At 48.8% G+C, this 144179-nt stretch overlaps 1 protein-coding gene and 2 long non-coding RNA genes across 5 annotated transcripts; 1 reads left to right on the top strand and 2 right to left on the bottom strand.

Moving 5' to 3' along the window:
* Window positions 1–2677: 2677 nt before the first annotated feature.
* LOC144177733 (thimet oligopeptidase-like) lies at window positions 2678–111505 on the bottom strand. 3 transcript variants are annotated; one of them, XM_077705312.1, is made up of 16 exons: window positions 110982–111503; window positions 103233–103372; window positions 101297–101412; window positions 83067–83236; window positions 76949–77061; window positions 67530–67584; window positions 65797–65961; window positions 62306–62467; window positions 59854–59919; window positions 58869–58973; window positions 54853–54960; window positions 50265–50338; window positions 43811–44045; window positions 31768–31899; window positions 31586–31702; window positions 2678–2975 (listed from the first exon to the last, which is right to left on the bottom strand). In XM_077705312.1, the coding sequence occupies exons 1-16, from the start codon at window positions 111312–111314 to the stop codon at window positions 2883–2885; spliced, it is 2184 nt and encodes a 727-aa protein (XP_077561438.1). In that variant the 5' UTR covers window positions 111315–111503; the 3' UTR covers window positions 2678–2882. The 3 variants fall into 3 exon arrangements, with proteins under 3 accessions (XP_077561438.1, XP_077561439.1, XP_077561440.1); XM_077705313.1 differs by having other exon boundaries at window positions 43814–44045; window positions 110982–111499; XM_077705314.1 differs by lacking the exon at window positions 65797–65961 and having other exon boundaries at window positions 110982–111505.
* A 2949-nt stretch (window positions 111506–114454) lies between these two features.
* On the top strand, window positions 114455–120496 carry LOC144177732 (uncharacterized). Its single transcript, XR_013323844.1, has 2 exons — window positions 114455–115206; window positions 115790–120496. It is a non-coding gene; the product is annotated as an uncharacterized LOC144177732 (long non-coding RNA).
* A 5034-nt stretch (window positions 120497–125530) lies between these two features.
* LOC144177731 (uncharacterized) lies at window positions 125531–134030 on the bottom strand. Its single transcript, XR_013323843.1, has 3 exons — window positions 133777–134030; window positions 128571–128690; window positions 125531–127084 (listed from the first exon to the last, which is right to left on the bottom strand). It is a non-coding gene; the product is annotated as an uncharacterized LOC144177731 (long non-coding RNA).
* Window positions 134031–144179: the final 10149 nt, after the last annotated feature.

Here is a 144179-nt window from a genome sequence, read left to right on the forward strand (position 1 = left end):
GTGTGTGTGTGTGTGTGTGTGTGTGTGTGTGTGTGTGTGTGTGTGTGTGTGTGTGTGTGTGTGTGTGTGTGTGTGTGTGTGTGTGTGTGTGTGTGTGTGTGTGTGTGTGTGTGTGTGTGTGTGTGTGTGTGTGTGTGTGTGTGTGTGTGTGTGTGTGTGTGTGTGTGTGTGTGTGTGTGTGTGTGTGTGTGTGTGTGTGTGTGTGTGTGTGTGTGTGTGTGTGTGTGTGTGTGTGTGTGTGTGTGTGTGTGTGTGTGTGTGTGTGTGTGTGTGTGTGTGTGTGTGTGTGTGTGTGTGTGTGTGTGTGTGTGTGTGTGTGTGTGTGTGTGTGTGTGTGTGTGTGTGTGTGTGTGTGTGTGTGTGTGTGTGTGTGTGTGTGTGTGTGTGTGTGTGTGTGTGTGTGTGTGTGTGTGTGTGTGTGTGTGTGTGTGTGTGTGTGTGTGTGTGTGTGTGTGTGTGTGTGTGTGTGTGTGTGTGTGTGTGTGTGTGTGTGTGTGTGTGTGTGTGTGTGTGTGTGTGTGTGTGTGTGTGTGTGTGTGTGTGTGTGTGTGTGTGTGTGTGTGTGTGTGTGTGTGTGTGTGTGTGTGTGTGTGTGTGTGTGTGTGTGTGTGTGTGTGTGTGTGTGTGTGTGTGTGTGTGTGTGTGTGTGTGTGTGTGTGTGTGTGTGTGTGTGTGTGTGTGTGTGTGTGTGTGTGTGTGTGTGTGTGTGTGTGTGTGTGTGTGTGTGTGTGTGTGTGTGTGTGTGTGTGTGTGGTCTTTCAGGGCTGTTACTCTGGGATTGGGCTTTTTGGGCCTTTCTGTAGGCTTGGAAGTCGGTGGCCGCTCCTTGCGCAGCTTTGAAGGCAGGAACGGCCCGACATCTATCTCGTCGTCGGATGTCCGAGGGATGCCCGAAGGACCGGGCCCCCCGGACTTGGCCCCCCCTCGGGAGCCCTTCATTTGAGCCGCCACCGCCGAGGGCGTCCGGGGCACCAGAGGTGGCACGAACGGTGCGGTGGCGGTGGGAGCCGGTGCGGGGCCCGTGGTGTCCATCCTCTCGGCACCCGCCAACGTACTGGAGGACGGGGAGGCAGGGACGGGAGCGGCCCCGGTCCCGAGGGAAGAGGTTGGCACCACAACCGCTGCTGCCTCAGCAAGCGGCTTGGTGCCGGGTTGGGCTGCGTGAGGCAACCCAGCGGGGGGCGGAGGCGGGATTAGGTCAGACTCGCTGAACTGGGTCCCTGTGGACACCAGACGCCGCTCCGCCCCCCGGCGAGCTGCGTCGGCGTACCTCCCCAGGGGCAAAGAGGCGAACCTCTTCGCGCCTCTGGGAAGGTAAGGTTCTCAGTGACTTTCACCTTGATTATCTCCTTCTCTTGTTTGAATTTCTCGCATGTTCTAGAGTAGGCCCCGTGGGGTCCCTGGCAGTTAGCACAGATGAAGGTTTGCGATGGGCAGTTGTCAGATGGATGATCGTGTTGTGCGCACTTGGCGCATGTTAGTCGACCACGACAGGCGGTAGTGCATGCCCAAACCGCTGGCATTTAAAACACCGGCGCGGGTTGGGGATGTATGGCCTGACGGGGAAATGAATGAAACCTGCATTTACTGATTCAGGAACTGTGGAATGGTCGACAGTCAATATTACATGTTTTGTTAGGATTTCCTTGTTATTTTGACGAATCATGATACGCCTCACTGCTGTCACACCTTGGTCCTTAAGGCCTTCCAACAGATCGGTTTCAGTTTTTCATCAGATCTGACTCAGAGATCACACCCTGGGAGCTATTAAGGCTGCGGTGGGGTGTGACCCTGATGTCGAGATCTGCGATGCGAGTTTGAGTCAAGAGATTTGTAGCTTGTTGCTTGTCATTCACTTCTACAAGAACTTCTCCTGTTCTAAGTTTTTTGGCTTTGTAGGACTGACCAACAATGCCCTCAAGAAATTTGGAGATCAGGAAGACACTTTGTGGCAAGGGGGTTGGACGCATCAACAGATTCAATTACCAAAAACCTAGCATAGTTGTCCGGCTTTGGGAAACTCGTCGTTGGCAACGGAGGAAAGGATACTTCGGTGCGGCCCTTTTTAGGGGGCCGATCTTTGGATTTAGAAAATTTGGAAACCATATATCATAGTATAAAAGCAGGGAGACGGGGGTACTTTGTCCTTTGACCTTACCCTGGTAGTCAAAGAGGTCCCGGAGCTCCCTGCCTGGTAGACAGGCAGGGAGCCCATCGGCCGGAGCTCGCCCAAGGCTCCGACGGCCACCGTTCACGGCTTCTAACCCTTCACCTTTCAACTTCTCGCCACGGTAGGCAACAGCTTAAGTATAGGGGGCTCGGGGTACGCGGTGTCGCCACTCACCGTCACCAAGATTACTCAAGGTGCCCCGTGCGGGGGTCTTGCAAGAGTGCTACTCAGTGCACCACAGCAATAGTGGCTGAAAAAGGTTGACAACGTCCATGATCCTCAATTGTTGCTCTGTGCACTAACAGGCCACTTCTCCCTCCCCCCAAATTTTCGCCGTTTCGTTCTTTCCCCCCTCCACGCAGAGTTTCTCGGAGCCTGTAATACACAGACCGTCATCGCCTGCATGTGAAAATCGTTGCCAGGCACCGGAGAACCTTAGGACACGTGCACTCACATTCACTTCCTGCAGTACACATTTTCAGGCATGTGGTGGTGTATCGACAGCAATAAAATTGCAACATCCTTTATTCCACGGCACACAAATGCACATCTGCCTTTACACACACCCGAGACACCATGTGGCACCACGAGGCAGCACCCTCTTTGAAGAGCTACAAGTCCCAGTAAAAAGTGGGAAGCGATACTTAAGAAAAGCGGGAGACTCCACACAAAAGAAAAAGCTGAAGGGCCGTGGACTTGGAAGAAGGAGCGCTCAGCTGCTTGCGGGTGCAAGGCCCTTGCTGACGAGGAAGGCATCCATCTGGGGTTCTCGGCCCAAGAAGTTTCTCAGCAGCTCGTCAGCATCCTGTGAAAACCAACCAGAGAACAGGCTTTCATGCTGGGCTTTTAACACGACAGTGTTTCATGCCGGGGCACACCGACGTCCTAACCGTCACGGAAATGACGTCACCCGAAACAGTTCCACTGGGTTTGGAGCCCACGACCAGTCTGCCCGCAACGGGAGGGGCGAGACACTCTGCCAACTCCAATGCAGCTCTGCGAACGCGCCTCGTGTCCTTCCCCAGAACAATCTCCACCACACGGACGGGGCTGCCGCCGAGGGCAGGTGAAGCGAAGCAGTGCGTCGTGACGCCAATGAGCTCCGATAGTTGGCTGCGGGTGTGGTGGCCCCGCGTCAGAAAAATGCCGACTGGCGATGGTCACGCTGACGGCTACTTTGGTGCGACGAGATACATGCCAGCGAGAAGTGGAACGCGTTCCCGCATTCACGGTCAAAACCGCGAACTGTGCCTCACACGCCACGGAGCATGACCGAAGTGGTCGCACCTTTGCCAAAGCGACCCGCCAGCAGGACCTCAGTCCCCGAGGCCACCCAGAAGAGCTGCCGACTCGCAAATCATGCTCCTTTCACTGTAGCGGACCGTGATTTCACCAAACGATTCACTGACAACCAGTTCCGTTTTGTTCGAACAGGTTGCGAGCACCTGTGGTTTCAGTTGGATTTACGGAATGCTCCGGCGCGTGTAATCCAGTGCCTAATGTTGATGCATCAAACGGTGCCATACCGACGAAATATAAATAGCGATGGACAAGTTCACATCGATGCACAAGAAACATTCAACTGCTCCTGAGAAGGCATTTTTCACTTTCGCATTGTACTGATCCATTTGAAAGAGGGCTCAACCACATTTTTTGTACAGAAAAACACGAAAAAAAAATTTGTTTGGCCACTCTTACAGCACAAGCTGTACACGGTCACATTCTCCATTACCAGCGATGCTACTCGGGAATAACAATTTGGAGCAATTTTCGAAGCACAAAAAAAAAAGTTATTGTGGAGCATTTTTGGAACACCAAAAGGCAATTTAGAAGCAGTCTGGAACAACTAATTTCAGCTTTTGTTGTTGAAGTGCCACAAGAAAATCACAACAAAAAGAACTAATTTCAGCTTTTGAGGTTGTTGAAGTGCCAGAAGAAAATCACAACAAAAAGACCTCCCTATAATAAATTCTGAGAGACGTTGTTTGGATACTATTTCACTGTTTTCATCATGTGGCCTGGAAGTAAAACAAGAAATAACCCGAAAAGTGTACACATATCTCGCTTTAGAGCTGTTCTGACACCCATCTAATATTCAGAACATATGATGTTCATTTTGTAGCATGGTATTGCAGGCTGGGGGCTGCTAACCAGGAAAAGGGAACTAATGAACAAAAAAATATTTAAGAACTTGTACGTAGTGAAAAATTATAGCAGTACATTGCTTAAAAGGTAGAAGGAATAGGGAAGAGCATTATACAGATATAGCAAATTAAACTTGAAAGTTCAAGGAGTGAACATACCAAAACCTCAATAAATATACAAAACAAAAATTATAATCAAGTAGCTTTTTAAAAAAGAAGGTGAGTTGTTCTAAGTAAATGTTTTTACACACAGTGCATTCGAAAACATTTAAAACAACCATGTTGCAGCTGTGAAATCACAGAAGCAAATATGTCTGCTTCATGTTCAGAAAAATGGAAATCCACTGTTGTAAGCAGAGCTGCGCCCAGGATGCTGAAGAGCATCGCCTCTTCTGTGCCCGACAATCACTGTAGCCACTACTGTGCGCACGGCGGCACATACAATGGCACCTGCTCCATTGCAATTCATGTGCCCATGGGGGCCAATATTTAACAGTACCCCGCACGCGCGCACCAACCTGCGTGCGAGCGCTGTGTCACAGCATGGAGACCATGGCGTGGCAAAATCAGTAGAACAGGCAGCTGAGCTAGAGTGAACTAGAACACCGAGTGGTTCAAACGCCTATACTTTCAATGCACCAAAAGTGAAGCACACAACGGGTAAGACAAATTGCTTAGAGGCGTTGCAATCGCAAGACTCCAAAGTGTGGCGCAGTGGTAGAATACTCGCTTCGCCCGCAAAAGACCGGGGTTCGAATCCCAGCAGAGCCGCGCTGTTATATTTTTCTTTTATTGTCCGCGAACCCTTGGGTAACTACGCTTAAGGGTTACTAATATATATATATATATATTTATTTATTATAAGGGGTTTACAGCTGGAGGCCAGCGAGACGTTTGAAAAGAGCCATAACGAGCAAGCCAGCGAAGGCCGATGTCTCAGCACGTTCTCTTAGAGCACGCTCGCGTTCCGAGCCACGCGATACTGGTCGTGCTTCGTCTCGCGCCCAGAACCTTGCGCCTACCATCACCGTCCGCGCATAACAGTCCTTCTCACGGCGCATACCCCAATACCCCATCCACTGCACAAGAGAGATTGGCGCACATGAACCACATAGGATGTCGCCTTGTCAGGGACTACTATCTCCAGTACTATATATATATATATATATATATATATATATATATATTTATTTATTTATTTATTTATTGTAACGTGGCGGCAGATGACATGAACCATGTAGCGATGAAGCGATGTATTTACATAATGGTAAAGAACTATTTACATAACCGCGCCCGGCCTGGCTGCGCCACGCACACAGTTCTTCGTCGTCATCCTTGGTGGTGGGCCATCGCGCAGCGGGTATTGTCCCGTCCCGTGACAGGCGAAGCCGCTGATACGTTTTTTAACACACCGGCGTGAGCGCAGCTGGGGTCAGCGTGGAAGGATGCGCATATGCCCGTGCGCAAATGGGGAGGTATTACGAGTAACCATTTGCGACCTCCTGATTGGAAGTTGCGCCTAAAGAGTATGTACGCGGTTATGAGTGGGCAATGTGGCAGCACGTCGACAGCAATGCTGAACAAGCACGTCTTCTTTCTTGTGCAGATTTTGACTGTCGCCTTTGGTGAGCATGCGCTTGCCTTGGAAAATGCTTCCCTCCGCTTGGATTCGCCAGCTGCCGTAGTTCGAGAAGGAAGGGACGCATTCACCGTCTCGACAATGTGCGATTTCATCGAGCCGATGCTGTACGAACGCGTGGAAGCTACCGACTACAGCGTCTCCTTCGGAGTGACGTCACGACTTGACAGCTACTTATACCGGCCGACGTCCCTCTGGCATTTCAGTGGGCAATGTGGCAGCACATCGACAGCAATGCTGAACAAGCACGCCTTCTTTCTTGTGCAGGTTAGTTATCTGCCCAATGCTAAGTGTGTTCGTAGTAATGATGTTTGCTTAGTGCTGCTGCTTTGCCCCCATGTGCTAAATGATGTTTATTCCATTTTGTGCGTTTTTGTTGACTTGATTGTACAATGTGGGGATGTCGAGCAAAATCCGGGTCCTGATTCTGATAACGATGAAGGCGTATCCGAGTTCAAAGCATCGCTCTCAGATTTAGGTGATCGCGACCTGATACTCAATATTCTTACAGGCCAGAAAGAAATTATCAAGCGCATGAACGACTTCAGTGCTGTGCAGAATACATTATCTGACACACTGACCGAATGAAAGGGTAGGCTTGATTCGCTGGAGACGGCTCTTGCCAACTTATCCTTGACGCAAGGCAAACTGGAAGCCGTTGAATCTGAAGTTTGCATACTGCAAAAAAGTGTTGTTTCTATGGTAAGCAAAATTGATGATCTAGAAAATCGCAGTCATCGCAACAACATTATTATTCATGGTCTTGAGGAACCCACTGGCGAAACTCCTGCTTCATTACGGGAGAGTGTAACCCAAACTTTTTCATGACCGGCTCAAGCTTACTGTATCAGGAATAGAAAGATGTCACAGACTTGGCAGTAAACGGCCTGATAAGACGCGGCCTGTCATCGTGAAATTACTTGACTTCCGCGAAAAGCTTGCAATTATAAAAAACTGCGCTAAACTTAAGGGGTCAGATTACTATATCACAGAAGACTTTTCTCAGAAAGTCCGGGAAATTAGATCAAAATTATGGGACTGCACCGCAGAAAATAAGAAAAATAAACAGAAAGTGAAGCTGATCTTCGACAAAGTGTCCATTAACGATGTTCTTTACATGTGGGACGATACCAGCGGTTCTATTGTTCGTTTTCCTAAACGCCACTAAACATGACGAACAACTGGTTGCAATTCCTTAAAGCTGCTTAATGTAAACTGTCGAAGTATCGTGAATAAGGGTCTTGATCTTGAACACTTGGTGGCAATTCACGAGCCGGATGTTATCGCGCTTGCTGAAACCTGGCTTCACAGTGGTGTTTATGATAACGAATTCACTCCCCCAAATTTTTATGTTTATCGTCGTGATCGCAACTCTCGTGGTGGGGGAGTTGCCCTTCTTTTCAAGAAAAATTTGAACGTGGCTAGAATGTCTGATGCCGCAGAAGTTGAAGCACTCTTTTGTAAGCTGTTTCACGAGGGCCAATATACGATTGTTGGCGTTGTATATCGACCACCCACGAGTGATTTAGAAGTACTAGAGAATCTTAGAAAGTACATTGATTGCAATACAACTGATAACACTAAATTTATTTTGTGTGGTGATTTTAACCTTCCTGGCATTAATTGGAACACTCTTTCGGCTGGCAGAAGCGATGCAAATAATAATGAATTATTAATTGATATTGCATTTCAATTTGGCTTAACCCAACTAGTTAAAGAGTACACACGTGTTCACGGAACTAGTAAATCTGTGCTTGACCTTGTTTTTGTTAGTTCAAGTATTCGTGGTGATTCTAAATGTGAAATAGTTGAGGGAATTTCCGACCATAAAGGTGTTTTAATAGAGTTTTCTTCGTTACTGCAGAAGCCCATGGTTAAGGTATCTCATTTCCCTGACTTCTCGGCTGCTGATGATACATCTATATTAGACAGACTCGAAATAGCCTACGACGAACTTAGCAGTAGTACGGTCACTGAAGTGTATGACGTCAATTCAGTGTGGCTGAAATTTAAAAATACAATTCACGCCTGCATTCAGCTCTTTGTACCTGTCAAGTACCGAAAAATCATTTCTAAGAATCCTTGGATAACACGTGATAGCATTCACATTAAAAGAAAATTAAACCGTCTTAGGAAACAAATTAAAAAGAACAGTAGTCAAAAACGTATCGCTGAAGTGGCAATGCTTTCTCGTGAACTTAAGAAAAAGATGAAGCAGGAACGTTTTAACTTCTATAACGTGCGTTTAAGCACTCTGGTAAAGGAGGCACCAGCTAAGTTTTGGAGGACCATCACATCGAAGACCTCAAGTACAAATACCTTTAACGTAGGCAATGATTTTACATCCGATGCTGCTAAGATTTCTGAGGCCTTCAACACCCACTTTGAAACTGTTTTTTCAAAAGATGATGGTAGCATACCCTTATTTGACAATTTCCAGACATTGCCTCCAATTGAAGATATGGAAATAACAGAAAGTGGAATATTTAACCTCTTGCTTAATTTAGATGTGAAAAAATCAGATGGACCGGATAATATACCTAATGCATTCCTTAAACGGTACGCTGAGTGGTCATCTAAATTTTTGTTAATTATTTACAGTACATCTCTTTCGACGGGTACCTTGCCTGATGACTGGAGAATTTCCAAGATAAAACCACTGTTTAAAAATGGCGATAAGCAGCTTATTTCCAACTATCGTCCTATAGCTTTAACATGTACGTGTTGTAAAATCCTTGAACATCTTATTCATAAGCATATTACGGTCTTCTTGGAAAATTACTCAATATTAACACCAATGCAACATGGATTCCGGCGTGGTTACTCTACTGTAACTCAACTGGTAGAAATGACACATGACTTCGCCGCAGCTATTAATGAGAGAAAGCAGATAGATGTAGTTTTTTTAGATTTTGCCAAAGCATTTGACAAGATTTTCCATACTAAATTGCTCCTTAAACTGAACGCTATATTGAAAAATCGGCAACTGTGTAACTGGATTAAATCGTATCTAACATCCCGGCAGCAATACGTTGTTTTTAAAGACACTCCCTCAAACATGTTACCTGTTGGCTCAGGGGTCCCCCAGGGCTCTGTGCTCGGCCCGTTATTATTTTTACTGTTCATTAATGATATTGTTGATAACTGCTGTGTTAAAATATGTTTATATGCTGATGATTGTGCACTGTATTCCCTTATTCACACAGTCGAAGACCAAGTAAAGCTTAACACAGAAATTGAGAAACTCATGAAATGGTGTAGTTCTTGGCAAATGTGTGTCAACTATCAGAAAAGTGTGGCTATGTCGATAACAAATAAGAAGTGTACCCTTGTTTATAATTACACAGCTGATGGAAATATCCTGAATCGAGTAACTGAGTACAAGTATCTCGGCTTGCATATATGTAGCAACCTCCACTGGGATCGACATATCAACTACATAGCTAATAATGCAATGATGAAATTACATTTTTTGAGACGTTCTCTTAGATATTCGTCATATGACACTAAACTTTTAGCATACAAATCTCTTATCCAACCCATTCTTGATTATGGAAACATTATCTGGGATCCTTACACCAATGTCAATATCCATAAACTAGATAGAATCAAAAACAAGGCTGTCAGATTTATTTTCAATAAATACGGCCCAACGTCAGTCTCTGAATTGGTTGCCAAAGCCGGATTGAAACGAACATCAGAAAGGAATAGAATTGCCCGTTTGTTGTTCTTCTTTAAGATAGTTAAGGGTCGGATAAATAGCACCACAGGTGAATACTTAAACTTCTCTACCGGTTATTCTACCAGACAACGTCACAAACACACTGTCGTTCCTTTCCAGCCCAAAAATAATGTTTTCAAGTATTCCTTTCTTCCGCGCACTGTCAAAGAATGGAATGAGCTCGACAGTAAAATTATTGAATCAACCAGTATTGAGGACTTTGAAAAATTGATATCTGCCTAGCCATGCTTGCTTTTTTTTATTTATTCTTTTTTGCTTTGCATGCCGCGCACTGTCAAAGAATGGAATGAGCTCGACAGTAAAATTATTGAATCAACCAGTATTGAGGAATTTGAAAAATTGATATCTGCCTAGCCATGCTTGCTTTTTTTTATTTATTTTTTTTTGCTTTGCATGTGAAATCTTTTCCATGTTGTTTGAAGTGCATTGTTCTGTGTTCTGACTTTGGTATTGTACTGTTGATTTTGTTCTTGTACCATGTACACCCACTTTGCTATGGCCCCACGTTGGGGCTAGCAGTATTGCTAAATAATAAATAAAATAAATAAATAATTTCGTCACGGAGCGCAAAGTGGGCAGCTTGGCAGCGCAGCGCACGAGATTCTTGAGCAGAGGACACGCCAGAGAGGAAGTCGACAGGGTGTCTAGCAAATTGCCTAATTCAATTTCCCTGACTTTTCCAAGTTTTCCATTACCATTTTAAACAAAATTCCCTGACCTATACAACAGGCGCCATTTTGTGGAAATGGTCCGTGAAGCATATAAAAAGCATATACAAAACACATTATATCATAAGGAAAACACATTTGTTGCAAGTGCCCTAATTCTCAAAATGCACTTTGATTAACTTCAGTTTGAGGTTTGCTTGCCTTCTGTTACGGCTTCAGAGTTTGTCATCTTGCGGGATAGAAGCTTTAAGTTGCGCTTCAGCGAGCACCTTTTGCTTTTTTTTTTTTATTGTCCTGGCTCGACATGCAACGTGAACCGCATGGGGCGTTTTTGCACGCGATTCGGGCGCGTCGGCGTTGCGTGTGCGATTTTTCGACGCCCGCGTCGACGATTCGCGCGCGCGGCAGCTTCTGCCTCGCTCAGAAAATGACGCGCGTCGCGCGAGGCAGTGGGACGAGCCTGCCGACTTGCACCAATGAAGAGCCGCACTCCTCATGGCGGCAGTTTCGAAGCTCTCGAGACAGCCGGATGGCCCCGCCAGAGATGTTTAGGCTTACCAATCCGGCAGGTATTGCATGGGCGCTTTCTCTAGCAGCGCAGATGATGTTTTATAGTACCGTTTTCGCCCACATTATAAGCTCCTTTACCTCACAAGCAACTTCGTGCGTGCCTTGTGTGGCATTTTAGAGAGCGCTTAGAAGCGGTCGCTCGAGCTCCCGTCACCACTTCGCGGTTGAAGCCGCCGCCATGTTGCCGCTGGCGGCAGCACCGCGCGCAGCGTGCAGGCGGTTCCGCGGCACTGTCAGAGCGTCTGTGACGTGCGCGGTGCATTTTGATTGATTGATTGTGGGGTTTAACGCGCCGACGCAACGCAGGCGATGAGGCGCGCCGTAGTGGAGGGCTCCGGATTAATTTTGACCACCTGGGGATCTTTATCGTGCGCCGAAATCTCGTACACACGGGCGTTTTTGCTTTTCGCCTCCATCAGAAAAGCGGCCGCCGCGGCCGGGAATCGAACCTGCGACCTCGTGCTCAGCAGCGCATGCGGTGCATTTTGCCGAGCAGAAAACGCCCCACGCGGTTCACGCTAAAATGTCATGCTCCTTTTTGATTACGTAATTCTGGCTCCTGATGCCATAAGAAAGAAGTTCTTTCAAGATAAGCTCCCAAAAAGCGCTGACTTTTAAAATTCACTGAAAAAAAAAGCGCGTTGTGCGTGCGATTTGGGCACCACCTCCATCGCCCCTCTTGGCGTGGGCGTCTTGGCGTGGGGAAAAATCAGATGTACGCACTTCAAGATAAGCAAGGCAATGTCATCACAAATAGGAATAAAATAGTCACAGTGGCCGAGGAGTTCTATAGGGATCTGTACAGTAGCCGGGACATACAGGATAATGCCGAACGAGACAGTAGTTCAGAGGAGATAGACATCCTACCAGTAACGACCGAAGAAGTAAGGAAGGCTTTGAAAGAAATGAAAGGGGGCAAAGCACCTGGTGAGGATCAGATAACATCCGACCTCTTGAAGGATGGCGGAGAAATTGTACTTGAAAAACTGGCAAACTATACGCAATGCTTAATGACCGCAAGTGTACCGGAATCTTGGAAGAACGCAAACATCATCCTAATCCATAGAAAGGCGACATGAAGGACTTTAAAAATTACAGGCCGATCAGCTTACTGTTAGTCGTCTACAAGGTACTTACCAAGGTAATCGCTAACAGAATTTCTGCAACCTTAGATTTCAGTCAACCTAAAGAACAAGCAGCGTTCCGTAAAGGCTATTCAACAATGGACCGTATTCACACGATCAATCAGGTGATAGAGAAGTGCGCGGAGTATACTGAACCCCTATATATATAGCATTCATAGATTATGAAAAAGCATTTGACTCGATCGAAACCCTAGCAGTCCTTCAGGCATTACGGAACCAGGGGGTAGATGAGCATTATGTAAAAATACTAGAGAATATCTACAATGGGTCCACAGCTACCATCATCCTCCATAAGGAGAGCAGTAAAATGTTTACAAGAAGTATTCAGAACGTTGGATTGGGAACAGGTGGGAGTAAGGGTTAATGGAGAATACCTCAGTAACCTCAGATTTGCTGATGACGTTGCCTTGCTAAGTAACTCGGGGGACGAATTGCAAAGCATGCTTTCTGCACTGGACGAACAGAGTAGAACCGTGGGCCTGAAAATTAATATGCAGAAAACCAAAGTAATGATCAATAACCTCGGGACAGCACAGCAGTTTGGGATAGGGGGCGAGGCAGTGGAAGTGGTAAGCCAATATATCTACTTAGGCCAAGTTGTTACCCCAGATCCCAACCCTGAGGCAGAGATAATTAGAAGGATCAGAATGGGGTGAAGTGCATACGGCAGACATTCTCAGATAATAGCACCCTACCATTGTCGCTGAAGAAGAAAGTGTATGACAGCTGCACCTTACCGGTACTCACCTACGGGGCAGAAACTTGGAGGCTCACTAAGAGGGTTCAACTTAAATTGAGAACGACTCAGCGGGCAATGGAGCGAAAAATGATAGGTGTAACATTAAGGGACAAGAAGAGTGCGGACTGGGTCAGGGAACAAACGCGTGTTAAGGACATATTAGTAGAGATTAAGAAGAAGAAATGGACGTGGGCAGGGCATGTAATGCGAAGGCAAGATAACCGTTGGTCATTAAGGGTAACAGAGTGGATCCCTAGAGAAGGCAAGCGCTGCAGGGGGCGGCAGAAAGTTAGATGGGCAGATGAGATCAAGAAGTTTGCGGGGATAAATTGGTCACAGTTGGCACAGGACCGGGATAATTGGAGAATAATGGGAGAGGCGTTTGACCTGCAGTGCGCGTAGATAGGCTGGTGATGATGATGATGATGACATCGGCCCTCTGCGCAAGTGCAACCAGCAACCTAAGCTAGCTGCGAGCTGCGTGAACCGCACGGCGAGTTTCTGCATGCGATTCGTGCGCGGTATTGTCATGGCCGCGTCGACGATTTCGTGCCTGCGGTGGCTCCTTTCCTGCACAAGCAAGTGTGTTTGTGCCTTGAGTAGCATTTTAAAGAGCAGTTAGAAGCGGTCGTTGGAGCTATCGCCCTACTCCGCGGCCGCTGCAGCCGCCATGTTGCCGGCGCCTGCCGCTCGACACGCACTGTGCGGGTGATTTTCGCGGCGGCGTCAGCGCGCCTCGAGCGTGCGCGGCGCGTTTTCGCTTGCAGAAAAACCAGAAAAAGTTTCATGCGGTTCACGCTTTCGTCGCATGCGAACGTGTTGTGTTCGGTAACTTCTTGGGAGCCCCAACACTGGTTTCCCCTATTCTGAAACTGTAAGCAGGCCCCGAAGTGGTTTTCTCTGACTGGTACTATTTGATTGAAAAATTCCCTGACAATTTCCTGACTTTTCCCTGTTTTCCCGGTTGCTAGACACCCTGGTCGATAAGCGAAGCAATCCAAGGGTCCTTGCGCTGCTCAGCTGGCATGTCCGTGATGTCGAGAGACGACAGGCCGGCATCAACAGAAACGGAGCACGAGTCTTCCGCCGGTAGGGGGGAGCGAGACAGAGCGTCGGCGTCTGAATGCTTCCGGCCGGAACGGTACAGCACACGGATGTCATGCTCTTGAAGTCGCAGAGCCCAGCGACCAAGGCGGCCAGACGGGTCTTCGAGCGACGACAACCAACACAACGCGTGGTGGTCCGTCACAACGTCAAAAGGACGACCGTACAAATATGGTCGAAATTTTGTAAGCGCCCATACTCCTTTTCGGTGACCGAATAATTTAACTCAGCTTTTGTGAGCGTACGACTGGCATAAGCGACGGCATAATCGTAAAAACCAGCTTTTCGTTGGGCAAGCACAGCACCGATTCCGGCGCCGCTGGCATCCTGTGCATTTCGGTTGGTGCGGTCGGGTCAAGTGTCGCAAAATAGGGGGGGAAGTAAGGTGCCGCCGTAACTTTGCGAAGGCTTCATCGCAATCCCTCGACCAAGCGCCAATTCCGCTTTCCTTGCCGAGAAGCGCCGTCAAGGGCGCAATTATGGCGGCAAAGTTGCGGATGAAGCAGCGGAAATATGACCATAGTCCAATAAAGCTGGTAGTCGGTTTAGGGAACTCGGCGACCGCGCGAAGTTTGGTGGCATCGGGAAGAATTCCCTCCTTCGACACAACGTGGCCCAGTATGGTCAACTTTCGCGCCGCAAAGTGGCATTTCTTCATGCTGACTTGCAATCTGGCATTGGCAAGGCAAGTCAGAACCTGCTCCAGGCGCCTCAAATGAGTGTCGAAGTCGGGAAAAAATGACGATGTCATCGAGATAACAGAGACACATGTTCCACTTCAGGCCGCGCAAAATGGGGTCCATCATCCTCTCGAACGTGGCAGGAGAGTTGCACAGGCATAATGTCGAATTCATACAGGCCGTCAGGAATGATGAACGCCGTTTTCGCGCGATCGCCCTCCGCCATGGGTACCTGCCGATAGGGGCCCGAACAAGGGACAGGTGGCACTGCTGGCGCCGTTCAACAGCGCCACCCGCAAAAGAAAATTGCAAAAATGCTCTGGACATGCCCTGGCGTGTGAATGTGGAGCACGCGTGTTTCCGTGTTGTTAAAAAGTGCAACCGTCGTTACCCTGATAATATTAGTCATATGACTCACACATTTTTTTGCCAGAAAGGCAACCATGGGGACGAAGCGAAAAAAACCCGGGCTTGAGCCCAAGCCCGCGGCGCGAGTGCGCAGGGGTTTGTAACTCAGAGCGGGCTGACAGATCCGCGGCCTTTACGGATGATGCGAGCTAATCAACAGAGGGCAGTCCTGGTCTGGAAACCATGGTGGCCCCGTGAAAAAATGGCGGGAAAATTTGCGGGTACGCCAGCCGAAATGCTACCCAAGGCCGTCGCGAAAAGAGGATGACAGTGTAGTGAAAAATTGTGCTGGGGATTGTCATCCAAGGTGATTTCGAAAGAGGTAATCGAATTTGCATCGCGATGCGGAGCGCCGACCGGTCGCGGAGGCTAATCGATGGCAGCAAACGAACCTGCCCGAGCACGAGATGCGGCGAGAGGCCGATCGATGGCGTTACCTGCGCGCAAGAATGAGCACAGCACCGATCGCTAGAATGACTATCAACGTAAGAATAAGGTTCCACATGCGAGAAAGGGGATGATAGTGTGGTGAAAAACTGTGTTAACGATAGTCGTTCGCAATTGTAGAGATAGCAGCGACCCTTGGTGCTAAGCCTAAAGTTCCCAACATCAGCGGCTATCCGTGCAACCTGAGCCGGCTGGAGCTGTTGGGGAAGGCGTTCTAAAGCCCGTCGGGGACCAGCGTGCTGCGCTTGGGTTCCTCTACCTTTTGGCGGGCGACCAACGTTCGGCTCCCCTATTCTAAAACATGCGTATGTGCAGCAATGCCACGTTCCGCTGACTGGCCGAGCAGCTACCCGGCACCAGCAGATCTGCGCGACGCGGCGACCGGCGGCGGCCACGCTGCCCGTGCGCATCGCAGGCCGCTGCACAGAGCTTGTTCCCGCCTGTCAAAATGTAAAAACAAAGTTCCACATTCGAGGATGGGGATGATGGTGGGTTGAAAAATTGTGCTAGGAATTGTGACTAGCGCTGGTAGTGAAGGCGGCGAACCAATATCTGCGCAACTTCCCTGCAACCGAGAAACAAGTCGGCCATGAGTCGTCGGCGGAGAACCACTTTCTAAATCTCGCCGCAAGCGAACCTGTTGCGTTTATACTTCCCTCAGGCTCTCCTATTCTAAGGAAAGATTGTGTGAGCCCTCCATTCACCAGAGGACCTTCTGGCCCATATCTGAACGGGAACAGAAGGAGAACTTCAGGCAGAGCGGTCACCGCAGCGCCGGCACTTCCGAATATGACATCATCTGCCGCCAGCCAATCGCGAAAGGCAGCCAGGGCTCTCACCACGCCCGCAGGCAGGGGTCGTTTGTTTTGACGAAAAAAGATGGTTTGGGTGTATTTACACACAAAATAAGCATGTTTTTCGAATTCAGCGTCAAGAAAACCATAATGTAATGCCCCCAACAAAATTTTTTTGAAAAGCTCTTCCCCAGCCGTTTAAACATTGTCAATATATTACCACTAAATTGCCAATTAATAATTAAATTACCAATAAATTGTCGAGCGCTGGTCAGCGCGTGCCTCGTGGTGACCGCTGAGCGTCCCCTGCTCGCTCCCTGGACAACAAAACTGGGTGCACACTACCGCTTATAAAACACCGCTCGAAAATTTTGATCTTGGGAAAATAGGCTACGGTCAAACAGCAGGCGACGAGCGGTAAATGACCGCTACACGGGTTACTAGGTACGTTACTTGCGCTACTCATGGCGCTACGTGAAGGTTGCAACTCTCACGGATCCTTAATTTCCTGTAACGTTTGGCAAACGAAAGAACGCTTAGTACTTGCATAAAAGCCCACCGAACGTCCAGAATAAAAAGAAAACACGGGCGCGCAAAGCACGAACGGCAGATTCAAAACTCATCCCACACAAAGTACGAGCTGACCAAAGCAGTGAGTGCGCCAGGAGTGCTCGGCAGCAAATACAGTGCTAGAAAATAGCTCACTTTGGGGCCTTTTTAGTCCTGCACATATTATTCGTTTCGTGACTATGCATGCGATCTAGCTATAATTTACTGCGCGAAGGTAAGTCGACACCCGCAAGCGACTTCATGCAGGGTTCGAATCATGCTTCCGTTGAGAAATAAAAAAAAAGATGTGTATGCTATTTCTGTGGTCGTCCTCGTATCATCTTTGTGCACAGCAAGTTAGTTACACGGCAGTATTTGGGCATCTTGGACAACGATAAATGCCGACGTGCGCGTCCCTAACCCCGGGCTATCATGTATACTGTGGTATCCAGAGATCCGGGAATCCCCCAACATGGCGGAAGCGCACGCGGCTCCCGCAAGAGGGCGCCAGTTTTTGCATAAGGTCTATAATCATCATAGAGTTTCTCTGAGAAACTCTATGATAATCATGAGATAGTCACGTGAGTCACGAATTGGGTTAAAAGTCAGAGTGGTGCCACTAGGGCTTGTGAGGTATCAAATTAAAGGTCTCGATGAGGGGAATCACGTGGGACTAATTAAAAATTGCTTCTGGTTATAGTCATGAGCTAGTCACGTGAGTCATGGATTCAGTTAAAAGTGAAAGTGGTGCCACTAGGGCTTGTGAGGTATCAAATTAAAGGTCTGGATTACAGGAATCACGTGGGACAAATAAAAAAATACTTTCTGGTTATAGTCACGAGATAGTCACGTGAGTCACAAATTGGGTTAAAAGTCAAAGTGGTGCCACTAGGGCTTGTGAGGTATCAAATTAAAGGTCTCGATGAGGGGAATCACGTGGGATAAATTAAAATCTCTTCCTGGTTATAGTCATGAGATAGTCACGTGAGCCATGGATTCGGTTAAAAGTGAAAGTGGTGCCACTAGGGCTTGTGGGGTATCAAATTAAAGGTCTCATTGAGGGGAATCACGTGGGACAAATTAAAAATTGCTTCCTAGTTACACTCATGAGATAGTCACGTGAGTCATAGGTTGGGTTAAATGTGAGTGTGACGCCACTGGGGCCTGGGAGAGACAAATTAAAGGTCTCGATCTAGAATGTTTTCATACGAACTATTTTTTGAAAAGATAAAGGAATATTTTTAAATAAAATTAGAAAGATCACCAGTTTAGGTGACATCAGTTGATATCTCAAGCTGACACAAGTCCGCGAAAAATCCGTATTAGGGTAGAGCGCACATTGTGGACGCGATTTTCTCTTTACCTAGTACTTGTTTGCCTTTCTTCATTTTAAAAACAATATTAAGGGGAAATATGTTTGCTGACACTTTTTAGAAACCGTATTTTTTCGTGTATTAGTGAACTTTCTTCACTGTTGATGCGCAACTGCTGTCGAGGTCAATTCGCCACTGAATGAGCTCCCGAACCTCGGTTCGCCGCTAAATATAATTCACCTCAAATGTCCTTCGGTGTCGTCGCGTAGCGCCGAAATATTGACATTTAAAGAAAATGTCATTCGCTCGAAAGATAATTTGATCTGCCACCTGAGAGTTGTATAGCATATGCTACGCAGTTTCGATCGTAATCCACATTATTGCTCATAAAATAAAATAATAATGATAAGGTTAAGCATTTCTATGGCAGCCGCTTGTGTACCCAATGTAATGCGGCCTTCGCAGAACACTCCGTGCCAATACATGGCCTGCACAACGTTCGCGCTGGCCGCTTGCATAATTTAGTTGGCCCAAGCGGGGCGAAGTAACACAAGGGCGAGGAGGGAGCACAGTGAGAACTTCACATGTGTTGCTGTCAGCCCACCCCGGAAAATATTTGTACGGGGTTCTTTCCAAATGCGGGCTGATTTTTCTGTGCCACTGCAAAAACCGTTACTCGGATTTGGGCACATATACTGTAACAGTCGAATGAAGTGAGCCTCAAAGCTAAGCTATCTGATGAGGTACAAAATGTCTAGTGGAGCTGCAGAAGGACGATCGTTACAATGATAATCACAGCCACTTCTTTGTCTACGCCTCGAATTAATACGGTATTGGAATGAAAGTGGGCGGATGAGTACTCATGTTCTGGAACCACACATGTAGCAAAAATGCATCTATTACCTTAACCGTAAATGCAAGTAGGGTGCCATAAGCCCGCACTATTTGGTGCGAATTTACAAACGAATTTGCAGCTGTGGCATCGCTAGTGCGGGAATATGTCGTTTTGCTGCACAAGCTAAAACAATCCAAGCGATCGATTTTCGTTGCTGCCGAAGCTACAAAATTGCTTCCACAGGTTCAGAGGCACAGTTGGAGAAGACGAAGCAAGAAGCGACTTAAGGAGAAAGAAAGGGAGAATGGGCTCAAAATACAAGAACAAGTGAACACTCCTAAGATGGTGTTACCGGTTGCACGAAAGAGGTGATCACAGCCTCTCCTAAACTTTCCTTATTTTCATAGTGGAATAGTTTACAAATGGTGGTGCCAGTATTCATATAGTTGTGAATAGTTGTACTGAGACGACACAAACAGGTATCTGTATATTGGAATACATGCATGTCGATTTATTCATTGCACTCTTAAGGAGCAGAAAAAAGTATAGTGCTGTCACGTTAAAAGAGCAACTCTGCGAAACGTCTTGCACGGCGCATCATGGCGCTGTTGCGCCACGGATTCCCTAAGAAAAGGGTGACGTTGCCACGAGTATTCTTGGTGACACTCATCCTGGACGGCGCATAACGTGACTGTGGCGTTACTTGTTCCGTCGTTGGCTTGCAACATACTCTCTAGAGCATGAAGTCGTTTATAACAAATTTCACTACAGGAAAGTCTGGCACTGCAATCAGGCGCCGTCATGGGACTGCTGGATAAGATTACGTTTTTGCTTCACCTGCCTTTCAAATTTCTGTGCTTTCTGATTGACCACTCTTTTCCCGACGGTGGCTCGAGTTTCTTTTCCCCCTAGCAGCACGATGCTCCCTATGCACTACTTTGGAGCAAGCACTGCTTGCTTTCTTGAGGCGCTGTGTGTTCCTTTTTTTTCGGGCTGTGAATTCGCGGCAAAGAGCCATAGGAAAAAGAGCTCTGAACAGATGGAGCGAACGCAGGAGAGTCGGATCGAATTGAGCAAACTTCGACTGCATCTATGATGGTGGAGGGGGAGCGGAAGAGACCAGAGTGGGGGGGAGACAAGGGGGTTTTACAGGCTCGAATGGCAGAAGACTATTGTCTTTCGATGATATTTGCAGCAAAGGACGGAGATATTGGGCCTTTTTATTATTTCAGTTCAAATTTCAAATTATGGGAGTTTACGCGCCGCGGCTGTGCACCTGGGCCACGAGGGCTCTGGATTACTTTTGAGCACCTGGGCATCTTTAAAGGAGCCATGAAGAGAAAATACAACTTCATTTAATTTGAAAGAACTAGGATTCAGTATCTCACTCAGCTCCATTACAGCCACAAACGAAAAAAAAGCAAGAAGTATTTAGGAACTTTCAAATTTTGCGCCGCAGTGACGTGTTATGAGCAAGAATGACGTCATACGGGCCAACAATAAAACATAATTTTCAGTGCGTTACCTGCACGTTAGCATTCAAGTGATGCGGTCAAATGGAACTAGAGGCCCCATTACAGATGTCCAATCATATGTCGTCGCGACAGGTCAGTCAGGCGGCCGCCAATCGCACAAACAAGGTTCCGTGACGTCATAGAAAAGTTGCGGGAAATTGGCTAGGGGGTCGCGACCGCTTCACATGTTTTCTTTCATATCTCCGTTATTTGTTCGAAGATTGCGATGATATTGGTATTATTGTTATCGGGACTAAGCAGTCTTTATAATAAACCCAACTTGTATTTTGTCTTCATGGCTCCTTTAACGCGCGACGAAATCTCGACATGCGATCGTCTGTTTTTTTTCTCCTCCATATGAAAAGCAGAGATCGCGAACGGGACCAAACTCGCGTCCTTGGGCTCAGCAGCATAACTGAGCCACTGCAGCGGGTGATATTTTCAGTTACTGCTGTAAGACTGACAGGGGATGTAAAACGGCTTCCGAAGCGCACTGGTTCGGCATGTGTAAATTTGTTTAGTACCATAAAACCATAAAGCACCGTAGATATGTTTACCATCCTGGTACATTATTGTGTTGGTGCTACGTATGTTGCTCCACATGGTATATCAGCCACAAGTGTCAAAGTAGCAATAAAGAAGCAAAACAAATGAATATAATTTATATACCAGACAAAAGTGTTATTTCGAATTGCAAAGAAATGCCACCTCAGTAGATTGTAAGTTTCTGTCAAATAGAGAAGGGCGTGAAAAAAATTTTCTTTTCATGTTTTAGAAAAATATCGAAAATATAAAAAACACGATTCCAAAAATATCAAAAGCTCGACATGCTTTTAAAGGGCTGCTGAAGAGCTTTTTAAAACATTTGCTGGTGGCATTCCTTTATAGTTTTCTTGACGCTGAATAAGGAAAAGGTGTTTATTTCTTGTGAAAATACACCCAAACAGCCTTTTTTTTTCGTGAAAGCAAATGACCCCTGCCCATTGTGCGGTCAGAGCACTGGCTGCCTTCCGCGATCGGGCCCCGGTAGATAGATAACGTCCTATTCGGAATCCCCGGAGCTGCGTCGACCATTCTGCCTGCAGAGCTCATTCTGTTCCCATTCAGAAACGGGTCAGAAAGTCCCTAGGGAAATTGAAGACACACAAAATCTTTCCTTAGAATAGGGGAGCTTGAAGGAAGCACAAACTGAACAAGTCTGCTCACGGCGAGCTTAAAAAAAGTTTTCCCCGAACAACTCATGGCCGACTTTGGATTTTGGGATGCAGGGATCTTGTGCAGATATGGGATTGTCGCTTTCACTACCAGCGGGAACACGCATTCCTAGCACAATTTTTAACACCCCATCAGCCCCTTTCTCGCATGTGCAACTTTCTTTTTACATTCGGGAGGGCGATAGGGCATCACTCTCACTTTTAACCCAATCTATCACTCACGTCACTATCTCATGACTATAAGCAGGAAGCAGTATTTAATTTGTCCTACGTAATTGCGCACATCGAGTCATTTAATCTGATACCACACAAGCCCTAGTGGCATCACTTTGATTTTAATCGAATCCATGACTCACGTGACTAGCTCGTGACTATAACCAGGATGCGATTTCTAATTTGTCCCATGTGATTCCCTTCGTCAAGACCTTTGATTTGATACATGACAAGCCCTAGTGGCATCACTTTGACTTTTAACCCAATCTATGACTCCCGAGACTATCATGAAGCAATGAAGCACTGAAGCATGGACCAATGAAGCAATCATGAAGCAACCAGGAAGCAATTTTTAATTTGTCCCACGTGATCCTCCTCATCGAGACCTTTAATTTGATACCTCACAAGCACTGTGGCACCACTTTGACTTTTAACCCATCTATGACTCACGTGACTATCTCGCGACTGTAACCAGAAAGCGATTTTTAATTCTTCCTGCATGATTCCCCTCACTGAGACCTTTAATTTGATGCCTCACAAGCCCTAGTGGCACCACTTTGACTTTTAACCAAATCTATGACTCACGTGACTATCTCGTGATTATAACCAGGAAGCGATTTTTAATTTGTCCCCCATGATTCCCCTCATCGAGACCTTTAATTTGATGCCTCAGAAGCCCTAGTGGCATCAATTTGACTTTTAACCCAATCTATGACTCACGTGACTATCATGCTATAACCAGGAACAATTTTTAATTTCTCGCACGTGATTCCCCTCAGCGAGACCTTTAATTTGATACCTCACAAGCCCTAGTGACATCACTGACTTTTAACCCATCTATGACTCACGTGACTATCTCGCGACTATAACCAGAAAGCGATTTTTAATTCTTCCTGCATTATTCCCCTCACTGAGACCATTAATTTGATGCCTCACAAGCCCTAGTGGCACCACTTTGACTTTTAACCAAATCTATGACTCACGTGACTATCTCGTGATTATAACCAGGAAGCGATTTTTAATTTGTCCCCCATGATTCCCCTCATCGAGACCTTTAATTTGATGCCTCAGAAGCCCTAGTGGCATCAATTTGACTTTTAACCCAATCTATGACTCACGTGACTATCATGCTATAACCAGGAACAATTTTTAATTTCTCGCACGTGATTCCCCTCAGCGAGACCTTTAATTTGATACCTCACAAGCCCTAGTGACATCACTGACTTTTAACCCATCTATGACTCACGTGACTATCTCGCGACTATAACCAGAAAGCGATTTTTAATTCTTCCTGCATTATTCCCCTCACTGAGACCATTAATTTGATGCCTCACAAGCCCTAGTGGCACCACTTTGACTTTTAACCAAATCTATGACTCACGTGACTATCTCGTGATTATAACCAGGAAGCGATTTTTAATTTGTCCCCCATGATTCCCCTCATCGAGACCTTTAATTTGATGCCTCAGAAGCCCTAGTGGCATCAATTTGACTTTTAACCCAATCTATGACTCACGTGACTATCATGCTATAACCAGGAACAATTTTTAATTTCTCGCACGTGATTCCCCTCAGCGAGACCTTTAATTTGATACCTCACAAGCCCTAGTGACATCACTGACTTTTAACCCATCTATGACTCACGTGACTATCTCGCGACTATAACCAGAAAGCGATTTTTAATTCTTCCTGCATTATTCCCCTCACTGAGACCATTAATTTGATGCCTCACAAGCCCTAGTGGCACCACTTTGACTTTTAACCAAATCTATGACTCACGTGACTATCTCGTGATTATAACCAGGAAGCGATTTTTAATTTGTCCCCCATGATTCCCCTCATCGAGACCTTTAATTTGATGCCTCAGAAGCCCTAGTGGCATCAATTTGACTTTTAACCCAATCTATGACTCACGTGACTATCATGCTATAACCAGGAACAATTTTTAATTTCTCGCACGTGATTCCCCTCAGCGAGACCTTTAATTTGATACCTCACAAGCCCTAGTGACATCACTGACTTTTAACCCATCTATGACTCACGTGACTATCTCGCGACTATAACCAGAAAGCGATTTTTAATTCTTCCTGCATTATTCCCCTCACTGAGACCATTAATTTGATGCCTCACAAGCCCTAGTGGCACCACTTTGACTTTTAACCAAATCTATGACTCACGTGACTATCATGCTATAGCCAGGAACAATTTTTAATTTGTCGCAAGTGATTCCCCTCATCGAGACCTTTAATTTGATACCTCACAAGCCCTGTGGCCCCACTGACTTTTAACCCATCTATGACTCACGTGACTATCTCGCGACTATAACCAGAAAGCGATTTTTAATTCTTCCTGCATGATTCCCCTTATCGAGACCTTTAATGTTATACTTCACAAGCCCTAGTGACCTCACTTTGACTTTGAACCCAATCTGACTAATCAATAATTAACTAATTAACCTAGATTAGGTAATTAACTTTCGGGCCCTACTGCCTCGGGAAAAACTCGCGGCAAGCAAAGACAGCGCTCCCGCGCAAAAAAAAAGAACGTGCCGCAGCTGTTGGCATCTAGCCCACAGCTGCGCCGCGTTCTTTTTTTTTCCATCCTCAAGTTCCGTTTTCCGCCACTACGGCTAAAAAATGGCGCTAGTGTCGCGCGGCAAACTCCAGTTTCCGGTCCCTATATCCAGACCGCAGATCAAGGGAAGAAAAAAACTCGGCGCCTTGTAAACTGTCAAGGGCATCATCGATCCGTGGTAAAGGATAGACATCCTTCCGCGTTATGCTGCTCAGACGGCGATAATCTACGCAAAAGCGGATGGAACCGTCTTTTTTTGTTACAAGCACAGCGGGAGACGCCCAGGGACTGTTGGAGGGCCGAATTACGCCACACTTGAGCATATCGTTCACTTGTTTGTCAATAGTGCTGCACTCCTTCGGCGACACACGGTACGGTCGTTGGCGCAGTGGTGCATGCAAGCCAGTGTCACTGGAGTGAGCAACTGCAGATGTTCGGCCCAGCGGTGGCTTTGCGCCATCAAAAGAAGAGCGGAACCGATACAGCAGAGTGAGGGGCTTCACTGGTTGGTCTGATCTGAGGGCAGGATCGATCGAAGCGCCAATGTCCGGAGGCGACAGGTCTGGTCCCGTCACTCAGTCCAGCTCAGTCCAGCCACTGTAACCCATGACGGAAAGTCGTCTGATCCGGCGGTGACAAGCTGTTTCCCAACAACTTCGACGCAGCAAAGGACCTCACCATGCAGGAGACGAAGGGGCTCCAAGGACTCGTTAGTGACTGCGATGGCGCTCGTGCCAGCATGAGCTGTCAGTAGGGCGAATGGCAGGGACAGCGATTTTCGATGGAGAAATAAGGGCGACGGCGTAAAAAGAACAGGTGCGTCGGGAATGGAAGAGCAGCAGAGCGATACGAGAGCAGCCGAGCGGGGAGGAATTTGCAGGGGCAGCGGACTGAAGGTCGTCATAAGGCGTGTCCAAGAGAGAATCAAATTCTACTTGTGCACGCGCAGTCAATTACTGCGCGATGGCGAGATAAAAAGGGACCACTAACGAGCACTTAGAGCTGCGGAGAAGGCGAGGTTCTTTGAGTTAGCAAGCTATGTCCGACGCAACACTCGATCAACGCGTGCACCAAGCGCTGCTTCTGCCTTCTCGTCGTCGGGTGTGTACCAAGCCGAATATCCCCAACGGGGAATTGTCCTTGCATGAACGGCTCTGACAATTACTTCAATGGCGTCCATAATCAACGCTACAATATATATATATCCAAGAAAAGAAAATTTCGAACAAAGTAGAAACCACAATTGTTGCCAATGTTTCAACAAAGAGACTTGGCCTGACGAAGGTAAGTCTCTTTGCTGAAACGTTGGCAACAATCGTGGTTTCTACCTTGTTCGAAGTTTTCTTTTCTTGTGTTCTCTACCATCCTCCAAGTTTTATTGCTCCCTGGATTTCATATATATTGTAACGTGGCGGCAGAGCAAATGACTCGAACCATGGTTGAAGATGAAGCGATGTATTAAAAGGTAGAACGATCTATGCACAGTATTTACATGGCGGCCATTAGAGAGCCAGCGCAGGGTCCACCAGCACCTTCATCGCCGTCGCTGGTCCTGTGTAAGGGCGCTTACAGTGAAACCCCATTACGACAGATCTGCTTACAACAGACATTTGGATACAACATACTGATTTGCAATGCTTGGTTGGTCTTCCTATCTGTGCCATTGATTAAACTTCCTTTACTGCAGATTCTGTTACAACATACATTCGGATATAACAGACCAGCTTCAAAGGTTAACAAGTCCACGTTTGCATCTCTAAAGTGACTTTTCAAGTGCAGGCAACCAGCCATTCATTTGTTAGGTACGTTTTCAGAGTTTGTGCTTCTACCTCACACTTGTGATCAAACGAAAACAATCTGCAACAATTAAAAATAATTGTGAATTAGTAGAAGTGAAACTTCTTGCACCCACTTGCAGTATGCACAAGTGTGATGTCCTGGCAGTCAAGTGATAGGATTTAGAATTTAAGTGTTATGGTGCAACAGGTGAGATGCTTATATACGAAAGTTAACATCATTAAAACAAAAAAAATATGTTTGCCCTCATACATCATAGATGGCTTAATCTCCGAGCTTAGCATTGAGATCTTTACTTGCATTTCATTTATATTCATGTGAAGACAACGAAAATGCAAGTGTAGGTTGAAGACTTGAAAGAGTAATATTAGTATGAGTGAATCAAAAGTTTGAGAGGGTGCAATACAACAGGAGCCCAGCAAATGTAAGAAGAGTCATGCATGTGATTTTGTGATGTGCTTCACAGTGTCACAAGAGGATGAAACTGCTGAAAAACACAAGTCATCCTGAGGGTTTGTTGGCCTAAAATACCAACCCGTTTAAGTTGTAACTGAATCTTGTGAAATGACCAGCATACTTTTAGTATTGTGTGATTTGTTTTAGCAGTTGAAAAATCCAAACTCTTCTTGTTATAACAGACTTCATCCATGATTCCCTAGAAGTCTGTAGTAACAGTATTTGGATTGTCCATACTTCTTTTATAGCAGACTGAAATCATGATCACTATCATGGTCTGTTGTAACAAGGTTGTACTGTAGTGGTATTGCTTACCACCATTCCCTGTGACAACACACACACACACACACACACAACACACACAACACACACACACAACACACACACACACACACACACACACAACACACACACACACACACACAACACACAACACACACACACACACAACACACACACACACACACACACACACACACACACACATATATAGAGAGAGAGAGATAGATATATATACAGTAAAAACTCGTTACAAGAGACACTTGGTTATAAAAGACATTTGAATGAAAGCGGTTTGGTTGGTTTTCTGATGTTTGCCGTGTTAGCAACATTGCATACAACAGACTTTGGTTACAAGGGACACATTTTCCGGCTCCCTTGAGTGTCTCTTGTAATGAGGTTTTACTGTATATATACACTATAGACTTTCAGTATTTATTTTCTGTTTGGCACTGCATACAATAGTCATACTCTGACAGTGAAATAAATATTCGTGCTTCCTTGGAACAGACAATCACGGGCAATTGGTAGTTTGGGATTACAAGAAAAAACAGCGCCGCAATTTTCTTAGCACCAAATACGCCATATACATATTTACACCTACCTACACACATACAGTTTCATACAAATGTTATTGTATGAAACTCTATGCCTATTGGCGGTGAGATGTTTGAGTGGCACCCCCTGGCTCTGACGTCGGCTTAGGGACTCGCGCCGCTGTCGTCTGCTACACCTCGCTTGTGAGGGGCAGCAGTGCCTGTGCTTGAAATCGCCCGCTTTGTTGCTGTAGTGTGTTAAAAATCGTATTTCTAGTGACTCAGTTATTTTGCCAGCTTCTGACGCATATGAATAATTTGAAGCTGTATCCCCCACAAGTTTGCAACACACGAGGAGATAGAGAACAACTTTCTGCAGAGCATCGGTCAGAAGATCGTGTGTAACTCGTCCTTTCTAGCTTATTCGCGAGGATCAGCGATCAGAGCTCCTCGATAAGTATTCAAAATGCGTAGGCTTCCCTGCAGTATTTTTAGATGCTCTTATGAAGACTCAACAGTCTAATGCTGCGTACCAAGGAGCGGCCCCTACATGCGCATCGCACAGCAGGAAATAAAGCGGCTTTCTTCTATTTCTTTCGTTGTAGCTGCCTTGTATCGGATGGATGTTTCTTGGTTTTTTTTCTGCCCAAAGCAATCATTTTTCTTCGCCGTCAGAAACGTGTTATTTGGAGGTTTTGGGATGTTTGGGAGGCTCACAAAGATCGTGTGGATATTTCCTTCATGTTGTATGGCATACATTCCCTTCTTCACAAATTCGCTTTCCTTACGGATGCGTGCAAAAAGGTGAATATCTGCAGCGTGCTGTTTATTCACATGCAAATTTCTATCGTAATCATATCATTATCATAACGAACTGACTCCCAACCCAAAAAATGATGACATGACTACGGTGTTGAAGGCACGATATACTCGCTAACGAACACAATAAATAGTATACCTGCATATATTACACGAATCAAAACCGAGGAATAATTCCAAGTATCTCTTTATTGCTTTCCAACCCTTCCAGGCACAAAGAACAAATCCTATTCTACTCAGGATGGCGTTCTATGAATTGAAGAAAATTACTTTTACTCTCTTGTCCTGGACTGAGGTCCCGGCCCACTAACCAGCTCGATTTAATTGTTAAATAAAGTTTTCTCGTCCTCCCCAAACTCCTCCTCCAATAAACCTCCATACTGGTTGCATGCCTGGTATAAAATCAGCACGTGCCTATGTACACAGTGGGTTATTTGGAACTCAACCTACAGTTTTTGCAGCCCATAGTGCTTGTCGGCAAACTTTCATGCCTTGACAATGTAAAGGGATGTGACACAACCCGCGTTCAGCAAGGCTGCAAGCACTGTTTCACCTTACATATGATTACCGGGAATCGTAATGCCTTCTGCCAAAGCCAACAGCCTCGAAGGCCTGGTATTTGTTTTGGTCTTGCAATTTCGCTGTTGTCGGTTAGTAGCAGCTGGCTGTTCCCTTTGTTCGAAAGATTGCTCGATACAGAAGCTCCGACTCTTCGCGCTCCGCAGAGGACCGGCTTTGCAAGGAATGGGGCGACGCCGGCAACGTTTCTTTCGTAGCAGTATCCAAAACTATACTTTAACTCACGCCTTGAACGAGTGTGTGCGATTTTAAGCCTATTATTATGATAAAAAGTTACCCACACGTCAATTCTGGTGCGGGCAAGCATCAGACATTCACCGAGCGCAAAGAAACAGCAGGGAGAGCGAGCCTGAGTGAAGCAGACGACAAATGCGAGAATCCCTAAGCCGATGTCACGGAGGCGCGCTTCGCAGCGCCGCCCGTGGTAGTGCTCACCACCAATACATGCTTTTGTTCTGTGCAAAGCCACATTTGCTGAATCTTCGCCTTCATGCTGCGGGGTGCCATTCACAGCCCGGCAGCGCTTTTCACCAAACATTACAAACCAAGGGTAGATTAGGCGAAGAAACATGTATTTGGCGAATTGATGTGCCACCGGTGCACATTGTAGCCGAGCGGACACTCGCTTCACGCCCGCTTTTTCACGTCTGCTGCCTTCAAGCCACGTGGTGCATCATTTTCCATGCAACAGCTCCGCATCGCAAAAGTTCGTGTAGCAGACGACGCAAGAGTTGTTGGTGGCCACCGTGCAACGCCACCCCGTTACAAAGGGGAAGCCACTAAGCATCATTATCATCATCATCATCATCATACAGCTCTGAGGAATTCTTCTTCACTTTTCGCAGTAGTAATAATAAAAAGCAAGTATTTATGTAAATAATTACTGCTAGCCTACATTTTGGTATAATTTTAAAATTATTGATTTGTTTGTTTTTAAATTATCCACACAGAAGTTCAAGTTGCGTGGCGGCGAGACAATCGCAAGACTTCAGCGGATTCCCCCGCCGTTACCCCGTCTTTGCTTCCCTTTCGGCAGCCTGTTTGAACCACTCCAGCTGAGCTAACTGGATTGGATTCACCATTTGAAGCACACAGACGTAACACAAGAAGCAGACAAGCAGTGAGCTGATGGAAAGCGCTCGTTCTGTCTACTCCTTGTGTTATGGCTGTCTGCGCTTTAAATGGCAAAATCAGGGGAAAGCTGATGGCACCACGGTCACTCTGTGCGCACTATTTTTGCAGCCGTGCAGTGATGAGGCCCGACAGCAAAGACAGTGTTCAAAATATGCCAAAACTGAACACTGAGCGATCTTCTATGCACGGAGCAGGCTGCTTACGATCAGCCGCGTAACGCGTCCTCCAATTAGCGCTTGTGAACGTGGCAGCATCGTTCAGGTGGAAGCACCTTTTTGCAAAAAACCTAGACGAAAAAATGAACATGCTGACGGGACGACCAGAGTTTTTAGCAGCGACAATCAGTGCCAGTCTGCTGCAACGGTGCACATGCAAATGCTATGCACAGCTGGAGGGCACTCAGGGTTAAATATGGCAACGTGAAGGTTAGCGGCGGTCATCACTTCTTTCCCCGAATATAACGAAACACACGGGACTCCTTGCCGGTTTTAGTGCACAATCAACGGTGTTTTCAGCGGCCAAACATGCACATTAAAGTGGAAGTGGGGAGAAAATGCACACAAATGACACCTCATTACATCATACCCTGTTTCAATCGTCGGTGATGGTGGTGGCACAAACCGCGGCAACTAAGCCTGCTGATGCAACGCACATCTCACTAAAACCACCAAATGCTATCTAGACGCTGTACTAGCCACTGCATGGTGTCTCTGCTAACTGTCCAACTGGCCACGCTGCTGCTGCTAGGTGTTCTCCGGCAGCTTCCCCCACTTCCTCATAGACGTCAGACCCCGTTCTACGTGCACCAGCAGAGTGCAATGACACCCTCTAATGCCGCCACAGTAAAGTTGGAGCACTTTGGTGCAATTTTGTAGATTTTGACCACAATGGCGCGAGAATTCTCATTTGCTGCATTGAGCGCGAGACAGGAATCGCTACTGGGTGTGACACTGTGTACCATCAAGGCCATGTCTTGCATGAATGCTTCTATAGCCCCCTTGAGCAATGATTGCAAAATGCGCCAAGCACAAAAAACGTGCTGCCCTAATTTAATTTGTGGTTACTGCATTGACAGCCACCGCACTTAAAGCCAGAGCAATGTTTCACTGGACCTTGGCGCAGGTAGAGGGTGCTTCAAAGCCTGTGCTAGGTGTTTTGTTGCAACTCTAAATCTAAACAAAAGCACAGGCATTTGCAGTTTTGCTCACTGCGTCCCTTGTGGGCATGCAACCCTTGGAGCAGCGTGTGGAATGGGTTCCGTTTTTTGGTTAGCCCTTCCGCCGCTGGCACTCCCTCCAGGGCCGCATAGTTGGGGGGACCCCTTTGGTGGAGGCCCCTGCCAAGCGTGCCTGCAGGCAGCCGCGGACACTGAAAGTGCCACCGTCTGGATGTGTGGCTCGGTACCACAGCCTCCAGTGGCCCCCGCATTACACTGCTGCCGCACCAAGACCCCCCCGTGCGGGCCCACCAACGCCTCCCAGCAGCAGAGCCCTGCAGTCGGGAGGAACGGGGGGCCGGCTCACCTTGGTGGATCCCGGCTCGAGGATGTGCTTGCGGTAGTCCATGCCGGTGTCCGCGTTCAGGATGCCCTCCTTCTTGAAGCGCGCCTCGAACAGGTCCATGCTGAACACCTCGCTCCACTGAAACAGCAGCGGCGGGGCGCGTGAGGCCCCCTCGGGGGGGAGGAAGGGAGGGAGGCACCCACCAGGTAGCCGTAGTACTGGGCGTCGTAGCCGCCCATCAGGTGGCCGAAGTTGGCCGCAAAGTTGGTCCCCTCCTGGGGCTCGTAGCCCAGCTGGCTGCGCTGGATCTCCCGGAACAGCCGGGCCGTGTCCGCCTGCGACGACACAGGGCGCGCGTCCCGCTTACACACGCCCAGGGCGTCCCACACCCGTCGTCCACTCGGAAGGGGACCGACCCGAGGGAGCTCCACTGGCACGGCCCACCCAAGGGAAGGCAAGGTGCGGCGTGTGAGCCCTGCCTTTCCACCCACTTGGGACGCACCGCTCATGGGTGGCACTGAGCTGCCCCCACTGCCAGCCCTCACCAATGGCGCCAGCAGCAGTGGACACACTTGCGGGCGTTCCCCGGCCCCCTCGCTCGAGGCCGACAAAGAAGTGGATGGAAGTGAGGCCATCGTACTACTTTGGCGGTGAGCGAGGGCTCAACAGCCGCGGCACTCCAGCTCTGTGCCTCCTGCCAGGTGGCACGTTGTGCACAAACAATGTTGCCCCACTTCTCCGCACGAGGAGAACGCTAGACTGGAAGCCCAGGCGGCTCGCTTAACCACCTGCAGTGCACCTTGTCCCTCTTGCCGACTCTAACCGAGGGACTTTAGCTGCTTCCTGCCACGTATATTGCTCGCAGAAGCTCGGACGCTCATCGTAGTAGGTTATTGACTTTGCTAGTTCCACACCAACGCTTTTCGAAAACAAAACTGAAGGCACGATGGCTGACTGAATGGCGAGGCAAACAGCCTCCCTCGCAAAAAGCTGTAGTCTCCGTTTTTCAACGAGTTCACGCAAAGCTTTGATTTACGTTTACTCCATGTGCTCAGCCACTTCAGAACTGTTTTCTATTTTTTCCAGGAAAGGATCTATAGACGCTTCTCCAATGAGCTCCCACACCTCACCACTTTTGTGAGGCCACAAACCGTTGCACCCCGATGGATACAGGGTGTCGTCCGCTGCTCTCAGGTTTCTGCCTCACTGAACAACTGCTAGCTGCAAGAATGGTGCATTTAGATTCTCAGCAGCGTAATCCATCGGTGCAGGCCAATTTGTCTCCACCTTTTAGTGTCCCTTGAACTCCCTAATGCTCTTAAAGGAGTACTGACACGGAAATTTTATGCTCCACTTTTATTTCTTTTACCGCTGCTTAATGGTCTGGCAAACCCGACACAGTACTTCAAATACTTCAGCGCGCGCTAAATACATTGAACGGCCTGGAAATCTTTTGTTTAAAATTCCCGCGCTTTCGTCCCATAAGGCACATATGACCAAATCCCGGCATGACCTCGCTGCTTTCTGCGGACGTCAAAACACTGCAGAGGCCGGTGGGAGCGTTGTTTCGACCGCACCGCCGCGGGAGCTGAATGGCTGAGCTGCCTGAAGGTGCTAGGCCTACCATTGCGGCGGAAACTTGATGACCGCTTTCAATAAAAGTCCTGATGGCGACTTCTATTGCGATTCCTGGCTATATTATCGCTTCCTTTCCCATGTGTGGAACTTTATTTTTGCCAACACTGCCTTTCTGGGCAGCGGTTATGCCTGTAGCTCTCGCTACGTGCACCTGTTTGTGAATGCGCCGGCGCCCAGTTGCCGCTCGCGGGGCCGCGCGCGTGAAGTGACATCACGAGTTTTTGACGAGCGCTTTGTGCGTCCCTTCTTTTGGATACCACGAGATGATGTCACGCTGATGTCCTATTGCTCAGTGCCACTCTGCGTGCTGTTCTGTCGGTGCGATAATTGAGATCCAATAAAGTATGTTCTTAGCGTCGCAGGCCGCTCATATTTCAGCCAGGGTATTCTGTGGGGTAAAGCAAGCGAACTGTGCAATAATATCAACGCCGAAAATTGGTGTCAGTGCTCCTTTAACATGACATCACTGCTAGTTGCGCTGCCAACCAAGAGTATCGCATAGTCGCTTGAGATGCGCCTGGAAACACGAAGTTCAACAGTCTCCTAAATTCCAGAAGCAACAAATTGTGAAAATATTTCAGACTGAAGTTGTTACACGGTTGCTCAGCCAGATAGAATCAAGCAAAGGCTGATACATTTTCAAGCACCCGCACAGAATGTTCGCGTAAACTTACGACAGTTTGTTTACTTCTGTCTCGCCATTTCTCTTCTTTTTGCATGTGCATTTGCATTCAGCTGCTGCTCCTTCTTTATTTTTGGTTGCACCTGATCAGACACATGTTACTTCTGCACTACAGTTGTACCCTGTCACACATATATCAGGGGTGAGACAGCATAAACAGGTGTGAGAGCAGTTTTTGGAGCAGCGAGATTTTAATTTTGGAGCAGAAGAACCTCGGTGTGGAGCAGTTAATGAAATATTACGTCATTTTAGGAGCCTAGGAGCCACAAATCGGGAAGACGAGTGTACTTTTAATTCGTGTTTGAAGGTACATAACACTGCAGTAGCATTCGAAGAAGGTTTTTCGTCTACCAGCGTATCAAGGTACGAACTGCACTACCTTTTTGCAAACTTTTTAAATTGTGAGGCTCTAATCAGAGAGAGCTTAGAGTGCTGCTGAAAATATCGAACTTGTAAACTAGGGCGTTTCTATTATCATTTGAACGCTGAAATTATTATTCTTGTAGTCCCAGGCTACGCTGTACGCACAAGCGTAGAGCCAAGAGAGGTGACCATCATGCCACCCAACAGCCCCGTGCCATTTCAATCCTGGAAGGGCATGGTCACCACGATGATCGCAATTCGAGTGTGTGCGGCGGCTACTTTTCTGATGGAGGCAAAAAGCGAAAACGCTCGTGTGTTCCGCATTTCGGCCCATGTTAAAGATTCGCAAGAGGTCAAAATTAATCCGGAATCCCCCACTACGGCACGCCACATCGCCCGTGTAGCATCGGCGCGCTAAACCTCACAATCAATTAATCAATTCGAGTAACGAAGCTATATTTAGCACCTCCCTTATGCCAATATATTTTTCTTCAGGGAGATAAATTATTATTACTAGCATTGAATAATAACCATTCCCACTATCGGATGCTGATTGAACATTTCGCGGCGGTGTACCCTGTGCCACAACTTCTGTCCTGTCGATCGTACCATTCCCACCACTCGCGAGCTCGCATCAAACACAGCAATAACTCAACGTTTTATAAATAACACCACAATTAGCATAAAACTTTATTTCTCGCATGCACTGCACCTCACACAAGGAAGAACTACGGCGAAGTCGCGGACGAAACGTCGTTTTCAATGAACTCAGTCTTTCCAAGCACCCAACTTCCTGAAACAGATCATCCGACTAAATGAGCACCCAGCCACCCGCTTAATCAAAACCAGAGTAGAGATCGGTGAAACGAACCGAGTGCCTAAACAACGAGTAGCCACTTCGCCCGGCGCCATGTTTTCCACTCTCCATTCCGAGATGGAGGCGCCCAGTGGTGCCTTTTGGGAGATACGGTGCTCCCAAAATGGCCCTTTTTTCATCAACTTGCACAAATAGTTCGTCGTCTCAGTTGACACAAGTATTTTTCCACAGCCCTTTGCAATTTTTTCGGATGAGAAAACTCCAGAAACGCACAGACTATAGCGTGTGGAACTCCCCCAAGTAAGTGCGGAAAAAAAACTATCGCTGGGACATCTTTTTCTTGATGCGCATTTTTTACTAATTGTTCAATCAATCAAACCGTTAAAAACAGTGTAACCTTGGGCATGCTCGAGAATTACCGTATTTACTCGCATAATTTGCACCCTCGCATAATTTGCGCACCCTTAAGTTTTTTTCCAAGTTTAGAGAAAAAGAATTTTACTCGCATATTTTGCGCTCCCTGTCTCGCCCAAGAGAACCCATTGGCACGTGCGCACAAACAACCACGCTTTGGACGGCGGCATGGCGCATGGGAGCGCAGTGATACACGATGCTGCGCGCCAATAGTCCCTTCATTCTCTTCTCACTTCTTCCCTTCTCCGTGTCTGGGTGCGCCTCCACTCCGCCCCTCCGTGACGGAGCGCAGGCGAGGAGGAACATCCAGGCGCCCTACCCGGCTACATTCCCCTGCTCTGCCCTTCCCCACACATGCACACCCTTCCTCTCGTCCTTTCCGCTGGGAGTCGCAACTGCTCGAGCGTGTGCTTTCCTCCTCCTTTCCTTTCTTTTGCGCCGTGAGAACTCGCACACAACACACACAAAGACAGACGCGGAGTCCGAAGCACTAATTTCTGCATCGGAGGTGTGAGAGGGCGTATCAGCCCTGCCGCGGTGTCGCCTTGCCGCCTCTTCTTTCCTGCGTTCGTGCTGCGAGAGAATCCTGTGCCTCTTTCCTGCGTACGCGCTGCGACGGAATCCTCCCTTTGTGTTCACGTTTTGTCGTCGCCGTCAGTCAGTCACCTTTTGCTACAGTAGCGATGGGCTACAATAACTATTGGCGGTGAGCGCGAATACAGGCGGCGCTGCGAAGCGTGCCTCCGTGACGTCAGCTTAGGGATTCTCGCATTTGTCGTCTGCTTCATGCTTCACTCAGGATCGCTCTCCCTGCTGTTTCTTTGCGCTCGGTCAACGTCTGATGCTTGTCCGCACCAGAATTGACGTGTGGGTAACTTTTTATCATAATAATAGGCTTAAAATCGCATACACTAGCTCATGGGGTCAATTAAAGTATAGTTTTGGATACCGCTACGGGAGAAACATTGCCGGCGCCACCCCATTCCTTGCGAAAACGGTCCTGTGCGGAGCGCGAAGAGTCGGAGCTAAGCGTCAGCTTCTCATGTAAGCATTCAAACAAAAGGAACAGTGAGCTGCTAATAACCGACAACAGCGAAAATGGAAGACCAAAACAAATTCTAGGCCTTCAGGGCTGTCGGCTTGGCAGAAGGCGTCACGATTCCCGGTAATCATATGTAAGGTAAAACAGTTTTTGCAACCTTGCCGAACGCTCGAACGCGTTTTGTCACATCACTTTACATTGTCAAGGCATGAAAGTTTGCCGACATGCACTGTAGACTGCAAAAACTGCAGGTTGAGTTTCAAATAACCCAGTGTGTATATACGCGCGTGCTGATTCTACACCAGGCATCTAACCAGTATGGAGGTTTATTGAGCAAAACGAGTCACATCTTTGTTAAATTTATAGTAACACATATATGTTTGTTAAGACCTGGAGGGATATTTCAGAACATTTTGCACAGCCATATCTTCCCCATATTCGGATATGCGTTATAGGAAAACTGCACTCAAGAGGAGGAGGAGTAAGAGGAGGACGAGAAAACTTTATTTAACAATTAAATCGATCTGGTTAGTGGGCCGGGTCCTCAGTCCAGGACAAGAGAGTAAAAGTAATTTTCTTCAAATCATAGAACGCCATCCCGAGTAGAATAGGATTTGTTCTTTGCGCCTGGAAGGGTTGAAAAGCAATAAAAGGGCTACTTGGAATTCTTCTTCGGTTTCGAGTCTTGTAATATATGCAGGTATACTATTTATTACGTTAGTTAGCGAGTATAATATGCCTTCAACACCGTAATCATGTCATCATTGTTCGAGTTGAGAGTCAGTTCGTTATGATAACGATATAATTACGATAGAAATTTAGAGCACAAAAGCCGCCTTCGAGTACTGTGGACCACGTTGTTTAGGACGCGATCGCGGTGGCGTAGCACAAACCTTCTCATTGTATTTGCATGTGAATAAACAAAGCACGCTGCGGATATGCATCTTCTTGCACGCAGCCGTAATGAAAGCCAATTTGTGAAGAAGGAAATGTATGCCATACAAAATGAAGGAAATATCCACACGACCTTTGTGAGGCTCCCAAACATCCCGAAACCTCCTAATAAGAAGTTGGTGACGGCGCAGAAAAATTATTGCTTTGGGCAGAAAAAAAACCAAGAAACAGCCATCCGATACAAGGCAGCTACAACGAAAGAAATAGAAGAAAGCCGCTTTATTTCCTGCTGTGCGATGAGCATGTAGAGGCCGCTGCTTGGTACATAGTATTAGACTGTTGAGTCTTCATAGGACCATCTCAAAAATACTGCAAGGAAGCCTACGCATTTTGAATACAGTAGAATCTCGATGATACGAATCTGGGTGATACGAATTTCAGGATGATACGAATTTCTGAAAAGTCCCGGCAAAATTGCATTGTTTGCAATGGGAAAAATTTCGGCTGTTACGAACGGGCCTGCGCGGCCCGGCGGATGATACGAACGAGCCGGCGAGGCGCCCGACTGCCGAACAAGCAAGTGACGGCTCTCTCTCCCCATTTGTCACTCTTCTTTCTCCAGAAACTGCCGGGCTGTTATTTTCTGCTCGCGAAAACGCGCCCCGCATGCCCCATGCGCGCCACTAAACCTCTCGCAAGCTGCGCGCGCCGCGGCCGGCGGCGGCAACATGGCGGCGGCTTCGGCCGCGAAGTGGCACGGCCACTCGAGCGACCGCTTCTAGCTGCTCTTGAAAATGCCGCTCAAGGCAGACACGAAGTTGCTTGTGCAGTAAAGGAGCTGATAACGTTGGCGAAAACGGTACTATAAAACATCATCCGCGCCGCTAGTGAAAGCGCCCATAAAATATCTGCTGGAGTGCTAAGCCTAACCATCTCGGTCGGAGCCAGCCGGCTGTCTCTAGCATTTCGCAAGTCGTCAGCGTCATTTTCTGACCGAGGTAGGAGATACCGCGGGCGCGAAATCGTCAATGCGGCTGTGAAAATACAGCGCACGCAAAGCCGAGGCATGCGAATCGCGTGCAAAAACGCACCATGCTGTTCACGCTTGACTGTTGCGGCGTGTAGCGAGCTTGGACACCGTGAGTGAGGAGACAAGCGCGAAGCTAGGCGAAGCGTTACGCGCTCCAGAAAGGACTGCTTTATGACATGGGGGTCTAAAAGAAACAGAAAAAATCACGGATTTGTTCACGCGAAAGTAAGAAAAGAAATAAACGAAAACTTTTTTCAGCGGTCAATTTTTTGGTCTGTGTTGGTTCATACCAATTTCAGATGATACGAATATTTTTCGCGGTCCCGCGAGATTTGTATCATCGAGATTCTACTGTACTTATCGAGAAGCTCTGATCGCTGATCCTCGTGAATAAGCAAGAAAGGACGAGTTACACACGATCTTCTGACCAATACTCTGAAGAAAGTTGTTCTCTATCTCTTCGTGTGTTGCAAACTTGTGGGGGATACAGCTTCAAATTATTCAGATGCGTCAGAAGATGGCAACATAACTGAGTCGCTAGAAATACGCTTTTTAACGCACTACAGCAACGAAGCGGGCTATTTCTAGCCCAGGCACTGTTGCCCCTCACAGGCGGAGTGTAGCAGACGACAGCGGCGCGAATCCCTAAGCCGACGTCAGAGCCAGGGGGCGCCACTCAAAGATCTCACCGCCAATACGGCGAAATTCAAACTCAGTGTCATTGAGTTTGCCGAGGAAAAAGGGAACCGTGCCGCCGCAAAGCACTTCAACGTGAACGAGAGCCACGGGCGGTATTGGAATAAGCAGAAGAGTTCCCTTCAAAATACCAAACCTGGAAGGAGGGCGTTTCGGTGACCAAAGCAGGGAAAGTTTCCTGCCGTGGAAGAAGAGCCGTTGAAGTACGTTCGACAGATGAGGTCGTCCTGTCTTGCCGTGTCGTGCGAGATGCTACAGTTTGAAGCACGGAAGATTGCGCATGAGAAAGGGATCCCTGCTGCGGCATTCAAGGCGAGCAGAGGCTGGGTGACGCGCTTCATGAGACGCCACCAACTGTCTCTCAGACGGAGAACGACCCTTTGCCAGCGGTTACCGCGGCCAAATTTCCATTTGCCGGGAACATCAGAATGCATGAGCGCAACTGGCAGTGGGAACATCAGAATGTGCGCGCGCAACTGGCGGCAAATGGAAATTTGGCCGTGCATGTTAAGAGTTGCGACAAGACATGTTCGCCCGATTTTGAGGGGACAACCATCTTGTTCCGCTCTAGAGACAAGATTACCTGCGAGATATACGAAGCATATGCAATGTTGTCGTCTGGAGTGGAGGGAGATTGCGTTAGCGCCCCTTCAATCCGGCTTTTGGCACGTGAAATAGGTTTCCTAAGTGAGGAATAGATATCATGTCACGTGTAGCATTTTATTGTTATTTTTTCGTGTATGTTTTTCACTTCCGTCATATATAACCGCCCCCCTTCACAAGATAATAAACAGTTGATAGTGTGCGCCTCACCTTGTCTGTTTTTGTGTTATTCACCCTGTTCTGCGTTTCGTGTCAGGCAGGGCACCTCTGCACTTCAAGAACCTAAATGCCAGTTCTGAAGCACCTTGGAGCAAGTAAACATCATCTCCTAGATGTGTCCAAAGCACCTCTCAACACTAAAAATTCACCAGGATCATCTAGTGATTGACGTGGAGGTCGCCTAACAGTGTCAGATTGCATCAAACACGCTTCAAGGTGCTTTTCACACCATGCGATCACATATGAAGAATAACGGTGAAGAATAATGGTCTTCTTGTTCTTGCTAGGGGAACACTTTTCCAAGGAGCCACTGAAAACGCTTCCCACTTGGCAGGCTCGAACATGCGCTAAAGACAGCCTTCACAATCGGTTCGAAGAAAAAATTCCCGCCAACCACAGGTTGGCTATTTACAGCCCAACCTGCCATCCCTGGAATCACGCAATGGCATTTTTCTTTTCACATATTTCAAAACAGCTGCTAGATGTCGCCACAAGTTTGATGCAATTAAATCCCCTAGGTACACTCCACCCAACAGCAAAATTGTAGCAAAACAAACTTTGCAAGGTATTCAGTTTCTTTTCCAGTTTAAGTTTATGAATTTCCAATGCTTTTTCCAGTTTATGAATTGTTGCGGCAAGCCGCCATGTTTTACTTTTTCATTTCATCAGATGCAGGCTCTTGTTATCAATCCTAGTGCGCATTTCCACCCAAGGTTCTTTATTACAGAGACAGGCTGTTTTTCACAGTCCGCTCCTACTGCGACAGTCCTCAGCAAGCCCTTGCAGCCGAGCGCATCACGCATGCCGCGAAACAGCGCTCCCGCTGGCTCGCGGAGCTGAGAGGGCCGGCAAGAAGCGCCACCTAAAACTACAGTCTACGCTCGTTACAGCAGATCCGGCAACAACAGACTTTCGGTTACAACAGACCATTTCTGTTGGTTTGTCTGGTCCCCATGCATTTTAAATGGAGTCCGCTCCGCTCACAACGGACCCCGCTAGAGCAGACTATCGGCTACAACTGACTAAATTTTAGGCGAAAATTGTTTCAACTGAAAGTTTATAGTGGACTTCCGCGATGCCGGCACCCATAGAGATAATATACTCCGGCACCCAATGTGCCTTTTCATTGTTTATTTTTGCAAGAAAACTGTAATGTCTGGCAACATTGCTGGCAGCCGGGTCATTGGCGCAGCCAAGCCAAGCCAGTGCCTTTTTTTTGTGCGATTAGCGGCATGAGCGGCAGAGTAGCTGATTTCACTGTCGGATAAATTAAGCGTAATTAACGCTGTTGAACATGGGGAAAAACAGGCCGACATTGCCAGAAGTAGAAGTACAGGCCTGTCTAAACAGACAGTCCGCTCCACCGTCAAGAACAAGGGTGCTGCCGATAAACGCGACTCCGGTGAGATTGAAAACAGGGCTATCGAATACTCGAAGTGGTGCACTCGGAGGAGAGTCTGCCCTCGTCAGTATTTTATGTAATAAAGAACATGGGTTAAGTGAAGTTCGGCTTTTATTATTCCCACGCATGCATCGTTCACATACCATTCGGTGAAAAAGGTAAGAAATGCCTGAAGTAGGGGGGGTTGTTCCCCATCCATTGTGTGCAATCTGCCGGTAACTGTGCGCAGTCCAGCTGGTCTAACTTTCAATTTCACAGCTGACCGTCATCAGGTTATTTCATTGCAGCTGTTTCAATGACCAGACTAAAATCGCTAAAAATGTGGAAGCTGCCTTGAGGGAACGTCAGGCAGCAATCCGATTTGTTTGACGAACGGTTCTGGGAAAACCTGCCTCGTCGTGAGGGGATTTAAAAGAGCCTAGCTAATGTCGATGGCCACGACTGATGTTTTATGGCTGGTTAAAGGAGCACTGACACCAATTTTCGGCGTTAATATTATTGCACAGTTCGCTTCCTTCACTCAACATAATACCCTGGCTGAAATATGAGCGGCCTGCGACGCGAAGAACGTACTTCAATTGGATCTCATTTATCGCGCCGACGGAGCAGCGCGCGGAGCGGCACTCAGCAAATGGACATCAGCGTGACGTCAATCCATGAGCGGAAAAGAAGTGACGCGACAGCGCTCGTCAAAAACTCGTGACGTCCCTTCACGCGCGCGACCCTACGAGCGGCGAGCGGGCGCAACACCCTCTCAAGCGGGCGCCGGTGACGTCCGCACAAAGCGGTGAGGTCTGTTCGGGAGTCTGTCATATGCGCCGTTCGGGATGAAAGCGCGGGAATTTGAAACAGAGGATTTTCAGGCCGTTCAATGTAATTAACTATCGCGCGCTGAAGTATTTAAAGTGCTGTTTCGGGTTCGCCAGAGCATTAAGCATCGATAAAAACAATAAAAGTGGAACATGAAATTTTCGTGTCAGTGCTCTTTTAATAGTTGCGCCTAGTTATATTCTCGCTTTATTTACTCAGCCTATCATGTGTCTTCACACGCTTGACCGCATGCGCTAGGCCTTCTCCAAGTGCCGGGGCTAAGTTTTGGAAACGGTGTTTACGCGATTCTTTGCCCTCGCGCGAACACTGTGCAGAGGTGCTGCAGGCGTGTAGAAAGAATAAAGTGTATGCACTATGCATATGCAATATCGGTCAAAGTACCCACTTCAAGGCTCATACCCCCCTCCAAAGGATACTGCATACTTTGGCTACAGTGGATGTTTCTTTCCAGATTCAGAGGGTCCGTTGTAGCAGGCGTAGACTGTATCTACCGTTTATAGCAGGAACCATAGGAAACTACGGCAAGCAGGAAAGTATTTAACCGCGGTGCGCCAGCGCTCCAATGACTTGCTAGACGGAAACACTGTAATGGCGGTACAGCGACGGCACCACCCAAACTCGCTTCTCTGGCACACAAACTGCACCAGCAGGCCGCAGCAAACGCGACGACGGGTGCTTGGGAGTCAGAGTTATCAAGCCGAATTAGTTACACGTGTCTAAAGACCACTGTGAAGTAGTACTTGCAACAGGCTGCCCGCGATTTGCGCGACAAATTTTGGTGCACTTTTGGCACAGTGCTTGCGAAATCATGGTTTTTTATCCGGATGGCGCAGGATACGTCATTTTGCGCAGAGTGGCACGGGAGTGGGAGCACTGGGAGTCTGACTCGGATGACAACGCACCGCGTGCGCTGGAACTGTCACGTGTGGACTCAATTCGAGCCCCTGCAGTTCTGGCACCAGTGGACAGCGACCATGCCCCACTGGCGGAGATCCAGGCGCACTTGGCTGCACATAAGCAGAAATGCGTGCAGAACCCCTCATCTTCAGGGGCATAAATAAAATGTCTTTTTTTCGTGCATCCCTTTTTTCCGGACATTCGATTGTTCCCCGCAAAGTCCGAACTATCGGTCTATATACGCTATACGTATGCTAGTATTGTATGTACAGTTGAGGAGGGCATTTTGATTGATTGTGGGGTTTAACGCGCCGACGCAACGCAGGCAATGAGGCGCGTAGTAGTGGAGGGCTACGGATTAATTTGGACCACCTGGGGATCTTTAACGTGTGCCGAAATCTCGCACACACGGCCGTTTTTGCTTTTTGCCTCCACCAGAAAAGCGGCGGTCGCCGCCGGGAATCGAACCCGCGACCTCGTGCTCAGCAGCGCAATGCCTTAGCCACTGAGCCACTGCAGCGGGTGAGGTGGACAGTTTAGTATTGTCTTTTGACCGTTAGTGTTTTGTTCTGGGACATGCTTTGGGGCACTGGCCCTGCCAAGTCTTTAAGGCTTTTTTTTTTTTTTCTGCCTGCGCTGGAAACAAAAACCGTTTAGATGTTGAATAAAATTGAATTGAAGTGACGCCTCGAGGGTCAGGGGTCACCAAGGGCCCCACCACCTGTGGCCGTAGGTGCAGCTCAAGGTCGAACAGGGCGAGGGTGATCTGGCGGAGGTTGAACTGCCCCACGTTGGCCAGCCGCGAGGCCACCAGGGGGTCGGCCAGCTCGGCGGGGAGGGGCTCGCCCGTCATGTGGTGCTGCGACATCATCTGCAGCGCGGGCAGGCTCCAGCACCAGTTCTCCAGCATCTGCGAGGGGCACTCCAGGAAGTCCCGCTCCACCGACGTGCCCCTGGCAATGATGGCAAGGGGGGGTGAAAACGCTCAAGGCCACACTTCAAGGGGCAGAGCATACAAGTGTGGTTGTTAAAAAGACGACTTTGGCCCCGCAACAACAATGCCAACCTTTCCGCAAGCCTCAATGAAGTATACCTGCTTGCTGTGATGGGCAGCCTACCAAAAACACAACTGGGCGACGGCAGTGGCGGCCCCCTTGGTTCTACCACTGGAGTGCTGGCGCATACTGCGTCCCTACTGCCCGTACCATGAATTTAAAAGCTCACCACTACTTCTTCCGTTTCTTCCTAGTTTTTGTGGCTGGAGCGAAGCTGAGTGAGCTACCAGAGGCCGGCTCCTTCAGACTGAGCAAATCTGTGCGAGCTGTGTTCATGGGCCCGGACAGGGTTACAAAGGTTGTCCTTTTACGTGCACAGTAGCTGGAGTACTATCCAAGGAACGTCCTGCCACACAAATGGTTTAAAAGCATCGACTATTAGCCGACTTGTCGTTCATTATAAGGGGCCTTTGGCCCTCTCATGGTGCCTCCAAAGCACTGTGGAAGCCATGTCTTCACCAACCACATGCAAGACCACCTAAAGAAATAAGACGGGACCTTTGCAGCTTTGAGATACGTGCAGCTATTGGCCACACTTTTTTTTAGCATCCTACGAGCATGTTCTGCCTACTACTGCCGAGTGGGGCCACTGGGCCCGCTCACACTGCCGGGTGGCTGGGCTTCTTGCATTCACCATGCTTGCGTCGTCAGAATAGGGGAAACGAGCGTTTGACGGCCACTTCGGGGAGTCCTAAACCCCGCGTGCTTGCCCTTGGCCAACACCGCCAGTATAAACATTGCCTAACGCGTCGTGCGCTTTTCTATGGGAAGGGTAGGGACGCTTAGTTCAGGCACTGATCCGCTATGTGGCGCGCGCCGGTGGACATCCCGCCTTATGTCACGGCTCACGAGTCGCGAACGCTGCATCCGCTTCTACAACGTGTGTCTGTCAGCTTGCCTGTTGAATTTGAAGAGCCATTTCGCTCACATCTTAGCCACGACGGGGCGGTAGTTCTGGGGCGCACTGGGGATCTCGTTCAACGTGTCGCTCGCTTCATACTTGCTGCATTTTTCCAAAGATAACTGACGGAGGCACAACTGACATAGTGTAAGAAGATATTGTCAGGTAAACAAATACGAACAGAAAAACAATATTTTCGGATGATGCAGCCATTATTCTACTGATAATTGCTTATGGCATTTTCATTACATATTATTTCCCCGAACATACAATGAAATACAAAATAGGTGGTACTTCCGAATGAAATAAGACCCTTTTTTTGACAATGCGATGAAACTTTTATGGTGTTCAAAAATGCTGAAATAACCTGAGGATTTAAAGGAAGAAAAAATTGCAAGCACATTTTTTGTTTAGGCGCTCACTTCTACCGTTACTTTCCAAAAATATCACGTGCCTGTAAATTTCAGAAGATTACAGAAAACAAAAGGATACGCAGCTGAGGGGCCCGCCACGCTGTCCGGGCGCTTCTACAGTACAGCCCTCAATTTTAGAAGTGCGTACCGATGCGGAGTGCGAACAGCGGGGACAAAACAAGACAGAAAGGCGGAGGGGCCAGAGGGGGGACGCCCCACTCAGAAAATTTTGGGGCCCGTGATCTAAGTAGATAAGCGCGCAAAGCTGGCATCAGCCTGTGGCAGCACAAGTGATCTTGCTCCAAGGCAAAGGCGGTTTTATCAGCGACAGACCAAGACAGACAGGCATGGTGATACAGAAGGTGTAGGAGCGCTGCCTCGGAGACGCTAAACAAACTTTCAAATAGTTTTCAGTGCCGCTTCTCGGAAACTTTTCATAGTTTCCGAGAAGCGGCGCTGGCCGGCGGACATGAAAGCACGCAGGAAGGCTACGGAGCAGAAAAGGGTAGGAGAGAGCAGCAGGAGAGTGGCTGTTTGGCCATTTTTTGCTCCCGTGTTAGGCAATGATTATACAGGCCTTGGCATTGAATGAAAACTTGCACCGACGATTAGCGGCCCACTAGTGTTTCGGCATGCAGCACCATCACGAGGCCCGGTTGTGCAGAAGAGGCTCAGCACTGCCTCACTTTACGAAACCGTGCCGAGGATGACCACCAGCACAATCTTTCACCGCACTATTTCAGCAAGCGGGCGTCGGAAGCGACGTCCTTTCATTTCACAGCAGTCAGGGGAGTGCCCCCACACTTTCTGTGCAGCCGGCGGCCACTCTGTTCACACCTGCGAGTAGGGCAGCCGGTGACAAGCTGCACGTGCGAGCTGCACGTGCGGTTGTGCACGCGGCTCCCTCGGTTCAGGAGCAGGGGAAAGAGCGGACGCGATGTCTAAGGTTACGGTAAAACTGAAAGCCACAACAGGAACAAGCAGGCAGAAGAAAAGAATCCACCCGTGAAATCCCACACACTCCCTGCACAAGCGCACCAAAAGGTAAGGCTGCGGTTCGAAAGGTGAAATAAGTTGGCTCGTATTTCTGCACTTTCAGTTTACGTTTCCCGTCTTGCAAAGTGCGAACTAGTGCTCGAAAATTATTCCCAGTACCCCCCCTTCATTTTCTTACAAAATGCACGCTGCCAATGATTGTTTACCGCTACGACAAATGAACTTGGCAGTCACTTAGCTGGTGCCATTCAATAACGTCCATATATGGCACAAAAGGTTCACATTCTGCACAGATAACAAAAATTTCAACCAACCTGCCTTTGCTGTTACAGTCGATTCCCGCTACAACGAAACTGACGGGACGTGCAAAAAATTTAATTGAAGCGAAAATTCGTTGAGGCGAAATGTGCCCCAACACAGCACGGAAGGGCCAGAAAATAGCCCTGGATGTTTCCGCATCACTGGCAGCATAATGCAATGCTTAGAAAAAGGAGTGACCCGCCGCGGTGGCTCAGTGGCTAAGGCGTTGCGCTGCTGAGCACGAGGTCGCGGGTTCGATTCCCGGCCGCGGCGGCCGCTTTTCTGATGGAGGCGAAAAGCAAAAACGCCCGTGTGTACGAGATTTCGGCGCACGATAAAGATCCCCAGGTGGTCAAAATTAATCCGGAGCCCTCCACTACGGCGCGCCTCATCGCCTGCGTTGCGTCGGCGCGTTAAACCCTACAATCAATCAATCAAGAAAAAGGAGTGACGTGCAGTAACGTGGCGTTTATTCAGATAACAACCACACCAATGGTCATCTGTTTTTTTGCCAGCACCCAAAGTACTGAGGGGGAGGGGAGAGGCGAAGAAATGAAGAAATGCAGGCTTTCAAAGCGTACTGCTGTACAACAAGGCGTTTCCACCGAGCTGATTACTTGCAGATAGCTGCTAGGCGGTTGGAAGCCCCCCCCCCCCTCGCGCTTGTGGCAGCAACAGCACCGTTATCTTATCCTTTGATTAGGCATGGCAGCAACTGACCTTGGCAGGCAAGCCCCGCGCACTTGCATTTATCGCCACAGCACGCTCACCACTAAGATAGGATCACGCGGGTTCAAGACTAAACACGAAAACATTATTTATGCTTTTGAATGTGAAGAATTGTAGAAGAAGAACTGCAAGGAAAGATGCTCACAACACATACATGACGGCACTAAGGTGACCAGAATGGGCACTGCGCCAGCAGCAGAGCACATTCGCGCAGTTTCAACTGGGTACGGCTTGGCTTGGCGAACCTGGCTTGCGCCTCGTGTAAGGACGGCCCGCCGCATCGTTATCCCCATCAAACAATGGCGTCCACCTACAAGCTTGTTTTTGTATGGTTTTTGTTTTGGTGGCAGTGTCGGTACACCGCGCATGTTTTCGGTGAAACTAAGTATCCTGAATTTATAAAAAGTTACTGATAGCTGGTGCTATGCTTATTTTATTGTAAAATAATTGACCAAACCCAGCGCAAATCATCGAAAATTTCGTTGAAGAGAAAGCAAGCCAGACAAATGGTTCGTTGTGGCGAGGACGTTGTTGCATTGACTTCTATGGCTTGCTGACGGGGAATTTGAAATATTTCGTTGAAGCGGAAATTTCGTTGAAACGGACTTCGTTGTAGCGGGATTAGACTGTATTGCAAGACGGGTTCTGGAGGGGATTAAAACGAGTTGATCACTGTTTGTTCGTTTTCTTTGTTTTGCCCCACTAGTAATTAAAAGAGTTATACACCACATTCTGTGTATTAACATTAGTTAAAAGTTATACACCACAAGCTTTTCTGTTGTCCCCACAAACTGTCACTCGACCACACAATTGGACTCCAGTGGGTCAATCTGTGACAAACACTTTGAACAAAAATTCCTCCACGGACAAGGAAAATGGAAATGCGTCATTGTCAGCGCACCCACTTACCTTATTTACTCGCATAAGTTGCGCAGTTTTTTCTTGTGCATTTAGGGCTTCAAAAAAGGGGGTGCGCCAATTACGCGGCTATTTTGCAAGAAAGCCTGAAATAACGTGTAAATGATACAAATAAGAGAAACTCGAGTATGATAGCGCGAGCGAACGATACTCGTTTATTGAATACAGAGTCAAAGATACAAAAGTACACAGAAAAGTAGTCGAAAGTACAAAAGTATAGTCAGAAGTACAAAAGTACAGAAGTAGTCAAAAGTACACAGCACATGCTCTGGCCAGTCCAGTCCAGTTGTGGTCTAGTCTGAATCGCTGATCGAGAGGTCAGACTCTGAGTCGTTGCCCTCTTAAAGCGCATTGTCCTCGCTTCCGTCAAGCGCATTCGGCAGCCCTGCCTCCTTGAAGCTGTGCTCCACAATGCTGGGTGAGGCCACGTCCCACGCTGCCCCGATGCACTCGCAGAGCGTCCTGAGTGGCGGTCTCTTTATCCTCCCAGTGGGAGTGAGCCCGTGCTTTCCGCTGGCCACCCTCTCAACACACATCTTGTGCACGTAGTCCTTGAAGGGTTTGTTGACCGACACGTCCAAGGGCTGCAGGACAGGTGCTAGGCCACCCAGAATAAGGGCCAGGTTGGTCCGCATGTCGCGCAACCTCTCCTTCACACTCCCCACCAGACACCCTTTGAAGCTGTCGAGCACCAACAGCGATGGCAGTCGCAGCAAAGCCCCCGGCCTCTTGCCCCACACAGCGTCGATCCAGTCCCGCCCCAGCTCCTCGTCCATCCTTGAAAATGACGAAGGGCAGGAGTTTGCGGCTGTCTGCTGTCACGGCAAGCCCCACCACGCAGCGTTGTTTTTCGCAGCCGGTGGTCTTGATGGGCACAGACGCTCACCCTGGTGTCGGGTGGCATGTGGAACGTCAGTGGCGTTTCGTCGGCGTTCCCCATGTGGGACATGAAGCTCCCCGTTCGGCGTAGTCCAACCACGAGGCGGTGAAACAAGCCAATTTTCTCCTCGCAGTCCTGCGATCTCCCTCGCCTCAAACGGCAGCATCTCGCACGCCGCGGCAAGACAGGACGACCTCATCTGGCGAACACGCCTCGACAGCTCTCCTTCCCCGGCAGGTAGCTTCCCACGCTTCGGTCCCCGAAACGCCCTCCTTCCAGGTTTGGTACTTGGGAGCGAACCCTTCTGCTCCCTCCAAGTACACGAAAAGGTGGCTCTCCTTGAGGTTGAAGTGCTCTGCGGCGGCCCGGTTGCCGTGCAGCCACTGCAGCAAAAGGTGGCCGACCGAGGGCGAAACGTGAACCCGCAGGGAGGATTCCGTCGCGGCACGTACGCAGCGAAGGCGAAACGGCCCTTGGCGAGGCCAGGGCGGGGCTCACACGCCCTCTCACAGCTCCGATGCAGAAATGGGTGCTTCCGGCTCCGCGTGCTGTGTGCGAGTTCTCCCGGCGGAGAAGACAGGAAAGTAGGAGGAGGGCAGAGAGGGAGAAGGCAGCCGGGTGCCCGCATGTCCCTCCTCGCCTGCGCTCCGGCACCGAGGGACATCCAGGCACGCAGGAGAAGGAAGGACGTGGGGAAAGAAAGGAGGGACTATGCACGCGCAGTATCGCGTACCATGCGTGTATCACTGCGCTCCCTGTTGCGAGCGCCCAAGGGTTGTCTATGGCGAGACAGGGAGCGCAAAATGTGAGAGTAAATTTTTTTTTCTCTAAACCTGGATAAAACGTAAGGGTGCGCAAATTATGCGATTAAATATGGCATTAGCGAGTGCCTTGTTAATGCATTTTTTATAAGAGTGGCTCATTGTTTCAAGGGCCAGAAATAACATGGGGACGAAGGCGGCAGCAGCAGCAGCACTCACTCAAACATCACCAGGTCGGCGCGGCTGCACAGGTGGTGCATGGTGTGGCCAAACTCGTGGAAGAACGTCACCACCTGCGACCCGTCCAGGAGGAGCCAGCGTTAGTTAAGGGGACCCAGAAAAGCCTTTTGTAAAAGTTACAAAAGGCCTTTATTGTGACGTAGTACCAAGATAGCCATGCAATGCCGTTGGAATTATTGATCTACATTCAGTATTAGCTGTGCGAGAAGCAATTCAGTGCACCTCTCCCCCCTTGCCGATCAATTCCTCCTCCCTCTCTGCTTCTTTCAAAGCAGCTGGAAACACTGGGAATAGCCATGTGACAAGGCCGCGCTCGACTTCCATTCTCCGCTAGCTACATTCCTGCGCCTAGGCACGCGTCAATCGCTGCAGACCCGCCTTTGCCTCAGGATCGCGCAGGAAGGAGGAAGAGCAACCGGAAGCCGATGGCAGTGACGTTGCCAGCGAGTGACGATCGGCCGAATCAGGGGGGCGCCTCACCGTTGCGTCAGCCACGGTCGGCTCACTGCGTTGGTGCGCTCATCGGCTGAGAAAGGTGATCTTCAAAAATTGTTTACAAATTATCCGTACAATGTATGGGGCTCACACTTGGCTCAAAAATGCCCCGTTATGTGTTCTGCCACCTGAATGCATTTGATTGCCACCTTCACAAAGCTTTTCTGGGTCCCTTTAAAGGAGCCATGAAGAGAAAACACAAGTTTGGTTCATTCAAAAAATTGTGTCGTTAGAATCATACTGACACCACTTTTAACGTAAACTTCGCTCAAATAAGCTACATAATTAGGAAAAACGGGAATGGTCATGCGACCCACCAGCTCATTTCCCGCAACAGAACCTGTGATGTCACATGGGCTAAGCTCTGCGATTGGCGGAGGCTGGCAGAAGCAGACGCAAATTAGGTAGAGCTTACAAACTAGACGAACGAGCGATTTGCGCTTAAATTTAGGGCACATTCTTTACAAAGCAATAAGAATGATGGGACAAACAGTGGAAGTTACGAAAGCACATGTAAACATAGAAGTACTGATGCGTTCTGCTGTTCGTACTGCGCACTGCATGCTTTGGTTTAGCTGCACAGCATACGGGGATTGGGGTTGTCTCAGACGACACTGGCCGATTGACGCAAGCAACGGTGTCTTACGTGACCCCATTTGTCGAGCGAGCACTGTTTCAGGGAACGAATATTTTCTCCCAGAAAAAAAAACAAGCCAGGTTTAAATGCGGGCAAAAACAAACCAAACGCTTGCCACGGTATGGTGGCGCCATCTAGGTTACGGAACGTAAAGAAACGCGAGAACAAACCAACACCGCTGTACAGGGTGGAGACAACCTTTGAACGGTCCCGTGCCGCCGCAATTGGGCCAACGGGCTCAACGCGTTATTCTTTTCGTTTCCCACGAGACCTAGCAACGCGAAACAGACAATATGATTCAAACTTCTTCAGTAAACCGCGTTGCGGCGATAATTTTAGCGCGGTTTTTACACAATGACTTGCTTCGGCGGCGAGCGAGCAACCAAAAATGGCGGCGCCAGCGTATACGTGTCTCTACCCTGTACGGCGGATGCGTGAATGAAGGTACTAGGTACTCTAGGCTGCAGAGCGGTCGGTTTCAGTGATGTCACTTGGGACCACGAAAACGCACGATTGAGCGGGAAAATCAAAATTTTAACCTAAATTGTTTAATTTCTCAGTGAATAAAGCACCGTTTGTATCCGGACAAGCGCTGGGGGCACTATAAAACACGAAATCTTTCGAATAAAACCAACTTGCATTTTCTCTTCATGGCTCCTTTAAGGGGGCAGGGCGCATGCCCGCCCCCCCAGATGCTAGGGAGACGCAGGGACAGCACCGATGCCAGTTTCAAGAGCAAACTTCCTTTAGGCAAGCTACGCACTGAGGAAGACCACAGGAAGGGTTCGACTCACCAGCAGCTACTTCGCCGGCCCTTTAGGGGCGGACAGCCAATTTCCGAGTCCCAAACGAAAGGGCGCCCCTCACAAAAACGCAGCCTGAACCGAAATAACTTCCCTGACAGGGTCCCGCAAAGGTTGAAACTGGAATAATCCTAATTAAAATGAATGCTGGCCACCATGACAGCGAGGCGCGTACATCCTTCTAATGCAGGCGAGATGAAAAGCGGTTCTTGCCCCCAGCTAGAACCATAACGAAATGCCCGGCTCCTTTATGCGGGCTTCGTATCGCCCATTGCAATGGCCAGAGCCTGCAAACGGTACTGCCATCACGTCTGGACACTGCGTGTCGCAACCCTTCATACTTGATTATTGCCAAGCTATTGTGGCCAACTTATTTACAAACACCCACTGGTCACCCCACTGCATAAAATGTGGGCCTCCAACATGCACAGCCCAAAAAGCGGCCGCCCGCCCCTTCAACTCGTGGCGCAACACGTGTGCCCCTCGGCAACTTTCAATCGACACTTGGCCGCTCACTTGCAAGTGCACCTTGTGTATTGGCAACGGGGCCCACGATGGGCAATTGGTTTGAAGGTCTAGGAAGGCCTCTGAAATGGCCGGGTAGCACAGGTATTGGCTGATGCTCACCAAACGAACCGATCATTGGATCAGCTCTGCAGGACTGCAGTTGGAGCTCAGGGCATTTAAAACGACCGACAACGGGAGCATACCGTTGCCAGGCTTATGTCGTCGCCTAGCACGACTGCGGCCGTTGACTGCGCATGCGTGAGCCATTACTGTGGACTTACCGGCACATCTTTTACCATCACCCCAACGCTTCCCGAGCAGACGCTCGCGTCCTGATTACAGCAAATGCACTGCTGTCGGCTCCTAACAGAGCGCTTGTCCTGTTTGTTTTTTACAGCGCTTGTTTTCTGTGTGGCCAACACGCGCAAACCTTTTCTTTTCCGAAGTTCATAACGACATCGTCGCGAAATGGTCCTCAGGCCCCCCCATCGTGCTAAGGCTCGCCCACCTCAAAATACTTACCGAGTTTAAAAAGCATTCTGGTGCCTCTGAAATCATACTGGGCAAGTAAACGTAGGTTCTGGCACAATTATCACAACATACCTTGCTCATTTCGGGCCTAAATATTGCCGCGAACCATGCACTGGGTTTGTTTGTTTATGTTTTGCTTTTACCGCCCGGCTGCGCCGGTCTGTGTTATCCGTGTGCCAAGGGAAGCGCGTGTTCCATTCTTGCTTTCTGTGCCGCCTGTGTTATCTCTTCTGATAGGGAGAGCGTTCCGAACTAACGTGAACAGCCTGGAATAATCTTCTTTGTTCTGGATGTAAATCGACAGTTCGAGAAACAGTCGCGCCTAAAAATAAAAAGCCTGCAGAGCAGACCCCGCGGCATTCAATTCCACTCTTCGATGCTCGCCGACGCACGTCACGTTTTTTGACTGCTGCTTCACCGCCAGTGTACTTTTTGAGTTGTTAGGGGAGCACAAGTTCGCTCCAATAAACTTGTTTTCCTTGAAGACAACTGTGTCGTCTTTGGCCACGTGACAATATTAAGGATAAGTGCGAATTCCAGTCATCGTTACTTGAGCCCAACTGTGCACAGTAGATGGTGGCATCGACATTAGGTTTTCTTTTTTTACGCTGCACAGCCATCTTCTACATTATCCTAAAAAAAAAACTGATCTGTGAATGCCCAATCTGTAAAATCAGGTTCAGGCTATTTTAAACGAAAGCACATAGTTCCGAGCAACGAGGTTTTGTGCCATTCACTTTCGCCAGATGTCGCCACTCGCATTATGGCAGCCAGTCAGCTGGAATATGAAACCACAAATGGCGTGCTAAAACATGTCCAACCGTTTTTAGTGGTAAACGAGAACTCTGGCTTCCAGTAAGACTGTAAATGGCAATTGAAACATGGTAATGGTAAGCTAAAGCTCCCTAATGTCGTTCTGCGGAGATAAGTCTGAAGGTTAACACAGGGCTACAGCAAAATAACATGCTGGAAATCAACATCAATGAGGTGAAAGCCACGAGTGACTTTACGAGTGGCAGTGACTGCCCAACATCTCGTGCAGCTCTAGCATCAATGCGACAGCTTGTGAAGCTGACAGAATCACTACACAGCTGTGCCCATTGCTTTCTAATGGGGCCCCGAGGGTTCAGGTCAGCCCAGGCAGCCCTACTCTGGCCAGTTTTGTGGACCAAAGCAAAAACAATGTCTGCGGCCTCACAATTACCTTCATTGGGTTTGCGCATGCAGAAAAGCGCCACCGTGTTTCATTAGATCTGGTTTCAAATGATTTCAAAAACTTCCTGTTTCTCTTGAGACCGCACAAAGTCCGTTTTTGCTAGCCCTCCCAAGTACGTCGCAGCCAATGGCGCAGTGAGGGGGGGGGGGGGGGCAGTTTTGAGCACACAGCGAAATGCCGACTCCTCCGTGATGGAAGCGTTTCTCGTTGACAGAAAGCACAGCCCCCCCTCCATAGTAGCCCTAACGGCCTCCGGAAGCAGCGCAGAGCAGTGGCAGGCCACAAGTGATTCTAGAGCGCCTCCACTCCGATTCAGCCTCACTGCCCCAGAGAAGGAAACGCCAGAGCCCAGCAAGCTCCCAGTCGAGGCTGGCTTACGTCCGAGTGCGTCAGCAGCGACGGCTTGTCTTCTGTCGGCTTGGGGAAGTTGCAGACGACGGCCACCACGCCCACCTGCCGGGAGCCGTCCTTCTTGCTGCAACACGGCTGCAGGGACAGCACACACACACACGTGACAAGCTGCCCCCTCCGCAGGGGCTGCCCCGCATCGCACCCAGCCAACCAGATTGCTGCTTCAGCACTGCCCTAGGCCTTGCAACTGAAGGAAACGGAAAGAGAAACACTAAGCTCCCACTGCAAAGGGAAGCAGAAGAAAGCTGGCTTAGCAACACTGAAGCCCAACAGCACAGCCCAAACACTTTCGGAGCCCACCCTCAGCTTGGCTGACCAATCACGCCCGGCCGTGTTATCTGTGCTCAAAGCTAAGCGTGCGCTTCCTTCCCTTTCCTTTTGTATGCCCCGCAGGGCATCTCCTTTGACAGGGACTGTCGCCACTAGACCAACATGCTCTCCTTTGATCCCCAGTGCTCTCGATGTATTTCGATCGTTTCTGAAAGAATAACGCAGGCAGATAAATGCCTGCAGGGCAAACACCAAGGCACTCTTTTCGCTGACAGTCGCCTGTGCACGTCACTTCGCCGAACACTTGTCTTTTTCGATAGGTTCCCGCAAAGCCCCAGTCCGCTCCAGTGAACTTTATTTCTTCAAGCACGCTGCGTCGTCCTCAGCCACGCGACAATATTCACGGAAAGTTTCACGCAGAGACAGCGGCTGCTGCTTGACCACATCAGCCGCGCCAAACGCAAACTCCGCAGGAGGCAGCCATGCAGGCCCTTGCACACCCGACGCGTGCACCTACAGGCACATGTTTCAGTATACCACTGGCGGAAGGCAGTGGGGGCCAGCCCTTGTGAAGCCTCTTCTCCGGCACACATGAAAAAAGCCTCCTCCTGTCCACTCGGGTGACCTCAGCCACGAGTGTTAGGGCGCAACGTCATTTGTTCTGGCAGACAACCTGCCACAAAGCCACACGACGCAGGATTCTCTTATCCCCCTCTGAAAACAGAACTTCCTCCTCCCCCTTCCGGCTGCCTTCTTTCACCGAGACGGAATCTCACCCGTTCGTCCCTCACCCAGACTGTTCTCATTTGATCGGCAGGACTGGATGCTTCTGCCAAAGACCGTACTCCGAGACAGTGCTGTCTGATTCACCAGCACTCGACTCCTCACACCCCTCCAAATGCTTCTTCAACGTCTGTGCTGTTCTTAGAAGCTATTGCGCAGCACGAGTTCGCTCCCACAAACTCTGCAACCGATGCAAAAGAAGCCCGAGTTGCCCTCGACCATGTCAGAGGACGAGCATCTGCAAAGCAACCGTCCGTGCAAGCCTGAAGACAAAGCGTGCCCCGTGGAGTTTCTTAGTAATATGCACATTGGAACCCCGCTGTTACGTCCTTCGGTCTTACGACAAACCACGTCTTACAATGCGAGTACTGACACAAAATTTTATGCTCCATTTTTATTTCTTTTATCGCTGCTTAATGGTTTGGCAAACCCGACACAGCACTTCAAATACTTCAGCGCTCGATAATTAATTACATTGAACGGCCTGAAAATCGTTTGTTTCAATTTCCCGCGCTTTCAGCCCGAAAGGCGCATATGACCATATCCCGGCATGACCTCAACGCTTTCTGCGGATGTCGAAACACTGCGGAGGCCGGTGGGAGCGTTGTTTCGACAGTGCTGCCGCGGGGGCTGAATGGCTGAGCTGCCTGAAGGTGCTAGGCCTACCACTGTGGCGGAAATTCGATGACTGCTTTCAATAAAAGTCCTCATGGCGACTTCTACTGCGATTCCTGGCTATATTATCGCTTCCTTTCCCGTGTGTGGAACTTTATTTTTGCCAACACTGCCTTTCTGGGCAGCGGTTATGCCTGCAGCTCCGGCTACGTGCGCCCGTTAGTGAATGCGCCGGCGCCCAGTTGCCGCTCGCGGGGCCGCGCGCGTGATGTGACATCACGAGATTTTGACGAGCGCTTTCTGCGTCCCTTCTTTTGGATACCACGGGATGATGTCACGCTGATGTCCAATTGCTCAGTGTCACTCTGCGTGCTGTTCCATCGGTGCGATAATTGAGATCCAATAAAGTATGTTCTTCGCATCGCAGGCAGCTCCTATTTCAGCCAGGGTATTCTGTTGAGTAAAGGAAGCAAACTGTGCAATTAACGCCGAAAATTGGTGTCAGTGGCCCTTTACGATGGATCACCGTGGTTCCGGCAAACTCCCGATAGAAACAATGCATTGAAAACCCCGATTATACCACACTCGGGTGGTCTGCTTTATACCAGACCCTGGCAGGGACAGACCGGCGTTGTCCCTTTCACACCGCTTGGCTGCTTTGTCTCGAGCTTGCTTTATTCTCAACCCCCGCCTGACACTGCCCGGTGTGCCAAGGTGGGCCAGACCACTTGCTGAATGGACGCCAGCAAAGAGGGAGGCACTCGTGAGCGGGGGTCAACCCTCGACGGCGGCCCCACGCGGCAGCAGAACGCCAACTGCGGGAAGTCCAGGTAAACCACGAATGTGAAGCTCCCGTCCAGAGGGCAAACATGCGACGCACGCCAATGGCAATGACCGAACGCCCACTTTCTTGGTCCGCTCGATTCAAGTTTCTTCGCTCCACGGCGCTCTCAATCCTCAAGCTCAATCCTGCGCGTGTGCCAAACACTAGCTTGCACCACCCTTACGGCAGTGGAGCACGCAATGCAATTGGCACTGCTGTGGCTGCAAGCAGCGGCCGGGATTCTTGAACAAATCACTAGGGGTGTGCGAATATTCGATTTTCGAATTCGATTCGAATATTTCTTGCCCGAATAATTTGATTCGACTTTCGAATACCCAGCAATCGGACGTGACGAATATTCTGAATGCTGCCAAAGTTACGGCTAGATTAGTGTGGCTCTTACTGACCCTAAAGTCGAAAGGTTTTGGTCAAACAATTGCCAGCGACCCGTTTTCGGCCAGGAAAGTTGTCTTTGAGGTTTGGACATATCCCTCCTTTTCGCCCGCAGAGACGTCATTGCCGACATGTAATTGAATAGTTCCTCGATTTTTCTGCATCACTGGCATACATGGAAAGAAGGAGCGACACAGCAGTCTTTAGCGTGCAGAAAACGTTCCTCACATACGGGTTTTTGTAATAACGAGGTGCGTTGCCGTTTTCACGTCATTGGAAACCAACATGATGTGTCCCACTCGGGACAAAACAAACAAATTACTACGACGGCGCCATTTTGTGATGGCGATGACACTTACTCTTCCCCCCTGATAGTCGGCCGTAAGATATCATTTTTCTTTTGTTAATTAATTTTATCACACGACTGTGCAGCCGCAAAATAGCGTATAATTATGGTCTTGTTAAATTTCTGTGATTCTGGCCTTGCTGTAACACACTATCATTACCCGTCCTAGACCCTTTCTCGACGCCTATCCATAGCCAATCTGACGGTCGTTGCATGCCCGTGATTCTCCTCCTGTGTAACGTCCGCGTGCCGTGCCATTCAGCATGAATAGCCACGGTGAAAAAAGAAGCGCAATTTGGAAGTTTTTCGAGAAGGCAAGTCCGTCCTCTGCCATCTGCAAGAAATGCGGCTCCACACTCAAGACGCCGGCAAGCACGACAAGCCCGCTCTTGAATCACTTGAAGGGCAAACACTACGTTCACTACTTGGAGATTTGGAGGATTTGTAATACTTTTAACATGACAGTTTGTGATTTCTTTAATTCCTTTTAGTGTATTTACTATTTAGAGCTCAAGGACATGAGCATGTGTTTATTAGTGTCCAAGATACTTGTTCTTCCAAAAAAAAGCGTTCGTATTCGATATTCGACATTTTTGTCCACTATTTGACACTATTCGATTCAAATTCGATTCGAGATCAAATTTCACTATTCGCACACCCCTACAAATCAGCAATACTGCCGCTCGCCGGGGCCCCCCGACTCCTCCCGCTAGCCCCCCGCGACACAGCCTCCCTTCTCCAGGGCCCGCTCACCTGCAGAGGGATGTTGCAGAAGTGGCTGTACTTGCCCTCCCGCGGGAACAGGTCCATGCAGAAGTAGCCCAGCAGGGACCCGCTGGCTGCATCGCACACCTGGAACTGTGCCCCCCCGCCCGGGTGACCCAAGCGAGCCCATCGCAGCAACTGCGCTGTGCGTCCGCCGGAGGCGTGCCGCGCCCACAGCGGGGCCCACCCTCCACAGCATGCTGCCACACCTCACACTCGGGCCAAGAGATGGGGCCCCACAATGCTCCCGCTTACAGCCAAGCCACCCTGCGCAGCACTACCACTGCACGTTGCAACAAATACACCTCGCATCCACACACGGCAAATTAGAATATTCAAAATTGTTAAAATGTTGAAGCGAATGGCACACGATTAGATTCAAGGTCAATTGAAATGCCAGCTTTTTTCGACACGGAATATTCCCGAGATATTTCCAGGTTTCATTCCATAAAAACAAAGTGGACCCTTCTAACTTCCCCTCTACGGGAAAAAATGCTGCTCAACAGTGGTGCGACCTCTGTGGCAACTCGGGTAGCAGCTTTCCGTGGATAGCTGCATCCACAGAACCCACAAAAGTTGAACCCAAACGAAACAAAATTTTAAGAGAAGAATCCAGGCTGACCCCGCATTCATCGCTTCACTGTTGCTGTGATTACGTGGGAGGGAGCAATGCAGGCCTTCCCATCTACGCTGAAAGAAAGCCGGAAGACTGGCATGCCCCCCTTAATAAGCGAATCCCCCAATCTCCTCCAAGCTTGTGACGGGGAGGAAACGTCCGCACCGGCCACCTCTGGACGGCAAGTGGGAACGCAGCAGACAGAAGGGGAGAGCTCGGAGAGCCTGGCCGGCTCTCCTCCTCCCTGCCCCCCGGGTGCGCACCGTGGCAGCACAAGCACGCGTGGTGGCCCCGCCACTCTGGCAGGGCTCCTCCCCGCTGCTGCGCACGTGCGGCTCGCCTGAACGGGGGACCCACCATGCGGGCGTCGGGGTGCCACAGGGCCGGGTTCTCCAGCTCCTCGAACCGGAGGCCCAGCAGCGTCTGGAAAGGGAACGGGGGGCGCCCGGCTCGCTCTGCTGCCACTGCCAGCTGCTCTCTGTGCGCAGCAAAAGTGCGCAGCACATGCGGCGGCCGCCCTGGCCCAGTCCCAACAGGCCACTGGCCGCCGCAGCGGAGCTACACCGCAGCCAAGCTCACTGCCTGCCTTCCAGCAGCAAACTCCTGGGACAAACAAAGTCTGATATGCATTGGGAAAAACAGCTCATGACGTGGGTGGAAATTGTGCTGCAGATCGCCCCACTAAGAGTGGCAATCAAATATCAGCTGCGATAGCAAGTCCAACCCCTTCGAAACCGCTACCACTGGTGCAACGACATACAACGAGCAACATACACCATGAGGGCCCCGCTCACAACAGCCGTGCACCGCTATTTACTTTCGCTGCCGTTCCCGAGTTGTCCCCGAGCACAAACGTTCAGTAGGGCGAAGCTGTCCCCATCTAGGGGCCCGCACGAGGCAGGGCTGCTTGCATGGCCCGGATTGCGAAGCGCTGCTGCACAACCGGCGCACCCCGAAGAACCCTGCTTCCCGTGCCACGGTGCAACACTTGCCCCCTCTCTCTCCCCAGTGGAGAAGAAGAAAACATGCCTGGGCCCCCTCCCCCTCTCCCAGTGCCTGCCCTGTGCGTTTAGTGGCACAATGCCCGACGTCCACATCGTCAGGGGAGGGCTGATAAGGTTCAATGATCCGCCACCTCACATCAGTGCCCCAACTCTACACTCGTGTGTACATTGCCACCAGGGATTACAAACTATTATTTTCACTGGTCGAATAATTTAAAAATACTCCTTGAGGTCGCAGCATTTTACAGTTTAATATTCTTGACGGCACTTTACGTTGTCTATTTGGGCAATGCAGTAACAATGACTGTTTCACGTGAGCTGCAAGAGCACGTATGCTAATACCAACAGATGTTGCGATTGCCTTTAAAATAGCTCACTTTACGCTGCAGCTTCTGATACGCTTACACAACCTTTCGACACTGAACAGCCCCATGTAGCTTTGAGCACAGTTCTGGTACTCGGACATCAGCTGACACTCTTGCAGCAGAATTGCCGAAGACGACAAAGCACCGCTCTGGGGCATCAGTGGCTCCTACGAACTCCGAGTGTTCGGCCAGGCACTGCTGCCACAGGCCGGTCAGCTGCTACCTCCTGTCTTGCACATGTGTGTTCTTCTGTAGCTCAGCAGTTTCACTGCCTCGTGCTGCCACCGTCTATTTCCGTGTTAACATCAAAGAAGAACCACGCCTCGCTCATTGCTTTGGGGGCACCTATGCATCGGGTATACACCAAGCAAAGTAGCGTACAGTGAACTTTGTGGTACACTAGGTGTGAACCTGGTGCTTCTGCCCCCTGAAGGCCTGCACATGCAAACCTCCTGTGAGCTCGGAGGGCATCCCAGACGCACCAAGCCAAAGGGCGAAGGTCTATGAGGCTGTCTCCAGGCAAGCACAGCAAGGGCCATGCTGCTGGTGCAGCTTAACAATTAACTCTCTGCAAACTTGAAGAGCCGTTTTATCAAAAGTGCATCTTACGAGTTCTTTGTTGCTCGTGGAAAGGACAGCATGGCAGCTACAGGGCGAATTTTGATCCTGCCTGTTTTATTTCGATCCTTGCGTAGTTCTGCAGGGCATGGCAGTCTTAGATTTTCATTTTAGGGCTTTATTATTTTTTAATGTAATATTTACGACTGAGTCAGTTGTGTCCTACCAGGTGCGGGTGAAAATAATGTTCTGCGCTCTAAAAAAATGAAGGGCGTGAAAAAAATTCAGAGACTGTCCTGCCCCGTTGTGTTGTTCTGAGCACGATTGGAAAGTATTGAAAACTTTCCACCCTGGGTCAAGGCCTTGCTAGGCTTTCCACGAGCGGGCAACATGTGAACAACCTCTGTTCTGGAGGCATCATCATGGAATTCGAAATTTCTGCAGAAGAGCGGAAAGTTGGGCTGGTTGGTAGGCGTTCATCTTGGTGGAAACAAAAGCGCTTAAAAAACAGGGACGAAGGAAGACGTAGACAGCACGTAGAAGACGCAGACGTAGATGAAGACGTAGACGTAGACAGCAGTTGCGAGTAAGCGCCGTGCTGTCTACGTCTTCCTTTGTCCCCGTTTTTTAAGCGCTTTTGTTTCCACCAAGATGAACTTTCACCATTTGGAGCATTTTCCTGAATGCGTGCCACAATTCATTACTCCGCGCCAAAAAGCAAGAGCGCACGCCCCGATCCCGCTCAAGCGATGTTCCGAGAGCGACTGCCGCAGCCGTGACCACCCATTGGACAGTCAGTCGCAGCTGCCCAGCGCCTTCTCAACCGGAAACCGGGGGGAGGGGCACAAGGTCCCGTCATGCACGCAGCAGCGGCCCACCCACCTGGTAGATGGAGAAGAGGCCCCGCATGACCACGTCCAGGGGGAAGTAGGCGCGCAGCTTCTCCTGGTCCACCCGGTAGTGGCGCTCCTCCACCAGGTTCTTGTAGTACGCCACGTCCCACACGTGCAGCTCCCCGTCAGAGGCCAGGCCGAGCCGCTGGCACTGCAGCAGCCGGCCCCCCCAACAGCCCCGCTCAGCAGCCCGCCCAGGGCCACCCTGCCTCCGCGCTCTTGCGCAGCCGAACAAAGCTCTGCTCAGTTTGCAAGAACCGGCCTTGGCAACTCACTCGGCCACACTCCGACCCCAGAGGACGTTTATGAGCCAAAAGAAACGCGAGAAATGTCGGCAAACTTGCAAGTTTCACGCAACAGCTGTGGCCAGCGCAAACAACTCCATGTTGGCAGCATTCAAGTGACGCCATCAAATGGAAATGGAGGCCCTCCCTCCCAGCCAGGTTTCTTGGTGGTTTGCCGATGGCCCCCCACTGCTCAAACAAGCTTCTGCGACACCACGCAGAAATTGCCACACGACAGTGGCTGGGGAGTTGCCACTGCGTCAGCTGTTTTCCTCAATCTCTTCACTATCTGTGCGATAAAATTTGTACCATAGTCACGACAAGAGAGCAGCCCTTTGTGTGTTTTGTCGTCACGGCACCTTTAGGAGCTCTTCTCCCCCAATGGCTTCCTTCATTGCTCAACCAGCACACAGCGTGTTTTGCTCTGGACGCCCCAAGCGGCGCCGCAGTTCCAAGGTGCCACTCGTGCCCACGACAGCCCCTGCCTCTGCTACGGGCGAAGGTCGCTTTTGTTCATTTCCCGAGCAGGCTGGTAGGCGCCATCGCCGTTCTTGGTGCTACACAAAACAGTCCCGGCCCCTTCACGTAAGGTTTGAGTGCAAGCCGACAAGTGGTGTGCCCGGGAAGAAATCCACAGGACGCTCATTAATTGGCATTGCACTCTGTATTTTTAAATATAGGAGAATTGGGCAGCCTTGTTGCCTCTCTGCCTGCACCTTCCTCCTCATGGCACAAAGAGCCAATGTAGCACCTGCAAAGTGGTGCAGTTACCTTCGTGTTAGTTTATCACGAACCTGGCTCCCGTTTATGCCTGTACCATCCCCCATCACTAAGCTTCGTACTTGCCTTTATCCCAAAGAAGCTTTTGAGGATACACTAAAGGATGATTATTAAAACTTCCCTTAAAAGAAGAGCATTGTGGGGCTCCTCGAAAGGGGCACTGACACAAAACTTTCGCATCTTAGTTGTTTTGTTGCGATAAGCAGCAATGACCTTCATATCCGGTGTGGAAACCTCATTTGCTTCAGCATGTGACGGTTGGTTATCACCGGCAACCCTACGTACCGATCTTTTTAGCCACTTCATAAAAAAGCAACCATGGATGTGATGCAAGCGCTGCAAGTGCAGATTGCTGCCGCGGCTAGAGAACGATGCGCGACACTCTAACCGTGGGTGGGGAGACACGCGCTGAGAGCAGCCAACCGGTCTGCCTACACGTCTGCCTACAGATGTGTTAGGCTTAACACTGCAGTGGATATTCAATTGCCACTCTTGGAAGCGGTGCAAATGACCATTTTTAATGCAATCCACCATCGCATCATTAACTCCTTTCTCATATGTGCTGCCTAGTTCGGGACTTGGCTCCCATTTCGTGCAGCAGCAACAAGCTATCGCTCGAGCTACCTGCGCCGCTTCACGGCCGTGGCCGTCGCCGGTGCAGCGACTGCACGGCTCACTCAGTGCGCTTTTGTGTCCCCGGTGTGTTTTTGCATCGAGCGTAATAAAGAGCAATAAAAATAGAGTGCCTGGAATCGTTGTAGAACTCAGGTTGCGGCCAGCTGCCCAACGAGCCAACAAAATCCCCGCACCTTCGCCGCTAACGATCGGATCGTTCGTTGCTTGAGAGCAAAAGTTCCCATCGCCGATCAAAGTGGTGAGCCGGCGGAAAACGCCGGCAGTACGGAAGCGGCCAGCACAAACCTGTAATGTGTTTGGATGTTGTTTACTCCACATCCAGGGAATGCCGATTGCGCGATGTCCTCCGCTGGCTGCTCGATTTTACATATTGTAACGTGGCGGCAGATGACACGAACCATGAGGCGACGAAGCAATGTATTTACACGACTATTTACAGGCAGCCATTCCGAGCCCGGGCTTGCTGCGCCCCGCACCCGTCTTCTTCCTTGTCGTCCTTAGTGGTGGGCCATGCCGGCGCGGGTATTGTCCTGTCCCGTGACAATATGTTCTAGGCTGTATTTGCCGCTGGTATTTGGCAAATGATGCATGTGTGTTCACACCAATCTATCTCCAAAGTTATCTCGCCTTCAAAATTTTGTGTCAGTACCCCTGTAAGGGAGACTCACCTCATCACATTTCCATGGGAATTTATGACCTATGGGCATTAGAGTCTCCTTGCACCAATACGAAACACTTGAGAGTGTTTGTAACAGTCTGGGTGCTTATTTTGCTTATGATACAGTGGAATATCGGTGATACGATTTTGGCTGATATGAAGTTCGTTGCGATACCAATTTTCAAAATTCCCAAACCGAAATGCTTAGTATATAATGCAAAAAAAAAGGGATAATCGCACACATTGGCCACTCCGGCGTCGGCAATGCAAACGTGTGAGCTGGAGTGTTGGTGCGGCCGCAGTTGCATGCTCCCATGCTGGCGGTGGGGATCTTTCGACAGGGACGGGCTGCTCCGAGAGAGCAGCGTCTCCTTCTCGCTTGCCCCCCGTGCCTCACTTCCCTCTGCGGCCCAGCTGCGCCGCCTGCGCGCTCATCATGCTGCGTTGGCAACGTTCTTCTGACACCCGTGCTGACTCGGCCCCGCACCCCGACGGCCGTGTGCGGCAGTGGGAAGAGCCGCACTGCTGGCACCTAACGGCGGCGACTTGGGAGCGCTCGCTGCAGCTGGCGGGGAGCGGCCACCGTGGAGCGGCCACCTCCACGGCGAATGTGGGGCGCCAGGTGACCATTCACAGTGCACTTTTCACCCACATCAGCAGCGCCTTCCCCACATGAGCTGCATTCTGGCGGAAGGTTAGAAGCAGTTGCTCGAGCTACCTGCCACACTTGATGGCAGGAGTCGACACCAGGCTGCCGCCATCTGTCCCACGCGCGGAAACAACATTTCTTCTCGTTTTCTGGCGATACAAATTTCCAGGAGACACAAATATGCTTGCTCCAAGATCCGTACCACCGAGATCCCACTGCTGCACTGTCCAGTGCAAACTAGCTACACTAAAGCGCGAGGGGGCAGGGAGCCCATCGGAGATGGGGGGACGGTAGAGCTGGTGGAGGGTGCACACAGGTGCGGCAAGAGCAGGGCCTCGTTGCGAAACCACCAAGTGCCAGTGCTGCTTCACGGCCCCACGCTTCCCGTTCACTCCTCCCTGCAGCGTGGTTCCCCGGAAAATCCCTCCCAGCTGCAGGAACGCGGCCCTCGGCAGGGGAGGCTGCACACTCACCTCCTCCTGCTTCAGCTGCAGCATCACCTCCCTCTCGCACAGCCACAGCGGCTGCAGCTTCTCCGACAGCTCCGTGAGGAACTTGCGCACGCTGCTGCCCGAGCGAGCCATCAGCAGCTCCGTGACGTAGTCCGCGTGCGAGCTGTACCCCAGCAGCAGGGCCTTCTGCACTCAACACCGGGGGGGGGGGGGGGAACACTCGCACCGCCTGTCTGGTCCTTTGGGCGTTCACTCGTGCTCTCTTTTGCGGGGCTGCTTTTTCGATTAGCAATGTACCACCACTTTCACGAGCCAGCCCTTCGCCTCCCCGTTTTTTCTTTTTTTGGGATTGTACTGGCACCAAGCATCAGTTGTTCTACATTTCCAAGGCTTACTTATTTGCCCCCGGTTATCATGCTCCGCCAGTGTGTGTGGCGTCTTTTCCTTGCGTGTCACCACCGCTTCCTACCTGGCGCATCGCCTCCCATGGCTGCCCTCCTCCGCTGCCTTTGCCCCTAGGCACGACACATTACGCCTGCTGGTGCGCTTCCCGTTCCCCCCTTTTGTTCATCAAAAGCTGCGCACCCTCCCTCATCCCTGATACGCCACACACTCTGGGTGGAAACAAAAAACAAGCTCCTGCAGCCACTCCAACCTATAGACGGTACCCACCACTCCTAACTACCACACTCGACAGCCATATTGCCATGACTATCTGCATCGTTTCTTGATCCATTTTTGCACGCCACAGAGCTCAACTGGCGTTTGAAAGAAAGCTTGGAAATCAGCCGAAATTTGAACTTGGACATTGTTATGCTGCTTACGAGGTCTTGCCATGCAATGCCGAAATGACAGCCAACACGGAAAAAGTGTTCCTCTAATTTAGCATGAGAGAACAATAGGGGCATTCCACAAGCTAGCTCGGTGACCAAGAAGCCTGGAGGATGTCGAAAGTAGTGTTTGGGGCAACTTTAAGTTGATGGCAATGTGAGGACATCCTTTTGAGTTGCTTCAAGGCCACTTGCCTCGCATGAGGCTTGCAGAAAATTGATGTACATGGATGACCTGGCTCGTGCTCCTCCCCAAGAAGTGGAAGTGGAGAACCTGTACCAAGGGACACTGGAAAACTTCACAGTGTTTCCGTGAACCCCAGAAAGTGGGCTACGAATGGCCTACCATAGCCGTGGCATTTTTATCACTCGGCCCCTTCTGGCAGATAGACCCTGGCCATTGCCCCAAGAATTGAAGTGTCTCACATTACAGTGCAATGCAATGAAAAACTGCTTTGTATTGAGCCCACAGGCAATGCCACGTGCCATGAACACCCGCGCCGCTCCTCATCGCTCGGATTTCCGAGCCTGCTATTCCGAAATCACACTCTGCGGCCCGCGGAGGCGACACCGGCAGAAGTGATCGATGGAGCATTTGCGCCCTTTGGAAGCCAGCAGCCTTACAACGTCGGTGGCCAGGGAGATGCCGAATCTCCTCGAAGCGTGCCCAGCTCTGCGCATCGCCACAGGCCTGCCCCACAAGCGGCTGGGGCCAGCCTCCACTCACGAGCCTTCAGCCGGCAGCCCTGCGGCCTCCCCCCTCGGCACTAGGCCGACCGCAGCTCAGCTCCAAAGCTGGTCGGGGGAAGGCACCGGGTGGGGTGGCGACGGCCAGAGCCCGCTGGGCACTACTCTGCCAGAGCTGCCCCTCGGGGACCCAGGCCTGGCGAGTGCGACAGCGCAAGAGGGGAAGCTGGCCAATACCTTGTGCCTCAGGGCAATGGCCTTCTCCAGGAGGGGGACGTTCTCCGCCATGCACCTGCAAAACACACACAGCGCAGGCACGCGCAAAAATCAAGTTTGTCCCCTTCAAGGCGTATTCCAATATCAACTCTTTCGTTACCATGGGAAACGGACCAGTTTTGAGGAGTCTCACAATACATTTTTTCTGTGCTATACATATTGGTTAGACACACATCGCAGTGACATAAAATGCACATAATATCGCACGCTTTCCAAGGACACCAGTTTTAATAATATTTTCATAAATATTGATTGCGTAAAAAATTATCTTCTTCGACATTTTTGTCCAGGCGTCAGAAGAAAATAAAAAAAAGTGAGCTGTGTACAATAAACCACCAGTAGTAGAACAAATTTATAATAAACATTTTTGTAAGCAAACATTTCAAAAGCCCGCCCAAGAAAAAAAAAATTTTGAGTTGCGCGGTACAATTTTTTAGATATAAGAGAAAACGTTAGCCCGCGTGGTGCCCGTGCCTTGTGGTGAAGCCGAACCACTAATATGCCAACATCGACCCCCTACTGACTCATCTGACTTTGTAAACGAGCTACATGATGTTTTAAACATACTTGTCTCCCGGTATCCCACGTCACCCCTGTTTTTGTTGGGGGATTTTAGCTTGCCGACTGTCCGTAACTATAACCGTGCGAACTTCGAGGCCATTGACAACGAACTATGCGAATTTCTTGACACCTCCTTAGAAGATTCTGCAGATCGAACTGTGGAAAATAACTGGAGCCTATTTAGAAAAATAGTTAGCGAGCTCACGAACAAGTACATTCCTATTCACTTCATCACTTCAAGTCGTAACAAGAAAAAACGTCTGTACAGATCAGCTAAACTTTCAAGGAATGATGCGCGTTGGGCGGCCTATAAAGTGGCTAATGATAACTATGTTGCGGCACTAAGATCAGCGAAAGAAACCTTTTTGCGTACCCAATATGCTAGTTACTGACACTAAAAAGTTTTGGCGTACTATCAATCCTCGTGATAACAATATCATTCACCTAACCGACAGCGATGGTGTTGCTATTCCTCCAGAGGCATGCACTAACACTTTTAATGAACGCACTGTCTAGAGTTACGTCCAACGGAAGTTTAAGCCACTTTCTAGAGTTACGTCCGACGTAACCCAAAATTGAAAACTAAAGTTACGTCCAACAAGAGTCCTGGTCCGACTAAGGCCAATGTTTTGAGTTACGTCCGGCGTAACGTAAAGCACAAAAAAATTTCTACAGCTAAAGGCACCAAATACCGCGACGCTCTATATGTGTAATCCATACACAACATTCAGGTTCCTCGATTATCAGCCCCGGATCATCCGCGGGCTGCCCGAGACAATCCGACGCTCTATTCTCCCATGTATTCCTATGGGACTCCCGGTCCGAACGCAGTCCCCGGACTGCCTCGAAATGGTCGCTTGCACGATACATGACGTCAAATTGGAAAACATAACTGTTGCTGCTTTACGGCCAAACCGGTTCGGAATAGGCCTTGGCGTCCAACTTGGCCCAACAGGGCACGACAGGCCCAGTCGGACTAAGAAGAAACCAACATGTTCCACAGCGCCGGTTCCCCGTCGGTCGAGTGGCCAGGAGCACACTACTGCGGCGATCTGGGTTCGAATCCCAGCTGGGTTGATGGAGTTTTTTTTTTTTTAATTAAGATTAAAATTTTTCTGCACTAGTCCACGTTATACTACTTATAGCAGATCGGAAAAACGGTTCCGGTACGGTACGCAGTACTTGTTACCGGACCGTACCGGGAAAGCTCGTTTTAAGAGTTATAGCACTCCGTAACTGCCGGACATGCTACTGTGACTGGGAGCGACTTGGGTTGTACGTCGTTTCGCTTCGTGAGTCTGTGGCATTTCCTGTGCTGAAATATTAGTTTTCAGTTCTCAAAGGCGCTAAAGGCAGTATTAAATAAAATATATATCCAACGCCCTTACGGAGATTACAACTAGCGACTGCGTGAACATGAAGCGGGCATTTTACCTCTACTGCATCTCAACAGATGGCGCCAGCAGGTCAAGCTGGGCTCTCAGTACATACGGCTGGCTGCTCCTAGTTTTTCGTTGTAGTATTTGAGAGTCCCTTGCACTGACACCGCCTGTTCCTCACTCGCCGATTTGTAGACGGGCCCCATGTTGCTGATAATACTAGTTATGTAGCCGGATCGCCTTTATTAACCCTAAAAGAAGCTATCGTACATGCGTCGCTCGATGACACATGCCACGGCAGTTGGGTCAGGACCGTGTTTCGCTTGCTGCTTGAGCTGTCAGAATCGCGCGGATTTCACTTGTTGCAACCTCATTTTTCTTAAATGATCTCATATTTACAATCCATTCGACTAGGCGCGAGCCAAGTGTACATCGGCCAAACTCTTCCAAAGCGGCCGTCCGCTTTGGAACGACGGACACGGTGCGTCTTGGTACTGTCCGGCCAAGTCGCTCCGGTTTACGGTAGGGTTCTGCTCATGCGGGTTGGCGTCCAGACGGTAGACGTTACCGCACTGGAACCGCTTTTCTGATCTGTTATAACTCTCTTTTATTGTTGCGTATAGATTACACATTTAGAGCGTCACGGTAGCTGCCGTTAGCTGTAATTTTTTTTGTGCTTTACGTTATGCCGGACGTAACTCAAAACATTGGCCTGAACTTCCGTCGGACATAAACTCTAGTTTTCCGTCGAACGTAACCCTAGAAACTGGATTAAAGTTCCGTCGGACGTAACTCCAGTTTTCAATTCTGGGTTCCGTCGGACGTAACTCCAGTTTTCAATTTTGGGTTCCGTCGGACGTAACTCTAGACACCGCGTTAAAGTTCCGTCGGACGTAACTCTAGTTCTCAATTTTGGGTTCCATCGGATGTAACTCTAGACACTGCGTTTAATGAAACCTTTGTGCGTAATTTTTCTTTGCCCGATAATGTTTGCTTACCCCGTACTGAAATTTTCAACTACCCCGATATGTATCCAATATTTATAGAACCAAGTGGAGCAGCCAAGGTAATTAAATCGCTAAAACTTTCTTCCGCTCCTGGTTGTGACGATATCAGCCCTAAATTCTTGCGGAGCACTTGCGCCTATTCATCCATCATTTTAACAAAGATTTTTCAGCAGTCACTTGACAGCGGTTGTTTGCCTGCCGACTGGATGGTGGGGAAGGTGATTCCGCTTCACAAAACAGGAAACAAAAACTCACCGCTTAATTACCGACCCATTTCACTTACTAGCATCCCTTGTAAAATACTTGAACATGTTTTTTTTCCCACCTTGTTAATTTCTTAGAATCAAATTCATTTTTTACGCGATCACAGCATGGTTTTCGCAAAAGTTACTCATGTGAAACACAGTTGGTATCTTTCACACATAAGCTTCATGCCATACTTGATCGATCATCATCTGCTGATTGCATATATCTAGACTTTTCAAAAGCATTTGACAAGGTGTGCCATAAACTACTACTACTACACAAGTTACGTCAGCTTAACATTGAAACAAAACTTCTTGCATGGCTCAAGATGTTTCTAACTAATCGCTCGCAGTTTGTTTCGATTAACAACCAAAATTCTAATAACACTGCTGTCCAATCAGGTGTACCACAAGGTTCTGTTCTCAACCCTCTGCTTTTTTTAATATACATTAACGATGTGACGTCGTGTGTTTCATCTAACATGAATTTGTTTGCCGACGATTGCGTAGTGTTCCGGGAAATAACTTGTGATGATGACCTAACTAACCTTCAAACTGACCTAATTCTATTTCAGCTTGGTGCTTAAAGTGGCGGATGGAGCTTAAAAGGGGTCCTGAAATACCTTCCGCCGATGCGTGGATGTACATGTAACCAAATAAAGCAATGTATTAGCAATCTCCTCCCGCAAGAATTTTGTTGAAGCGATGAGTATTAGCTGAGAAATCGTAAATCAAAAACCGCGCATTATCGTCGCGCCGCGTTTCCTCCTCGTTTCAACTTACTCTCCGCTGTTGACGGCGAGCGAGCCTTCCCTCCCATGATGCTGCGCTCCTCGGCGGTGACGTACTTCCGCTATTGTGCTGCTCACACAGCCGTCTGCTACGGGCAAGCTTTGTTGACACCATGAATCCGGCACTCCGCTCAAGGCTGGAAAACCGAACGAAAAATCTGGCCGCATGTGTGCGGCGGCCTGGCCTTGCCCTTTCGCGGTGTACGTTGCTGCAGAACTTTGCTATCGGCGGCACGCGACTCTTTATCGGCGGCGAACTCGCAGCCGCACGGGGAGGATCCTGCGCTCGCTCCCTTGGATGCACAGCGCACTGTTTATCCAAAAAGCGCCGTATCAGATGTGGCCCCGCTGGTGCAGGGTCTTATTTTGTGGCGGTGGTAATTCCTGGCGGCGGCATGTGAAAAATACATTTTAAACTGATACAGAACCCGTGCACAAAACGCAGTTCAGCTTGGGGCGACGCGTGGTGGAGAGCGGCAACGTTGGCAAAACATGTTCCGCCGCGGCTCTGAGCTGTCTAGCGCTGGAGAGAGCACCATTTCTTTGACAATATCAAACATCGGTTGCCCTGGCAACAAGGCACAAACCGCTCTAGAAGTCAGTTACGGTTGCGTGATCCCGGTTCAGCTTGGGGCCCCACCTCGCGGCATATGGGCACTGCAGGCATACTACTCACTCTCATTTGGAAGTGCGAGATGCGTTTGGCATTACAGGAGGCGATGGTGTGTGTGTTGTGGACGCCTTTGTTTCGCGATGAAATGCGACGTTGTGCTTCTGCGGGTGGACAGTGCTTCCCATGGTCTGCATTATCTTTCTCCAGCGGCGTACGACTCAACCTCGCATGGCGTATGTGCAGTGTGCGTGGGTAAAAGCCATCTCGGCTTGTGCGCCAGAGTTAAGTGACTTGCTGTTCGTCCCCGCCAACCGCGCGCGAGGTGAGTGCCGAATTTACGAGGGGCAGGAGGAGGCAACCCATCGTCTGTCAATCGCGGTTCGGACTTGCAACGCATGTTGTGACGTTGTGTTCGTTCGAAACGCATCTCTGGATTGTTTGGAAGTTGAATAAAATGTATGCGTCAAACCCGGGCATTCGGCTCAGGGCGTTCTCTGCGATTGCAAGAAAGAAGTGCCACGGGGCTTCAACGCTTTCTTTATGGAACGTACTTAAGAGAATATTCATGTCGTGTTATGGCCCTGTTGCATTCAGTACAAACGGTTAAGCGTTTGTTTACACTTGTTTCGTTTGTCGTAAAATGTCCAAGCACTCCGGCACTCCGCTGGCAGATCAGCCGGCGAGCCGACGCTGAGCAGACGACTCATCTCTTTGCCGGAAGTGCGTGAAAAAGCCGCCCAATAGCAGGATGTCTAGCTCATGACGAACATCTGGGAATCGATGATGTAGACATGTGAAGATGGCGGCGTCCAAAAACACGAAGGAAAGGGTGAGAAAAAAGCGACAAACTTTGCAACAAAAGTGTGAGCTTTCCGCTGCGCGTAAAAGAGTAATACTTGGCACAGATGATGTTGACGACCCAATCTAACGATTGCGCTAGTCAATTTAGTGTGCTCAAAACGCCTTTCAGGGCCCCTTTAACGTTAATAAGTGTAAGTTCATGCGCGTATCGAGGAAAAATAACACATTACCTGCTTACTATCTTGATGGCATTGCCCTAGACTGTTTCTTCTTATAAGTATCTCGGTGTTAACATCACTCACAATCTTACCTGATCCGTTCACATAGAATATATTATTAACAATGCAAATCGCATGCTCGGTTACCTCAGACGCAATTTTTCAAAGGCACCATCATCCCTCGAATAACTGTTGTACAAAACGCTTATCCGGTCTGAATTAGAATACGCCTGTTCAGTTTGGGATCCTTCCTTTCACAATCTCATTAGCAGACTTGAAATGGTTCAAAATAATTCTGCACGTTACATTTTGTCGAACTTTAACCGAACTGCCAGTGTGACTGCAATGACATCTACGCTTACCCTTCCATCCCTAGCAGTTCGACGTAAAATTTTCCGACTTTCTTTGTTTCATAAAATATTTCATCACCAACACCTGCATGATGAACTCGTTTTGCCTCCACTGTACTTTTCTTCTTGCATTGACCATACTCACAAGGTCGGCATAGCATCGAGCCGAACAAACGCATTTTCTTAGTCGTTTATTCCCCGGACATCATTAGAAGAGAATTGCCTTCCCTCACCAATAGCAACCATTGTTAACCATACGCTTTTCAAAAATGCCATAGTTAACATTGTATGAACCATTTATTGTTGTGTGCATTTATGTTTGCTTTCTGCGTTTTTTTTTTTTTTTTTTGCTCCTGCCTAATTTTGTGTAAAGATGTATTTTTATTGTATTACCTTTGCTGTTTTTTTGTTGTTCTACTCATGATTGTAACCACTCCCCTCTATAATGCTATTGGCCCTGAGGGTATTGCTAATAAATAAATAGATTAATTAAAGGCCCCAATTACCCTCCCCGTAATGTCAAAACACCTTGTCCATGATTACGACCAGCACAATATTGAAGGCAAGCAAGCGATGTGAAAAAATCCGCTTGGGTTTGAAAACCAAACTCCTTGGCGGATGCTTGTTGACGTTCTGACGATCACTTATCTGTGGTTCATTATTATGTTCCGACTAGCTGTGGTAGCCCTGCTTGCAGGAATAAGGTACGATGCGCTAGAATCGTGCCCAGCAAGCTTTCACCCAGCCGCCGCCGTGCCACGAAGCGCGTTCAGCGCCACGAGCCTACTACATTGCAGCGCCACCTAACAATTTTGAAAAGAAACAATTACAAGGCTGGTGGAGACTTTGTCAGAATCTACTAAGAAGCAACACTAGACTTCCAGAAATATCGACATATGGAACCGAAGCTGGACGGTGAACAGCTGGCGGTGTTCAAGGCCCATTGGAAGCGTTCTCCTCGTCTGAGCTGATACCCGACGACTTGGTGTTATCTTTCGACTTTCAGCGGACGCTGTTGTCGCAGAAGTACTGAGGCGTGGATAAAATGGAAGCACGAGCGGCATGCTTGTTTCGAGGAAGAGTAGCAGGCAACGGAGGCACCATGGCAAATGAACTTGTAGTTGGGTAACTGCATAGTGGCGCCAAATATGAATTTCGCAATGCAAAAATGAAATCGAAACTGCTGGAAACTGGCTGAAAATGCCAGGCACACTTGCTAGACATGTGGGGGACCATCAGAAATAGGATTTGGCAGAATAAAGCCGCCCCTTCTCCGAACCAAAGATCACTAGTGAATAGCTGGCGGCACTTTCAAGTAATTATCACCTATCAACGCTGTCGGATTACAAAGCTGACAACATTATTTGGTACTTAACTTGCCAGGAGCCTTTTGACAAAAACAAAATCGTAATGCAGCCTAACCACGATCTGCATCCTTTTTTGCCAAGTCCAGTAGCCACGCCCCCTTCCTCAAAAACACACGCACCTCAGCTCGCAAAAAACGCCGCCAAAAATCTCAATGTCGCCGGAGCGGGAAAATTTAAACTGATTCTAAAAGTGCAGTGCCTAGACTAACCAGTGGTTGCATTAGGTGTACGAGAAACAACTACAACATGTCGAAATAGGCGATATAAATAATCGGTCACCGGTGATCGATTTGAATAGGCGTGGTAACGAAAGAGTCAAAAACAAAGTTCGAATGAAATCCAGAAATTTTTAAAATATCTTTTCAAATACGCATCCTTATTGTCTCTTTCCAAGATTGAACTTTGCACCACCTCAAGACACAAAAGCTGCAACTTTATTGCACAACACAGCAAAATGGCCAAACGACGGGAAAGGTTAGCTGCTCAGCAGGTTCCGCCTCCCAGTGCTGGCCAGGGGGTTGCCGCCGCGTGCCGCATGCCCGCCTGACCTGTCCCAACTCAGAGCTCCTGCTCTGTGTTGTATTCCTCGCCCGCGGTGGGTTACTCCATCTCGTGGCGGTGGCAGCCAGGCCTACGCAAGTGCTTCTAAGCGCCGTGGGTCTAATCACTAATTTGCGTAATTACAGTGCACTGTGGTCCCGAAGGACCACGAAGGTGGGAGTGTGTTATTCAGGTTTCACAGTTACGCGGCATGAATGAAGATCACGTTTGCCGCAAGCCCGTTGGACAGCGGGGCGAAATGCCGCACGACGTCTGGCTTCAGCAGCCAAGCAAGCTTGCGTCGGGTGCTGTGGCACAACAGTGCCCCCTTTTCCGTGCAAGCATCTCTGCGAACAGCAACTCGCCACCTCCTGTTCACCACTGCACACCGACATACTTTCCAATGTAAATCTCCCACTTTGTGGTTATTGCCATGAGGCGCAATATCCCAGCATCGTGGCACAAATGAACCGACGTGTTTGGCCTTGTTATCACGGCTGAGACTTACATACACCATCACAATTTGGAAGAGCAAGCATCCAATCAGCCCGGTTTGCTGTAGGGGTATTAATGTAGACCTCGTTTATGAGAGACTTCTCTCTCGTTTATTAAGTGTTCCTTTTTTTCATTTGAAGATGTTAGCATTACTTAGCCTTGGCGACCAACTGATTTTGGCAATTTTCTTTAGAATAACTTCTGCACCTTGTGGTGATGGCATGCTGAAATCTGCACGCTACGAACGAACGTTGATCCGGCCTTTGTGAAAGCAGCAACCGTTTGTGGTGCATATGCTTTGGAACTCTGTGGTTGGAGCACATTCTGAATACTTCCTTAAGTTCGAATATTTCGAAGCTTCGAATGCCCCCACAGCCCTAAACAAAGCGCACCGGTGTGCACTTCCCTCCGCCTTGGCAATGCAGCCCCCTCGTGGCACCCTTCGAGACGGGCCCTTCCTTGCTGCCCGCCCCGTCGTGGGGCCAAGGAAGCCGACATGCGGGCACTTGCACAAAGCGGCAGAGGCACGAACAGAAGAGCCCATCGAAGGGACGACGCCCCTAGGAAGAGAGTGCCCACACACTGTCCACGAAAGGCCCCCCAAGTGTCAACTGCACTGGGGGCGTGCAGGGGCAAGCCTGCCACCTGCCAGCAGAAAGCTGAGCTACTAGTGAGCGCTTGCGGCTGCCCCGCGAGTCAGAAAAGGGGAAAACACGAGCGAACACCGCCTCGCGCAATGTTCCCGGCCTTGAAAAGCACGCTTCCCTTCGCTGAGCTGTGCTACCACGTGTGAACGTTCCGCAGAGTCCCGTTTTTGCGGTCCCCGGCTAGGAGCCCCGTGCCAATGCACCTGCCCCTCGGCACAGCCCGAATTCTGAAGCGGAAAACCTGACGCCCTCCCCGACTGGAGCTGCCAGCTCCTGCTTCGCCGTCCCCGGCCCTTGCGGCCGCACTGGAGGTGGACGCCCTCCCCTCGAGTGGCCCGTGGCACGGCCGCTCTGCAGGCCGCTCACCTCGTCTCGCAGGCAAAGTTGACCCTGCGGCGCGTGTCGGGGCTGGTGGCCAGCTTCATGATGGGCATCACGTGGGGGTGCTTGAGCGTCACCTTGCGCTTGCCGGACTCCGCCTGCGAGGAACAGCCCAGTGAGGCCCCCCCGCCCAGTTTCTCCTGCTGGGAAATGGCGCTCCCACCTCGCGCAACGACCCCCAACCTGTGTGCTCGTTCACCAGCTACATGTACCTGCACACTCTCTGCACCTCGCGCGTCCCAGGCCGTGAGGGCAATGAGCCCACTCACCCGCAGGTTAGTCAGACTATAGTGAACTAGAATGATCTAGTGGCGTGCCCTTCTATGTAGAAAACGCCAGGTGGCGCTACTGCACCCTCTTCGAGAGGCGCCGCCACGGCAGTCGCTGTACTTCAGGCGATCGGCAGTGGTTATAGCTGTCATTGTTCCGATGTTGGGTAGTAATTAACTTTTACAAAAAAAACAAAACAAAAAAAGCCTGCTCGCGTCTGGCATCCCCGTACCTTGCTAGGAACGTTTCGTTGCAAATCTGCCCGTTTGAGCTGTAGGGAAGCGGCTATAAATAGAATTGTTTGGTGCCATCTGCTACCTGCGCAGACGATCGATACGAGCGTACGCGTTCGATGTGCTGCCGGCGGACAACTGCCATGTTTAATTCTTTACGAATGGATTTACTTTTTTTGTATTTACTGTAATAAAGTCCCAGCATGAACTTACTTGTGAATTTGCCTCTACGGAAGCAAATTATACCCAGCATTCACGCGTTTAGCACAGCATCCGTGAGTGAAGGAATTTCTAATTTAGGCGGCCTATCCTGTTTCCTATATTTTGCACCCCAAATGTTTTCGAGTCCCACTTGCAGAATGTGCACGGCATTGCCAAACCGATAACTAATACAAGAAAGGCTTTGCTTTATTGGAAGTGCAAAAAAAGTTTGGAAAATAAAAATGAAAACGCATTTTCCCTAGGCGGGAGTCACGACAATGGCTTAGCCAAGCGAAGTTATGTCGATTAAAAGTGTTCAAAACAAAGCAAGGCAAGGCACCTGCGAGTTTTAAGTTGTGCGACTCAGTTTCAAGTACTTCGAAGCCTGGTGCTTTCGAGTGTTGCTGCTGTTAATGCTCTTAGTGAAAAAATGAAGCCGGGTTGTCAGATACAAAGCAGTGAGCTCGGCTGCCACATTTTTGCAGTGGTCAGGGCAGCCATGCTGGAGCTCCCTTTTCGCCTTAGCCACCTCCACAATACCAAGAATGCTGTCTGAGCAGAACTCCCGCAGGCCGAAAAACGTAGTGGAGGCATTTTCCAAATCAGCCACGAACTGGTAGAGAAGCGCAGAGGGGCAGGCCTCCGTTGTCTTGCATACGTCAGCTAGGCTTGTCCCCACTTTCTGCGCAGTTCATCGTCCGGGGGAGCGGCGAACAAAGACGCCTTGGCAGCACCTGGGTAACCACTGTGACCACCCGGTGGTCACAGTCTAGGTGTCTGTCCTTCGTTTTGGCATCGCGACTACGCGGCCTGCCTCTGATCGACAGCACTCGCAGTAACTATTTTCCGGACGATTGCATACCTCTTGCTGCTGCTGGGGAGCGTCACGGAAACGTAAAACACGCAGAAAATGCAAGGCCTCGACCGTAAACAGACGGACAGACTGTCTGACCGCACACAACCAACGCAGCGCACATCCGCTCGTATCATCTGCGCGCCGCTAGCAGGCGACACAGGTGTCTTTGATTTGGCTGCACTCCCTGCACTCATTCAGGCAGTAGTACAGCACTCGCCTCTTCGATTTTCGAGTACAGCGCGCAGCGCTGGCATTATCCTCTTCGATGTCCCGACAGTGCAGGAAGCGGTGCAGAAGCAGGCGACAAAAGTGCAGGACCGCTTCTGCAGTGGCGGCGCCAGCACTGAACTGGCTGAACTCACTCTGAACTCGTGCAGAAAAAGCAGGCCAAATCGAACAGACCTTTTGTTTGCATAGAGTTTCTCATTAGAAACTCTATGTTTATTTGTAGCCATTGCCCGATGGCTCAAACGGGTCTGATAACCGAGAAAACGTTCCTAGAAAGGTACATGGAGAACAAAAGCGAGCATATTTCCTCCATAAAGGTTAATTACTGTACCACACTAAAAAACGGCAGCGGCAAAACCTGGCGAGCACCCCAAGCAACGGCCCGTTCAACGGCTGCACCGTTTGAAGAAGGCGCAGTGGTGCCCCTGGCGGCGGTAGACGCGTTTTGCTTCAGCCGAACGCTGCAGAGCGGCTCCCGTTTGCGCCACTGGATCAAGCTATTCTAGTTCACTGTAGTCAGACCTCACTGAAAGCAGTGGGCCCAGCTGCGCCCAGTGGCAGGTCTGCCGAAACCGGCGCTTCTCTTGTGTCGGCTCGCGCATCCATGGGCGTGCACACCCAAGGACGCTTCACAAATTCCACGGTTCACACCCGCCCCTGGTGGGAGGGAGAAGAAGCCGCCCCTGCCAGATCACTGCGCCCTCTACCCGTGGGGCTGAAAACTGCCGGCGAGGCCGCCGCTCAAGCAGGCCGCCCCTTGAACCTGTTCCTGCCCCTTCACGACACACGGCATACAGCAGACAGATGAAAAGGCTGTACTTACACGAGCTCCCCCACTGAAAGCCCTCAGGGCAGCCCAGACAAGCACAGAGGTCAGACCCAGGTGCACATGCAGTCCTGCCTCTGCCCACGTCTGCGCTACACCGACTGTTTTGCCCATTTCCTGCAATACTAAGGTTCGGTGGTTGATTGTAGGGTTTAGCGCACAGACGCGACGCAGGCGATGAGGATTAACTTGGCCACCTGGGGATCTTCAACGTGCACCGAAATCTCGTGCACACGGGCGTTTTTACTTTTCGCTTCCATCAGAACAGTGGCCGGGAATCGAACCCGCACCTTCGTGCTCCGCCTTAGCCACTGAGCCACCGCGGCGGTTCGCTGACCCATGCATTCAGTTCATGCCAGAGGCAGAAGCCGAGGAAAGGAGGCCCGCCAGAAAGGGACCAGGGCAGTACACGCAGCCAGACCAACTGCTCCCGGCAGGCGTCGCAGTGCAGCTAAGGCGGCTGAATATCCTGCAGCCACAGCTGCGTGCACAGTCAAAGCAGCCACAAAATGCTACTGTGGCCCACTGCTCTCAGCCAGCCCAGAGGGTGCATCGCCTAAACGTTTCCTTTCCCGCTTTGACGCACCTCTGCCTCCTCTGAGCAACTTCCCTCAGCGTTGAAAAAGCGTGTTAGCCAGCTTTTGTGATGCAAGGAGGTCGGATGTGTCCCAACGTGATGGGAATTCTGAGCCCCTTCCTCGACTGGTTACGGGAGATGCCCACCTGGAGCTTGGGATCTGCTGCAATACCCAGGCAGAGGGGTGCAAACTAATGTAGCCCACCTCAACCACGCACAGACCTGCTTTTTTTTGTCAGCGCTGTGCATCGCCCACTCTTCCTTCTTGTCCCTGTGTTCCTTGCGCTGTTTTTTCTCCATGAATCTTAATCTGCACCAACTAGCCCAACTTGCCATCTTACTTTTTTTTCTCCCCCCTAAACTCGTGAAATAGGGCGACTTGAGCAAAGACACTCTGATTTAACACAGCTGCCTTGCCCCACTGCCAAATATGCATTTGCACGATTTTGGTGGAGCTGCCCATATTGCTAGACTGACTGATGGATTGTGGGGTCTGACACTTTCGTGGCCGTGGAAGAATCGGTTGTTTTTGGTTAGTCCAGGAAATGTTTCTGCCTTGCCACAGCAAATGATTGATGCTAAAGTGTAACGTATGTAATGATAGAGGAGCGATAGGGCTTTCCAACAGTAATAATTTCAAACAACAAATTCGTTACGAATTTTATCAAAAAAATTGTTAAAACAAAAAAGTAACAAAAAGAAAAAAAATGATGAAAACATCAATGCTACTTTGCACAGTGTACATACACAAACAAATTTGAAATATACACCTCGAACACGATGCCCTTATTGAAAAATACTGCGAACATGAGCTGTGCAACTACAAAAGTTATATACACACATAGAAAAATACTCGTGCCTATCATGCCACCACGCAAAGCTGTTTCTCGATGCGGTGAACCAGTGGTTGGCTGCGCGCGCTTCGCAGACATTTGTGGTCCGCTCTAGCTTCCTGCTGCCTTGGCAGCACATTCTGCAGTTGCGGTGCTTATAAATTTTGTGTGCTTGCTGTGAGGGACGGCGACGCCCGCAAGACGTGGCTCATCGCAGCCCGCCAGCTGTTCCACGCGCTCGAGTCTAAAAGCGATTGATTGATTGTGGGGTTTAACGCGCCGACGCAACGCAGGCGATGAGGCGCGCCGTAGTGGAGGGCTGCGGATTAATTTTCACCACCTGGGGATCTTTAACGTGCGCCGAAATCTCGTGCACACGGGCGTTTTTGCTTTTCGCCTCCACCAGAAAAGCGGCCGCCGCGGCCGGGAATCGAACCCGCGACCTCGTGCTCAGCAGCGCAACGCCTTAGCCACTGAGCCACCGCGGCGGGTAAGTCTTAAAGCGAGCCGATCGAAGTGCCAGCTTTGTGACAGCTCGGGAACTTCTGGACGCTGCCAACGAAATGGACGGCTCCAATGCACTGCCGCGCACTACCCAGGAGCGCTATGCCAATGTCAACTCTGGGCTGTCTTCGCTGAGGGGACCCGACTCTCAGTGCAGCTGGCGCCAGGTGGTCTTGCCCGAACGAAGCCGACACCCCGCAGATAAGATCTCTGACTTCTGGAACAAGCCGGATCTGCTTACATCGACGCACACCCGTGCTAAAACGGCCGGAGGAGAATGTGAAACTCATCCGGCGGATGCCTGTTGATGTTCCGGGACGTTTTGACGCAATTTCCCAGACTGACAAATCAAAATCGTCTTCTGTGTCTGTGCTGCTAGCATTGTAGAAACTTTCGATGAAGATAAAGATAAAGCTCGCACTGAGCTCAGCAGACGCATAGACGAAGACAACAAAGACGACTAGGCGAGGCAACAAGATGGCTGTGCATTGAACGGTTCTCTGTAAATAGTGTGAATATATTGCCTTTTCCCAGACGACGGCCTCCTCCCTTGCCTTCCTGGACGTTTTTCACAAGCATCATCCAAAGATTCCAGCTCAGATTCATCAGAATCCGTCGAAATTCGCCGTTTCGGTGAAGCATCAGCCAGCAGCGTCGACGGCATAATTGAAACCACGTGAGCTCGCCTCCCCACCGGCGAAGGAAATTTAAAAATCCCACCACAGCAGAGAAGAGAATCTCGAAAGCAAAACTGATGAAATACTTGCTCCTTTACCCTCTGGATGGTGATAGCTGTCCACAAGCGGTCGGGGAGCACCAGAAGTTGAACTTGTATTCATCGATAATGTACTATTGATGGGAACAGGCGCGGTCACGAAAGTGTCAGCCCATCAAAGCTACACCCAGGCTTGAGGCACGCCATAGTGCAGGGCTCAGGATTAACGCTGACCGCCTGGGGACCCAAGTGTCGGCACCGCGTGAAAAGCCGCCCCCGTGCCCTTGGGCTCAGCAGCAGCCCACCTCGGCCACCCGCACGCTGCCAGACTGCCGGCCTCCTTTCCCTCACACACGGCCACTGAGGCACAAGGGCCAAGACAGCGGAGGGGCAGCGTCGGCCTGGTGCGGGAAAGTTGCTGCAGCACATCTAGGGAAAACGGGGCAACACGTCCTTTCGACTGGTTCCCAGTGCGACAGTCGTCGTTCTGTCCCTTGCTTCAGCTGCTGCCCAGACAACAGGGGTGCCGAGGCATTCTTGCCAGGCTGGCACAACACTTCGTGCTTGGCAACACCGTGTCAGGCACACTTGAGGAAAACATCAACACAACACAGACTAGGCAGTGTTCTTCCAACTGAAAACAGACGAGCGCTGGACACTTTGGATCGCAAATGAAAATACGTATTCAAAGCCCTGCTCTAGCCCCGACACGTGCCTCGTGGCAGCACTCAAAGTGCGAGCGCAGGAAAGCTGAATTAACCTGAGCAAACCTCCACTGTGTTTATCAGAGGCGGGGGAGCGAGGAGGGCCCCTCGCACGTTTGCAGCGAAACGAGCAAAGAGGCAAGCGAAGGACGGTACCATGTCGAGGCTCTTGACAAAGTCCTCGGGGGTGCCGGCGAGCTCCTCGTCGGAGAACTCGAGCACGGTGTTCTCCTCGTTGCTGTGCTTGGTGTACTTGACGCCCAGGTCATTGATCTCGTGCTTCAGGGCCTTCACCTGCTCCTGCACGCTCGGCTCCAGGTGCAGCCCTGCGCCCATCCCAGCGGACAGAGAGAGTGCATCGGGTCACGCAAGCCCGCCGAGGTGCTCGGGAGGAGCTGCAAGCTAGGCGACACCTCTCCTGCTACACCGTGTGGGCGCCTCTCCCTTCGTTTTCATTTCTCGGTCTCACTGGCACGAGCCACAGCCAGCCTAGAATTAGGTGTGCACCTGTTGCACTCACTTGCCCTCACATTCCAGTATCCCGCGACATTACGTTTTTGTGAACTTATCTTGTGAAGCGGGCACATTAGAACCGCAAAGCTCCCCCTTGCAAGCCGCTCCCCCAAGCGGGCATGTGCTGCGAAGAAAGGGGCAACAGCGGCAATGGAAACGGCTTTTGTTCTGATTAGTGAACAGACGGGTGCTCCGCCAGGGGCCAGGCCACGGACACCAGGCCTGGGGAAACGGAAACGAGGATTATCAAGTCCCACTGCCTGCCCTGCCAACAGGTCAGTGTGTTGTCAACACTTTATTTTTACACGGTCGTATCTGAGGCGGCATTCTCACGTTTTGTCCATTTCAAAAGTGTCCGTTTTCAGCAAGCCCTGATTGGTTAAACGCCAACACCCGGATGTGACGCCATGCAAGCACAACGGAGCTATGAGCGGCGGCTTCTCGGAGCAGATGATTAGGAGCGGACGATTTTTCCTCACCTTGTTGTCGGTTCGCCGGAGGAACAATAAACACATGAAAGATAGTTTAAAATAGGTCCAGTCATTTAAAATGTGTTCACAAGAACAACTGCGCAAAAGCCAATCCAAAGCCCACCTACAACTCGAAGTACGTCGCAATAAAACGGACACAAAATGGACAAACACGAGAATGCCTGGCAGTCATATCGCCTGCTAAACCCACTGCTTCTGTACCGCAGGTGGGTTACTTTTCTACACTATGTTAAATCATTCCCTTACTGCCAGTCTGCTCTGAACGATTTGTGCACTTGTGTATATGTACTAGTGTTTTTTTTTTCCTTTTCTTTGTGCCATTGCCCCAGTGCAATGGACGAGTTGGCGAACTTCTCCAAGGCTTTGAGCGAAAAAGCACCGGGTTCCGTTAAGGAACTAGCTAAGGTGTTCGGGAAAATGACAGCAAAGATTCTTGATGCAGTGGCAAGCCTGGGGGCAGATATAAAAAAAGTTGCTGCTTCAAACAGTACAATAACTGACGAGCTTGCCGCTGTTAAAGAGTCTATGGGATTCATAAATGAATGCTTTGAAGGTTTCAAAGCCGAAATCAAGACCCTCCGGCAGGAAGTCACCGAGGCTACTAACCGTAGCCTGGGAAGCCAGAAAGAGTGCCAGAGGCTAGAAAGAGAGTTGAGGGACACCAAGCGAGAAATCATAGCGTTAAAGCAATACAGTAGGTGGAACGACATTGGACTGAAGGGAGTACCATTGACCGAGGAGGAGGACGTTGCCGATATAGTTCTTAAAGTTGCCACTTTTCTCAAGGTGGAACTGTCCGGGCGAGACGTTGATGCCGCACATAGGGTGCCGACCAAGGGATCCGGGCCGCCCAACATTGTTGCGAGGCAGGTACGAGACAGCATTCTGACTGCGGCCAAGAAAAACAGGCTGAACGTAGGATCCCTTGGGTTCCAAGGAAGTGAGCCAGTCTATGTGAATGCCCACCTATGCCCCGAAAATAAGGTCCTGCTCGGCAAGAGCATTCAGGCCAAAAAAGAGAAGAACGGGAAGTTCGCCTGGTTTGCAGACGACAAAGTATTAATGCGGAAATCGGAAAACTCGAAAGTTGTGCAGGTTACATGTGAAGATGACCTGTCCAAAATTGTGTGATCGTCGGCACTTGACAACCCCTAAAAAAGTACCTCGGCCATATGGCGGTTCGGCAAACTGCGCACGACAACCACGAGCCAAACGATAGTAGTATATCCATCTTTCACAGCAGCATTCGTAGCCTAAATAAAAACGCCAACTTGCTTATCGCCTATCTGTCGCAGCACACTACTTCTTTTGATATTATTGCTACATCGGAAACCTGGTTAAAAAAAGGCGAGAACATTACGATCCCCGGATACGCTGCCGTGTCAAATCCACAGCTTTCCAGATCAAGGGGAGAGGGTGTAGCCCTCTCTGTTCAAAATCGCCACACGTACTTACAGCTATCGCCGATCACATTCAGTTTCCCAGAAATTGAATCTTTATTTATCAGGCTCGGCTGTTCTCTTGTTGTTGGCGTACTTTATTGGCCTCCCAACTCACCCACAGCTGCCTTCTTAGATAAACTATCTTTCTTTACTTAGCGAATCACAATGACCAAGTAGTTATCGTTGGTGATGTAAACATTAATACCCTTATTACAACTCATAACTCATAATGAATACACATATCTGCTAGAGTCCTATAATTACTTGAACCTAATTACCGTTCCTACGCAACAAACGGCTAAATCTGGAACCTTAATAGACCATGTTTTAACAAATGTACCCTCACATGCCAAGGCTAACGTGTATGATGTGCCCATTTCTGATCACCTCCCTATCTCCGTGACTATCAAAGACCTGATCCAACCAAAACCACAGAAAACAGCACCTTCAACTAGAGTCGACTATGCTTTAGCACGGAACAAGCTTTTGTCATTAGACACTAATTTAATATACAACGACGACGTTAACGTCGAATTATGTAACTTGATTGACAATCTCACTAGCATCATTGTCAACAGCAGCAAAACTATATCTACTAGGTCTTACCAGGAACCACTGTGCCCATGGATGACTGATTACATCCTCTCCACCCTAAAACAAAAAGACTACTGGCATCGTAAATGGAAGAAGAATAAACACAATGGGTATTACCTGCGCAATTATAAAATGTTGCGTAATAAATCAGTGTCGGTTATAAGAATCCGCAAAAAAGAATATTATAGCCGTCTTATACAGCACGCAAATGGTAATACTAAAAAAATATGGGAAATCGTTAAAGAAGTTACTGGCCACAGCCCAAAACAGCAGGTTCTGCCCGACTTCATAGACGGAAGTATTGTTGACAGCTTTAATCTATATTTCACGAGCGTCGGCCGTGCCTTGGCAGCAAAATTGACAATTCGACTGAGTACCCCTTTCAAGGACACCCTTTAACCAACACTTTCTATATGTATGACATTGAATCCAAGGATATTGAAGCTGTTGTATTAAACATGTCTACGAATAAGACTGCCGGACCAGACCACATCACGGTGCGGTTTCTTAAGGAAAACAGATATCCTGTGCCCTATCTTATATAATATTTTCAATCATTCTCTGCATGCTTCTACGTACCCATGTCCTCTAAAAAAAGCTAGGGTCACACCGATCTCCAAAGACGGAGAGCCCACTGACCCATCTAGTTATCGGCCAATATCCGTGCTAAGTGTCCATAACAATCTCTGAGAAAATTCTTGCAGCCCGAATACATAAATTCCTAGATAAATACGACATAATTTGCCCACAACAGCACGGGTTTCGTTCCGAGCGCTCAACATCAACCACGGTGCTGTCTTTAACACAAGCAATTAACTCGGCCCTAAACAATAACAAACTGGTGGCTGTCGTGTACTTAGACTTAAAAAAAGCATTCGACACCGTAGATCACTCTATCCTCTTAGGCAAATTGAAGCACTACGGTTTTAGAGGTCCATCTTTCGACCTATTCTCAAGTTATTTTCATGACCGGTACCAGATAGTTCGCATTAACAATGTATGTTCTGTGCCGCAGTCTACAGAAACTGGAGTTCCACAGGGATCCGTCCTTGGGCCCTTATTCTTCTCGTTGTATATAAACGATCTGCCATTATCCTTACATTGCTCTGACATTTTGATGTGCGCTGATGACACAGCTATAATTATTACAGGTAACAATATCGAGGAAATTGAATCTAAAACAAACTCAGAGTTATCAAGAATTTCCAAATGGTTTTGTCTTGTGCCAACAAACTAACAATTAATACCAAGAAAACTAAATATACAATTTTTCATTCTCGTAACAAAACTAAACATTAACTCCATCAATATAGCTATCGACAACTACTCTCTTCTTCATGCAACCTCTTACAAGTACCTTGGCGTTTATTTCGATAACCACTTAAACTGGCAAAACCACGTAACGGAAGTTTGTACTAGGTTGGCGTCCGGATGTTATGCTTTACTGCAGGCTCGAAACTACTTCGATAGAGACATTTTACGAGCATTATACTTCGCATTCATCCACTCTCACATTACATATTGCATTGAATCTTGGGGATGGACTTATAAGACTTACCTAGAACCTATTCGAAAATTACAGAAACGATCTCTAAAAACAATAACATACTCTAAGCATGATCATCCGAGTAAACCACTGTTTAATGATATGCAAATTTTACCTTTTGATGCATTGCGTCAAGCAAAGACAGCCAGCTGTGTAAATAATATCATACGGCACAAATACCCTTTCGATGCATCCTTGTTCTACACTACTCCTCGGCCCACTAGAAATGCTGCGTCTGGTAATTTCAATCTGCCCCCCACAAACAACGCGTATGGAGAACGTCAGTTGCCGTTTATTGGAGCTGAAATATGGAACAGCTTGCCATTTGAAATAAAGAAAGCCCAAAATTTTAACACTTCTTTAAAAAATTTTTATCTAAGCTTGAATGATGCGAGCTAACTTTGCGATTTTTTGTTTCCTGGCATGTCGTGTTGCAGTCACAGAAATATCATACGTGCTGGATGGTTATTTGGTTTGTGCATTCTTCAAAATCTGTGCCGCTGTTCTGGACTGTGAATCTTGTTGTGGCCTAGCAATGAATGTTGTATTTGTATTGTATTTGGGAATACCGGTACTGTTATTGTTGGCGACTTAAATGTTTTTTAGCTGTTTTTTATGTCATTATGTACACTTTAGAGATTTGCCTGCATTGGTGCACCTTTTGACACTATCGCGATTATGAATTTTATTGTTGTTGGGCACGAAGATTGCATGTTAAAAAAATGCTTGTACTAGTACTGTACAACAGCCCGTGTTTTGGAGTGTTAGTTTCTTTTTTTCTGTAGAAGAAAGCCTGCATCACTGCATACATTTTCTTTTTGGACGCAGAACTAGCCTTTGGCTATGGGTCCAAGCAGTCTGATGATCCTTTGTATTGTATGATTTGACAAATAAAAAAAATAAGAAAAAAAAATAAAAATATCGGGTAGAGGATTTCCACAACGCAGTGGCTCATCCGTCACAGCTCCCTGAAGTGATCACTTTGGGGGTGTACCAGATGAGCCACATGAGGGCCGTGCCGTTCTGCAGCACTGAAGCTGCAAAGCAACTGGTCGACGAAACGGATTTCGAGGTAAAGGACCGTCGGGCTTTGAAATGGCCACTCAAAATGGTTCCTTGCCATTGGTGCCACCAAAGCTTAATAAGCTGTAGAATTCGTTCCAAGCGATGCATCAAAAACCTGCTTCGATTATTGCATTCACCAGGGTTCATAGTATGCAGGGGTGAGACAGCTGAACCAGATTTGGGAGCAGTTTTTGGAGCAGCAAAATATCGATTTTGGAGCAGGCAAACCTTGATTTGGAGCAGAAGAACAACATTTATTATGTCACCTTAGGAGCTTAAAAAACCAAATTTCTGGCAAATCAGGGGGGGAGGGAAGTGCACCTTCTAATTGGTTTTGAACGTACATAACTCTGAAACAGCTATCAATAAAGTTTTTCTATCAGAGTATCACAATTGTACGACATTTTTACAAACCATTTTTAAATTCCTAGGCTCTATGCATAGATAGCGTGGAGCGCCGTTGAGAATATCGAACTGAAAAACTAAGCAACTCCAAGGCATTTTTATTATCATGTGAATGCCTAAATTATTATTTTTGCAATCCCAGACCCGGCTTTACGCACAAGTGTAGAGCCACGGCAAAAGTTGCGCAAAGCGAGGTGACAGTCGTCGCCCCCGCCCCCCCCCCCCCCCCTTCCCCCCATTTCAATCCCCAAGGTACACGTTCACTACGATCGTAATTTGAGTAACGTTGGTATGTTTAGCCATCTCCCTTTTGGCATTAAATTTCACTTCAGATAGATGAACCATTATTGCTAGCGTGCAATAATAGCCCGTCCTCAGACACTGCTTGAATATTTTGCGGCGATGTAGCCTGCGCCGCCACTTCCGCAGCGTCTATAGCCCCATTCCCGCCGCTCGCAAGCTTGCTGTCAGAGGCAGCAATAAATCAGCGTTTTATAACACCGCAACGAGTGCGAAATTTCACTTCAAGCACGCACCGCGCCTCACACTCAAGGCCGAAATTCGCCGGCACCACATGGTTTTGATGAACTCCCATTTTTCGAGTCGCGCAACTTCCCGCAACAGATCAAACGACTAAATGTAAACCCAGCCACCCCCCTAACCAAAACCACGGTACAAATCGGCGAAGAGCACTCAGCCTGAGCAACTGCTTCACCCGGCGGCCATGTTTTCCAATCTTCACGACACCAAGATGGCTGCGCCCGCTGATGTTCCGGAGATAAGGCGATCCGAAATCTGCCGTTTTTTCGTCAACTTGCACAAGTAGTTTGTCGCCTCAGTACGCATAAGCATTTTTTCTACAGCACTTTGGAATGGTTTTCGATTGGGAAACTTTAAAACTCGTAGAATGTAACATGTGTAACCTGACGTGACTTTCGAAAAAAAAAAAAACTATCTCGGAGGCAGTTTTATGCGGGTGTTTTATTGAATGATCAATCAACTAAACCTTTACAAAGAGCATCACCTTGGGGGTGCTGGAAAATTATGCCGTCAGTAAGCATTTTCCCCCACTGAGACTGACAGGAGCGTTAAATTTCTTGGCTCTCGGACTGTTTTGGAGCAGTTTGGCGCAATTTTTGCGATTTTCAAGCTTTAGGAGCAGCCTGGCGCAGGAAAACAAATTTGTATCAAAACTGCGCAATATGCGCAGCTGTCTCACCCCTGAGTATGGGAAAATACAACAATTACAGTTTTATGGCCAACACTGTTTTGTCTACTGTTTGACTAAAAAATGGCCAATTATCTCTAATTATCCTGGGAACTGATCGACCAGCTGAAAAAAAATAACGGTATATTTGGTATCAGTGGGAAAAAAGCAGCAAGAGTGACAAGGTTTATTTGAAAACTCGAAGAAGTTCTTTTAAGACCAGCGTCCCCTTAAAAAGAACGATTAGACATCTTACTTCCGCCAATTATCCACCTTTGTCGAAGAAAAGCACGGTACGCATCAAAAGCCGGGTGTGCACAGAGTTGACTAAGGTGGCTACCCCGATGGGCAGCGAGGTCCTGCTGGGGCTCCCTGCCTGGTGGCAGACAGACAGGGAGCCCGTCGGCCGGAGCTGGACCAGGGCGCCGACAGCCACCGTTTGAGGCTGCTGTCCCCCCGCCTTTAAGCACATCGACCCAGTTGGTCATAGCTCAATTGGGAGCTCGAGGTCCACAGTGTCGCCACTCGCCACCCCCTTGAATGATCTCACTCTCAAGGTGCCCCATGCTGGGGCAAAGGCATGCAAGCAAGTGAAAGACGAGCTCAGATCCACTCGCAAAGGAAACCTTGAGCACTGAATCCAACACTGCATACCATGCCTCCTGCTTGTCCGCATGGTGATCCCCATTTCAGCCGTTTCACACATTGGCACCCAGATTGCCCTCTGGAAACTTGCACACGGCTGCAAGATGTCTGGCGAATGGAATGACCTGGCATCCTCGACTGCTGCTCTTGCTGACTTAAAACTGCCGTCGAAAATTACGTGGTATCTGACTGACCATTTTTGATCAGTATCGTACAACATTGTGGTACTTGTGCGAAATGTTTTACTCTCGGTACTTTGATTTTGTATGTATATACTGTTGTTACTGAAGATTTTTCTTTTCGTTATTTCCTGACGAACAGCCAATCACGACTGTAATGCCCTACGGCCCATAACTCTTTCGTGACTGCGCCTATTCAAAATCGTTCAATTTGAAAGATACCTTGGGAGCCCGTTCTCACAGCATTCCAGGCATCTCTAAAACAAGTAAAGCTATCTGGAGTTAGCTCAGAAAAAGCCCTTTCAAAATCAGCTTCTTTTTCATTTTTGCAACAAAAACGTGATTTTTGACATGCATTTGCATCACCTGGGTGTGAAAAAGGGGCGTGGTCATCGCGCGTCACCACAAGCAAAGAAGAATGCGTGGTTTTGGTTTTTTGTTGCCAAGAATGTGGTTTTTGTTATCAGGGCACGAATGGGGAATCGGCAAACGATTTTCGATTGTCAGGTTTGCACTCTGACAGTAGTAATCCCAGAAAAAGGCTGAAAATGTCAAGCCGTGCCTGTTTGCAAAGCTACTTTATGATTTTAGGCAGTTTTATTGCCTTTGCGCACGTCGTGCTGTGGTAGTTCTATTTACCCCAGGACCATTCGCGAGCAGTTTACTAGAGTGTTGGCTTCGTTCCTGCATCACGAAATGCATACCCTGCAGTTGCCCAACTTCAAGCCTACCTGCCATGGCGCCTCGAGCGTGCGCGACTGATCCTCGAAAAAAGCATGCCGCTCCTGACTTCACCCAACCCTAACCCGATTTCTGTGATAAGAACTTCTGATGCAAGTCAGAAGATAACACCCAGTCGCCACATGTCAGTTTTGACTAAGAGCGCGCTTCAAACCGGCCTTACACGCCGCCAGCTGCTCGCCTGCCAGTTTCGGTTCCATGCGAGGGTATCTCCCGGGGTCTAGTGTTGCTGCTCAGTTGAACCGGCTATTCGGACGTAGTCTCCGATAAGTTTTGTACCGTTTCATTTCGAAAATGTTAGGTGGCGCAGCAATGCAGGAGGCTCATAGTGCTGGGGCGGTATTCCCGAGTTTTGTCCCTTTTGCGTCCCTTTCAAAAGTGTCCCTTTTGGCGAGTCCTGATTGGCTAAAAGCAAACAACCGGAAGTGACGTAACGCAAGCGCGGCAAACCTACTGCCAACGCTTACTGCTTAACCGGAAGTACGTCACGATGAAAGGGACTCAAAAGGGACGTTTTCAAAAGGGACAGTTACGAGAATACCGCCCCTGGTCTCTTTTATCGCGCAACAGCTACTCGGCCAAAGTTTGCAGGCCACAATTCCAGCACATCGCACCTCATTCCTGCAAGCAAGGCTACAAGAGCGAGTCGGAAGATGATAATAAAGCGCAACTTTATGTTTTGAGAGATAACTGACAGTGAACATCAACAAGCATCAACCACGGAAGTCCGTTTTCAACTTCATGCACGTTTTTAACGCATCGCATGCTTGTCCCAAATGCTGTGCTGGCCGTAAATAGTCAGTCATTGACAAGGTGTTTTTATGTCGTGTGGGGGCAAATCAGTGCCTCTGATAATGCCAAACTGCCAGACTTCCCCCAGGGAACCACATGAAATTGCACATTTTGAAATGGAGGTTGGGCTTCACCGGTAGGCACTAGCACTACGTGTGCTAACATTTTTTTTATACCCGACAAACTGCTCCACGCAAGTCGACATTTTTTCTGGGGCATGGTTTTGAAATGTTCCCCCACAAAATGTATATTCCAATTTTTTTCTACAACCGGTGGTTTGTTAACACAACTCCTTTCTTATCATTTTTATTTATTTATTTAAATACCTTAAAGGCCAACTGCACTCAAATTTCAGCCTGGCTAAATGCCTTCGAAATGTGTAGTAGGTACCCTGAGAATTACTGCGACGCGATTGGTAGCTCTGTGCAATGCGTGGTTATTCAGTTTCAGGCACTCAAAATAACGCCCTTGCAGACGACAAAGCACCTGCCGGCGTGTCGCGCAAACAGCCATTTAGCGGAAGTGACATGCCAGCCATCTAGGCCGATCGGCCTGCCTCGCAGCGGGAGAATCCGGGAAACTCGTATTTCGCGCCGATACGCCTGGCCTTCATGGCTCCGAAGAGGCTTCACTAACCGTACGGTTCTTTCCTTTTCGAGTGTCGTCGCGACATCATGCCTACGCGGTGTGCTGCAGTCGGAGCGCACGAATAGTGTCGTGCTTGCGAAACAGGCCCTCGCTTTTCCGCGCGCCTCCCACACCCCCGCACGCGCGCGCTCACACTCTCCTCCTGGCTGGCCGAGCCGGCCGCGTCGGCCAGTCCGCACAGCTCACCTCACGACGTCCGGCCAGGCCGTCTGGCCGCTCGCGCCGACGGCTGATACGTCACTTCCGCCTGCGCGTAATGGCCGCGTTTTGCCGTTTCGTTTTCAAAATCGTCGATTTTTGCTGGTCGCTTGCGGCGTAATTACGCACATTTTAGGCGCCATACGTCGTACATCGCGGTCTTTTTAGTCATACTATGCAGGAACAGTGATTTCGCGCGGTCGAAATTTTGAGTGCAGTTGGCCTTTAAGAGCCCAGATGGCATTACACAAGGGGGGATACATACCGGAGGTTATTACCGCATCAGTGAAACAACATGTCAGGGAGTAACACTAGTAATCAAACTGACCAATAGCACAAGCAACATTGCTAATAACACAGTAAGGAATAAACACAGTAAGCAGTCCGCCATAACAGGAAACATATTTCAAGAAATAGCAACAAACATTCTCTACACACGCGTTACACAATAAATGCCAATCGTGGCTACAAATTATTGTCACCTTCTAAGTCAGTAAGTACTGAAGATTGGAAAAGGGAGGGTTCAGTAATAGCGACGATGTTTGAGGGCAGCGCGTTCCACTCGTTTGTGGATAACAGCAGAGGTGAAAATTGACATTTCTTAGTGCGTGAGTGTATCGGATTGACTTTATGTGCATGATATACGCGATCAGAAACGTAGGGAGCCGGGTGAATGAATGATCGGGAAAACGACAAGTCACTGTGATATAAACTATGGAATAAACAAAGGCGGAACAACTTTCTGCACGTGGCAAGCAATGGAAGGTTCAGAGAATGCTTAAAGGAGCCATGAAGAGAAAACAAAAGTTTGTTTTATTCGAAAGATTAGGTGTTTCATAGTACCCTAAGCGCTTTCCCGGAAGCAAATGATGCTTTATTCACTGAGAAATAAGGCAATTTAAGCCAAAATTTTAAATTTCCCGCTAGAATTGCACATTCCGTGACGTGAACAATGGCGTCATACGAGCCGGTCCATGAAACAGATACTTAGTATGTTGACTCCATATAGCACCCACACGCGGGAGTCAGACAGGAACTGAAACTCGTGCCGAAACCGAGACGGCGGCCATTTTAAAAATACTAGTAAAACCTAGTGCACCCGCAGCCCTAGTCATGGAATCACCCGATCCGGAGAACAAAACTCTCGCCGAGGAGCTAGGGCTTGCATTTAACAACCTCACACCACTTCAACGCTCAATGCTTCTAAGTGCACGAGTGGCAGGAGTTGTGGGATATGCGGTGGACGGGAAAGCGACCATTCCGCGATATCCACAACAGACGAACGCCCAGCCGTCGGCACCGCTGGTCAGCCCCGTCGCGACGGACGAATACAGACTGGTACGTATGTGCCATGTTTTTATTACGGTTAATAATAGTTCAATTTCAGTAGCAGTATCGCTTATGCCAGTTGGCCGGTGTCGTGTATGGAAAGCTGTTCGCGCGAGCTCTCTGCTCCAACCAGAAAGATACGAGCGTCAATGCGCGCTGTGTACGGCATTTTTTCCCCCAAGGTCAGAGCGCTTTGACGGCGATTTGACGAACTCGGCGACGAGCGCCAGCATGTCCCAGGAGTGAGCTAACGTAAGGGTCCCTGCCGTAATCACTTCGTCGGAAATGAAGCGAGCACACTCGTACTTCCTTTAGCTCCCTTTCTCCTCCGTTTGCAAAGTTCACAAAACGTAGCCACTTGCTTCGCCGCGGTTCGTCATTTGGCAGCACATGAAAGGAGATCTCTTCACCGGCGGGGATGTCACACTCCCTCGAAGATTTGCCCGTACTACATGGGCATTTCAAAACGCAGCAACGAAATTTCATTGTAAAGTACTCAAACAAACTGAAGTTTTCAGTGGTTGTAAACTGTAAACGAGTCCGTAACGACAGCAGCAAGCCAACACCATTCGAAACTTATGCGACGACTGGCACTATCTTGTCGCTTCTTGCTGTTCCTTACTCCCCTCGTTTCTATTTTTACCTTTGCTGGTTGGTGATATGACGGCCAACGTCCTGTGAAGGGATTACGATACGAAGCAAGGTCGCGGCTGTGCGTGCTGGAACGGTTCGTTGGCCCCGAACTTCCGAAGAGCCTCGAACCCGAAAATTCGTCTGCGCGACGACGAGATGTCGAGCTCGGCCGGCGAAAGTTTCGTACGCATTGGCGCACACGCTTGCGTGTTCGTTCGGAACTTCAACCGTTTACTCCACCGTTCTTTGTCATAAAAAGAATGTGCAGTATGTTTCACTGGCATATAGCTCGCTATGCAAACTGTAAGCCCTGCCTAACATGCGTTTGCTTTTGCCGGCCTCCGCCAATCGCAGAGCATTCTCGAGTGACATCATAGGTTTTGTTGCGGAAAATGAGCTGGTGGGTTGCATGGTCATTTCCTTTTTTCCTAATTATGTAGCTTATATGAGCGAAGTTTGCGTTATAAGTGGTGTCGTTATGGTTCTAACGAGGCAACCTTTCGAATGAACCAAACTTGTGTTTTCTCTTCATGGCTCCTTTAAGAAATGTTACACTTTGGTGGCGAGAATGACAGGAGGTGATAAACCGAGCTGCTTTATTTTGCTCCGATTCTAGCATATCAGATAATTTTGCCGTATGTGGATGCCAGATGCTTGACGCATACTCTAGTGAAGGCCTCATCAGAGATTGATATGCATGAAGTTTCGTTTCCGAGTTTGCACACGTCAGGCGGCGTTTCAAAAGACCGAGTTTTTTTAATGATTTGCTGGTGATGTATTCGACGTGACTGTTAAAGGTTAAGTCAGAACTAAAGAAAATGCCGAGGTATTTTGTCGACGAAACGGTCTCAATTACGGTGTTGTTGACTATGTATCTGTCGGATGATGAGGGGTTGGCTACGGAAGTAAATCTAATGTGTTTGGTCTTTTCAGCGTTGTTGTGCATCTGCCATAAGTTGCATCACTCTGTTACAGTTAAACCTCGTTATAACGAGACGGGCTATAACAAAATAATGGATATAACGAGCAAATCGTAATTCCCCTTGAAAGTCCCCATAGAAACCAATGTATTTAAAACCTCGTTTTAACGAGGTAAAATTTCCCCGTTACGGGATATAACGAACAAATTTCGTTGAGAAATCAAATTTTGAGCTAATTTTACAACACTGCGCAACACGGATTTGAGACAGTGCGCAACGCAGCAACTGTATTAGCAGTTCAAAACTCTCGCCACGCGCGCGAAGCCCCCACCCTCCTCTCGCTACGCACGGCATGCAGACAATGGAGCCCTTCGATTTACAGTGTCGGACTCACCGCGGGCTCCCCGAGAAGCAGTCCGACGTTCGATTTTCCCACGTATCCCTATGGCTTCGGGGGGACTATCTGCGGTGAACCCGAGAAGAACCCCAATGCACACGGCGCGCGCGGTTGCGTCGCCTTCCTCTCCCCCCCTGTTCATATCGCCGACGTCGCTGCGTAGTTGTGTATGTGTGGATTTTGGCAGTCTTTAGCCTTATCTTTTATCGTACTGCCGGCGTGATTCCAACAACGCGAGTGCGACAGGCGGGAAGCGAAAGCGAAAGACTATCACGCTTGAACAGAAGACGGCTATGATAAAAGCCGTCGCATCGGGTGCGAAGGAAGGTAAGGTGCACTCCGGGGTAAGGTGGCAAGAGACTGACGTGTGGACGAGTACGCTGTCCACCATCGTGAGCAACCGAAAGTCCATCGTCAGCGCTGTTGCACGTGGCTTGAAAAGAAGCACTAAGGACGGCGTTGGAGGCACTAGATGCGGTGGACGTGCTGCGTTGCTACTTCGGCACGCACGAGGGCGGCGAAGATGGCGTGAACGTAGCGGCCGCAGCTGAGGGATCCATCGCTCGCACCAGGAAGGTGCATCAATGTCCAATTACGGACTTCTTCATAGCCAAGTCTGTTTGAAATACGAGTTTTGAACTGCAATAAAGTAGGTTCGTGACTTTTCCTTTTTACCTCCGGAATGTGTTTATTTTACTGACTATCGCCGTGCAGCAAGATGCTATTTCGCCCGCTTTTTGTTTTAGGTAACTACAATGCATAATATTTGCAGTAAATGTCTGCCACGGCTATAACGAAGTATTGGCTATAACGAGCGAATCGCGGTGCCCCTTCAATTTCGTTATAAGGAGGTTTAACTGTAGTTTTAACAAATCTGATTGTAGGATTCTAATGTCATTCGGTTCGGTATTCTCCTTATATATAACGCAATCATCTGCGAATAGGCGTAGGGAAGAAACAATATTAGATCCAATGTCATTAAAGGGGTCCTGAAATACCTTCCGCCGATGCATGGATGTACATGTAACCAAAAAGGTCAATGTATTAGCAATCTCCTCCCACAAGAATTTTGTTAAAGCGATGAGTATTAGCTGAGAAATCGTAAATCAAAAACCGCGCATTATCGTCACGCCGGGTTTCCTCCTCCTTTCGCTGTTGACGGCGCGAGAGCCTTCCCTCCCGTGATGCTGCGCGCTTCAGCGGTGACGTACTTCCGCTATGGCGCTCCGCATACTGCCGTCTGCTACGGGCAAGCTTTGTTGACACCATGAATCCCGCACTCCGCTCAAGGCTGGAAAAGCGAACGAAAAATCTGGCCGCATTTGTGCGGCGGCCTGGCCTTGCCCTTTCGCGGTGTGCGTTGCTGCAGGGCAGCACGTGACTTTTAATCGGCGGCGAACTCGCAGCCACTCGGGGTGGACCGTGCGCTCGGTCCCTTTCATGCACCGCGCACTGTTTATCCAAAAAGCGCCGTATCAGATGTGGCCCCGCTGGTGCCGGGTCTTATTTTGCGGTGGTGGTAATTCCTGCCGGCGGCATGTGAAAAAGTCATTTTAAACCGATACAGAACCCGTGCACAAAACGCTTCAATCATGTGACGAGTTAAGCTTGGGGCGACGCGTGGTGGAGAGCGGCAACGTTGGCAAAACATGCTCCGGCGCCGCTCTGAGCTTTCTAGCGCTGGAGCGAGCGCCATTTCTTTGACAATCTCAAACGTCGGTTGCCTTGGCAACAAGGCACAAACCTCCCCAGAAGTCAGTTACGGTTGCGTGATCCCGGTTCAGCTAGGGGCCCCACCTCGCGACATGTGGGCACTGCAGGCGTACCACTCACTCCCATTGGGAAGTGTGAGATGCGTTTGGCATTACAGGGGGCGATGGTGTGTGTGTTGTGGACGCCTTTGTTTCGCGATGAAATGCGACGTTGTGCTTCTGCGGGTGGATAGTGCTTCCCATGGTCTGGATTATCTTTCTCGAGCGACGTACGACTCAACCTGGCATGGGGTATGTGCAGTGTGCGTGGCTAAAAGCCATCTCGGCTTGCGCGCCAGAGTTAAGTGACTTGCTGTTCGTCCCCGCAAACCGCGCGCGAGGTGAGTGCCGAATTTACGACGGGCAGGAGGAGGCAACCTATCGTCTGTCAATCGCAGTTCAGACTTGCAACGCATGTTGTGACGTTGTGTTCGTTCAAAACGCATCTCTGGATTGTTTTGAAGTGGAATAAAATGTACGCGTCAAACCCGGGCATTCGGCTCAGGGCGTTCTCTGCGATTGCACGAAAGAAGTGCCACGGGGCTTCAACGCTTTCTTTACGGAACGTACTCAGGTAAGAGAATATCCATGTCGTGTTATGGCCATGTTGCATTCAATACGAACGGTTAAGCGTTCGTTTACACTTGTTTCGTTTGTCGTAAAATGTTCAAGCACTCCGACACTCCCCTGGCAGATCAGCCGGCGAGTCGACGCTGAGCAGACGACTCATCTCTTTGTCGGAAGTGCGTGAAAAAGCCGCCCAATAGCAGGGTGTCTAGCTCATGACGAACATCTGGGAATCGATGATGTAGACATGTGAAGATGGCGGCGTCCAAAAACACGAAGGAAAGGGTGAGAAAAAAGCGACAAACTTTGCAACAAAAGTGAGATTTCCGCTGTGCGTAAAAGAGTAATACTTGGCCCAGATGACCTTGACGACCCAATCTAACGATTGCGCTACTTCATTTAGTGTGCTCAAAACGCCTTTCAGGGCCCCTTTAATAATAACGGCCCGAGCCAGGAGCCCTGGGGGACTCCGGACTTTACCATGCACTTTCTGGAAATTATGTGGTTAAGTTTGACTGACTGCGACCGGTTACAGAGGAACTCTTGAATCCATTGGGTTGTTTTCTGATCAAGCTGGAAGTTGAGGACTTTGGTTAGAAATCGGTTATGTTGGACGCAATCAAAAGCCTTTGAAAGGTCGATAAAAATAGCATCTGCAGGAGCAGAGCTACGCATGGATTTGTGCAAGTCTGTGAACAATTCGAATAGTTTGGTGTTGCAAGAGCGTTTTTCCCGAAAACCATGTTGATTTTGGATGAGAATGTTGTTTCTGTTCAAATGAGAAATAATTTTCGCGTAAATAATACATTCTAATAGCTTGCAAGAAATGCAGGTTAGAGAGATTGGACGGTAGTTGTTGGGACATGACTTTTGGCCGGATTTGAATATGGGTTTAACAAAGGCATATTTCCAGTCTTCCGGTACACAGCCCGTGTCAAGCGATTGCTGAAAAATAAGCGACAATAAGTACGCTGACGTGTGGCAGGTTAATTTTAGGAGTTTGGCACTAATGCCGTCGGGCCCCGGGCTAGTCTTACAAGGAAGTCGCTGTATAGCTCGTGCAACACCATTTTCAGTTATTGTAATTGAAGAAAAAAGGTCGTGAATGCTGGGCTGTGACAGTGCATCGAGAGGAAGTTCTTCCGTGAACACCGACGCAAAATGCTCGTTGAAGCATTCAGCGCTTCCCTCTAGCGACCTTGATCACTCAGTAGAGTTGACTCAGAAAGGTTGGCTGCAGGGTTCACCACGTGCCAGAATTTCTGGGGGTCAGTTTTCAAAAGGTTAGGTCTTGGCCTCTTTTATAGAGGCGTCAGCTTGTTTTGAAAGATTTTTATAATTAAGCCAATCTTCCGGAGCATTACTTCTTGCAGCCTTTTTAAAAGCTCGTTTCTTCCTATTTAAGCGTATTTTTACATCGTGTGTGAACCACGGGTCGTTTGTTTTAGTGCTGATTGTTAGTTTCGGGACACAGCGTTCTTCTATTTTTTTTTAGTGTGTCACGGAATTGAAGCCAATTTTCGTTGGCAGTGCGATGTTCAAAACTTGACTCAAATATGGGTATAAAATCATCTAGCATACGGTTAATCTTATCGATGTCAGCACATGTGTAATTCAATAACTGCTTAGTTACCTTTGATTTGTTGGCGCGTGGTAGAGATAGTGAACAGTGGACAACTCTATGGTCGCTAATTTCTTCAAGCACGTGGGTAAAAGCTTTCTGAGAATTGTTAGTGAACAGCAAATCTAAAATGTTATCCCCACGTGTGGGTTCTGTTACTAACTGGGTCATGAGATGGACGTGTGTCAAATGTAGAAAACGCAAGCATTCGTGACGGTGCGAGCTGTTACTGCTGACAGAAGAAGACGACCAATCTATGCCAGGGTAGTTGAAGTGACCGCCCAGAACAAGAACAGAATTTGGATAATGGGTATGTACATACTCAAGTGAATCATTCAACAAGTCGACAAACTCTGGACCGGTATCGGCAACTTGACGAAAATATTGACTGATATCTTTTTTTTCGCAACTATGATGTATGAAAACATTTAAAAAACTGGTGTGATTGGAAAGGCCGTTAAATATTCTGCATTTTGTGTTCCCGTAATTAGTGCCTAACCAATATTTTTAGCAGAAAAAAATGTTTTCTTGGACCCCTAAAAATCGGTCAATTTTTTCCCGCAGTCACGAAAGGGGTAAAGGTACTGAAATAAAAATAAGTCGTGGGTTCCAGCCCCCTTGCTTCCGGTTTTTTAAGGCAAGTGAGCACAAACACTTCCCGGGAAGACGAGGCAGAGGCAGCAGAGAGAGAGCCCTGCTTACCGTCCCTCCTGCGGAGCTTGATGAGCCGCGCAAGGAAGCGCCTCATCTCGGCTGACAGGCCGCTCGTGTCCCGCTTCTCCAGCTCCAGCAGCTTGGCAAAGATGTCCGGCCGCATGCTGCACACCACGCAAGCACACACGCACTCGGCAAGTTGCCACCGGACTTCCAAGAAGCCTGCCAGGAACACGCACTCTGCCAAAGCCTCACTGCAAAGGGCTCACATTTCAGGGTCCACTCAGCTCAACCCCAAGACCGATGACCACATGTACAGTCTTTGTCAAAATTGCCTAGGCCACTCCACAAGTTTCTGGATCACAATGGCCTCAAAGCGGAAGCTTAACATTCGAGCATGACCAAATTGCTTTGAAACAGTAACACAGAAAAGTGCTCTTACCATCTTTCAGACGTAGCACACGAGTTTCACGCAAGGAGTAAGCTTTCATTTTGACTTTTCAGTACATAGCCCATCAACTTTTGGCTTGGCCTAGAGACTTTTTGACAAAGGCTGCACCTGTTCCTTCTGAAAAGATTTTGTCTGAAGCGTTCTGGAAAGGCTGTTCTTTCCACAGGCTTGTTGGTACCAAGGCATCAGCAACCAAAGAGTGCCGTTCCACTGCAATGCTTACATGCTGTCGTGGAAGCAGTGGTCGAGACTGGTAGGGTACCAGCAGCAACACAACCTTTCAAAACATGCACAGCACCCACAGACATTGCTATGTTCTCCCAACTGCTGAAAACAGAGCTCTGTGACTTGCAGTGGCGAGAAACGCCACCAGACTACCACAGTCAAGTGGGCGCCTCCTGTCCACTACGCTCGGCTAAACGACCCGGGAAGCCCCCGACACATGCTGCTGCACGACTGGCAGCCACACAAGAGGACGGCCCATTCATAAGCAAAGCCCATCAAATTTCATGGTGGCCGTACTGACGAACCAGCACTGCCACTGTGCTTTTGTAGCAGCCCCAGGTATTTACTAAAAGCAAAACAGATTGTTGAAGCCATGAGACGTCAGTGTGGTGTGGTTGGCTCATGCCAGTTTTTTGAGCTGCACTTGCACCACAGCCGAAGAATAGAACCGGAGAGGCATGCTTTCCAAAGCTGAACCCGAATACAAACCCCCCTTCCTTTTGGCAGAACAGGACAGCCCGAAAGCCACGTTTCCCCATTCTCCTCGTGCGTTTCTCACGTTGGGGGTTTGTACATGAACACCTCGGCGGCAGAGACAGACGGCAACGAGTCTGAACGCACAAATCTGCCGCCAGCACTGCAGCAGAAGAGCTACCCGCTAAAACAATCACATTTATCGGCAGCCTTCGCATAACTACCCTTGCCGCACTGCAACCCACTCTTAAAGATGTGCTTTGCATATTTAAACACCCCCTTTGGTATGCAGCACACAGTGGATGACTCCTGCAGAGAGCACCGCGACTTTGACGCCAGAGAAGGGAAGCAGGGCTTTTGTTTGGCAGGTGGCTTGAGTGAAAAGTGGTTCACTGCTTTCAACGAGAATTCGAAGCAAAGAACATATTGCCGCACACCACGGCTTCAAGATAACTTTCAAAACAGAACGCAACAGGAACCATTCGCAATGCTTTCTGGGCTGTCCAAGTTGACAAGTGATTGACTGCACCTCACGCGTTGTTCTCAATTAGGAGGAATTCTATAATGCTGCCCAAGCTCTAGGATTCATCATGCAAGGCCATGAGGCAATGTCCGGTCGAGGCATTTTCTTTCAGTCATTGTCCAACTGCAATTCGGGTGCACAGATTTCTAGACACTCGCAAACAACAAAGCGGCACGCCCAAGTGTTCATTTTTACGCGGACGCATTGCCAGAGGAGCCATGCAGATGGCACAGTGGGCATGAGCAGCGGCTCGATGCGCCCAATCCACCAGTCCAGCAACGGCATACTGGGACATGGGGGGCCAGACTCACTCAATCTCCACCTCGAACTCGTTGAGCCTGCTCGACACCTGGGCACTGGCATCGCGGAACTCCCTCCTGGTGGACACGTACATTGGGAGGTCCAGGAAGAGCCGCTCGTTGGCGAACACGCGCTGGGCCTCGGCAATTTCCTGCGTGGCAGCGCACAAGCGCCCACTGGGCATGGCCACACCAGGGGAAAGCTGGCCCCCATCCTTACACACAGGGTGTCCAACTGGAATGTTTTCGGGTTCGGGTTCAGGCCTTTCGGGTGCAGCACCATTCTGCTCTGGTTCGGATCGCTTCAACCAGTTCAAACGGGTTCGGAGGGGAAAAAAAAACAGAAGTTTTTTTGTGTTTAATATTTTTCGTGCCAAATTTTTGTTCCTCTGTCAAGTTGCTGTAAAAACAAATTCTTAATTGCAGAATGTGCACTCAATTAATACATGGAGGACGGTGAGCCGTTCCCCACACTTGTTACAAACCGGTGGGAGTATTCCATTCAAAAGATATGCGTGTGTAGCGTAAGTGTGGCCTATTCGCAGTCTGCAGATGGATACTTCAATGAATCTGTTTTGTTTTTCTGTTGTGCATCTTCCTAGGTTTGGTTTTACTGAGCGGAGCTTGTTGTCTGTGTGTGTGTCCCACATGTGCTGCCAGCATTTACGGATTCCCCTCTGGATTACTGGTTTCAGATCGAGGTGAGGGACCTGCGCTACATCAACACCACTACGGAGGGCCGCCAAAGTGGCGTTCTGGTCAGCAATTTCATTGCCCAGAATGCCACTGTGCTCAGGGATCCAGCAAACAAGTATTTTTAGCTTTGACTTATAGGCAGTTATAAGAGCTTTAAAAAGGCGGTTTAGAATAACGGTTTTTGTGGGTTTAAAGGAATCCAATGCAGTTACTACGCTTAGGGAGTCTGTGTAGATGACTGATTTTTGTATTTTGTTCTGTGTAATGTGTTCCACTGTGATTAGAATACCATAGGCTTCTGCTGTAAAGATGCTACAATTTCTGTTCAATGTCCTTGTGCTAGCAAAGTCCGGGCCATGTGCAGCACAGGACACAGAAGAAGAAGACTTGGAAGCATTTGTGTAAAAAGAGGCGCATGGATATCTGTGTTGCAAACTTAAGAAATGCTGTAAAATCAATTCGCGGGATGCACGATGCTTGTCAATTTGTTTAAAGGATGTCTCACAATGAATAATTGACATGTCCCAAGGTGGGACTATATCGGCGATACAGGTTTTTATGCTATCCTCTAAAGACACCCCTATCTCCTCTGCAAGGCCTTTGACACGCAAGGCTACAGGGGCAGGGATCGACGGGCGCGCTAAATACAAATGGGCGGATGAGATGTCATTCACAATAGAATTGCATGGGTGATTCGTCATAGACATTGTCCTAATAGCATAGAGGAGTGCTGTATAAGCACGCTGGTGCTCTAGGTACCAGTGGTTGCATTCTACATAAAGACTCTGGATTGGACTTGTCCTAAGCTCCAGAGGCAAGGCGAAGGCCCAAATGTAGCACTGGGTCTAACATTTTTAAGGCAGTTTTAGACGCGGACCCGTATGTTACGCTTCCATAGTCTATACGTGACCTAACTAAACTCGCAAAGAGACGTAGAAGGCAGTCTTTATCAGCACCATAAGACTGATATGACAACACTTTTAAAATGTTAATGGTGTTTAGGCATTTTTGTTTGAGTTTCTTTAAGTGCTGTACGTACGTTAGTTTTCCGTCAAGTACAACACCTAAAAACTTATGTTCTTTCTTGACAGCAATCCGTCCTCCGTTCAGTGTGACATCGGGTTCTGGACGAATTCCATGCTGTCTTGTGAATAAAACACATGTACTTTTGTGAGGATTCAATTTAAAACCATTTTCTTCCGTCTATTTTGCAAGCCTGTTCACACCTAACTGTATCTGCCTTTCACATATCGACTGATTGCATGACCTAAAGCTAATTTGGACGTCGTCAACATACATTGAGTAGGAGATTGAAGGTGGCAACGATTTCCCAAGTGAATTCATTTTAATTATAAACAGAGTACAGCTTAATACTCCACCCCGGGGAACCCCATTTTCTTGTATGTATGTTCTTGATACCACTGTCCCTACTCTTACCCTAAATGTCCGCTCCGACAAATAACTTTCAATAGTGTTTAGCATATGTCCACACACACCGAATGCCTTGAGATCAAGCAGTATGCCGTAACGCCAAGTTGTGTCGTATGCTTTTTCTAAGTCAAAGAAAACAGAAGAGACAGTGCTGTTTGTGGATAAAAGCATCTTACATACGACTCAAAGGCAACTAGCTGGTCAGTTGTGCTTCGACCTGATCGGAAACCAGCCTGACAACTGTCCAGGATGCCGTTATATTCAAGAAAATGCATTAGCCTCTTATTTACCATTTTTTCAAAAACCTTTCCTAGGCAACTTGTCAGAGCTATTGGTCGGTAACTGGCAGGTAGTGAGGCATCTTTCCCCTGTTTTAATACGGCAACTACAACTGCTTCTCTCCAAGCTCTTGGAAAGTATCCCGCCGCCCATATTTTGTTGAACAAGTGCAAGAGTTTTCGGGGAGTTTCTGGGTGCAGATGTTGTATCATTGTGTATGATATGCTATCTGCCCCAGGTGCTGAAGCCTTACATGTTCCCAAGGCGACCAAAAGCTCTGTTATGGAAAATTCGGAGTTATGGAAAATTCGGTGTTGTTATGGTGTTGTTATGGAAAATTCGTCAGACCTTCTGTTACCACGAATCGGTTTCTTCTCTATAGATGTTTTGTGTCGTAAGAAAGCATTCGTGTAATGAGCAGAACTCGATACATATGAAAAGTACTTCGCAAGTGTGTTTGCCTGGTCCTCTAGGGTATCGCCTGTACTGTTGACCAAAGGTAGGGTGTGTGTTTTCCGTCCATTAAACCTTTTAATTCTGTTCCATACTTTGCCTGCATCTGTGTATGAATTGATAGAAGTTACGAAAGAGCGTCAGCTATCCCTTTTTGCTTGCTGGCAAATGCGTCTTCCTTGTGCTTTTGCACGTTTGAAGGAAATTAAGTTTTGCCTAGTGGGGTACCTGCGAAGGACACCCCACGCCTTGTTTTGAGCATGCCGTGCAAGCCTACACTCTTCATTCCACCACGGCCTCCTAGTGTTAGGTGTGGCACCAGATGTTTGCGGAATTGAGCCCTCGGCAGCATGAAGAATGTGTGCAGTCACCAGTTCACAGGCTTCGTCAATGCCCAAATAGCTTAAGGACGTGTATGAAAGCTGAGATAATTGTGTAAATTTTAACCAATCAGCACCAGATTCCTCAAACATTTTATGGCAGATGGAACTGTTACGGGCTTTATCAATGCCTTTCAAGATGACAGGGAAGTGGTCGCTCCCATAGGGGTTGTCGTCCACTTCCCATTCAACAGCCGGAAAGAGGACAGAAGAGCCGATTGCCAAATCTATGTGCGAGTATGTATTGTGTGTAGTGTTGTAGTATGTCGGCTCTTTTTTGTTAAAGAGACAAGCTCCGGATGAGAAGAGGAATTTTTCTATCAAGCGGCCCCGGGAATCTGTGCGTTCAGATCCACATAGTGGGTTGTGTGCATTCAGGTCACCTACGAGTAGAAACGGTTTCAGCAGCTCATCTATGAGAGACACAAATTCAGAGCTAGATAAACGATATTCAGGGGGAATGTATAGTTGAAAATAATTGAAAAGTTGAAATCTGTTGAAAATAATTGCCCGGACTGCAACCGCTTCTAGGGCGGTACGCACTTGAAGAGATTGGCAAGGGATAGATTTTTGCGTAACTATAGCTACGCCACCAGAGCAGTGCGTGCAGCTATCTCTGTCTCTCCTAAATACTGAGTATTGGTTCAGGAAATTGGTGTGCTTAGGTTTCAAGTGTGTCTCCTGTAAACATAGGATGGCTGATTGCGTTTTGTGTAGGACTTCATATATATCATCTAGGTTTTTAATAAGGCCCCGGCAGTTCCACTGTGTAATTATTTGTGCTACCATAAATGTTTAGGGAGGAGATTTTACCTGATGTAGATGAGGACTAGGGCTGGATGTATACTATCTCTCAGTTCTGACTTGGGCCTGTGACACGGGTGGCTGGTGGCTTTTTGCCTCGCCCCGCCATGGTGCGCTGTTCTCTTGCCACCTTTGGCACTGGCCGAGACGGTGTTACCTCCATGTCATCATCTGAGTGGTGTGACAGTGACGAGATGGGGTCCTTGCGGGCTCCACCTCGGGATATGTTCGAAGTGGAGGCAGGAGTCCCTGCCGTCCCCGACTGTTTGTTGGACACAGAAGTGATCGTGGGACCGACCACATCTACGTCCATGGCCGCCTGCAGTCTGGCAGCCAGAAGAGGAGGACTGACGGCAGAACCGTCACTCCTCACACTCGCAGCTAACACAACACTTGCGGGCGCCACAGGTGTCGTGTCGGATGGTTGGGCTGCCTTGGGCAGCACCTGGGGGGGCTGGGGCGGCAGCAAGTCTGCTTCGCAGTACTGGGTGGCTGCCTTGACAAGACGCCGCTCAACCCCCCGGCGAGCTGCAGCGGCACACCTTTGCGAAAACATTAAAGGGACACTGAAGTGAATTTGTCAAGCTCCCGTTTTTGCTTGCACTGCGTAGACTGGCTCAAATTAGCACACTTTTCATCGTTTATCCGGTTGACAAATCGGTAATTATTTTACAAAGCGCGAAAGAAGAAAAACTACCATGCGCGGTTTGCGGCGGCCGCACCAACTAAGGCTGTGACGTTGAGAGGAGGGGTGCCGTGATTGGACGATGCCCAAGGTTAGCAATCAAACAAGTTTCGGTTTCGGTTATGTAAAACATAACCAATGGCGTTGTTGGATGGGCATTCTCAATATCTCAGTAATCATCGTACCGCGCTTCTGCCATGTTGTCGGCTGTAAAATGCACAAGATAAGCCTCCCAGGACGGCTTGTAGTCGTAGCATTCACTAGCCGAGACCTACGCAGTGCATGAACGCCCTCCGCATACCCGCAGACGCCCAAATGTCGTGCGCTTTTCCCCCATATTTGGAGCTTGCCTCCCTCATGCCTGTATCGTAAAAAGTGTGTTCGCACCAGGCCAAGGGTTTGTTCATTCTGGCATGTGCCCACTGCCTGCAAGCAGTCGGTGCTTATGGCAACAGCACGCCAACGAGAACTCGCTAGCGCGGCAGTGCCAGCCTGCGCGCGTTTTGTGAACTAGTTCGTGTAGCCATGAACGTTGCGGCCGAAAAAAAAAAGGTGAACTCAATATAGAAAACATCGGCGGCAAACAAAAAAGTTAACTTACAAAAAAAAAAAAGCACGTACCCGCGGGGATTTGAACTCGTGACTTGCAAAACACTTGCGGTGGCATACCTAGCACCTCAGACAACTGAGCCACGGAGCCGGATGCGAAAGCCCCGCTAATATAGGGTGTATATTGTACAACCGGTTTACACTTTTATTTAGTTTTGGCATTTCAAGCAGCTTAGGTGACTATTTGTTGTACTGCGCTCGTGCAGTGAGCGTCGCCCGAGTTTCCACAGTAGCTCACGTCTAGCAATTGCATTTCGTAGACGGAAAAGCGTTCGCAGATGCGTAGTCGTGCTGCTGACCGCTGTGCTTGTTCGCCCAGCGCAAAAAAGTGCTTCCCGCGCCCTAGTTTTACGCTGTACGGTAAAAATATCAGTTGATTTTATTTCCTTCGTACCTATATTGACTTCGCTGACTCTTCTCCCGCCTTCAAGAGGCCTTATGTTTTCCTACTGGCGTACCAGTCAGCCAAGCATCGCATGTGCGCTTGTGCAGCGCTTGTGTGATTGACTTGGAGCTAGATACAGTGTACAAACAAACCAAGTAAAGAAAGGCACATTCTTCCATTCACAAACGTGTCCTGGCTTCGTTTCAACTAAGCGAACGAATTGCGACCAAGCAATTTTTTTTAACCTCCTGGACTGCGACGACCCGCCGGCGGCCGGCGGACGAAACGCTGGGCCGACTGACTCTGTTGGCCGGGGAGCCGTGCAGTAGCGCCGCAGCCAATTGCCAGCTCATCCCCTCCTGACGTCAGACGAAAACGCCACAGAAAATGGGTGAGCGTAAAGAGAGGAGGACAGCATTTTCGAATTAGTTTTTCTACTAAATAAAATCGCGTAAACGCGTCTAGAGTGGTCGAAACATGGCCTGGGGACTCCGGACTACAATTTGCGCTAGTAATCCCGCAATGTTTACACATCACTTCAGTGTCCCTTTAAGTGTTTCTATCGTGCTTCTTGATAGGTGATGTTCTGGGTGACCTTCATGTGATGATTTCTTTCTCGGCTTTGAATTTAGCACATGTATGCAGTATCCGGGAGTATGCAGTGTGGGGTTGTTCACAATTGGCACATTTCAATACGTTAGAAGCACAGTTCTCTGAAGGGTCATGATGTCCTGCACACTTGGCGCATGTCAGATTTCTGTGGCAGGTGGTAGTACTGTGCCCATACCGCTGGCACTTGAAGCAGCGGCGTGAGTTGGGTATGTAAGGTCGCACGTTGCAATGAAGGAAGCCTGCAGTGACAGACTCCGGTAGGACACTTCAGTCAAAAGTTAGGATCACATGTTTCGTTTTTACTTCTTTGCCATTGCGTCTGATCATTATTCTTCTTACCGCAGTAATGCCCTGGTCACGCATGCCCTCGAGGAGGTCAGACTAACTTTCATTGAACAGGTCCATCTCGGAAATGACGCCCTGCGAGCTGGTAAGGCTCCGGTGTGGCGTTACAGGTATTTCAAGGCCAAGTAAGTCGGTCTCGTTCAAGAGACTGTCCTATCAGATTGTTTTTTAGTAGATAGTTCTACAAGCACATCCCCCGATGTCAGCTTCTTTGCCTTGTAGTTCGCGCCAACTACACTCTCAATGAACTTGGCAATTACGAAGACCGACTTGCAGGTAACTGGAGATTCTTTGGTCTTAGATTGTATCACTAAAAAGCGAGGAAAGTTGTCCTGGGTGTTAAATTTCATGTTGGGCAGAGGTTTGAATATTACATCGGTGCGGGCCCTTTTTGGGGCCCGATCATTCGGAAGAGAGGGTTTCGAAAATACCATGCGACATAGTATAAAGCAGGTGACGGGGGTACTGTCTTCTTTGACGTTACCCTGATCGTCAAAGAGGTCCCGGAGCTCCCTGCCTGGTAGACAGGCAGGGAGCCCATCGGCCGGAGCTCGCCCAAGGCTCCGACGGCCACCGTTTACGGCTTCTAACCCTTCACCTTTCAACTTTTAGCCACGGTAGGCAACAGCTACAGTATGGGGGGCTCGGGGTACGCGGTGTCGCCACTCACCGTCACCAAGATTACTCAAGGTGCCCCGTGCGGGGCCTGACACAAGGTGCTTGAGAAAACCGCCGATGACTGGTGGATCTTTGCACTGCATCCCGCAATATTCGCGTGCACCAGAAGTAACACTCGGGTAACTTCCTGCCCGGCCGCGTACCAAGGAACAGCAGCAGCACGCCACGTTGCACTGCATTCTACACCGTTCCCCCCGGGGTGGGAACGACACAACCGCTTCGCGTACTTTTTCTCCTGGGAAAGCTCGATTTGACAGCAGGCAGCGCACTCTACATCCACAAATGCGCATGTGTTTTCTGTTCCGGTGTGACAGGTCAGCGTTTCTGGACATGTAGCACGTAACGCTGCGTAAGAGCACAAAAGTGGCCCGACTGCTCCCCGTGCAGCGGCACGCGTAACTCACCCCGAGCACCGACTCGAACGTAACTTCGTCCCCTTGCAGGGCGCCGACTTTGTCGTAGATCTTCTGGCACTCGGCCACGATCTTCGAGGCGCGGGCGTGCAGGTCCTGCGGCTCGAGGTTGAAGTGCCACGACCGGAGGACGCCCGGGGCGGTGCCGTTCGCGACATCCATGTCGGCCTGCCTGCCGTCGAAGGCCAGCGACGAAGCGGGGCACGGGTGCTTGGCAGACACGAAAAGCGGCGGCGCCAGGGAGTACCGCGCAAGTGACAGCAGGCCCGCGGCACTGACGGCGATGCTCGGCTTGCCCGCGAGTCGGAGTGCAGCGCAGCTCATGCAGCGGCTTGCTGCCACTTGTGGAGCAGGCCTGTCGAAAGCGCGACCGCGCGACTGCACTTCTCACACCGGATGCGGAGATCACGCGAGCTGATGAGCAGGAAGGCTAACCAACAACGCCGCTCGACGTTCCAAGCGTGCCGTGCTCACTGTACCCTGCTGAACTAGAATCGCTAGAATCACAGAGCAGGGAGCTAGAATCAACGTTTTTTTTTTTTCGCAGTGCCTATTCTGTGGACCAGACCATAGGATAATGTTCAGCTTTATTCCGTGGACCAGACCACATGATAATGTTCAGCTCTGTTCTGCGGACCAAAATTGCCAAAATCGTCTTAATATTTGTTTTGAGGTGGTTAGTCTACAAACATTTCCAGGGGGCAGGCCAACTTAGCGTTTTCTGCGTGGTTTGTCCACAGGTTTGTGATCTGGTTTACAAAAAACCTAGGCTATGAACCTAGTAACAGATATTTTTGATGCCAATTTTTAACGTACCGAAACCTTTTTTTTAGCAAGCCTACCCCGAAGTCAACTGAAGTCATGCCAAGCTTGTTCCATAATAAACATTGCGACTATTACAAAGTTCGCGCCGGACCAGTGATGCCAACCCTAGGGATTTATCCCTAGATCTAGGGGTTTTTTGTCTCTTTTAAAGATTTGGCGTCTTTTTGTGAAATCTAGGGATTTTTTAGAGCGTGTTGAAATGAAACGCTATGCAGCTAGTGACTGGTGTTGCTGAGTAACCACGCGTTTTCAACAATAAGTGACTGCAAAGAATGTAATTTTTTGCTAATTTCTATTTTTCATTTCTAACTTTCCTTCGCTATTTCTATTTTTTTTCATTTAAAACAGCATTGGTGTTGTGCAAGCCGAGAGAGGGCGACTGTGGTTCTGTAACGCTAGAGTTCCTGTATATGCTCTATGCTCCCGTAGGGAGCATATACAGGATACTCTATGTAACGCGAGGTTCTCGCAGTAACAACCTCTGAGGTGTGCTGTCGAAGGAACTTGTCCGGACTTGTCGTCGCGAGTAAGAACTTGTCTTCGCAAGTGAAGTGCAACTGTGGAAACTCTGAGGTGTGCTGTACACTCGAAGGAACTCGAAGGCCGGCTGCCTGGGTAATTTGCGCATACAGAGAAGAGACTGTTGCAAGAGCATTTCAAGAGGCGTTGCTGTGAAACCAGAGTCGTCTGCTCGAAGAAGCGAATTCACATCACTCCACAGAAAATGTAGAAAAAAAGAGCTGCAGTTGCTGCTAGTAAGCTGTATCTTAACTATAATAAGATTCAGAGCAAACGAAGCGAAGAGCAAGCTGCGTTTATACTAATAAAGGTGAATGCCAACTTGCAAAAATAAAAAAAAAATGCAATCTGGGGATTTTGTCTGCTATCTAGGGATTTCTGAGGGGTCATTCTAGGGATAAAGCGTTGCCTCAGGTTGGCATCACTGCGCCGGACAAATACGGCGCAAACTGAGCGTCAAACGGTCGGCATCATGTCATCGAGAGTTGAAACGTTTCTTTGCCCGCCTAATTTTTGTGAACGTGAACTCGGTCGCATTTCGCCGCATCGTGGTGTGGAACGTAGGGCTCGCCGCTTCGGACGTCTTTGTTGATTTCGTGTGTTCTGTTATGCTGTGTACTAAATGCCTGACGACGACATTACGCTACTTGCATCGCTTGCTGTGCATGAAGGGGAATGCTAGGCAGTTTTAGCATATCGGTACCGTGTTTGCGTTACCGCTTACCGTGTGAGTGCACAAAGCGAGAGTTACCGCGAACGGTTACTTACCGGCACAGGCTTCACCGTCACCAGCGGCTTCCGGTAACACGGTAAACTGTAACGCAAACACCGTAACGATATGCTAAAACTGCCTGCTGTTCTGATTAACGGAGATGAAGCCGTCGGGGAAGGGGGGGAGGGGTAGAGGTATACAGCTTCGCTGTAGAGTCTCTTGTCTTCGAAGCATGAAGCGTTCTAGCTCGAGGCGTAAACGACAGTCTCGGTGGTGGTTGTTTTTTTTTTTTTTTTTTTTTTTTTTTTTTTTTTTTTTTTTTTTTTTTTACTACGCGTTACGAAACGCTCTAGCACGAGGCGTAAACGAGTGTCCGGGTCTTGTAGTACCGTGACATGAGACGACGATTACGACGACGGGAGATGCCAACAGCCCCAGCCCCTAAGCGGCTTGGCCCCTAATAAGAAGTAGGTGCCGACAGAAGTAATTGGAGCACGGGAGCTGTGGCCGAACCGCATAGGAGCGCCGTGTAGCTGCACGGGTGGTAAACGAAAGGAGCAGAACACGCATGCGCCACTGCCGACGGTGATAGCATTAAGAATTTTTCGGTTTTTTAAATGCACGGTTATCTAGAGTCAAAGCTAGATCGTGTAATGTTTCTGTGAGCTGAGTTACCGTGGATAAGCCTTTTCGAAAGCCATGTTGATTTGGATTGATTAGTCCATGTTCTTCAGAGTAGGCAATTATGTGCTTAAGGACTATGTGCTCTAAGATTTTTCCTGATGCACAAGTTAAAGAAATGGGTCGGTAGTTTGAAGGATCAGAGCTTTTACCAGACTTAGGTACCGGTGCAACTTTAGCTATTTTCCAATCCTTAGGGAGCATACCGAAATCTAGTGACCTTTTGAAACCCACTCCGCGTACCTCACCAAAAAAGCATTAGGTATATTGTCGGGGCCACATGATTTCTTAGGATTGAGGTTAAGTAATAAAGAAAATATTCCGGATTCAGTTAAGGTAATTTCATCTATTTGGCGATATATAGCTTGAGCTGGCCGCCTTATTTGCGGGCGGTTTCCGTCGTCTACGGTAAATACTGACTGGAAGAATTTATTAAACATGTTAGCTTTATCTACGGCTTCACTGGGGGTATCCTATTCTGATTATTTTTCTTAGCATTGAGGTAACGCCAGAACTTCTGGGGGCAGGACGTTATAAAGTTTTTTTTAATCTTTGATGACAGCTTTTAATTTGATGGAAAATTCCTTTATTTTTGGCGCATGGAAGGGCAAAGCACATTTATTTTTTAACGTGCGCAGCCGACAGATTTTACGCTTTAAATGGATGATGTCTCGTGTAATCCAAGGGTTATTTTTCCTGACTCGTTTTACTTTTTTGGGAACATACGTCGATAAGCAGCGTTCAACAGTACTTTTAAAGAATTTCCAGAGCGCATCCGGTGATATGGAACGTTCGCAAAAGCAGCTGGTGAAAGTGGAATGCGCTAAGGCTAAAGCATCTATAATACTGACATCGTCTGCATTTACCGAATCGTATACCCATGCTATCTCTTTTTCTGTGCGCAATGCCTCATTCAAGACCAGAGAACATTTTGTTGCGTTGTGGTCTGATATAGAGCGTATTCACATACATACAGGCAACCATGCGTGCGCCGCCATATCTGTGGCCAAGCGTCTGTTGCTAGGCGACGTTGTGCGCACGGCCCGCAGATCAGGCCCTCCTCTTCTCCTCCGTGCCTTCATGGCGGCCAGGCAGGTCGCGGTCCGCGATATGAGCTTGTGTTTTCGTGCAAGGCGTGTGCGAGTGGCTTGATAGTCTGTTGCACCTCGATAGCGTTGGTTACGCGAAAATTCATGGTTCCGCTCATGAGTGTGACAACCTTATCTGCAATTCAACCCCAGCCTCTGCGCACACCTACGAGCGAGTGCGAGCCGGTCGGGGCGCAAAGGTTGCATCGTTAGCGCATTGGTCGTTTGTCAGCATGAACTGCATCATTTCCAAACTGATGCCCACTGAACGCAAAGTAATAACTCGACGCCAAGTACTATTGAGTACAGTGCGATCTACCTATCGCCAGACGCGTATCAAGTCGCCGCCGCAGATCAGCTGATGGCCAGCCGCCGCGCTCTAATGTCACAGGTGAGTTGTTTTGCTGAGTGTGAAACATTTAGCGCACGAGAAACCCAGTGCCAATGTGTCGCCCGTGCCATCTTGAGGGAAGCCGTTTTTAGGGCTGCTTTTTTGATAATAACTCGAACATAAGCAGCAACGTGTTTTCTTCTTGTTTTTTCTCGTGCGGTGATGGGATCGCATGCAGCGATCAATTTACTTCTGTCAATCTCAGCGCAGGGCATGAAGCCCTGTGTTTCGATTGTCCTTGGGTGGAGTGAGGAAACCGGCGAGCATCAGTTAAAGGTCAAAACCTCGGGTACTTCTATCCTGCGCACTTTTGAGGCCGATATATCTTTTAAAGAAATTGCTGTTCGATCACGCCGTCCGGAAACGAACGTCGTCTCAAGCTGTTGTTTTGCGCCAGCAGCGCTTAGCGAAATTTACTATTATGTGTTTTTAGGGGCAGCAGAACTGCCATTTCAGTCTCCGTACAAAACTTGTAGCTCCTGCTTGGTTTAGAAAAACTAATTGTGCACATAATGGAAGTAATTGTGCCTTTCTGCTTCACCCCGAACTTTAGCCCGTTTTTTTTCTTTCTCTTTCATTGAAGGCGTATGCAGCTGCTAGAAAAGAAATACGGCGCCCTCACAGAGCTGGTGTGCGTCCTGCGGGGCAAGCCTCAAGAGTGCCGTTTTTTGCGGCATCCGTGAGCAGCAGCAGGTTTAAATACAGTGATGGTGTTTAGCACACTTCGAAACTGATCTACAGAAATATTCAGAAATAAATAGCGAGGTCGACTGGTGCCCTTTTATGTGCATTTAGGTGCCTTTCCAGCGACTGCTATTTGAATTTACAATGACTGTGGAAAATGAAAAAAAAAAAAAAAAGAAACACATTTTGGTCATGCTCTTCATGTGCTAGAATATTTTTTCCAATACGTGGTTTCTGGCCAGGAAATGATAACTCATGGCTATCGCCTTCATTTTGGCTAATTCAACTGTTATGAAATGGTGATCTGTACAGTGAGCACAAGGACTTCATTGAATTATCGGGCCACATTTTGTCACACTGCGAAAAGTTACGCTTGTGTTCCACTTTTTGGGAAGTGCGTTCATTGCTTAGAAAAGGAAAAGTTCATACATGAATTGATAGGCGTACTTAAAATTGAATGTTTAATAATGTGTGCATTAGAGACCCTTCAGTTGCACTCCCAAAAAAAGAAATCGTGTATCAAAACCTTGCTATGTAGCAGGGAAGGGGCGAGATGACGTGTTGGTTTCGATGTGCTTTTAGCCTTTTCATTGGTTGTAATCGCATTGGTATGTTTATTCCTTGAATAAACAATCAGTCACAGTTCAGTGCTTTGTCCTGCCTTTGTTCATATTGCTTTGTAAGACCCACTTTTCATTATGCAATACCAACTAGCTTACCAACCCATGTTCTTTGTGCACCACCAAAGCTTAACATTGGTGTTTCCGGGCATCAGCAGCAAGGCTTAAGTTAACTTGTCTTACTTACACCTAGGGTAACTGCTAACAGCAGCTTGGGACACTATTAAAAATGGCATGATGAGAACATGTCTATCAAGAAACATTTTATTACACATCAATAAAACACCACCCAACCAACAGTTCACAATGTAATTACCCATCAGTTAAATATTAGTGATAGTTTGCAGTAGGTCACAGGAGCACCGATGCAGTCTGCCGATTCTCTTTTGTTGTCACTTCTGCACTACTACTTGGAGCTAAACAGAGACAAGGAGCCTTGCTGGGGTACAAAAAAAAATTACACCCATCTCCCCGAAGGGAACCATGAGTAGGATGCGGAGTGTCATGGGGGTTCCGTTTGCGTTTCCGTTATGTTTAATTGCGTCAGCGCACCCGCTGACGGGACTGTTGCTTCCATCCTACTTCATCTGAAGAAGCTCGGAGTCAAGCGAAGCAAGCGCAGCACTGAACGGGCGCTCTGCTAGTTCCCCTTTATATTCACAGCTGTAGGAGAGGAGACTACGAGAGAGAAGTTTGAAGTTTATTAGGAAGATTGCATATAATACAGTACATACATTGGTAAATAATACAGAAAGAGGTCCCATAGTTTATCACTGCGGGGGGACCTCTTGTTAAAAAATACATAAAAAAACGGTAAAACAAGAGCAGTCAAAAGAGATAAGCAGAAATATAATGTAGATTTATACACAAACCAAATGGACACGGTATAATGAACAATTGCGATGATCGTTCATTACTGATTAGGCCAAAATATCAGAGCGGAGGTGAAAAAAAAAAATGACGCTTCACTGGACATCAACAGTGTCGAAATATAGAACAAAACAGTTTAATTGTGGCAAAACAGCCTAGGCTGATTTGTTCAGCCTTCATAAAGAAAACAGAGCATGAAAGCAGAATTATTGTAAAATAATATTACGCAATAAAGGCATTACAGGGATCAATCAGGCAATATGCTTTCACTGGGATGGATTAAAAAAAAAATTGCAACACAGAAATCAACGTCAGTGAACTGGAGACATACATTTTCCCGGAATATATACGCTTTCCTTGGATTTATAGGGTGAGAGTGAATGAAGGACTATGAAGGAAGAGCCGCGCATGCGCGCGAGAGAGCTGAAGCGAACGGAGGAGGAGCGCGTGCAGACGGTAGGAGAGGAGAGGAGAGTACGCAGCTGTTTGGAAAGGAGGAGAGGAGCGCATGCACAGATGGTGTGCGGACGGTCGCCACCGGTCAACAAGTGACATACCCCCGAGCATAAGACACTCCGCATCTAGAACACGGAAACACCATTTTTTCCCATTCCATTCGGTTTTTGTGTGTGGGTGCTTCCACTTGTAACCTTCCATTCTTTGTGTTACGATTGATACACATAGCCATGCCCTATTGTGCACAGTTAATCTAAAGCAAGGGTGTGAAACACCCGGGCCACATGTGGCCTGCAGACCTTTTGATTTTTTTTTTGACCTTTTGATGTATTAAAGGATCACCGTAAAACAAATATCAGTGCCTATATTTTAGTCATCCTGGAGATCAGTACTGATATGTTTCTCGAATGGTGACACCAAATTCCATACAGAAATGACCAAGCATATTTACAATGTGTGGGAAAGGACTTGTTTCGTTTGAACGGCAGCATTAGGTGACAATTTGTTACACCCCCCTCCCCCCTGCCTTTCTTGCATTGCAACCTTCCCACGTGGGACTGAACTTCTTGACTGTGGCTTGCTTGCTCACAGATGTGAGTTTGAGACCCCTCATGTCACTAACTAAGATGCACAATTTTTTTTGCACAAAACATTAACAACTCTTAAAAACTTGCATACTACGACGACAATCATCAATGTCAGCTTGGACAAAAAAGGGAAAGAAATATTGACATTGGGCAGCATTACAAACACCCTGTATTTTTTGTGAAGACACAGAACTAAGCTGAAGAATGTTTACTAGAGCAGCAGCAGCAGCATAAAATGGACAGTGGTGTAACAACTGACAAAAAATAACCTACCTAAACCATTGGAATCAAAATCACGAGCGTAACAGTTCAAAATTGGGCTTGATGTCTTCATCTAGACTCCCATTGCTTTAGGCTCGCAATGGGTGCTGCCATTCACTGCGTGGAATAGCATTTCACATTATGGAAAATTCGGAGGGCTTATTTTACACATTACGGCACATCAAAACTTTCACCGCCAAGAAATTAGGTAAATCGTCGGTCAACAGTCCAGGAAACAGCTTTTCATGTCTACAGGAGCAAAATCCTCATAATGTTCTGTTTGAACAGAAGAGTGCATTCATACAGATGACCAGGGCTAAAATCTTCATGACAGAACATAACCGCAAATCACACAATGAAAACCAAAACATCTGTGCATTTATCTTAGATACTACAGCGAAACAAAAAATTGCATCCATAAGTCAATCATCAGGAATTGCACTACCTGGTACAGTAGCCTGTGCATTGTGCTGTTATGCCCATCGCTGGGTAGTCCCTAAATCATACTTCCAATAAATACACATGGTTTGCGACGATTTTAGATGCCCACCACACAACATTTTTTGCACGCCCCTTACACACCACACTAACCATGCGTTGCACCCTGGCTGTCTTAATGGTCATGTTCGCCTTCTAACCAGTGGCATTGGATGCCTGCTGCTCTTTTCACTGTTGCCCAGTATTGGCATTTCATTGCGGCCATTCCCATTCTATCCTCTTCTGTGTGGCTAAGGTGTTGTGCTGCTGGGCCCAAAGACAGTGCAGGTTCGATTCCCAGCCACTTTTCTGACAGAGGCGAAAAGCAAAGACGCCCGTGTCTGCGAGATTTCGGCGCACGTTAAAGATCCCCCCCCCCCCTTCTTGCCCCAGGTGGCCAAAATTAATCCGGAGCCTTCCACTACGGCGTGCCTCACCCACCTATTTCCCACACAATAAGGGAAACTGCTAGACATTGTTGTCTCAGCCAAACTGATGCACACGGCTTGCTGGAAAATGCCTATTCGAATGGCACAACTGACTGGCTCAGATTTGCTAGAGCTGCGCACACAGCTACAATTTTGTCTAGCTGGGTGAGCCTCTCGTTGTGCTTCACAGTCACAAGATCAATTGGAATAGTGCTTGACAGGATTCAGTATCGTCCTCTAAGTAGCCCAATCACCCGTTCTACATGAATGCGGACATTAGCCAATTTTCGAGTTTTTTGGACGTCCCAAGCCGATAACTGCGATTTCCCCCTAGTGAAAGCCGGCATTTCTAGCTTGGCTGAGTGGATGCCAACAGCATCACCTATTGTGAATCCTCTGTCAGCCAACACTGTGTCACCTGGTACAAGGTTATTTAAGATGCCGCAAGACTCGGTAAGGCGCTTGTCGCTGGTCCGACCACCCCAACCCTCGGAAATGAAAGTGACTGCACCTCGTGCTTTGCAGCGCAACGCCTTAGCCACTGAGACACCGCGGCGGGTTATATTTGCAGCATTGGTAAAACCATTTTGAAATACTGCAACTTGCCAAGGAATTTAGTCCTGTCAGTTTTACCTTGCAATCTGATTATACTCACATTTTTTGCAGTTTGTTTTTAGTTGTAAATTAAGTGTATCAAGTCATTTTTTTTGCGTGTTTGCCATTCAGCAGAAGACTGCACTTACTGGGCACGTCTGGTATTGATGGTCATTTGTACTCAACACATCCTGTATTTACAGATTTCTTTTCTGACTCCAACAACTGCATCGGTGAAGCAATTTTGTAAGCCTGCAGCTCGTCGTCTTGTTCAGTTGTTATTAACGTGCTATGTTAGAGAAATCACATCAATCTCAATTATCTTTTTAGTTTAAGAGTGTGGCATTACTTTGTGTATTTACCAGAAAACTATTACCTGTCTGTATAATGCCTTTAAATCCCTATTTCTTTGAACTGTTTCAACACTTTTCTGTGTATGATACTGTCCAGTTGCTGTGATTTTTTTAACACGAGGAAAATGCAAATATCATTTTAAGCAGTGACATCACAAATGACATACTGTGTGCTGAATAAACTTTTTCTGTTGTTGCCCACTAACCTGTTGCCTACTAACAGCTTTGCAGGCTTTGCTTAAAGACCTACAAAAAAAAATAAGTAGCAGATAGTGAATTTTCACTATTGTAAACGCGATACCCAGGACTCTGCTGGGAAAAACTCGTCATTGTGTACATAGAAGGGAACTTAGTATCTGGCACACAGCATCACTGAAAAGTAATTTACATGCCCATCATAGCTAAAACATGCTAAAATTCACACTCACTGCTACATTGTAATTTTTTTTTATTCTAAGCATCCCCTTTTATTCATGCCCCTTGCACTTGCGATAGATGCACTTACGGTTGATGCACAAAGATTTGGAGTATTTAACATTCAATACACCTTTTATTAAAATGGGGTAGGAACTAAGAATTGAGCAAATGGGGCAAAAAAAATTGGAACAATTCATACGGTGAAAGGTGTTGGAGGGCCAGAGACAGATGTGATGATAGTTCCAGGGTGCTTACTGCTCCTACCCTTGTTCTACTCTCCCCAAGTAGGAGCTGTGCAGTACGGTCTCCCACTGCTATTAACACTGCAACTTGGTGTGGCTGTGTGAGGACGCTGACATAGCATGTGTGCTAGGCCTGCTCCTTCCTGGCACCTGTGGCACTCTGCAGGGGGGGTGGGGGGACAGCTACTGTTACCTGTCCTGGGTAACAGTAGCTGTAGACAATTAAGCTCCGACACGAATTTGTCTGGAGGTGTCTCCAAACCACAGATTCCTGGGAGGGATACAGGCTCAGGTCAGCTGACAGTGGTTGGGGATATCCGTGTAGGACACTACTCTGTTCCTGCCTGACAGTGAGATGAAGCCACCGTCCAGATTGACGTGCGCTAGGTCGGTGAAGCCGCAAGCGGCGTTGTGTGCGGATTCACTCCTGGCCATGCCAAAGAGGGCAGCGGTCCAGAACTTGCCGGTTCGTTTTTCGGGGTCGAAGCCAAAAGTTAGAGGTACGGACACCTCTTCGGAGATCTGCCCTCGGGAGAAATGTAGGATTGCAGACTTGGAGGTTTTAATTAACAGCGATGCTATTGAGCAAATCATTTCTGTATGGTGTCCGCAGCTTTTAAAATACTACGAAAATGCACACCATTCATGCTCGCGTGCCTTGATACGTGTGCATAGTTTGTCGCGGATAGTGGATAGGCCACAGATAGTTGGCATGGCCGAGGAAAGGAAGAGGCCGGTGTGCTTCGACAGGCTTGGCGTGCAAAGCATCTGCTAGAGACAATAAGTCATGCTTACAGGGCGGCACAAGAAAACGTCGACCAAAACGACGAGGTCACTCTGGCGTTGCTCAACGTAAGGTAATGAAATGCCATCCCACCGACGTCAACCACGGCACCACGACAATAAAACTCAACTTTGTGTCCGTCAATGATCAAGTCTTTCACGTGAGCGCAAGCTTCCCTGAATTTTTTTACTGTTCTGATTTTTGTGAAGGCCACCATTGCCAGTGCAATGGCTGCTGCTTCATACACCACTGGGGTATGAAGCGGGCCAGAGGCAATGGAGTTTCCCTGGTTATTGACTACAGCAACTAATATTACGTCGAGACGAAAATAGTTGGCTGCGTCCCTGTAAACCACGTCCTCACATTTAGCTTAGCGTTTGCGCAGAGCTTGCGCCCTGGCCTATCGTCGCTCGTCGTTGTAATTGGGGTGCGTTTCACGAGAAGAGGGGGAATGAGGATGCAATCTCCGCGTTGTTGGAATAGCTGCTTGTAAAGTCGTGCTGCAAGGAAGGTTAATGTCCAATGTGCTTAAAATGCGACTCCTTGTTTGGCTGTTAGCTAAAGCTCATGCTGCCTTAACCTTTGTAGAAAGTGTACGTCTGAAACTGATCATGGTATGCAGAAAAAGAGTTTTCCTCCATGTTCAAGAACCTTTCCCATGCATGGAATGAGAGATAATGGCTGGAGAATTTCAATCGTAAGCTTTTTTTCAGGTTTAGGGATTAAAATATTTTTGGCTCTTTTCCACTGTTTCAGAATGTGGCCTCTATCCCAACACATATTGAGCTAATGAGTGAGGGCTTCCAAAAAGTCATAACCTAGATTACAAGCATTTGTTCCTGATGTCGTTTTGCCTAAAAGCACATTTTGTTTTGTGCAAAGGGCCGTAATGGCAGCCGCGTACCTTGCCCGAAGTAATGTTGAGGAGGGCATTATTCCGGCTCGAGTAGGGGGGCAGTACCTTGGCAGCACAGCTTGCAATATGAAGATCCTGAATAACCTTCAGTAGTTCTTTGTCCGTGCTACCAAACTGATAGGGAATGACACTTATGGCGAATTCCATTGGGAGAGCAGGAGCACTCAAAAGCACTCTGAAAGTGCTCTCTCCTGAGCAGGCGTGTTTCAGTGGTCGAACAGAAGTAGGAGCACTGTCATCCAGTGGTAGTGCGAGACCACTTTCGGTGCTCTGAGAGCAGTTGGGAGCAGTTCGATCTGCTCCCGCTTGAAAAGTCGGAGTGAGCACAGTACGATACGAAGGAAGTCACATGACCTTTAACGTCATATCCTCCCCTTTGTGTGTGTGTGTGTGTGTGTGTTTTGCTCCCTTGTATCGGGGAGCGCGGCAGTATCCATCGTGCATTTGCAACTTTGTGGAATGGGCAGCGAGCCCTACGAGCATGCGAATGCTTCACACCGCCACACGTGCTTTGCCCGGCTTTGCTCACACATGCTTTTCCGCAGAGATTGCTGGGATGCCTAAAGGCTGGAATACGTGGAGCGAACTTTCACGACAAAGTTCGCGCGGCGGGAAATCTCTGAGCTACCGTACTTATCCAATTCTAACGCGCCCCCGATTCTAACGCGCACCCGATTTTTCTGACAAAAAAAACCAAAAAACTTGCACCTCCGTTTGTAACGCGCACGGAACTTTATAACCCAGACAAACGAATGCGGGAGAAATGGGCGATTTATTCCCCAAAGTAATTTCGCTCATCTCACTCCTCGTCGCTTTCCGCTGACCAGAACATCTCGTCCTCGGTGCCACCAAGAGCCTTCGCGATGCCACACTTCTGAACGAACATTCAACCATGGTCGATGGGATTGTGGCCCATGCCTCGCACGCCCATCCCGCGAGCTTCTCCAGAGCCGCACGCTTCAGCCGACCGCTCGTTTTGAACGCGTGAGAGCCACTGCTGCCATTGCTGTTATCAAGCGCGCAAGTGGAACAATTTGACGATTTGTGTGAACGCCGATAGAAAAGTCTAGGCGCATATGGTTCCTGCGTCCGAAAAATCGTTGCTAAAAGCTTTAGCGCCATCTTGACATGGTGATGGCGATGGGTGGGACGAAATTTCTGCTGTTTCGGTTTCGGTTTCGAATCCGATGCTAACGCGCATGTGATTTTTCGGCCTATTTTTCCGGAAAAAGGGCGCGCGTTAGAATCGGGTAATTACGGTACATAGAGCGACGACATGGCGCGCGCCGCCGCGCTGCCGCTGGGCTGCTCTAAATTAAAGCCCCTCCGCCGCGGCCCTGCCCATAGGAGGGGCTTTACTCTCACTGAACTCCATGCCCAGAATCAACGGTGCTGTTCAGTAAACAGACCAAGTGAAGGAGCTTCCCACTTTGGTTGTACATCATTTAACGATTCTGCGTGGGGCGGGGGTGTTTCTTTTACTGAAATATTCGTTCTCAGTTCTCAAAAACGCTAAAGGCTGAAGAGAGAGAGAGAGAGAGAGAGAGAGAGAGAGAGAGAGAGAGAAAAAAAAACGAACGGCACCGGGGAGATTCACACGAACGACTACAAGAACAAGTAGCCGGCAGTTTAACCTCTACTTCACCCCGAGAGATGGTGCATATGAGCAAAATAGCCTCTGTTACTGGTTTTTGTCGTATTTGAGACGCCCTCGTAGTGATACCGCCTGTTCCTCACTCGCCAATCTTGCAGACAGGCCTCATATTGCTGCTACTGCAAGTAATGTAGCCGGATCGCCCTTATTTAACCTGATAAATGCTATCATGTATGCCCATCTCGGCGACACAAGCCACGACAGCCGGTCGGGACCGTGTTTTCCCCTCGTCGTTTTTTCCTCTCCCACCTGCTCTCCGGGTGCGTGCCGCACTCATGGCAGGTGCAGTGGCCCTGCTCCCGCGTGCCCCCAAGTGTTCTGTCACCTACTCCTCACTGCACGATGCCACTGCTCCTGTTCTCTCAATGGAATTCCCCATTAGGTTGCATCAATGTATGGCTTGGCTCTTACCGAGATCGATTAAGCATCAGACGACGTTTCATGTCTTGGGTAGTTGCTTCTCACGGTGCAATCGCAAGCTGCATGCCAATTTTGTCGCAATAACTGAGTATTCTTCAATGTGTTGGTCAAGCCAATCCAAGCGACAAAACACGTTGCAACTGACTTTGTTCTTGCGGAGTTGCTGTTGCAAACCACTCTTGGCCTCCCACATGTGGGGAAGCTGCAAGTCAACCTGGCATTGGTTCCCTGCTTCAAATGTATAATTAGTTGCCTGCTCAGCATCTCGGCCCAGTTGATCCGCCTTTGCCTTGATGTTAGTTATTTCTCAGATATGTGGACCAATCACCGAGTGTGAGGAATCCCGCTGCACCACTCAGAGCCCTTGAAATGCATCTCAGTAAATGAGGATAAGCGGGCCTACCAGACCTTCGTTTGATGTTGCCGGGTGGTCGCTGCCGAGATTCTCTTATGTGTTGCATAAAGTGGTCTTCCTTTACGTGTGTTGTGTAAAAGTGAGGCAAGGCTGCTCACACTGCTGCTCATCACTGCTCACACTACTTCCGGTGCAAGTGGGATGCGTATGGTCAGTGGTAAGGGCGAGGCCTTCTTGTTGGGCATCAAGCCAAAGGTTTTCGCTTTTTAATGGTGTCATGCTTGCAATCCCCACTTAGTGTGATGTGCATTAAAATCACCGACAATGAGTAATGTGTCGAAATGGAAAATTTCAAGAGTTTTCTAAAAAAGCTTGGTCAATTTGGAGGTGTTGCGAGAAGGGCTCCATACGTTTAGGAGAAACGTGCCGGTCAGCCATGTTTTGCATTTAGTAATTAATTCGATGCAACAATACTCGCATCCCGGCCGGCAAATTTCACTTCTTTTCACAGACGCAGAAGTTTTGACGCCTCCGAACGCTTTAAGTTCTACACCGTGTTTGCCATTTGAAAAGACTTTCCACACTGATGAGTTCTACACTGTTTGTTGATTAGTACACACATACCCTGAAGTCACTGACCTAAGAACTGAAGCGCATGAAAAATTCCTTGCCGGCCTGACCCCTGACCCGACAGGCACAGTCAGCCCTGTGCGGCAGCAGCGGCTCACCATTGTTTGCATTGCTGGATGTAAACAAATCTTTCCTTTGCAGCTACGTCAGCTGACTCCTTAGCCATGATTGGCTATCCGGTTTTGCATTGCCGAGGCGCAACGAGGGGATTCAGTCCTAGAGCGATCTTGTCCTCCCTCGCAAAGCGAGAAAAAGCGATGCCTGGCTCATCACTTGCGACGCCACGCAATGTGCCAAGTCGCCAGTGGGAATGTGCCTTTAAACGATTGGTGAGCACTTTGGAACTGTCCGCTGACGGAGGCCAGACGCACGTGCAGTCGATTTTATGGGGCCCATTCCCCTTCACGCAGCGTCCTCAAAGAACCGGTGATGCAAATGTTGAGACCGGTGATTTCAGCACCAATCTTATCCTCAAATTGCACTAACATGGCTTTGAATGTCGCACGAGAGTTTCCATGATCTGTTCTCCAAAATTTTGAAGCACACCTTCCGTAATGTACTAATCATCCGACCCCGAAGCAAGGGGGGTTTGCCAAGGCCAATTTTCTTGTCCCAGTGTTTTAACTGAGTAGAGCCAGATGGAGAATTGTCCATTGCATCTGCGGACCCGATTTCTGAGGACCCCAAGGTCGGTAACCTGCTGTGGCTGGAGTCAACGATGGCCTGAGATGCTGGTCTGACGTTTTGGAAGAGGCGGGGTTCACAGTGGTGTCGACTCCCTTAAGTTCAGTTACGGCTGCTTTTAGAACTTTTTTTTTTTCCGACGATAATGGACTCAAGCATGTGATGGATTTTGTTAATTTCTGAGCATGAATCGGAATGTCTGCCGTGAGTGTATTGACTCTGGGGGACCATGTGTCTCTGAGTGTGTTTGCCGTGGGAGACCGTAGCTGCCCAGCTCACCTTGTTGTTTAGGTTGATTCTGTTGGCATGGGTATGGCCGCCTGTCCTCGATGGTTTTGGCCCTCAGTGCTCGACAGCCGACGACGCAACGTCCAGCGCACACAATCCCAGCTCCGGGTGGAGTTGTCCTTGGTCGCCGGTCCACAGCTCGCATTCCCTTGGCTTTGCTGCAACCAAGGAAAGGAGCCCAAATGGTCACTCTCCCCAGATGAGGCCCTAAAGAATTTTTTACTGCTCCTTTCTATTGTCCTCGTCCTTCACGAATAGTCACAATCTGCGCATAGAGTGTAAATCCCGAAGTGCTAGGACTTGATTTTAATGAAGCCTGTCGCGTGCTTAAGCTCCCAATCAGAGGTCAAGAAAAAAATGTTCAATGCATTACTGACCGCTAATCGCTAAAACGCTTCAACAAGGCCGAAGCCACATGTAGCCAAAGCAACAAGCACGAAATGAACATCGTACTGTTAAACTAGGCCGTACAGCCAGTGTCTTCTTGGCAGGAGGCACTTATTCACGTGGCAGCATGTAATGCCTTTCAGCTGCTGCTTGCATCAATCTAGAGTTTTGCTCCCGTGAGTACACCCCATTGTTTTTCTCAACAGCTGCGTAGTTTAATTTGACCCAATGCAAGTGCAGTTACTAATACGCCTGCAGTGCACTGGCCTTGAATGCAGGATCACACATGCTTGGTGCATTGCTACCGTGGTATGCTGCACGTATCAACTCGACTCAACAGTGTGTCACCTGACAACCTCCAAATGCACACCTGAAACACCTCCTTTAGTTCTTTCCAGGGTGCTCATTCTTCACAGTCCATCAACTGTTGGTACAGCCAGAAATACTTTTAGGGGTTGGGGGTGTATGGAGGTATGGGAGAATGGAAGGAGCCTTGCCAAAATGAATGCTAGCACTTGCTTATGTGCAGCATAGTAAAATGTTTGGGGGAGGGGGTTCAAAACCCCTCCGCGCTGTACCTGGAGAATCCTATCGGCCATCTGGGAGGCCATCACTGATGTGTTGCTGGGGCATTCTTGGATCGTTTCTCTCTCACAAAGGTGAGCACATGGCGGAGTTATTTGTGCACTTGACAGCACCTGAGGATTCACAAGGATTGTCAGCTGCTGATAATGGCTGAGCTGTTGGGTTGACCTTTTTTCTGTGCAGCTTAGCAAAGGGGTCAGCCTCGCGTAGGATGTTTACTAGCACTGATGAGAGGCTGAAAGTTGGGACATAAAGAGTAGTCAGGCAGTGGATGTTCACACGTATTTAAAGAATTGGCCATAATATGGCTTATGTGAAGACTATGACATGCTTTTCATCACTATCAGAAGTGGGGTAGGTCCAGCCCCTTTAAGGGACCGTGGCACACCATCTTGCATTCGGGACAGACGCAAACACCCACACATCAAAACGTTCGACAAGTACTCCTGTAATGATGCCAGCATTTACGGAGGTGAAGGATAAAAAAATCTAAAATGAAGTTTGCCTTGGAGGTGCAGTGTCCCTTTGGCACTGCACATTTTTATACGTTTCAACACGAAAATGCATAATCAACATAAAAAAAAAGTTGTACAACTGAAACTGAAAAGCAACACAGGCTGCATAAACTTTACCTTCTTAAGAGAAGCAAAAATAGGCCAGAAACATGCATACGCTATGCCAAGTTTTTTCTGCAGCCTTGTGTGCCTAGTGGTGGCTGGATGGCTTTTTGTTGACTTAGCCGGACTGGGGGAGTGGCTGTTGAGAGCCAGTGGTTGATCTCATGCTTCAGACCTGCAAGAGTGAGTAGTAACATGTGAACTTAAACATGCTGCGATGCACAGTTTTACAAGTCAGTTCACCAGTGACCACATAAAGTTGAAAACGGCTTGTGCTTGCTTTGTAGAAGGTTTGTACGAACACTTTGATTGACTATGAGGTTTAACACACTGACACTACACAGGCGATGGGGCACACCGTAGTGAGGGACTAAGGTTAATTTTGACCACTTGGGGATGTTTTAACGTGTGCCAAAATCTCGAACATGGGCATTTCTGCTTTTCGCCTCCATTAGAAAAGCGGCAACTGTGGCCAGTTGCCGCTTTTGAAATATGAAGTCTGGACTAGAAGGTATGCAGGCAACGTTTAACAAATATACATATGTGCAGACGCAAGGATGGTGAAAACAGAGCCTGCAAGCATATGAATAGTCTGCTTGCCGGTTGGGAAGGTTGGTTGCTTAAAAAAAGAATGGTGCATGAAATAACCTGCTAGATACCATGTGTGCCCAAGGCAATGCTTAAAAATCAACTCGCCATTCCATGTAATAAATGCAGCTATGTAGTAAAAGCACAGAGGGGGAGGGAGGAATAACCGGGTGTTTTAAGGTGCACAGTAAAAATAGCGCAGTTAAAAGGAACGAGCCAAAGATGGAACTAGCGTTACTCCGCTTTGTTCACTAATTAAAACGCCCAATTTTTTTTCATTCCTCAAATTAAGGTACTTCCTGTCTCGTCGGCTGATGAGTGACGATGAAAGCGACCACACCGACCGGTTGCTGGAACTCAAGTGCCTTTATTAAGCGAAGAGAAATAAACCCCCCCCGGTCCCCGATGGCGCGGCGGCGCAGGCGTGGAACACGATAGCTCACGCGTCACACATCCGGCGGGTTTGATCCGCGGAGCTTTCAACCGTCACTGCTGGTGTTTCGTCTGTGCTTGAATAACTGTCAGACGCAAGGCCATCAGGCATGCCTGCACCGTTGAACGGCACCAAATGCCGACGGTTGCGCTGAATGATGCCTGTCGGTGTTTCCACCACATATGAGCGTGGTCTTCTTGCTGGGCTGAGCACCTTTGCTGCGCATGACATATCCTGCACCCACACATCCTCCCCGTCAGCGAGTGGGCGGAGTTGGTGGGCGGCGTGACGACGGTTGAAGTCTTGACTTTGTTTTGTTCGGTTAGCTTTATCCTTAGCTGCAACTTCGTCGTGTGGTGGCCACTCCGGTTGCACGGTGTCTGGCATCTTCGGCACTGTCGTTTGCAGACGTTGGCCCATTAGGAGCTGCGACGGGCTGTATCCGCTCACTCCTGGCGTGTCGCGGTACACCAGAAGCGCCATGTGTGGGTCCTTGGATTTTGTGAAAAGATCCTTCATGGTCCGCACCATGTGTTCTGCCTCGCCGTTTGACTGTGGGTAGCCCGGGCTGCTCGTGATGTGATGAAATCCGTAGGTCTGCGCGAACTCGGCGAACACCCGTGACGAAAATTGCGGGCCGTTGTCGGGTACGAACACATCAGGTATTCCATGTCGCGCGAACGTGCTCTTGACAGCCGCAATGACAGCTGTGGAGGTGGTCGATGACAAGCTGATTACTTCCGGAAAACGAGAGTAGTAGTCCACCACGATTATGTAGCGAGTTCCATCAAGTTCAAACAAGTCGGCGCCTACATGCTGCCATGGCCGATTTGGAGTCGGTGTTGCGATTAGTGGCTCCGAACGCTGAACTCTCGTCTGAGCGCATTTCTCACACGATGTTACGAGCTGCTCAATTTCGCTGTTAAGGGTAGGCCACCATACTGCGTCCCTTGCCCTTGCCTTGCACCGTCCAATGCCTTGGTGGCCTTCGTGGATTTGCTGAAGTACCTCACGGCGCATCAGGCTTGGAATAATGATGCGGCGATCTTTGAGCAAGAAGCCATCACACACTGTGATGTTGCCTCTTTCCTTCCAGTACTCCCTTAGATGAACTGGAACCTTTGAGACGTTTTCTGGCCATCCTTTCTCACAGAAGCGGAGTAGCCCAGAACAGATGCCGTCTTCCGCTTGGTGCTTGCGTAAGGCATCCATGCGGGAGGACATGAGGTTGGCAGCTGCTGTAACGACTTCCCCGATGAATAACTCGATGGAGTCTGTCTGCCATTGACTTCGCTCAGGATCGTGTCCCTGAATAGGAGCCCTTGACAGCGTGTCTGCCGTGGCAATCAGCTTGCCAGGGACGTAGAGAACAGTGAACTGATAGCGCATAAGACAGATTCGCAAGCGCTGGATTCTGGGCGGAATCATGTCGAGTTCTGCTGATCCCAGGAGCGTGACAAAGGACGATGATCCGTTTCGACTTGAAATGCGATGCCCCTCAGAAACTGGTCGAACCTCTTGACAGCCCACGTCACAGCCAAAGCTTCTTTTTCTGTTTGACTGTAGCGGCTTTCAGTGTCCGTTAGGGATCGCGAGGCGTAAGCAACCGCTCGTCGTTCTCCCGATGGTTGATCTTGAAGCAATACGGCTCCGAGACCGTATGAGCTTGCGTCAGCTGACACAACCGTGGGGTACGATGGGTCATATTTAGCCATGCAGACCTCTGAACTGAGCAAGCTTTTGAGCTTGTCGAAAGCAGCTTGCTGGCACGGTCCCCAAAGCCATGAGTTTCTCTTTTGAAGCAATGCCCTGATCGGTGCTGTGATGTCGGAAAGATGAGGAATGAAGCGGCCCACATGGTTCACCATTCCCAGCAGTCTTCGGACACCGCTGACATCCGATGGGGTTGGTAGCTTGGCCAAGGCCTCGACCTTTTCTGGATCGGGACTGATTCCTTGTGCGCTAACCACGACTACAAGAAACTTGACTTGGTTTGCAGAGAACGTGCATTTCTTGCGGTTCAGCTTGATTCCTGCTTCTTCCAAGCGCTATAACACCTGCTTGAGACGTTGGTCATGCTCTTGCTGCGGTGCTCCGAAGACAAGAATGTCGTCAATCATGCTCACAACTCCTTCGAGGCCTTCCAGAATTCTGCTCATCTGTCGCTCAAAATATTCTGGCGCTGAGCAGATTCCAAAAGGTAGCCTTTGGAAACAGAATCTTCCCATTGGTGTTATGAACGTAGTGAGTTCTTGACTTTCTTCTGAAAGCTTCACCTGGTGAAAGCTAGCGGTAGCATCGAGCTTAGAGAATACCTTTGCTGATCCGAGGCGTCCCAGGATGTTCTCGACTGAGGGTAGTATGTGACGCTCCCGAAGCACGACTTCGTTGAGTCGGGTGAGGTCAACGCATATTCGGTAGCCTCCTCCTGCTTTTGGAACAGCCACCATACCGGAACACCATGGTGTGGGACGGTCCACCCGTTGGATGACTCCCTGGGATTCGAGCTTGGTGAGCTCCTCTCGAACTGGTTTGTGAAGCGTAATCGGTACTCTTCTCGGCACGCTGAGTGAGAACGGTTTGGCGCCTGGTTGGAGACGTATCACGTATTCATCTTGCAGCTCGCCCAAGCCATCGAAGAGACTGTCCTTCAAAGTGACGGTAGAATCCGTTACACTGTCCACGAACCGTATAACTCCGAGAGCCTGTAACACTGCTGCACGGGCTTTCACGGCATCTTCGTTGATGCGAGCCTGTAGTCTTGCTTCTTCAAGGGTAAGCTTTTGTGTTCGGCACAGTTTGTCCACAAGGTTAGAGTCCCGGAGACCCACGACGAACCTGTCTCGAACGAGTCGTTCTTCCACTTCCGCTGAGGCGTAGTTGCACTTTTTGACAAGTGTACGCAGCGCAGTGTAGAACTCGTCTACGGTCTCGCCTTCGCCCTGGGTTCGACGGTGGAAGCGGACACTTTCGTAGACCTCGTTGACCGGGTGGATGAAGTGATCGGTGAACTTCTTCTAGCGAGCTCCAGTCTTCGCTGGACAATGCTAGAGTGTCGAGAACGCGGCAGGCGTCTTGGGAGCCCATGTCGTAAAGAAGCGTTCTGACCTGTACTTCTCCCGGCGCTTGGTAGAGCCCAGATGCATAGCAATAGTCGTCGAACTGGTAGACCCATTCTTTCCAAGAGCTTGGGTTCCCAAAATCGAATTTCGGTGGCGGTTGAAGCCCGGTGCCGCTGAACTGGATAGAAGGATCTCCATCCGCCATAGCGTGTTTTGCAGGCTACGCACCTTAGACTGATTGCTATTAATAATTGATCGATGTGTCGCTAACTTTATCCCACTTCTGACACCATGTCTCGTCGGCTGACGAGCGACGATGAAAGCGACCACACCGACCGGTTGCTGGAACTCAAGTGCCTTATTAAGCGAAGAGAAATAAACCCCCCCGGTCCCCGATGGCGCGGCGGCGCAGGCGTGGAACACGATAGCTCACGCGTCACACATCCGGCGGGTCCGGTAACGCGAACCGCCGCCCGAGCGAGCGTGAGAAACGCACCTTCAGCGCGCCGTGAAATGCGCGTCCACTACACTTCCGAAATCTGGGTCCTAGTAATTTTTCTGCGTCAAGACTTGCGCATTGAATCTACGTACACGGCACCAGCGGAACGGGTTGGTCACTGCAACAGCAGATTTTCTCTGGAATTGGAGTCTGAAGAAAATCTCAGTGATGTCAGTGATTGTCAGTGTCAGTGATTGCCGCGATTTAAATAAAAAACAAGAGCGCGCCTGTTTTTTATCCCTCGTACGAACAACCGACAAGGCATCCAGCGTGCGTCCGCGACTGGTGACTGCGAAGCTGATGGTGGCGCATTGCTGCCTGCCTAAGTTTTCATTCCAATTTATTTGAAAACACGTTGGCACACGGGGGCGTGCACGAGTAGGTAGAGCGATAAAAACGTTAGAGCCCACGTATGCGTGCGACTGCGTCGCGATAAATCACGCGTATGCTCGCGGAAAAGCGATCGCCCGAAGGCATATGCAGAAAATGTTGCCGTACGGAAGCCAAACTCGAGGGATTTGTTCAAAGGGCGCTTGCGATCCGTCAGCGCTCGGGTTACAGCACGGCTCGGGAAGCGGTCTCGCATTCGCTACCATCGCTAAATCGGCGTACGCGTGAAACAGCTCTCCAAAGAAATTATTCGGTTTTTGTAATCAACCATGTATTAGAGGGAACTTACCAGACAAAGTCGTGGATACGGTGCGGGTGCACTTGCGTCGGCATCCACGGCGGCAGCCAACTGCAGTGTCGGACTTTTGCGCGCCGTTCCGGCCGTTCGCTGCCGCGGTTTCATCCTCCGGTGATGCGAAGTTATCGATGGCAGGTAGAGCGCCACCACGTAATGTGAATGCGATTAATAATATATCTCTTGACGCCACTACCGATAATTGGGTTGAAACGCGGCAGACGACAAACGGGACACCGGTGTTTTTTTTTTTTTTTTTTTCTCGAGATGTGGGCGCACAGCGCATGCGCTAGCTAGACCTGTGCGCCGGTCAGAAATCGCCGGCGGCGGCGTGTAAACGGCGCGGGTACACTGTAGCGCGGGGGTCCCCGGATCGGCGGCGGCGCGGCGCGGAATAGCGGGAGAGAGAGAGAGAGAGAGAGAGAGAGAGAGAGAGAGAGAGAGAGAGAGAGAGAGAGAGAGAGAGAGAGAGAGAGAGAGAGAGAGAGAGAGAGAGAGTTAGGAATTTGGGGGAAAGAAAATATGCAAAAATCGTGGGGGATCCGGACATTTATGTGTAGGACATTGCGGTGCAGCACGTCTCGGTGCGGACATTTCGGTGCACGGAATGTCCCAGGCATTTCTTTAAAGATTTTTACTATAATACTTTAGTTTCGTCAGATGATATAATTTTACGTTCGACAGTTCTGTTTGGTCCGCACTGCAAGGAAAAGAACGCTAAACAGAGGCGGAGCATTAGCGCCTAAAACCCAATTTTGAAATTAAATGTTAAAAATTACTGACGTTGTTAATTTATTTCCCTTCTATCTCTTTTTTTTTTATTTTAGCATTCACGTGAACAAGTCTAATATTTTAATTCAAGTGTTACCGAAAGGCTTTGATTTCACTTCACCCACCGCTGCAAGACGCTGTTGCTTTTAGTCCATTCCTATCTCCCCTCCCCCCTCCCCGTCCGCCAAACCACCGCGAAAAGAAAGAAAGAAAGGAAACCAGCTAGCTTAAGCGCGCGTGCATTCATTTTAATAATTAATTTTCTCTGCCGATTTATTCTTGCAGTCGGTGTTGGTTCTACTCAAAAACTAGCCATTGATCGCACTTATGGTGGAGCGGCTAAAGGAGTGGAAAATCCTCCCTGTTCTGCGCTTATACCAGCCCCCTTGGTAGAGAGAGGGGGTGTCACTTGTGCTTAGCATCGAAAACGTGAATATGACTGTCGCGGCTCTCGCAAAACCAGCCTATTCAAAATTTTCCCCTCGTACAATGGAAGAAAAGGAGGAATGTCTGCGGTGTCCATGATATGCGCGACTTGAAGAGTTAATTGCAGGTGGGGCGACTGAAAGGAAAGACGGCCATTCCTGGCGAGGGGCGCCTTCCGTGTGGCCGCGACGCGCGGAAGCCTTGCAGCCATCGAGCTTGTTCCTCGATGGGGGCGACAGGCGCCAACGATCCTGGTCATTGTGTCCTCAGCGGCTTTTCGGGTGGCTTTTTGTTGTGCACTAGAGAGGTTGTGTGAGCTCACGCCGAATGTATCTCTTTTTCTTGCGTCAATGCGGTGACTCTTTGGAGAAGGTGATGGCTGCTATGCCTGTAAGATTTCCACGGGAAATTGAACATATTACTGAAACAGAAATCTTGGAAGGTTAAAACTTTCAGACGGAGAGGAGGAGGGGGGGGGGGGGGGCGCTGGGATAATTAAAATGAAATGAAAGTAAACATCTAAAGCTAAAACGGAGGTTGGTTTGACTGAACAGAATTGGTGGTATTTGTACGCACAACCTGTTCGCGCTTGATCAGCAGCTGCAGCTGTTTTCAAAAGGCCCGTTCTTCCTCCGCGACAATATCCTATAGACTTGTCCGTAAAAAAAAAAAAAAAAAAAAAAAAGCTGGCGAGAACAGTGAGTGTCTCCAAATTCATTTAAACATGACAGCGCAGACTAAATAAACTTTTCATAAGATTGTCTGCATTTTTATGGGCAACCGAATGCTTGTAAAGTTTTGGATTGTGAGAGTGTGCATTTTATTTAGAAAAAAATTACATAAAGAATGCGTTAACCATCGTAAACATCGGCTAATTGTCTTTGCTGATTAGCATGCCCCAAAAAAGAGCGAATATAAATAATGTCTTGTCGTAAATAAAAAAAAACATGGGCAAAAGAATTCAATTAGCTGGCTGCAAAACACGTGTTCCCTGAACTAGGTATTAAAGAAAAATACACAAATGTTCAGTTTCTAAAAATACCTGGCAAAAATTGCGAACACGGCATCAATATTAAAATGCAATCGCTGCCCCAGATTGTTGTTCAAACCCATGTTAAGCGAAAATAAAAAATACAAGCACCCGATTACGGTCGCCGAAATGTTCGCGCAAGGAAATGCCGTGCGCCGAAACGTCCGTACACCGATATGTGCGTACACCGTAATGTCCGCACCGAAACGTCCTGCACTGGAGTATTCTAGCTCACTATACTGGAATGTCCAGCAACGAAATGTCCTAGACCTGGGACGACGCTGTGCGCATCTTTGGTGGAGCTCCCGCGGCTTCAAGTGCAATTTTCACCGATACTGATGAAACCTCGCAGCGTAGAGCTTCTATGACATTCCAGACACTCAGATGGCTGTGTCCGACTACGCTACTAAACCGACGGTTCCAGGCTTCGCAGTTGTTGATTGTGCGGTTTTAATGCAATTACTTACATTAAAATTTTTAATCGGTGCTCAGCCCTACCATCCATCCAGCCATCCACCCACCCACCCATTCATCCATCCATCCATCAAACCGTCCGTCTGTCGACCCAATTTGGTTTGTTAGGTTTTAGCCTCCAGAGGCGTTAATTTCTGCCCCCATATGAATATTAAAGCATTCTATCTCTTCCTCAACCCTGTGGCTAAAACGCAAAGGGGTAAAATCAAGGGAAACACGTCGACTGGAGTATGGGACCATTTTTTTCCTATATGGTCACTGGGACCATTTTTTCCGTTTCCGGGGTTCACCCATCACAGCCACGGCGGCTGCTTTTCAGATTGAGTGGAAAAGTGAAAACCCCCGTGTGTTGAGATTTTGGCGCACGGTGAAAATCCCCAGGGCATCAAAATTAATCCGGAGCCCCCCACTACAGCGCGCCTCTAGCCCATGGGTTTTTTTTTTACTCACAGGTGTCAAAAAACATATGGGCTATGAGGCGCTTCGGATTAATTTTGATCCAGTGCGGATGACCAGCTTCGGCTGGTGGAAATGGTCGTCGCAGCCGGCACCACGAATGGGGTCCTGAAATGAGGACACTACTCCGCAATTTTTGTGCTGACGAAATTTATTCTCCCTTTGTCTCGCGCTCTCTCTCATAGCCCATGTGTAGCTTCGGTGCGCTAAACCCCACAATCAATCACGTTCACGTCACGCAGCACGCGCTATTAATTTACAACTTTTACGTTTCAAAATCATAGCCTTTGTGAATCTTGCCAAGCGTGGACATTGCACGTCGAAGCTCTGTTTGGGCACTCATAACCTAATTCGGCTGTAAAGAACTCACAATGAAGGCAATGAGTAAGAATGCATTGGTAGACAACCCTCTGAATTTCTGTCGATTTTCTTATGGTACCTTTCACCATTATTTCTGAATTATTTTTCTCTAAATCTTCTATTTAACTGGCCTCCAGCCCAGAAAGGGCAGCATGACGTACGCCCCTCTGCCCTCGGGGACGCTATTTTATCACAGCTGCTCAAATACGACGTTGGTTATCTGAAGTTATGCGGGTATTAGAATTTCCTTCCAATTTTGTGTTTCACATTCGTTTAAGTAATTCGTGTAAGTTTTAAGTAATTCGTTTAAGTGTGAAGGCGTGTACCAGGCTCACAGTTGCGGAGATCCTAGCTGCGCTTTCATAGACCCTTCCTGCGTACCAGGACAGTTCATTTATTGACCCGCTTCCCGTGCACTCTTCCCGTAATGACGCTGACAATTCAAGCTTGCGCGCTACTGCGGCGGTTTCTTGTGCACTGTGCCCGTGCTGATTATGGGGTTTCATTCTTCGATGTTAGCGGCTTGTCCCCTTGAGAGAATCGACGAGTGGTGGGAGGAGCTGGCGCACTGATTTTGGAGACTTGTGTACTCCGGTCGTTCTCTTTCATCCGCATTTATTCTTTTCAGTCTCTCTGCGACCGCTACTTTTATTTAATGTTTTTTAATGTTTTATTTTCCTTGCAGTGTATCCTTTTATCCCCGTTGGATGACTATGTTATTAGTACGCCAAGAGACCGGGCTTTATCAAGAAGGAAGATGCTCAAACACTTTTGCTCATGTTTGCACAGCCGAACGAATGTGGCCTGAGGGGCTGAAGTTTGCGTTCGCTCCTGTCCTCCGTCCTAGTTCCCTTTGGAGAAGAAAGAAAGAGGAATTATTGACACAGAGAGAGGTAGGTGGGCCGGTTTAACCATGGATGCCTGGAGTAACATGGGTGCCTGGTCATTTTAGAGTTTCCGAGAAAGCGTCTAAAACAAGAAAGATGTCGCGCTTGTGTGGCAGCGAGAGAAGCTGGGGTGCTTGAAGAGGATTCCGAGTCAAGCGCGTCGAGACGGTAGGCAGTCACGCATTTATCATTTGTTAACAAGATCGCGGTACGCATGCAATGTAAGAGGATTGGTATGGGACGGGCCGGGAAGAAAAGGTATTCGGAGAAGGAGGAGTAGGAAGGGGACCAGAAGTCTCCCCACACGAGCAGCAAAATGAGCTGATTCCCGGCAGAAAGTACAAAATCATCCGTTGATGCATGGTGGATCGCGATTATTTTCCGACGAACAGCACCTCTGAGAGATGCGTTTCTTGCAGAGGGAGAAACGACAACTTCCAGCGAAGCGACGTATTTTCGTTTCATATTCCTTCGTTCTTCAGAAGAGTCGCCCTTCAGCAGCTCCCCTCAAAGAAAAGAATAATAGGCGGGGCGCCGGGCCGGCGGCGCGCCGAAAATTTTGCCCGGCGGCGGCGGCGGCGTGCTCATTCCCGCGACTTCGGCGGCGGCGCAGACGGCGTGACCAAAAAAGGCGGCGGCGGCGGCGTGGCGCGGCGGCGCACAGGTCTAGCGCTAGCACAGTGGCCACAGACTAGACCTGTGCGCCGGTCAGAAATCGCCGGCGGCGGCGCGCCGGTGTTCCCTCCTCCGGCGGCGGCGTGAAACGGCGCGGGGGTCCCCGGATCGGCGGCGGCGCGGCGCGGAATAGCGGGTGGTGGTTATGGTGGTGGTGGTGGTGGTGGTGGTGGTGGTGGAGAGAGAGAGAGAGAGAGAGAGAGAGAGAGAGAGAGAGAGAGAGAGAGAGAGAGAGAGAGAGAGAGAGAGAGAGAGAGAGAGAGAGAGAGAGAGAGAGAGAGGGGATTTTGTGGAAAAGAAAATATGCAAAAACCGTGGGGGATCCGGACATGTGTAGGACAATCCGGTGCAGCACGTCTCGGTGCGGACATTTCGGTGCACGGGATGTCCCAGGCATTTCTTTAAACATTTTAGCTTGAATACTTTCGTTTCGTCAGACGATACAATGTTACGTTCGGGAGCATTAGCGCCTAAAACCTAATTTCGAAATTAAATGTTAAAAATTAACGTTGCTAATTTACTTCCCTTCTACCATTTTTATTTCAGCACTCATGTGAACAACTCTAATATTTTAATTCAAGTGTTACCGAAAGGCTTTGATTTCACTTCACCCACCGCTGCAAGACGCTGCTGCTTTTAGTCGCTTCCTATCTCTCCTCCCTCCCCCCCCCCCCCCCCCCCTTCCCCGTCCGCCAAACCACCGCGAAAAGAAAGAAAGAAAGGAAACGAGCTATCTTAAGCGCGCGTGCATCCATTTTAATAATTCATAATTTTCTCTATCGATTTATTCTTGCAGTCGGTGTTGGTTCTACTCGGAAACTAGCCATTGATCGCACGGTGGAGTAGCAAAACGGGTGGGGGTGGGGAGGGCTAAGTGCTTAGACCAGCCCCCTTGGTGGAGAGAGGGGGGTGTCACTTGTGTTTCTTCAAAGTGTAAACTGGGCATCGAAAACGTGAATACGACTGTCGCGGCTCTCGCAAAACCAGCCTATTCAAAATTTTCCCCTCGTACAATGGAAGAAAAGGAGGAATGTCTGCGGTGTCCATGATATGCGCGACTTGAAGAGTTAATTGCAGGTGGGGCGACTGAAAGGAAAGACGGCCATTCCTGGCGAGGGGCGCCTTCCGTGTGGCCGCGACGCGCGGAAGCCTTGCAGCCATCGAGCTTGTTCCTCGATGGGGGCGACAGGCGCCAACGACCCTGGTCATTGTGTCCTCAGCGGCTTTTCGGGTGGCTTTTTGTTGTGCACTACAGAGGTCGTGTGAGCTCACGCCGAATGTATCGCTTTTTCTACCATCAATGCGGTGACTCTTTGGAGAAGGTGATGGCCGCTTTGCCTGTAAGATTTCCACGGGAAATTGAACATAATAACCATAATATTACTGAAAAAGAATCTGGGAAGGTTAAAACTTACAGACAGACGGAGGGGGAGGGGGGGGGAGCGCTGGGAGAATTGAAAGGAAATGAAAGTAAGCATGTAAAGCTAAAACGGAGGTTGGTTTGACCGAACAGAATTGGTGGTATTTGTACGCACAACCTGTACGCGCTTGATCAGCATTGATGAGATATAGAACCTGCAGCTGTTTTCAAAAGGCCCGTTCTTCTTCCGCGACAATATCCTAAACTTGTCTGTAAAAAAAAAGCTGGCGAGAACAGTGTCTCCAAATTCATTTAAACATGACAGCGCAGCCTATATAAACTTTTCATAAGATTGTCTGCATTTTTAGGGGCAACCGAATGTTTGTAAAGTTGAGGATTGTGAGAGTGTGCATTTTATTTAGAAAAAAATACATAAAGAATGCGTTAGCCATCGAAAACATCCGCTAAATTGTCTTTGCTGATTAGCATGCCCCAAAAAAGAGCGAATATAAATAACGTCTTGTCGTAAATAAAAAAAAAACATGTGCAGAAGAATTTAATCAGCTGGCTGCAAAACAGGTGTTCCCTGAACTAGGTATTAAAGAAAAATACAAAAATGTTCAGTTTCTAAAAATACCTGGCAAAAAATCGCGAACACGACATCAATATTAAAAGGCAATCGCTGCCCTAGATTGTTGTCCAAAACCCATGTTAAGCGAAAATAAAATATAACGGCTGTTTCAAGCAAACAAGCACCCGATAATACGGTCGCCGAAATATTCGCGCAAGGAAATGCCGTGCACCGAAACGTCCGTACACCGAAATGGCCTAGACCTGGGACGACGCTGTGCGCTTCTATGGTGGAGCTCCCAAGGCTTCTAGTTCAATTTTCGCCGATACTGATGAAACCTCGCAGCGTAGAGCTTCTATGACATTCCAGACACTGAGAGGCTAGCTGTGCCCGACTAAGCTACTAAACCGACGGTTCCAGGCGTCCTGGCTTCGCAATTGTTGTTTGTGTGGTTTTAATCCAACTACTTGCATTAAATTTTTTATCGATGCTCAGCCCTACCATCCATCCATCCATCCGTCCATTCATCCATGAAACCGTCCGTCTGTCGACCCAATTTGATTTGTTAGGTTTTAGCCTCCAGTGGCGTTAATTTCTGCCCCTATAGGAATATTAAAGCATTCCATCTCTTCCTCAACCCTTTGGCTAAAACGCAAAGGGATAAAATCAAAAGCGCAAAAAAGTTCAAATCTAACTTGAAGGGAAACACGTCGACTGGAGTATGGGACCATTTTTTCCGTTTCCGGGGTTCACGCATCACAGCCACGGTGGCTGCTTTTCAGATTGAGTGGAAAAGCGAAAATCCCATGTGTTGAGATGTTGGCGCACGGTAAAAATCCACAGGGGATCAAAATTAATCCGGAGCCCCCCACTACAGCGCGCCTCTATAGCCCATGAGGTTTTTTTTTTTTATCACAGGTGTCAAAAAACACATGGGCTATGAGGCGCTTCGGATTAATTTTGATCCAGTGCGGACGACCAGCTTCGGTTGGTGGAAATGGCCGCAGCTGGCACCACGAATGGGGTCCTGAAATGAGGACACTACTCCGCAATTTTTGTGCTGACGAAATTTATTCTCTCTGTCTCGCTCTCTCTCTCTCATAGCTCATGTGTAGCTTCGGTGCGCTAAACCCCACAATCAATCACGTTCACATCACGCAGCAACTTTTACGTTTCAAAATCATAGCTTTCTTGCGGAGCGTGGACATTGCTCGTCGAAGCTCTGTTTGGGATAGCCTAATTCGGCTGTAAACAACTCGCAATGAAGGCAAGAGGAGTAAGAATGCATTCGTAGACAACCCTCTGAATTTCTGTAGATTTTCTTATGGTACCTTTCACCATTATTTCTGAATTCTTTTCTGCAAATCGTCTAGTTAACTGGCCTCCAGCGAGAAAGAGCAGCATGACGTACGCTCCTCTGCCCTCTGGGACGCTATTTTATCACAGTGCTCAAATACGACATTGGTTGTCTGAAGTTGTGCGGGTATTAGAATTTCCTTCCAATTTTGTGTTTCACATTCGTTTAAGTAATGCATTGCTGATGTTAATGAGTTGTGAATGCTTGTGCCAGGCTCACAGTGCCGGAAATCCTAGCTGCGCTTTCATTGACCCTTCCTGCGTACCTGGACAGTTCATTTATTGACCCACTTCCCGTGCACTCTTCCCGTAATGACGCTGCCCATTCAAGCTTGCGCGCTACTGCGGCAGTTTCTTGTGCACTGTTCCCGTGCTGATTATGGGGTTTCATATATTCTTCGATGTTAGCGGCTTGTCCCCTTGAGAGAATCGACGAGTGGTGGGAGGAGCTGGCGCACTGATTTTGGAGACTTGTGTACTTCGGTCGTTCTCTTTCATCCGCATTTATTCTTGTCAGTCGCTCTGAGACCGCATCTTTTGTGTTAGTGTTTTATTTTCCTTGCAGTGTATACTTTTATCCCCGTTGGATGACGATGTTATTAATACGCCAAGGGACCGGCCTTTATTAAGAAGGAAGGTGGTCAAACACTTTTGGTGATGTTTGTACAGTAGAAATAATATGGCTTGAGTGGCTGAAGTTTGCGTTCGCTCCTGTCCTTCATCCTGATTGATTGATTGATTGATTGTGGGGTTTAACGCGCCGACGCAACGCAGGCGATGAGGCGCGCCGTAGTGGAGGGCTCCGGATTAATTTTGACCACCTGGGGATCTTTATCGTGCGCCGAAATCTCGTACACACGGGCGTTTTTGCTTTTCGCCTCCATCAGAATGTCCTTCATCCTACTTCCCTTTGGAGAAGAAAGAAAGAGGGATATTGACACAGAGAGAGTCGGGTGGGCCCATGGGTGCCTGGAGTAACATGGGTGCCTGGTCATTTTAGAGTTTCTGAGAAAGCGGATAAAACAAGAAAGATGTCGTGCTTGCGTGGCAGAGGGAAAAGCTGGGGTGCTTCAAGAGGATTCCGAGTCAAGCGCGTCGAGACGGTAGGCAATCACATCCTTTGTTAGCAAGGTCGCGGGACGCATGCAAGATGCTTGGTATGGGGCGGACGGGCCGGGAAGAAAAGGTATTCGGAGAAGGAGGAGAAGGAAGGGGACTAGAAGTCTCCCCACAAGAGCAGCAGAATGACTGATTCCAGGCTGAAAGTACAAATCATCCGTGTATGCATGGTGGATCGCGATTATTTCCCGACGAACAGCACCGCTGAGAGAGGCATTTCTTGCAGAGGGAGAAACGACAACTTCCAGCGAAGCGACGTAGTTTCCTTTCATACTCCTTCGTTCTTCAGAAAAGTCGCATAATAGGCGGGGCGCGGGGCCGGCGGCGCGCCGAAAATTTTGCCCGGCGGCGGCGGCGGCGTGCTCATTCCCGCGACTTCGGCGGCGGCGCAGACGGCGCGACCAAAACAGGCGGCGGCGGCGGCGTGGCGCGGCGGCGCACAGGTCTACCACAGACATGGCGGCTTTCAGTGTGGCCAAGCGAAGAAAATCGCCCGCTAAACTTTTGAATGAATACCGTCTATACCATCAATAATTTCCCTCTCTATTTCTGTGTTGGTGAAGTTATCGCTTACGAACGTTAAATCGAGAATGTTCTGCGAGTGGGGCGCTACCCGTGTTGGTTCAAGAATGACTTGTTTTAAGTTGAAAATAAACGCTGTGTCTAACAAAGCCTGTCCAAGAGCATTATCTGACGATTCACAATGTGTGGCCTGCCATGTTATTCCAGTCAGATTAAAGTCACCAGTAAGTATAATTTTATCCCATGGGTGAAAATGGTGCTGCATATAATCTGACATTTTATTGAGGCAGTCGATGCTCGAATTGGGTGGTCGGTACATAGTGCCCACATAAAGTGGGGAATTACTAAGTTTAATTTTGCACCACAGTGCTTCTGCGCCACTTACATCAG

Source organism: Haemaphysalis longicornis, unplaced genomic scaffold, assembly GCF_048455015.1.
Source record: "Haemaphysalis longicornis isolate Haplotype H1 unplaced genomic scaffold, Haemaphysalis longicornis Haplotype H1 scaffold_30, whole genome shotgun sequence".
Lineage (NCBI taxonomy): Eukaryota > Metazoa > Arthropoda > Arachnida > Ixodida > Ixodidae > Haemaphysalis > Haemaphysalis longicornis.

Coding starts and splice junctions, on each gene's coding strand:
- LOC144177733 (XM_077705312.1), bottom strand. CDS start 111,314: ATGAGCTGCGCTGCACTCCGACTCGCGGGCAAGCCGAGCATCGCCGTC. Junction 103,373..110,981: donor CGTTCGAGTCGGTGCTCGGG/GTGAGTTACGCG, acceptor GCTGCCACGCAG/GAAATTGCCGAGGCCCAGCG. Junction 65,962..67,529: donor CCATTGCCCTGAGGCACAAG/GTATTGGCCAGC, acceptor TGTTGAGTGCAG/AAGGCCCTGCTGCTGGGGTA.